Genomic DNA, 144179 nt, shown 5'->3' with positions numbered 1-144179 from the left:
TCGTAACACGGTTTTGACAAGCATATGGTCCATATGTACATACTTAACATAGTAACAACCATCACATTTTAAGAGGCTAAGGGCCAATAACCATATGGTCCATATCTACATACTTAACATAGTAACAACTAGCACATTTTAAGAGGCTGAGGGCCAACAACCACAACTATCCACTGGAAGCAGCTTGATCACAGCGACTCGGCATCTCGTCAATGAAAAGGAAGATCCCTCCTGTGCCTTGGTAGGGCATGAGTGGAACAATGTCTCCAATTTGCCAATATGGATGCATTGCCACGACAAGCGAGAACTTGTTAATTCGAATGGTCCCATTTCTGCGGGAAATGTAGTACCTTGCAATCACTTTGGCATTATTAGCAGGCACAAGTGTAATTTGATCATGCTGGGAAATCGATCCAGGAACTGCTACAGCGGGTAATTTCTGTTGAAATGTAGAATAAAAACCAATTGTAACATATCGTTGAAGATATATATAGTTTATGAGCATCAACATTAAAATAAGACTTTTTACCAGCGTTTTGTGCACACAATTGGTCTTGTTCAATGTGTGCACCATAGGTATAATTAACCCCATCCAAAATCCATCGTTCATAAGCTGTGCTATCTCTGTCGGATTATCAACGAAGTTTATGACATGCTTCAAGTCCTTCCAGTGAATTTTTTTACACTTAGTAACATATAGATCGTTCACTATGCATCTAACATATCCTTCTTAAAAGGTGGAAAGGTATTATTTCTTCAGAACATGGCATAAGGATATATAGTGCGCATAAATTGGTAAATAGAATTTGTTACTGCCTAGGAACGGAGTCAAAAAAATGAAATCACAATTGGTTGCTTAAATAGTGATCAATTAGTCAGAACAAATACCCCAATTTTGCTAAGTAATATGACAACATGGAGAAAGTTGAAAGGACACTAACCTCGACCAGACTTTGATCGGCTGATGACGTTGGGAAAGTAAACATCCATGTTAATTAGACCAGGCTGTGGTGCACGCACTAGAATTTTATTGGCAGCTTTCAGTTCATAACACTTTGACATTTTTCTCCAAAGGTCCGCATTAAAATAGGAGTGACCATCTTTATCAAGTTTTACGCTAACCCTCATTGTAAATCCATGCCGCGTTGTCAATATGACATCCTGCGAGTCATCAAAAAAGTAAAGGCCAAGATTTCCTTCTACTCTTGTTCTTGCAAAGCAAGGGATGTACTGTTTGAAATGAAAATCAAGATCGTAAATTAGATATATTGAAATAACAGAGCAAGATGCAAATATGGGAGTAACTGATATAACAGATCGATATATATATATGAAAGCAAAGTACAAAAATATATAATTAAAAATAGATAATGTAAAAAAGATTTGATGCAAATATATATTCTAATGTAGCAACAAATGGTATATGTTCACAAATTTAGGCCATGCCGACCGTGGTAGGTTGAGATTGAACATATCGAGTGCTCCTTGAAGTCATCCGGAATGGTGAGACAGAACTTCGTTTCCGACTGGCCGCGACCACACTTGCCTGATTTGTGCTCGCACTATGGACACATGAATGATCACCCACGAATCAGCTAGAGCAAAAATGATTCCACGGTGATATCCGCCGGTTGATTAACAACGACGGACGAACTGTGATAAGAGATGAGTGAATATTTCGCTAAGTTGTTTACCTTCTCCATGAGAAAAATCCCCGGCCCAATCCTACAGAAAACCCCAGTCGACCAGAGTCTAGAATGTCGGTGCAGATAGGCGGCGGAAAGCGGTAGGGGCGAAATCTCGTGCCGTTTGGAGCACGATCTCCGCCCGCCGACAGCAGCCGTCGAGCTTAGGGTGGCCGCCGCGATAGAAGTTGAAGAGGTGCAGAGTTGTGGAGGAGTCCACGGGGAGTGGGTGGGGACGAAGTGGGCGAGGGTTTTCTTTTTTCCTTTTGCATGTGTGAGTGAACATACACGGTTCACAGAGGCGACGGAGATGAATCATGTGCGATAGTAAATCACCAAAATGTGTTTACTGGGTACTATCCAAAAATGAAATACGTGCTTGAAAAACATGACGTCTGGCATGGTGCCATGGTATGGCCTCACCGTGCCCTGGTTAAAAGCTGAGAAGGGTTGATTTATGTCGTCATGCACGCCCTTCATAAATCGAACCATCACCGAGGAAGTTCCATGCTTTCGAGAGGGAAATCGCCAAGATTGAATGGGAATCCAAATTTTCATCCTAGTTTATCATTCAGTTTTTTTCCAATAATCAACATACCGCCTCAAATGTAACATGTTCAAATTTGACATTTTCCCGGGCTCAGTTACCATATTTAGGGGATTATTTGCATTTTCTAGGCATTAATCACTACTAGGAAAAGGCTTATACATAGAAGTTTACCAGTAGCGTGTATTATGGACCCCACGCTACTGATAGTTACCAGTAGCGTCTGTTACAAAGCACGCTACTGGTACAACATAGTAGCAGCGTTGGTTTTTGGAAGCCACGCTACTGGTATGTTTGCCACAGCACACCACCCGACCAAAAAATATTAGCAGCGTTTGTTGTCTAACAAGCGCTAATGTTAAGAAAGTAGTTGTAGCGCCCGTGCACCTAGACGCGCTACTGCTATTTCTTCTATGGGTAAACTTATACCAGTAGCGTTATTTTTGTACAAGCGCTATAGCTAGTTTTACGTACCAACAGATATTTTGGCTGGCACTCATAGCAGTAGCGTGCTTCGGCACCCACCTACCACCTTTCCCCTCCTTCCTCCCCTTTCTTCTTCCTCCCCCCTTCCTTTCTCCCCCTTTCCTTGCACCTTGCTTGTTCCATTCAATGCTCCCGCTCCACCACCCCTCCATTAGAGCCCTCCTTCCCCCTCTTCTTTGCCCTCCACCCCCCCTCTTCTTTTCCCTCCCGCCCCCCCCATTAGACCCCCCCTCTTTGCCCTCCACCCCCTCTTCTTTGTGCCCTCCATCACCACCCCCTCCATTAATGCCCTCCCTACCCCTCTTCTTTGCCCTCCACCCCTTCCATTAATGCCTTCCCTCTCCTCTCCCACTATCTCCCTAGCTAGCTCTCTCTCTCCCTAGATAGCTAGCTAGTCAGAGCTATATATCTAGAGCTACTAGGTAATTAAGAAGAAAGGTGCTTGATATACCTCTCAACACATAGGTGAGCAAAAAAAGGTGTGTGTGGATAGGATCGCAACTATATATATGTGGGCGATATGAGAATATATATACCGATTTGTGTGTGGCATAATTTGAGTTTCCTACATTATGTATTTGATGAAATAATGTGGGTGACATGAGTTGCCTATGTTTTACCGAAATGTCGATTCAATTCCGTTTTGGCGAATTTCGGGCAAACTCAATATGTCCTATGTTTAGGGAAGGTCATGCTGAATTTTTGTATGAATTTGATCCATGCATGCATATATACGTGGTTATAATATTTGCTCCGCGCGCAAGTGATCATGAAGGTCAATGGAAGGATGGTGGAAAGATACTGGCAATCCGCTGTGGACGACATGTATGAAAAAAGACTAAAGGATGTTTTATGTCCGTGTCGAAATTGCAAAGGAATTGTCAGGCTCGACCCCTTTGAGGGTGGCACATTCAAGGCGCACCTGCTCATGCATGGTTTCATGCATGGCCATACTCGGTGGATAAGTGAAGATGATGATGATGATGATGATGAGGATGGTGATGAGGACGTCGACGGGGCAGAAAATAACGACATGGGGCCACCAGACGAAGAGATGACTGATTATGTGCCCGAAGAGGATGACGGCCTCAGAAATGTCGATGGCGAAGAGGCAGTTGAAGGCGGAGAAGACGCGGACACGCCACCGTCTTTGTCGCTACTAAGTTCAGCCATGCGGGACCCGCATGTTCGAGACCTGCTTCGCAAGAAGACGGCTAGCGACAGAGCTACTTCTAGAGAGGAGGCCAAACTGGTGCAACTGAAGGTAGACTCGATGACTCCTTTGTATGATGGTTGCAATAATCCCGAGGTGACCCGCTTGAGTTTCACACTAGAACTTCTAAAGATGAAGGCAAAAAACAAATGGACGGATACAAGCCTGGATGAGCTTCTGAAGTACCTAAAGAAGGTTCTTCCCGCGGGAAGCCTGTGTCCTACTAGTGTCGAGGAGGCAAAGAAAATCATGTGCCCTGTTGATCTACCACATATTAGATATCACACATGCATCAATGATTGCATCATATATCGGAACGAGGACGCTGAAAAAACCATCCGTCCAAAGTGCAATGCTTCACGATATAAAAAGGCCAGAAAGAAAGCTCCACAGAAAGTTGTATGGTACTTCCTGATCACTCCGCGTCTACAGCGGTATTTCGTAGATCCTAAGGAAGCAAAGCTTATGCGCTGGCACGCGGAGAGGGTGAAGCTATATGACGGAGATGAGCCGAAGCTGAGACACCCCGTAGATGCTAGCCAGTGGAGAGCATTAAATGCTGAATTTGATTTTTTCGCAAATGATCCAAGGAACATCGTGCTTGGCGCTAGTAGTGATGGCATGAATCCATTTGGCAACCAGAACACCAATCATAGCACATGGCCCGTGTTTGTATGGATGTACAACCTCCCCCTGGTTGTGCATGAAGGAAAAATACATACACATGGCTATGCTTATTCAAGGGCCGAGACAACCAGGAAATGATATAAATGTGTATCTCGGGTTACTAAAAGAGGAGTTACAGACCTTATGGACAACGCCGGCCAAGACATGGGATGCAAGCAAAGGAGAGTATTTCTACATGAGAGCCGCGCTGATCACGACGGTGCAGGACTATCTCGGTTATGACTATCTCTTCGGCCAGGTGTGCCATGGATATTGCGGATGCACGAGGTGCATGGATGATACAACTTCTCTGCAGCTATCGAAAGATGGCGGGTCTTCAAAAATCGTGTACATGGGGCATCGAAGATGGCTCGAGAAGGATGACCCATGGAGAAAGCGTGGAGATCTGGGAGCTTAACTACTCTGGATTGCATAGCGCAACGATGTTCTGTGTCAGATGGGCTAAAAATGTACACAGAGAAAACCGACATTTCACTACCACGTGTATACCCGACTCCGATGATAGCGGTACCATCAACGCCATCGCCAAAAATGAGCCATGGGTACACGCTAAACATGTGACACAATGTTTCTTCATAACTGATCCGATCAATCCCAGCCGTGTTGTCGTGAGGAGAAGCAAAAGGAGCATCGCCGGAATGGATGGAGTCGCCAACGAGGAAGACTATGACCAGTACGGTGATCCGATGAGGGAAGATGATGCTGATGACGACGAAACATATGTCAAAAGACGATTGAAGACTACATTACCTATGAAAGATCGTAATCCCTGGAGAAGGAAAAGTCACGACCATGGGCTCAATTATTCGACAATTAACAAAAGAGGGAAGAAGATCAGTCTAAAGCGTCGTCGTCGCCCAAGCTGACAAACTAATCCCCAAAGTTTGTGTGTGTGTCTTTTTTGTATACCGGTGTTAGCGGTCAAATCATGTAATATATATTATACTAATTATTATCCGGAGGGTAACAGTGGTATTGCTCTAACGACAGACCAAATTAAGGGAAGGAAAGTGCAAAAGAAAGATAAGAAAAAGAAAAGCACAAATGAAAGAAAAAGAAAAAGAAAAAGAAAGGAAGTTTTACAAAATGAAATGAAACGAAAAAGAAAAATGAACTAATAAGTTGTGGAAAATTAAATGCAAGGAAAATAAAAAAATAAAAAGAAAAATAAAAAAATAAAAAGAAAAAAATTTAGCAGTAGTGCGTTTCTTCTGGACAAGCGCTATAGCTAACTTAGCTATAGCGCGTTTTGCCAACAAGCGCTATAGCTAATTTAGCTATAGCGCGTTTTGCCAACAAGCGCTATAGCTAATTTAGCTATAGCACCGGTCCGCTAGCCCCCCTCTTTCTGTCTCTCTCACTCGCGCCGCCGCTCGTCGATCCCCTCTGACGCCAACCGCCGAGGCCAGCCCCACCCCGCCCACGCCGCCGCCGACGCCAGCCCCGCCCCGCCTCGACCCCCATCTCGCTCCGGTATGCCCCTACCCCCTCTTCCTTCCTCTACGACCCCTCAGCCCTAGCTCTCTCTGATCCCCTCCCGCTCTTTGCAGATTAGCGACCCCGGCGACCCTGACGCCGACGCCAGCCCCGCCCCGCCCCCCCCCCACCCCCCCCCCCCCCCGGATGCCCCCCCCCCCCTCTTCCTTCCTCTCCGACCCCTCAGCCCTGGCGCTCTCTCTGACCCTCTCCCGCTCTCTTCAGATCAGCGACCCCGGCGACCCTGACGCCGACGCCAGCCCCGCCCCGCCCCGCCTCGACCCCATCCCGCTCCGGTATGCCCCCCGCATAGTTAGTGTTAGTGTTAGTTAGTTAGTTAATTGCTGTTAGTGTTAGTTAGCTTAATTTGCTATTAGTGCTAGTTAGTTAATTGCTGCTAGTGTTAGTTAGTGTTAGTCCAGTGATAGTTAGTTAGTGTTAGTTAGCTTAATTTGCGGTTAGTGTTTTGAAAGGATCGATATGGTTGACTAGAGGGGGGGGGTGAATAGGCAACTAATTTTTTTTAGCTTTTCTTTAACAATTTAAACTTTGCATCAAAGTAGGTTGTCTAGATATGCAACTAGGTGAGCAACCTATATGATGCAACAAGGATAGGAACACAAGCAAGCAAGTGATATGAAACAAATAAGCTTGCTCAAATAAAGGCACGAGATAACCAAGAGTGGAGACGGTGGAGATGAGGATGTGTTGCCGAAGTTCCTTCCCTTTGAGAGGAAGTACGTCTCAGTTGGAGCGGTGTGGAGGCACAATGCTCCCCAAGAAGCCACTAGGGCCACCGTATTCTCCTCACGCCCTCACACAATGCGAGATGCCGTGATTCCACTATTGGTGCCCTTGAAGGCGGCGACCAAACCTTTACAAACAAGGTTGGGGCTCTCTCCACAACTTAATTGGAGGCTCCCAACGAAACCATGAAGCTTCACCAGAATGGAATATGGCTCCGAGGTGACCTCAACCATCTAGGGTGCTCAAACACCCAAGAGTAACAAAATCCACACAAGAAAGTATGGGGGAAGCAAATATCCTTTGGTGGAAGTGTAGATCTAGGTCTCCTCCTTCAATCCCTAGCAAATCAACAAGTTTGAGTGGCTAGAGAGAGAGATCGGGCAAGAGAGCTTGAAGTGCATTAATGGTGGAGTGAGAGAGGTCAAAGGTGAGAGTGGTAGGTGGGAGAAGCTCACTTATATAGTAGCCCTCAATTCCAACCGTTATTGCGTTTTTTGCACTACAGCGGTACAACCGCTCCTCGTCCCGGTACAACCGAGACTCACGGTGTATCTGCAGAACCCTACCAAGCGGTACAACCGGACAGGTGGGCGGTAGTACCGGTTAAGAAAAATAACCGTACTAACCGCCTGGCCATCGCACAACCACCGCATCAAAACAGGAGCTTGACCGGTACTTGGGCGGTGCCTGGCCGGAACAACCGCATGGCCTTGATCTCTTGGGAGGCTAAGTTCCGAGCGGAAGAACCGTTCGGACCACCAGTGGTACCAGTCATTGTGGAACGACCGGACCAACCGAGCCACTACCGCCCAAGAACCGCATCAAAATAGAAGCGCGAGCGGTACTTGAGTGGTGCATGGACGGAACCACCGCCCCGGCATTTGCAGAGCATGGTGGCGGTACCACCGCCCGGAGGCAGCGGTACAACCGCTCGAGCAAAGCTGGTGAGCGACAAGACCCAGCGGTACAACCGCTCCAGAGAGCGGTACAACCGCTGGGCAGAAATAGTGAGCAGGAAGGATAGTGGAAGAGACAAGGAAAAACTCTCACTCTCTAACACCTGAGGAAGACAAAGAGGGGTGATGAACGTGTACGTGAAAAGATTCCCCCAGTGCTTTCTAATGAGGATTCCCTCTTGATAGTACGGGTTCCCTACGACCAAAGAGAATAAAAGCGTAGAGGACACATCTTCGATCTTTTCCTACGAGAGGCGATAGCAATCCGATGTAAGCCTAAGCATCGAGAACCTGAAACGTATATCACACGATTAGACCAACAAAGGGTTGTCATCATCATCCAAAACATAAAGTAGGGAAATGCCCTTTCAATCTCCCCCTTTTTGGTGGATGATGACAACAACACGAATTGCAAGAGATAAGTCAACAAAATCTAGACGGAACTCCCCCTGAATATGTGCCCCAATAGGAACTAGCTGTTAGAAAGCATGGGCACACTTTCAAGACTAGACTCCCCCTAGATTTTGTAGACTCACCACTCTGACAATATAAAGCTTAGAGTGCAATAATCACGATAATGACCGATGAACAGAAAGGTAACAGGAGTAACAAGTTTCACAAACAGCAAGGAGCAAAACAAGTCCACGAACAAAGACCAACACGAGAAAATGAGAAAAAGAAAAACCCATCCCTAAGACCTATAGAACCCTCTCCCCCTTTGGCATCAAGACACCAAAAATGAAAAGAGCGAAGCTAGCGTCCCAAAGCTCAGGCGTCCTCCTCTGACTCCTCGGTCGCATCTGGATCCTCATCGTCAGAGTCTTCATCATCGTCGTGATCAGATTCTTCCATGGCATTGTCAGCTGCTGCAAACGAGGAGGATGGCTGGGGAGGGGCTTCATCATCAGTCCAGGTGCTATGGGTAGATATCCAACGCTCCTCTGGGGTGATGCTCTTCTCAGAGCCACTCTGAACCGGCATGTTGAGGTGCTTCATCATTGCAATTTGGCGACGTCGTGCAAGCTTCTCATTGACATGTGCCTCATACATCCTCTTCTGGATGTCAGCCTGGAGACAAAAGGTCTTCTTCACCTTGGCAGTGAGTTTGGCCACCCACGAAGGCTTGGCCCCTGGCTCCAGCTCAAAGTCCTCATCGTCAGAAGTAGCATAGACATCCTCAGGAGCATTTGCAGGGAAGCGAGGCTCGGCATGCTTCTTCTTCTTAAGGAGCTTGACCTCATGAACAGTGAGGTTGTCTGGAGAAGTGAGGAGCTCTCCAGGACGACGAACAGCCCACACAGAGTTCAGAAAGCACATGAAAAACAGGCATATATTGGGACTTTACGGTAGATGACCATGTTGTACATCTCATTCCACATCCAATTTGACACATCAAACGTTGCCCCTGTCCCCACCATGGTCTTCATAGCAACCATCAAATCAACCAGATAACCATGAATCTCATCTTTATTTCCCACCTTGGGCAAGAGCACATTGCAGAACACTCGGTGCATGATGTCATAGACCTTCTCCAAATCCTTGGATTCTCCAATAATCCCACAGACCCGAATGTACAGAGGGGCAAGCTTCTCCTTAAGCATGGACTCAGGAAAGTCATGAGGATGAATGCCACCCCTTCCTTCCAGACCGGTATCCTCGTACCCAATAGCATTGTAGAATGCCCTCCAGGGAACGTGAAACAATTCATCGCGACACATGAAGGTGAGAGTGCGCGCATCATATTCCCCAAAATGAACTGTGGCATAGAACTGATGGATGAGTTGAATATCAAAGTCACAGTTGACTGACATGAGCCTGACAAGATCAAACTCCTCGCAGAGAGCCAGCGCCTCACCAAAATACTCCATGTTGTTCCTCCAATGGTCAAGATCAATTGTCCACTGCTTGTCATATCTGTTCTTGTTGTGCTCAAAGAGTTCATGAACAATCCGCACTTGCATATCATTCCGCAACTGAACGGTGGTCCAATGGGGAGCAATGGGAATCTCATACGGATTCTTTGATCGGAAGGCTTCCCAATCCTTGGCTTTCCAATGATGCAATGGCATAACCACATGTTGCTTAGTAGCTGCAGACTTTTCACGGCGAGTGGGCTTGGTGGGAATCACAACTTCTTCTTCATCATCAGACACAACCGGGCGCAAGGTCCTTCGTGCCCTCTTCTTGGTCTTGCGAGGAGCAGAGCGAGAACTAGAGCCCCCTGAACACACACACGAAAAAGCACACAAAACCCAGCAAGGATGAGAGGATTGCACACACCATGTCAGGACCCCGATTCCAAGTCACATCGATCTAGCCGGTAACACCTCATATCACTTTGCGACCTCACGCACGGTATCCCACAGGTGTCCCCTTACCATGGCCCGGGACCGTTTGCGCCTTTTGGCTCACGTATATGATAGTGTCGCTAGCATCCATATGACAGAGAACCCGGGCCGACATGGCTAGTCATGAACCCAAAGCGGCACAGACCTATGGAGACAGGCATACATGAATCACATCGAGCATGTCGGTCATCAGCGATTGATTCCGGGCTGTAGCACTGGGCTAACAGGACTCCGGGGAACCCGGGCTGTAGCAGGCTAGGCAGGACTTCGGAAGTCACAGCGTGACATTTCCCCGAAGGGACAGACATAGGAACGAAGTGAAACACATGTCGGCCAGTCAAGTGTCCTGAGCAGTACTGCTAGGCTAGCAGGACTCCGGTGAACCGGGCTATAGCGGACTACTATGGCTCGAGGAACACTAGACTACATTTCCCCATAAGAAAGGCTGCCAAGGATAAACAACTAGATTGTCGGATCCCACTCATACCAAGCATTTCAATCATACACACAATATGCCCGATATGAGTACATACAACATGGCATCACAACAAAACTCTACAACTCAAGTACTTTATTTAAAGGCTCCAGGGAGCCATACATAACATGTTCATACAGATAGGGGTCACATGACCCGACACTCAAGTCATACAAACATACAAGCACATGCGGAAGCAACTAGTCTGAGTGCAGACTCTAGAAAGAAAGAAGGCTTCTCGAAGCCTGTCTATCTACATAGGGCCCTCCATGGCCAGGATCACCACCTGGGTGGCTAGTCACTCGTCGACGTCAAGGTCTACGTAGAACCCATCGGAGGGGGCGGTGTTGTCGTCTGAAAACAGTAATTAAGCAAACATGAGTACAAAGGTACTCAGCAAGTCTTACATCAGAACCTACTATACATGCTTATCCTCAAGAAGGTGGTGGGGTTAATGCAGCAAGCCAGCTTTGACTCTTGGCTAAGCTATCCTACGGAACTTCACCAGTAAAATAGTTTTCGCACACGAGTCCACTACTCACCAACACAATACTCCACCGGGGATCCTCCCTCGTCATCCTACGAGAGGGCCATCCTTGGTACTCACACTTAGCTTGAGTCTTTTATTAGTACCCATTAACTTGTCTATGAACTGTATAGGCAACCAAGTAGTCCTTTACCGCGGACGCGGCTATTCGAATAGTTTTATACCCTGCAGGGGTGTACTTCTTCATACACGCTTTCACCACTTACCACCGTTTACACGACATGTACTCGGCAACCTTCAAGCGGAAGCCCAGCGAGGGTGTCGGCCATGGCCTACCTAAACACTTAAGTCTCTAGTCCAGGTTTATCGCCTATCCAGGTTCCATCCGCAGGGAGTCCGGCCGAGGTTTCCACATACGGCCTCGAACGATGTGAATAGGGATCCCGAGACACCAAACGGGTGACTCGGTACACCGTGCCACGTTGTATCTACATGGCCTCTCATTGATACCTTTACCAAAACATGTTCAACACATCCCTCACATTACCGGCATAAGCATTTCACTCTGGCCCATCACCTAGATGAACCAGACCTGACACAACTCTAAGCATAGCAGGCATAGCAAGGTAGGAATCACATACATGGCTCAGTCAACTCCTACACATGCTAGTGGGTTTCATCTAGTTACCGTGGCAATGACAGGTCATGCAGAGGATAAGGGTTCAACTACCGTAGCACACAGCAGTTTGAATCGCGTTGTCTTAATGCAGTAAACAAGAGCAGAAGCGAGAACATGGGTTTGTATCGGAATGATCAATGGTTGCTTGCCTGATGGAGTGGTAGTGGGATACTGCCCTTCAGTTGGATACTCGTGAATATCCTCGGAGGCAGAACCTACCACGAAGAACACATCGGAACACAATCAACACATGACGATATGCAACAATATGATGCATGCTATGACATGGCAATATGAATGTGTCTTGGCCTAATGCAAGCTATAACATAAAGGAATGAACTCATTTGAATCAAAGATTCAAATATTAGCTCATTAAACATGGACTTAATAGTGCATTTCCTTATTCTGCTTAAACAGCAAGGTAAACTTGTTTTGTCATGCATGAAACCATTACAGATGGATAGATTGAATTTGTCTGATCATTTTTCATATATAAATCTTTGCATTTGGAGCTATGGTTGATTTTCTATGATTTTTAGAAGTTTTAACTATTTTCTGGAAATTCCTGAATAAAAATAAATCCAGAAAATGCATTACTGCGTCAGCATTGCGTCATGCTGACCTCAGCAGGTCAAAGGCGCCAGCCCAGGTCAAACCTGACTGGTGGGCCCCTTCTGTCAGCCTCTCAGCTAATTAACAGGATTAGATTAACTCTAATTAGCTGTCAGTGGGGCCTGGGCCCACATGTCAGTGACTGATTTAATTAAAATTAATTAAAACTAATCCTAAATTAGTTAGCAGACCGGCCCCACCTGTCATAGACTCAGGGGGGTCTACCTGGGCCCACCCAGGAGTCAAACTGGGTCAAACTCGCCGGCGACTCGACGCCGGCGAGGCCTGAGACGGTGGCGCAGCTCGGAAAACGCCCACAGGGCACGGGCGAGGCCGTTCTTGGGCTCGTTGGAGAGCTCTTGCAGTCACGCATCTAGTGGTGGTGGAGGCCGGCTCTACGGTGGCCGGAGACGACGACGGCGAGCTCCAAGGCGGCGGCCGGAGTTCGGCCATGTGCGGGGAGTGGGCTGCGGCGTGCAAACACGGAAACTGAAGCGCTAGTGAGGCACTACGCGATGCGGCAAGCACGTTGCATAGCACGGGAGGACCAAATGGTCGCCGGAGCGACGCCGGCGACGAGCTCGAGCGGAGACGAGCTTCGGCCATGGTGGAACTATGGCCTAGAGGGTGCAAACGCGTGGGAAGGAAGAGGGGAAAGGCGGCGGAGCTCATAGGGAGGTCGATGAGCAGCTCGGTGGGCTCGGGGGCGACCGGAGCGAGGCGAATCGATGAACGGCGTCCGGCGGGTACCGAGGTTGAAGACGATCCGATGGCGGCGATGCAGGGCCTCCGGCGATGCGTGGCTCGGTGGGGAGGGCGTCGCGGCGGAGCTTCTGGACAGGTCAGAGAGGCGAGGGGGTGACGGAGAGCGCGACTACGGCGGTGAGACGGCGACAAGCTCGTCGGCCATGGTGCGGGAGAGGGTGAGGGAGACGAGGGGAGAGTGAGCGAGGATGAGAGGGGGACGTGGGGGTCGCGTGGCATCCCTAGGCGTCTCCAGGCGTCAGCGGAAGCAGGAGGTGGCCGGCGTGTGGCCGCGGGCGCCGGCCACGCGCTCCGCGTCCTTCTGGCGCGAGGAGGAGGACGACTGGCAGAGCCAGTAGGCTGGGCCGAGCCAGGTGGCTGGGCCAGCACAGGTAAGGCCCGGGTGGGCTTCCCTCTCTCTCTCTCGCTTTTTATTTGTTTCTGTTTTTCTAATTAACTGCAACTGTTGGGCTTTAAATAAAATACTAAAACGTTTCCAAAAATCCTGAAAATAATTGTGGGCTTTGTTTAGATTATTTCCAACAACAAACATTTATTTCCAGGATTATTTGAGCATTTAAATTATTTTATAGCATTTAAATGCCCAAATTCAAATACTTATGATTTAATTCAATGACCTTCTGTTGACCTAGAAAATTGTGCACCAATTTTGCCAGAGGTTTTAACCCAAGACAAGGAGGGTGAACTTTTTAGAAGGGCATTTCAGGTTCATTGAAAATAATTTTAGTAAACCCTAGTTGTTTCCAGGGGGGTGTTGGGGGTTTCTGCTTTCCCCATTTCAAATTTAAGAGAAATTTAAACATGATGCACACTCTAATGCTTGAAGTAGCTAGGGTGTGACACACCAGCAGAAAAGGAACATGTTGCGGCAATAGAGAAGATAGAACAGTGCTGGGTGGTTGATATACTCCGATTGTACCGGTTCCTCCGCTGGTAGTACCGCTCCAGCGGTTGTACCGCCCGTAGGGGCGGTACAACCGCTGACAGTGGCACTACCAGGGGAGAGAGGTCTAACCGAGGCATACTAATCACACAAGTAATATTCCGAATTCTAAGTGCTGCAAACAAGACAGGAGGCAAACAAAGATCTCTTCTACTCCATAGATCAAACACTAATCGCGGAAAGTTAAGTAATGCCCTAGACGACCCTAGAAAGATCTAGGAGCAAAGAGCATGAGGCATTACCACCATCCATGGGAAGAGATCGGGAGGCTTCCACGGAGAGAATCCACGGAGAGGCTTAGGATCCGAAGTGCGAGACACACTCCGGGGCAGGGGCAAAGAGGGCCGGCGGCTAGGGCACAGAGAAGAGGAACGAGGGCGAAGGGAAAAGAAAACCCTTCAGCCCCGTTGAGTATATATAGGCCCGTAGACACGCCCCGGTAGAACCGCTCCGGGGAGCGGTTGTACCGCTCGTCTGGTACAGACCGGTGGTTGGAGAAAGCACTTCCGGTGCTTGGAAGGCAGCGGTAGTACCGCCCGGAGTCCACCGGTAGTACTAGATGTAGGTTACCATGGGTTTGAGCGGTGGAACCGCCCAAACACCGAATGGAGTCCCATTGGGACGGCACAACCAGGTACCAGCGGTGGAACCGCCCATGATCCCGGTTGTACTGCCCGACCACCTATGCCCAAGCCAAGATCAAATGAGTGCAATCCGAAGGGGGGGGGGGAAGAAAGAGCACGAAACAAGAGAGAAGTAACACCCTAAGAGAATCCAACGCAAAGAGCAAAGAAGGAACGAGAGAAAACAACACGAGAACAAAAAGGCTAACTCCAACCTCCCGAAGAGAGGACGGTGGCCGAGACCACCTATGTTTGAGTCAATTGGTATGGCACCACGAAGAATTATCCTTGGGTCCATGACCAAAACTCGTCTTTGAAGCACAAGTACCATCAAACATGGCTAATGTGAAAGACTTGATCAATTTATGCATAATGGGGGGAGGGAGAGTCCATTGAGAGAACATCACTCCCCCTATGTTCATGCCTACATCTAAACAAGACAACATGTTGAGTATGGTGGGGTGTGCAAGAGTTCAAGCAACATTGCTCGAATCAATGATATTTAGCTCATGCCTTAACTCGCGAAATCTTGCTTCATCCAAGGGCTTCGTGAAGATATCTGCAAGGTTATCATGAGTGTTGACATAGTTGAGCTCGATCTCTCCTCGCCTAATGTGATCCCGGATGAAGTGATACCGGATCTCAATATGCTTCGTCTTGAAGTGTTGCACCGGGTTGAGAGAGATCTTGATGGCACTTTCATTATCACACCAAAGAGGCACTTTGTCACAAATGACACCGTAATCCTTTAAAGTTTGGCTCATCCATAAGAGTTGTGCACAACAACTCCCGGCTGCAACATACTCCGCCTCGGTGGACGAGAGAGACACACAACTTTGCTTTTTGGAAGACCAACTTACCAAAGAGCAACCAAGGAATTGGCACCCTCCGGAAGTGGACTTCCTATCCACTTTGTCTCCCGCCCAATCGGAATCTGAGTACCCTACAAGCTTGAAGTTTGATCCTCTTGGATACCATAAGCCAAAGTTTCGGGTATGAGCCAAATATCGAAAGATTTGTTTGACCGCCACATATTGAGTTTCCTTAGGTGCGGCTTGAAACCGTGCACAAATTCCCACACTCAACATGATATCCGGTCTAGATGCACAAAGGTAAAGCAAGGAACCAATCATGGAGCGATATACCTTTTGATCCACCACTTTACCATTGGGATCTAAGTCAAGTTGGCACTTGGTGGGCATTGGAGTGAAAGCTGGCTTGACGTCACTTAGTTTGAATCTCTTGAGCATGTCTTGAGTGTATTTGGATTGATTAATGAAGGTTCCTTCTCTTCTTTGCTTCACTTTGAACCCTAGAAAGAACTTCAACTCTCCCATGGAGGACATCTCGAACTTTGAGGTCATGAGACCGGCAAATTCCTCATTGAAAGCTTTGTTAGGAGAACCAAAGATAATGTCATCAACATATAATTGGCACACAAACAACTCCCCTTTGACCTTCTTAGTAAAAAGAGTGGGGTCGATTAGCCCAACTTCAAAACCACGATCTTGTAACAACTCGGTAAGGTGGTCATACCACGCACGTGGGGCTTGTTTAAGGCCATAGAGTGCCTTATCGAGTTGATACACATGATCGGGAAGGTAGGGATCCTCGAACCCGGGGGGTTGCTTGACATAAACCAATTCATTAATAGGACCATTAAGAAAAGCACTCTTCACATCCATTTGTTGTAACTTAAAGTTATGATGAGAAGCATATGCAATCAACATGCGAATGGATTCAAGACGAGCAACGGGAGCAAAGGTTTCACCGTAGTCGATAGCCTCGACTTGGGAGTAGCCTTGTGCTACCAAACGAGCCTTGTTGCGAATGATAATCCCATGGGCATCTTGCTTGTTCTTAAATATCCACTTGGTTCCTATGACATTGTGATTCTCGGTCGGTCTTGGCACCAATCTCCACACTTTGTTACGCTCGAAGTTGTTGAGTTCTTCATGCATGACATTGAGGCAATCCGGATCTTCTAGCACCTCATAGACCTTGTGGGGTTCCACACAAGAGACAAACGCGTGATTCTCACAATAATTTGCTAATTGTCTACAAGTGCTTACCCCCTTTCTTAAGCTTCCAAGCACATTCATCATGAGATGATCCTTGGTGGAGAGCTTGGAAGCAACCTTGGTGGCACGACGCTCTAATTCCTCCTCGAGGGTGAGACGAGAAGTGGTCACTTGATCATCTTGAGCGTCGTCTTGGGCTTGTTCTTGTTCTTGAACTTGCTCGGAGGAGAGAACTTGACCTTGGGCATCACTTGATGGGTCAACACTGTCTTGAGCGTGATCTTGCCATTGGTCATGTTCTCGAGGATGAGGGCCTTCATGTTGTTCTTCGGAAGCATGTGGGCCTTGGGTTGGTGATGGCTCCACTTGAGTGGAGCTTTGTCCTTCTCCTTCGACCACAAGGGGTTCCTCAATGGGTAGGATAAATCCAACACCCATTCTTCTTATGGCTTGGGGAGGAATTTCATCACCTACATCACAAGTGCCACTTTGCTCCACTTGGGAGCCGTTATTCTCATCAAACTCCACGTTACACGTCTCCTCAATAAGTCCCGTGGATTTATTGAGGACACAGTAAGCATGAGAGTTTGTAGCATAACCAACAAATATGCCCTCATAAGCTCTAGCCTCAAATTTAGACAACCGAACACCTTTCTTGAGAATGAAACACTTACACCCGAATACCCGGAAGTACTTGAGGTTGGGCTTGTTACCGGTGAGTATCTCATATGGAGTCTTGTTCAAGCCCTTGCGGAGGTAGAGCCGATTGGATGCATGACACGCAGTGTTGATGGCTTCGGCCCAAAAGTTGTACGGAGACTTGAACTCCGCCATCATGGTCCTTGCCGCATCCATCAATGTCCGGTTCTTCCTCTCCGCAACACCGTTTTGTTGAGGGGTGTAGGGTGCGGAATATTGATGCTTGATTCCCTCATCACTAAGAAACTCATCCAAGGTGTAGTTCTTGAACTCGGTGCCGTTGTCACTTCTTATTGTCAAGATCTTTGCATTGTGTTGACGTTGTGCTTCATTTGCAAAGTCAATGACAGTTTGTTGGGTCTCGCTCTTCCTCTTGAAGAAATACACCCACGTGTACCTTGAGTAGTCATCCACAATCACCAAGCAATATTTCCTACCTCCAAGACTATCTAAGGATGGAGGCCCAAAGAGATCCATGTGAAGGAGCTCCAAAGGCCTCTTTGAATAAATGATAGTCGTGGGAGGGTGAGCCTTCTCATGTAGCTTTCCTTCGATACAAGCACTGCAAGCACGATCTTTAGCAAAACTAACATTCGTTAGTCCACGGACATGGTCCCCCTTGAGGAGACTTTGCAAAGATCTCATATTGACATGGGCTAAACGGCGATGCCAAAGCCATCCCACATCAACTTTAGCCATTAGGCACGTCGCGGTCTTAGTGGGTCACTCCGAAAAGTTAATCACATATAGACCGTTCTCGACATGCCCAACAAAGGCTACTTTAAGAGTCTTGCTCCACAAGAGGGCCACGGTATCGATATCAAAGAAAGTGGCAAAGCCCATGATTGCAAGTTGACGAACGGAAAGTAAATTGTATGCAAGGGACTCAACAAGCATGACCTTCTCGATCGTGAGATCATGAGAGATGACCACCTTGCCAAGTCCCAATACCTTAGAATATGAGGTGTCACCCCACTCAACATTGGTGGGCATAGATGGAACCTTGTGCACGTCCACCACCAAGTCCTTGCTTCCGGTCATATGATTTGTAGCTCCGCTATCGAGCAACCATGATCCCCCATCGGAAGCAAACACCTACAAGAGATCAATGCTTGGTTTTAGGTACCCATTTTGTAATGGGTCCTTTGATGTTAGTAACAAGGGTCTTTGGAACCCAAATAGACCATTCAATGTATTCATGAAGAGAACCAACAAATTTGGCATAAACATGCCCATCACTAGCACGGCATAACACATAAGAAGGATTAAAATCGCCGACTTTGTTGGGAGGGGTGGCATTGCCCTTCTTGACATTGCCGCCCTTTGCAATGTTCTTCTTCTTCTCCTCGGAGACACTCTCTCCCTCCTTCACAAAGGTTTGCATGAGAGGAGGAGGTCGTTTGGTCTTGTCATTCTTCTTCTTGTTCTTGGAGTCGGGCACGTACCCAACCCCTTCCTTGGCCACAACTCCCTTTTGGTTGATCAAGAGATCGTTGAGGTTCTTCTTGCCTTGTATGCAAGTCGCAAGACCTCTCTCAAGTTGCCCCTTTAGCTTAGCGTTCTCCTCAACGAGATGCGCATGCTCACAACACGGGTTAGTAGCATTTGCATTATCAATTAACATCATACGAGGGAAAGTGTCTTTTTCCTTGGTTAGCTTTACTTGAAGTTGATCATGATACTCTTTGAGGCTAGCATGAGCACCCTTCAAGACCTTGTGAGCCTTGTCAAGTAGATCAAACTCCTCTTTGAGCCTAGCAAAATCAACCTCAAGTTCGGCCTTCTCGGAGTTTAACACATGAGAAACAATGAGGACATGATCATAATCTTTCTTTAACTTAGCATGATCAACGTTGTGTGACTCCTCAAGAGCCAAACGAAGACCACGCTCTTCCTCAAGAGAATTGGAAAGATCCGAAATCTCATCGGCATAGTCACGACTATGCCCTTCCATCTTAGTGATGGTGTTTTCGTGAGCCTCGATCATGTCATTGGCTTCACCAAGTTGTTCCAAGAGAGCAACAAAGTGCTTCTTGGATTTTCCCTCGAGTTTTCCCATAAAGGCCTCAAACTCATTAGCCTCCACATTATCTTCCTCAAGTTCATTAATGCTATCTGCCGGAGAAGGATGATTAATGATGGTAGTTTTGATGTTGGAGGTTACCTTGTTGGTGGCTTTAGCCATGAGGCACTTGGCGGTGATGCTCTCATTGGGTGAGTCATAGAGAGACACCCATGGAGTCGTCACAATGGCAACGGAGGCCATGACAACTGACTCATCACTTTCAGCATCGTCATCATCCTCATTGTACTCTTCTTGTACCACCAATGCCTTGGGAGGAGTCTTCTTGGTGAAGTTGCTCTTGTTGGGGAATGACTTGGCCTTGTCTTTTCGGATGAGCTTGCCACCATTGTCTTCCCTCTTCTCATACGGGCATTCCGTAACAAAATGACTCACGTTGCCGCAATTGTAGCAAGTCCTTACACATTGCTTGCTCTTCGTGCCACTTGAGTTGTTTTTGCTAAAGTTTGGCCTCGAGTTTTTCTTGCTCCAAAATTGCCTTGAAGCAAGTGCCATGTGTTCATGATATGCATACTTCGTATCTTCGGGGTTGCTCTCCTCTTCTTCCTCCTCTTCTTCTTCAACGGTGAGCTTGGCCTTCAATGCAAGGTTAGGCCTCTTTGCCCTTTGAGAACGAAGCACCGCATTGTCGGCGGTCTTGTCCAAAATGTTCATGGCCACAAACTCATCCAACACTTCGCTTGAGGTCAAAGTGTGGAAGTCCGGTCTTTGACGAATGACGGAGGACATGGCCTTGTGATAGGGCATCATTGCCTTGAGGAATTTGCACTTGATGCAATTGTCATCCGTGTCCTTGCTCCCGTGATCTCGTAGTGAGACCGTGAGTTTGGTTACTCTTCGATAAAGCTCACGAGGTTCTTCATCTTCTTTCATTGCAAACTCATCGGCCTCATCTTGTACCACTTCATAGTTGGAGCGTTGAATGCTTGCGCTTCCCCGGTAGAGAGAGACAACACAATGCCATGCATCTTTGGCCAAGGCGAAGGGACGAAGATGAGGTAGGTCTTCGGGTGGAATTGCATCTTGAATGATGAAGAGAGCATTCTCATTGAATTGATTGTCCGCGGCTTCTCGAGGAGTGAAGTTGCTTGGATCATGCGGATAGAAACCTTCTTCAATGATTCTCCAAAGGTTAGTGTTCACATGATTTAAATGACGTTTAAAGCGGTAAACCCAAGAATCAAAGTCCTCATTTTTCACAATCTTAGGGGGAGGACCGGCATGATTCAAATGAGTGGAAGGAACCGGTCCACCATAAACAAGTGGTGGTTCCACATGGGCAAAGATGCCGGTGCCATTCTTACCACTAGAAGAAGGAGCCTTTTCACTACTAGCTTCCCCCTTGTCGGGGATAGCATCCGTCACCTTGTCGGCGGGGTCACCCACTTTCAACGGTGCGGTGGATAGTTTAGGCCCCTCAAGAAATTTAGTAAACATGCTTTCAACTTCGGTCTTCATGGAGGTTTTCAATGTCTCCAAGGCCACATTGAACTTCTCACGAGAGATCGAGGTTCCCCCATCGCCCGTAGACGAGGTTGGATTCACACCGGAGTGTTCCTCCACACCGTCTATGGTATCAACCATACTCTTTGGATGGTAAAGTCCTTAATAAAGAGACAAGGCTCTGATACCAATTGAAAGGATCGATATGGTTGACTAGAGGGGGGGGGGTTGAATAGGAAACTAACAATTTTTAGATTTTCTTTAACAATTTAAACTTTGCATCAAAGTAGGTTGTCTAGATATGCAACGAGCAACATATATGATGCAACAAGGATAGGAAGACAAGCAAGCAAGTGATATGAAACAAATAAGCTTGCTCAAATAAAGGCACGAGATAACCAAGAGTGGAGACGGTGGAGACGAGGATGTGTTGCCGAAGTTCCTTCCCTTTGAGAGGAAGTACGTCTCCGTTGGAGCGGTGTGGAGGCACAATGCTCCCCAAGAAGGCACTAGGGCCACCGTATTCTCCTCACGCCCTCACACAATGCGAGATGCCGTGATTCCACTATTGGTGCCCTTGAAGGCGGCGACCGAACCTTTACAAACAAGGTTGGGGCTCTCTCCACAACTTAATTGGAGGCTCCCAACGAAACCACGAAGCTTCACCACAATGGAATATGGCTCCGAGGTGACCTCAACCGTCTAGGGTGCTCAAACACCCAAGAGTAACAAAATCCACACAAGAAAGTATGGGGGAAGCAAATATCCTTTGGTGGAAGTGTAGATCTAGGTCTCCTCCTTCAATCCCTAGCAAATCAACAAGTTTGAGTGGCTAGAGAGAGAGATCGGGAAAGATAGCTTGAAGTGCATTAATGGTGGAGTGAGAGAGGTCAAAGGTGAGAGTGGTAGGTGGGAGAAGCTCACTTATATAGTAGCCCTCAATTCCAACGGTTACTGCGTTTTTTGCACTGCATCGGTACAACTGGTCCTCGTCCTGGTACAACCGAGACTCACGGTGTATCTGCAGAACCCTACCAAGCGGTACAACCGGACAGGTGGGCGGTAGTACCGGTTAAGAAAAATAACCGGACTAATCGCCTGGCCACCGCACAACCACCGCATCAAAACAGGAGCTTGACCGGTACTTGGGCGGTGCCTGGCCGGAACAACCGCATGGCCTTGATCTCTTGGGCGGCTAAGTTCCAAGCGAAAGAACCGCTCGGACCACCGGTGGTACCGGTCATCATGGAATGACCGGACCAACCGGGCCACTACCGCCCAAGAACCGCATCAAAACAGAAGCGCGAGCGGTACTTGAGCGGTGCATGGACGGAACCACCGCCCCAGCATTTGCAGAGCATGGTGGCGGTACCACCGCCCGGAGGCAGCGGTACAACCGCTTGAGCAAAGCTGGTGAGCGACAAGACCCAGCGGTACAACCGCTCCAGAGAGCGGTACAACCGCTGGGCAGAAAAAGTGAGCAGGAAGGATAGGGGAAGAGACAAGGAAAAACTCTCACTCTCTAACACCTGAGGAAGACAAAGAGGGGTGATGAATGTGTACGTGAAAAGATTCCCCCAGTGCTTTCTAATGAGGATTCCCTCTTGATAGTACGGGTTCCCTACGACCAAAGAGAATAAAAGCGTAGAGGACATGTCTTCGATCTTTTCCTACGAGAGGCAATAGCAATCCGATGTAAGCCTAAGCATCGAGAACCTGAAACGTATAGCACACGATTAGACCAACAAAGGGTTGTCATCATCATCCAAAACATAAAGTAGGGAAATGCCCTTTCATGTTTGTTTTTAAATGAAAATGGAAATGAAAATTACAGTTTTTGAAAATTGGCTTACGTAGTTGCTATCCATTTTGAAAATGAGGATTTTTAACTTACAGTTTGGTCACTCTCTTTCTCTCTTTGTGCAGATCGAAGCTAGGCGCAGATCGACGAGGAGGAGAAGGACCCCGACCCCTCTGCCTCAGCGACCCCGACCCCGAGGTGCGCCACCCCCTGTTCCCTCCCTCTTCATATGTCAGCACATAATGATGCAAGGGGGAGTGTTCATAATGTGGCTGTTAAAGTGTTCATAATGATGCATGATTGTGTATATGTTGGGCAACAATGTTCATGATTGTGTATATGTCAGCAGCAACAAAGTGACCTATGTTTTGCCGGAAATGTTGATTCATTTCCATTCCAGAAAATTTCAGGCGCTCTATATGTGCACTTTCTAGCAAAGGTCATGCCGAAATTTTCCATGAATTTCGGCATGACTTGTGCTAGAAAGTTGGACATATCGAGTCTCGAGATTTGTTGCTCCGGGAATGAAACGACATTTCCGGTAAAACAAAGGTCACTTTTTGTCATTATTCACTTTATTATATAAAGCTCGATAATTAAACCACTACGACATTGAACCCTAGGAAACATGACCGACACCGATGAGGCCGGAGGTTCTCAGTCCCAATTAGGTCAAGCACACGCCTACCTCGACTTTCTGGCGGATCAGGAGAGACAGGAAGCTGGATGTCCAGACCGCCTTGTCACGACGGATGACGACGGTGGTGGCGCCGGCGCCGACACTGATGCCGCCAACGACACCGGCACTGAGACTGGCGCTGATGATGTTCTAACTGCAGCACGGAAGGTGGGACCTCCCAAGCCAGTGAGGGACAGAAGGAAAAGAGGACACGACGCCCAAATGAGCTTGGCACCGGATGAATGGTGGTCACGGCGGTGCACCCTGGCGAGTTCGAGCCAATAGAGCCGCGAGAAGTGGCAGCGTGTTACGGCAACCAACTAGGATGCATCCTACAGGATCGCTAACATCAACACCACAAAAATACAGAAGGATGAACATTTGAAGAAGTTGCTTCTAACTAGGTTGCACGCAAGATTCCAGTTCCCCGGTCGGAATGATGATGTCGACCCATGGGATGATGAGGGCATGAAAAAAATCAACAACAAAGCCCTAGGGAAGTTCAACAATGCATTGAGTGCTTGGAAACCTAGGGTGAAAAGGGCGATTCAAGTAGACCATGAAACCTACGCCGAGATTGTTGCAGACAATCCGAAAATTATGATAGAGGACTTTGAAAGGTTCAAGGAGACTTGCAATGAAGAAGCTGCCAAGGCCAGGTCGGAGAGAGGCAAGCAGGTGCAGGCAAAGAACATGGGGAACCACCGCCTTGGAAGTCGTGGTTACATGGGAAAGAGGCCTGTGTGGGCTAAGGAGGACGCAGAACGTGAACGTCAGGGGATCCCAAACCCATTGGCTGAGTTCACCGACCAGCAGGAGCACGACTTCATCAGGGCCCGATTCTCGTGGGACCCCAAGAAAAGATTTTTTTCACCAACGGGCCGACTAGGCAATTCATGAGATTAGTGGTAATTATCCTTTTTACCACCTTACATATTAGGTTATGATCAACAAAGTCTACTACATTCTAGTCGCATTCGTAAATGATTCATGGTCCATTTGCAGAGAGAGCAACACAAGCTTGCGGCCGAGAGCGACTCGTCGACTCAGTCGTTGGCGAAGTACAAGTGGGACACTCCTTTCAACCGGGCCATGAACATAATGATGGGACACCCGCCCGGCCAGCGGCCGCAATATGGACGTGTGCATGGCGCTGGGGATGGGGCCACTTGGAAGTACTATTATAACAAGGACCCCGAGGCCAAAAGACAGAGAAAGAAGTTCAGTCAAGTGACTATCGACGAAAGGGTGGCGCGGGCGATGGAGAAAGCAAAAGCTGAGACCAAAGCTGAGATAATCGCTACCTGTAGAGATGATATGGTGGCTGCCTTTACAAGCTTGATTCCAACAGTGGTCACATGGGTGCAACAGAATCCAAACGCGCCACCAAGTGATTTTCCCATGCCCAGCTTCACCGGGAGCAACTCAATGAACACCGGACCCATACCCATACCTAGTATGGCAACCGCACCCGCACCTCCTCCAGCACCTACTCCTGCACCCAGCTCTCATAGCAGCCCTAGCTCCGTCTCTGGCTTGAATGTCGGGCCGTCGACATTGGCTGAGCTCGACGCCCTCACGGTAAATATGCATCGTCGCACCTTCATCAACTCAACTAATTAATTAATCTTCAGTTGCCGTTCTTTTTGGATCTCTGACGCCGCACGTATATGTCTTTGTAGGCCGACTCCACTCCGTGCACCCTCCTTTACAACCTGAAGGGCAGGTTGGTGGATGTGGGGAAGGGTACTATAGTGAAGCCTAAGGATCGATTGTTTCACTGCCGGTAGATGCCTGATAATGCCTTAAGGGTCTCCGTGGCGAGTGTGAAAGCGGGCTACGAGGGTCTCCCTCGTCCGATACAAACCGATGGAGAGGATGACGAGACCCCCACGCAGCTTGGGCAATGCAAAAATTGGCCGATCCTGTGGCCGAAAAATCTTCTTCGTGTCGAGGTGGCTGGGAGCACACCAACGGGACCTCAGGAAGGTATGACCGCAACACCACCTACACAAGTACAACCATCATCTGTGCTGCTTGCTAAGATTGAGAGACATGAGGAAGGAGGGCCAACCGTTCCGCCGGCAGATGATGCCATCTGCCCCATGGAAGAGGATAGGGATCATGACATGGAGGAGGCCGATGATGACCCTAACAAGTATTTCAATACTGCCTTTGACAACGAAGTAACAATGAGTCAACCATATGAATATGAGATGCATGTACCGGAGCCGGAACGTCCTCAGGAGTGTAAGAAGTCTTTGTTCATGCAATCCTCGCAGGACACGCCTCCAGATGCCGACTCCACCCAAGCTCAACTGATTAGCCAGAGTCGTCCAAAGCTGAGCCCGACAACACTGGGGGTGGTGCTCAAGGAGGGTCTAACAGACCCACCAGCACCTGAGCCCAAGAAGAAGCAGAGGAAGAGATCGGCGGCGAGAAAATTCAATAAAGCTGGCAATGTTGGTTCTAGCAGCCAGCCGCCTTCGACCAAGGTTGACCATGTACCGATGAAACATGCGCCATTAATCCATGTCGTGGGATAGCCAATGGTACCGGCGAATGCACTAGCTGCCATAGAAGGGGATCTCAGGAGACTCATGACCATGTGCTTTCGACAGAGAGAAGCCTCCTCGCCTCGGATGATCCAGGATACCCACTTTATACGGTTCATGTGCCGAGCAATTTCAAGATGTATGTCCACACATGCCCCGCGGACCTCTTCTTCCTGAGGTTTGATTACATCTTCAAGATGTTTCAAATGAGGACACTCAATTTTACCTTCGTCCGCCTGTATGCGCTGCACATGAACTACATCGTCAGGAGAGAGCAAGTAACCGGTCTTGCGGTCGCGGACCCATACTACATGCATGAGGGCTTCTTGTCAATCAACGACGCCAACCGTCAATATGCGAGTCAGTACATCGAATAATTCTTTTTCAGCAATAAGGACAAAGAAACGATTCTCCTACCTTATCATCCGAGGTAAGTCATCCGCGGATAGCACTATAACATATACATCCTTTCGTGCATTTCAATAGTTACTTTGCACACATGGAGGCTAAACTTGATCGTGTATTTTGCGCAGCGGGGGTGTCGTGCCATTCTCATTGTTCTTTACCCGCGTTACTCTCACGCTCTATATTTGGACCCGTCGAAGAACATACAGAAGAAAGATTACACACACATAAAGTATGTTCTGGACAGAGCTATGCTGGGCTTCAGCATGCGGGCTGGCTACATCCAATGCAAAAAAACAAATAAGGCCGGGCTTTGTTTCAGCCACAAGACTGACTTCTGTTGCATCCAGCAACCGGCAAGAAGTGAGAATGATGGATTCTATGTCATCCATCTAATGATGGAGTACAGAAGGGATGTGCAATCACTTTGCATGAAATCTTCATCCGATACCCATATCCAGAGATGGGCCGAAGCCTTTGGATCCGTGCCGGATAATCGACTTTGAAATGATTTCTACCGGATCCAACAGGAAATTGCATCCATCATCATCAAAGATGTCCTCGAAGAGAATGGGATGTTCTACGGTGCCCCAATATCACGAGCTGATGTCCGAACCCGCATTGCCCTACAGCGTCAGGACATGACGCCTTTCACTAAGCTTGGGTGCACCCTTCTGGATATGGACAGATGGGAAGAGTGCACTGCTTAAAAACAATGTGTCTGTTTAGTTACTTGTTACTTTCTGTACGACGAAACTTCGAATCTCTCAGTACGACAAAACTATTAGATGTATGGTGCCGCCCTCTAGTTAATTAATTTCAGTACAATGAAATTTGTTAACTATGTTTACTATATACGTTGCTTCTATTTCATAACCGTTTTGTTGAATTCGCTTCATAGTATATATATGTGCATCTCTCACAGGTATATAGATCAACGATGGCGAGGAAGTGGTATGCCGTGTATGTAGGGCATGTTCCGGGTGTGTATGATGAGTGGCTAGAGTGTCAGGCCCAAGTCTCTGGCTTCTCCGGCGGAAGCCAGAAAGGGTTTGATAGCAGAGCGGAAGCCGAAGCTAGTTACTTGAGATTCATAGCATAACAGGGGATTCAGAACCATCGCCGCTGCAAAAACTACTACATCATACCGCTTTTGATCATCGTGATCGCTCTTATCGTGTATGTCTTAGTTTAGGTAGATGATGAAACATGTGTCTACGGTGAAAATGTAAGAGACATGTGACCATTAACTTGTATCGCTATTTCGAGATGATGATGAGATCGACATCATCTGTGTTGAGACTATATTGATATGATGAGACTATGTTGTACCACTTCGATGATGATGATGAGACATTCCTTTTTCATATAGTTCCAGTGTATGTGTATGTTGTAACTGTATAAAACCTGAAAAAATACAAATATAGCAACATAAAAAAGAAAATACTAGCAGTAGCGTGGGGCATTGGAGTAGTAGAAGCGCTGCTTATCAGTAGCGTTTTTAAGGGACAAGCTACTAGTATTAGCAGTAGCGATGGACAGAGGCGCACTACTACTAGATACAGATAGCAGTAGCGCTGGTTTAAACAAGTGCTACTGCTAGAAAATAGCTGTAGCACTGTAGCAGTAGCGCCCCTGCCCGCGCTACTAATTGCCAAAAAACCAGCGCTACTGGTAAGGGTTTTCCTAGTAGTGAATGCACATAATTCAAATTCGAAGAATTGGCGCATGAAAAGGTGCACAAGAACAGTCTGGAAAACCATGCTCGTGCTATATAGTACATTCTCATGCCTTTTAGAAGGAATGGGCAGATATTTCAAGGAAATGTGTGGCAATAGTCAACCATAAACACGCCGTTTACCGGGTTAACAATTATACAAAAATGAAATACATGCTTGGAAAACATGATGCCTGGTGTGGTGCCATGGTCTAGCGTCATCGTGCCCTGGTAAAAATTTGAGAATTTTTTCCTTATGTCGTCATGCACGCATTTCATAAATCTAACCATCATCGAGGAAGTTTCATGGTTTCGAGGGGGAAATCACCAAGATTGAAGGGGGGTCCAAGTTTCCTTTGTCCTTTGCCCATGAGGTTTTCTACGATGAACATACACCCTGCAAATCATCGTGTTCAAATTTGGCACTTTTCCGGGTTCATTTACCATATTTAGGGGATTATGTGCATTTTCTAGGCATTAATGCACATAATTCAAGTTCAAAAAATCGGTGCATGAAAGGGTGCATAAGAACGGCCTGGAAAACCATGCTCGTGCCATTTAGTAAATTCTCATGCCTTTTACAAGGAATGGACAAATATTTCGATGAAATGTGTGGCAATAGTCAACCACAAACGTTTGTTTATTGGGTTTTCAACTATAGAAAAAATGAAATAAATGCTTGAAAAACATGACGAATGGCATGGTACCATGGTATGACCTCACCATGCCCTGGTAAAAAATTGAGAAGGTTTGGCTTATGTTGTCATGCACGCCCTTCATAAATCGAACCATCACCGAGGAAGTTCCATGCTTTCGAGGGGGAAATCACCAAGATTGAAGGGAGATCCAAATTTCCTTTGTCCTTTGTCCATGAGTTTTTTTTCTACGATGAACATACACCCTGCAAATCACTGTGTTCAAATTTGGCACTTTTCCGGGCTCATTTACCATATTTAGGGGATTATGTGCATTTTCTAGGCATTAATGCACATAATTCAAGTTCAAACAATCGGTGCATGAAAGGGTGCACAAGAACGGCCTGGAAAACCATGCCCGTGCCGTTTAGTAAATTCTCATGCCTTTTACAAGAAATGGACAGATATTTTGATGAAATGTGTGGCAATAGTCAACCACAAACATTTGTTTATTGGGTTTTCAACTATAGAAAAAAATGAAATAAATCTTGAAAAACATGACGCCTGGAATGGTGCCATGGTATGACCTCACCATGCCCTGGTAAAAATTTGAGAAGGTTTGGCTTATGTCGTCATGCACACCCTTCATAAATTGAACCATCACTGAGGAAGTTCCATGCTTTCGAGAGGGAAATCACCAAGATTGATGGGGGATCCAAATTTCCTTTGTCCTTTGTCCATGAGTTTTTTTCTACAATGAACATACACCCTGCAAATCACCATGTTCAAATTTGGCACTTTTACAGGCTCATTTACCATATTTAGGGGATTATGTAACGCCCACGATGCGACTATATCTCCCACGTGTCGAGGCACGACTTAGAGGCATAACTGCATGGTGGTTTTGTCGCAAGAGGGGTAATCTTCACAAAATCCCATGTACTGAATAAGAAAGGGATAAAAAGTTGGCTTACAATCGCCGCTTCACACCAATAACAAGTTAAGCATACAACATCCAGAGTACAATAAAGGTCCGACTATGGAACCAAAATACAAGAAGACAACCCCAAATGCTAGATCCCCGATCGTCCCAACTGGGCTCCACTACTGATCATCAGGAAACGAAACATAGTAACGAGCAAGATCCTCATCGAACTCCCACTTGAGTTCGGTAACATCACCTGCACTGGCATCATCGGCATGTGCAACTGTCTGGAAGTATCCGTGAGTCACGAGGACTCAACAATCTCACACCCGCAAGATCAAGACTATTTAAGCTTATGGGTAGGAGGTGGTAATGAGGTGGAGTTGCAGCAAGCGCTAAGCAAATATGGTGGCTAACATACGCAAATAAGAGTAAGGTGAGAAGCTACACAGCGGTCGTGAAGCTAGAAGTGATCAAGAAGTGATCCTGAAACTACTTATGAACAAACATAACACAAAACCATGTTCACTTCCCGGACTTCGCCGAAAAGAGACCATCACGGCTACACACGCGGTTGATTCATTTTAATTAAGTCAAGTGTCAAGTTCTCTACAACTGGATATGAACAAATTCCCATCTGCCACATAACCGCGGGCACGACTCTCGAAAGTTTAAACCCTGCAGGGGTGCCCCAACTTAGCCCATCACAAGCTCACGATCCACGGAGACAATCCTCCATCGCAGGACACCCGATCAGACTCGGAATCCCAGCGCACAAGACATTTCGACAATGGTAAAACTAAGACAACAAGACCGCCCGACCGTGCCGACAAATCCCGATAGGAGCTGCACATATCTCGTTCTCAGGGCACACCGGATGGGACAAGCTACGAGTAAAACCAGTCCTCAAGTTTCCCCGAGGTGGCCCCGCAGGTTGCTCATTTCAGACCAACACTCAGAGGAGCACTGGCCCCCCCGGGGGGGTTTAAAATAAAGATGACCCTCGGGGTCGCGACCCCAAGGGAAAGTTATAGGTTGTTAGGAAAATGTAAAACTAAGGTTGGGCCTTGCTGGAGGAGTTTTATTCAAAGTGAACTGTCAATAGGGTGCCATACCCCTCATCGTGTAAGGGACGCAAAATCAAGGAACATAACACCGGTATGACAGAAACTTGGGCGGCAAGAGTGGAACAAAACACCAGGCATAAGGCCGAGCCTTCCACCCTTTACCAAGTGTATAGATGCGTTAACTAAATAAGAGATAATATGATATCCCAACATATCCATGTTCCAACATGGAACAATCTTCAACTTCACCTGCAACTAACAACGCTATAAGAGGGGCTGAGCAAAAGCGGTAACATAGCCAAACAAGGATTTGCTAGGAGTGTGGGTTAGAGGCTTGACATGGCAATATGGGAGGCATGATAAACAAGTGGTAGGTAGTGTGACATAGCGATAGACTGAACAACTAGAAAGCAAAGATAGAAGTGATATCAAGGGTATGGTCATCTTGCCTGAGATCCCGCAAGGAAGAAGAACGAGTCCATGAAGAAGACGAACCAACATAGTCGAACAGATCCTCACAAACGCGACATTACCGAAACTATCAAAAGAAGCAACACCAGAAAGAAGCAAACAACATGGTAAACCAACAAGCATAAACATGGCATGATGCACAATCAAGTATGATGCATGTCCGGTTTAATGAGGCATGGCATGGCAAAGTGCAACAAAACATACTGCAAATTAAGTGGAGCTCAATATGCAACAAGTTGCATATCGACGAAACACCACATTCATTTATTTAGTTCTCTCCGGTTATGTACCCAACAAAACTAAATTTTATTAAACATGGCAAGGGGTGAAGCATATGAAAACTACCTATCTAGGCAAGTTCAAATGAGGCCGGAACAACAAACAACAAATCCGGAAAATCCCCATGTGCATCTTTTGGTTATGGTACTGTTCTGCCCTAAACCATATTTTAGAATTGTTAAACATGCAAGATGAGTGCACCATGTTAAACTATGCATTTTTCTACCCCATTTACATATAAAGTTTATTAAATTTGGAGCTACGGTTATTTAGTTATGAAATAAAACGTTTTAACATGGCATAATGCAAATTAAACGCAAACAAAATTTTAACCATTTTAAGCATGGATGAAAGTTGCAAATTATGAAACTAGACAAAATTCTAAGCATTTAACATATATAAACCATTTTAATCTGATGCACGGTTAGTGAGATATTAAATGTATGAACTCTAGGGACTTTTATGTAAAACGGCGTTCTCTGGATAATAGATAAATCGTTCTGCGAAAAAAACATGAGTCGGGCCGAATCTGGGACATCCCAACAGTGCATAGGGTGAGGCGTTGGATCTGATGCTCACCAGGCCTCATGGGCCGGCTAGGTGGGGAGGCTGGACGCGGGCTGGGCTGGTTGGACCGGTCGACGCCAGGAAAACGGATAGAGGCCGACGCGTATCGTGATGCAGGGGATCGAGCGGACTGGAGGTCAACGCGGGCGAGCGACGTCAGGGGCGCGGCTTCTAGCGAGGTTTGAGCGCGGAGACGACGCAGGAAGGCGACGCGGGGACGACTAGCTGCGTGGGATCCGGTGATGGCGGGCCGGGATCTGACAAGGCGGCGCGGAACTCCGACGGGGAACCCTACACAGAGACATGGGAGAGATGATGGAGAGAGAAAGAAGTGGAAAGGAGGAGACGGGGTCAGGCTGAGGTCTACCTGGTGGTCGCCGACGGGAGCGAGGTCGCCGGAGGGCGACGCGGCGAGGCTCGCCGGCGGTGGGGATGCGGCGGCGGGGTCGGGCACGGAGACGCCTTGGTGTGCGAGCGAGATGAGGGAGCCGGGAGGGCTCGGGCGACGGCAGCGGATCGCTCGGGCCCGGATGGGCTTGGCGGGCCTCGCCCGGGCCCGGGCGGGCGCGTGGCAGCGCCTGGTTGGCTGTGCGCGGTGCCTGGCGGAGCCGCTGGCATGTGGAGCGGTGACAAGTGGCAGCGGGGCAGCGGCTGGCGTGAAAAAATGATGGAGGTGGCGGCGCTGGAGGTTAGGGGAGGGTCTAGGGGTAGGTTTAGACTAGGGTTTTGACAGAAATGAGAGGGGGGCCATCTATTTATAGACAGGGGTCTAGGAGAGGGGATTTTCATCTGTTTTTGGACCGTTCGATCATCATCGGATGGCTCCGGATAGAGGGGGAACTAGGTGGGCTGTGTAGGAGGGTGTGGGCTGAGAGGAGAGGAGAGAGGGCAGCCCGGCAACAGTTTCTGGAGACCAAAAACGTCCGACGATTTGACCGACTATAATGTCGCTATAGTTATCCGTTGGGGCATCAAACGAGCTCTGAATGCAACAAAACTTGACAGGCGGTCTATCTACACTATAATAAGACCACACGCCAACTTTCGCCCCATTCCAAGAACATTTTCTGGCCATTTATAAAATAATATTTCAGACGTGTCGCGTGCGCGTGCAAGTGTGTCTGGGCTCAGAACACGGAAGGAACTGGGGGAACCCGGACGGATGCAAGTTTTGAAAACATGATGATGCAATGCACATGATGACATGGCAAGATGCAACACACAAGCGAATGACAAGGCAACAACATCGAATAACTGGAAGACACCTAGCACAACGGTCTCGGGGCGTTACAGAATATGTGCATTTTCTATGCAATAATGCACATAATTCAAGTTCAAACAATCGGTGCATGAAAGGGTGCACAAGAACAGCCTGGAAAACCATGCTCGTTCCATTTAGTAAATTCTCATGGCTTTTACAAGGAATGGACAGATATTTCAATGAAATGTGTGGCAATAGTCAACCACAAACGTTTGTTTATTGGGTTTTCAACTATAAAAAAATGAAACAAATGCTTGAAAAACATGACGCCTGGCATGGTGCCATGGTATGACCTCACCATGCCCTGGTAAAAATTTGAGAAGGTTTGGCTTATGTTGTCATGCACTCCCTTCATAAATCGAACCATCATCGAGGAAGTTCCATGCTTTTGAGAGGGAAATCACCAAGATTGAAGGGGAATCCAAATTTTCTTCGTTCTTTTCCCTGGAGTTTTTTCTACGATGAACATACCTTGCAAATCACCATGTTCAAATTTGGCATTTTTCCGGGCTCATTTACCATATTTAGGGGATTATGTGCATTTTCTAGGCATTTAGCGCATATAAATCCAATCCAGCTACAGCTGCACGGGTGTGATGTGAGGGACGTGGATTTCCATTCGATCGCGGTGCATCCTACGGTGCACACGCGTAATCCGCCTGGCTAGGGTTCCGGCCAATCACAACGCAACACATAATAGGCTCAACGCACACAGTTTCGGAAAGCAACGGAGATGAACCGCGTGCGATAGTGTACGAGCAAAATTGTAACGGAAGCCAAATTTCCTTTGTCATTTGTCGTTGAGCTCTTAAATACCACTGCACTGTACGGCTGCCTGGCCCCTTCGTCCCAGAGTTCTCTCCAAGCGACGTTCATGGCACTGTGGCGCACAGTAACTGGTAAGAAGCGATGGAATCCCGCTGTGCCGCGTTCGTCACCGCCTGCGACCGCACACATGGTAAGGAAGCGATGGCTTCTCACCGCACCGAGTTCATCGCCGACGGCGGCCATACAGTTACGTGGCCGGACTTTGAGGCTGCCATGGCCGAATGGGCGGTGGATCTAGAGGCGGCCAAAGCCGCATAGAAGGAGCGGAAAAGGCAGAAAGCAGTCAAGAAAAGATAGTCCTGCCGCCGCAAGAAAGAAGAGGCCGCACGCCGTGGTGAGGAGAGCTTGGCGGAGATTGAAGCACAGTGGGCTGCCGCCTAGAAGGCCGGGAAGGAGAACGCCGGCGTCTGGCAATCATGCCTCGATGGTAGCATGTGAGAAGTAGTTTAAGTTTGTAGTATTAGAGCAAATTACCAGTAGTACTTTAAGTTTGTAGTATTAACGCACAATGTCGGTAAGAGCATTCTTTGAGGGCTTTGAGCGTTGATTAGCATGTGTGTCCGTGTGCATTTTTTTTGCGTTAATCATTAGAAGATCACAAAACACACAGTTTCTATGCTGTACCTGTGTGCGTTTTTTGGAGACGGGATCTGCTAATTTTCTATTTTCTCGCACATGAGTATTTTACGCACTTCGTTTGTGTTGTGTGTTTCCCCCGCCCAAGTTTCAAGTTTCGCAGCGAAATTTTCAGTAGGCGCGCGATTTCAGTATTTATTCCTCCAACCACATCCCCACCCATTAAATTTCCTCAGTATCTCCCCCCGCCTCCCCCTACCGGCAGCTCAAACCGCCGCCGCCGCAACCACAACTTCAACTACATCTAAGTTCTGCTCAGATCCAGTTTGGTAACCCACCGATCTCTATCACGGCCCCGGCCTGATTGCTTAAATGGCGCCTATGAAATATCCTCATGCCTCCAAATCCCCACCGCCAGGACTTGATGGCGTTCCATGGCATGATGGCCGCTGTGTGTGTTGACCCGGAGGAACACCTCGCCTCCGCCGCCGCCGGCATGGTGCAGGCTCTGGCCCAGATGAAGTGCCCCGGCGACTACCTGATACATACATTTTGTATCATGTTTTCTTACTATTATTTATGATGTTTTTATCCATAATAATGCTTTTTGGAGTAATTGTAATGCCTTTTCTCTCATAATATGCAAGGTATAGACAAAGAGGGAGAATTCCGGTAGCTGGAAATCTGGACCTAGAAAAACTACGTCAGGCTACCTATTCTGCACAAATCCAAAAAGTTGAAACTTCACGGAGAATTTTTGTGAAATATATGAAGAATTATGGAGCAAATAAGTACCAGAGGGGGCCCACAAGGTGGGGACAACCCACCTCAGCGCGCCAGGGAGCCCAAGCGCGCCCTCGTGGGTTGCACGCACTAGGCCCACCTCCAGTGCCCATCTTCTGGTATATAAGTCATTTTGACCTAGAAATAATAAGGAGAGGACTTTCGGGATGGAGCGCCACCGTCTCGGGGCGGAACTTGGGCAGGAGCACTTTTGCCCTCCGTCGGAGCGATTCCACCGGGGGAACTTCCCTCCCGGAGGGGGAAACCATCGTCATCATCATCACCAACAACCATCCCATCTTGGGGAGGGCAATCTCCATCAACATCTTCAACAACACCATCTCATCTCAAACCCTAGTTCATCTCTTGTGTTCAATCTTGTTACCGAAACTATAGATTGGTGCTTGTGGGTGACTAGTAGTGTTGATTACATCTTGTAGTTGATTACTATATGGTTTATTTGGTGGAAGATTGTATGTTGAGATCCAATATGTTATTTAATATACCCCTCTGATCTTGAGCACGATTATCATTTGTGAGTAGTTACTTTTGTTCTTGAGGTCACGGGAGAAATCATGTTGCAAGTAATCATGTGAACTTGATATGTGTTTGATATTTTGATAGTATGTATGTTGTGATTCCCTTAGTGGTGTAATGTGAACATCGACTACATGCCACTTCATCATATTTGGGCCTAAGGGAATGCATTGTAGAGTATCAATTAGATGATGGGTTGCGAGAGTGACAGAAGCTTAAACCCCAGTTTATGCGCTATTCTGTAAGGGACCAATTGGATCCAAAAGTTTAATGCTATGGTTAGAATTTATTCTTAATACTTTTCTCATAGTTGCGGATGCTTGCGGAAGGGTTAATCATAAGTAGGAGGTTTGTTCAAGTAAGAACAACACCTAAGTACCGGTCCACCCACATATCAAATTATCAAAGTAGTGAACACGAATCAAACCAACATGGTGAAAGTGACTAGATGAAAATTCCGTGTACCCTCAAGAACGCTTTGCTTATCATAAGAAACCGTTTTGGCCTGTCCTTTGCCTCAAAAGGATTGGGCTACTTTGCTGCACTTTTGCTACTATTATCTTTACTTGCTCATTAGAAATTATCTTGCTATCAAACTACTCTGTTACTTACAATTTCAGCACTTGTAGACATTACCTTCCTGAAAACCACTTGTCATTTCCTTCTGCTCCTCATTGGGTTTGACACTCTTACTTATCGAAAAGAGATACAATTGACCCCCTATACTTGTGGGTCATCAAGGCTATTTTTTGGCATCGTTGCCGGGGAGTGAAGCGCCTTTGGTAAGTGGAATTTGGTAAGGAAACATTTATATAGTGTGCTGAAATTTATTGTCACTTGTTACTATGGAAAACAATCCTTTGAGGGGTTTGTTCGGGGTATCTTCACCTCGACCGGAACCACAATTAGCTACCCCTCAACCTACTGCACCTACTGAAAATATTGAATATGAAATTCCTTCGGGTATGATAGAACAACTGCTAGCTAATCCTTATGCAAGAGACATAACCGAACATCCTAATATGCAGGTTTACCCGGAGATGAAGTTATGAAGAAGGTTTTCCCTTTATCTTTGAAGGGAAAAGCATTGGCATGGTCTATGCTATGCGATGATATTGGATCCTAGAATTGGAATCGATTGAAATTGGAGTTCCATCAAAAATTTTATCCTATGCATCTAGTTCATCATGATCGGAATTATAGATGTAATTTTTGGCCTCGTGAAGGAGAAAGTATCACTCTAGCTTGGGGGAGGCTGAAGTCAATGTTACACCCATGCCCCAATCATGAGCTCTCAAGAGAAATTATTCTCCAGAATTTTTATGCTCGGCTTTCTCGTAATGATCAAACCATGCTTGATACTTCTTGTGTTGGTTCTTTTATGAAGAAGACTATTGAATTCCGGTGGGATCTTTTGGAAAGAATTAAATGCAACTCTGAAGATTGGGAACTCAACGAAGTTAAAGAGTTAGGTATTGAACTTAAGTATGATTGTGTTAAATCTTTTATGAATACCGATGCTTTTCAAAAATTTAGCACTAAATATGGACTTGACTCTGAGATAGTAGCCTACATTTGTGAATCATTTGCCACTCCTGTTGATCTCCCTAAAGAGAAGTGGTTTAAATATCACCCACCTATTAAAGAAGAAATTAAAGAACCGGTACCAGTTAAAAAAGAAGCTATAATTTATAATGTTGATCCAGTTGGTCCTACTGCTTATATTGAGAAACCACCATTCCCTGTTAGGATAAAGGAACATGCTAAAGTTTCAACTGTGGTCAACAAAATCTATATTAGAACACCTAAACCTGATGAACAAATTAAAGTAGAACCTAGTATTGCTATGGTTAAATATCTCTTGGAAGAAGATGTAGATGGGCATGTTATTTACTTCTGTGAGGAAGCTGCTAGAATTGCCAAACCTGATAAAAGGATAAACACAGACGTGTTGTTGGCATACCCGTTGTCTCAGTTAAAATAGGAGATCACTGTTATCATGGTTTATGTGACATAGGTTCTAGCATGAGTGCTATTCCTACCGTATATCAAGAAATTATGAATGACATAGCACCCGCAGAGATAGAAGACATAGATGTTACTATCAAACTTGCTAATAGAGACACTATATCACCAATTGGGATTGTTAGAGATGTTGAAGTCTTGTGTGGAAAAATAAAATACCCTACTAATTTTCTTGTTCTTGGTTCCCCACAATATGACTTATGTCCCATTATCTTTGGTAGACCTTTCTTGAACACCGTTAATGACTGTGAGAAACAAACTGTCGGTGTTAGTTTTGGTGATGAGTCTCATGAGTTTATTTTTTCCAAGTTTAGTAGAGAACTTCATGAAAAAGAATTGCCTAGTAAGGATGAATTAATTGGTCTTGCTTATATTGATGTGCCTCCTACTGATCCACTAGAATAATATTTGCTAGACCATGAAAATGATTTACATATGCATGAAAGAAATGAAATAGATAAGATTTTCTTTGAACAACATCCTCTGCTTAAACAAAATTTGCATATTGAAACTCTAGAAGGTCCTCCTCCACCTAAAGGTGATACTGTGGTTGAATTAAAACAATTGCCATACACTTTGAAATATTCTTATCTTGATGAAAAGAAGATATTTCCTGTTATTATTAGTGCTAACCTTTCAGAACATGAAGAAGAAAGATAATTGAAAGTTCTAAGGAAGCACCGAGCTGCTATTGGATATACTCTTGATGATTTAAAGGGCATTAGTCCCACTCTATGTCAGAACAAAATTAATATGGAACCTGATGCTAAACCCGTTGTTGATCACCAACATCGGTTAAATCCAAAAATGAAGGAAGTGGTAAGAACGGAAATCTTAAAACTTTTGGAAGCAGGTATAATCTATCCTATAGCTTATAGTAGATGGGTGAGTCCTGTTCATTGTGTCCCTAAAAATGGAGATATTACAGTTGTTCCTAATGATAAGAATGAACTTATTCCACAAAGAATTGTTACATGTTATAGAATGGTAATTGATTTTAGAAAATTAAACAAAGCAACTAGAAAAGATCATTACCCTCTGCCTTTTATTGATCCAATGCTAGAAAGATTATTTAAGCACACACATTTTTTCTTCCTTGATGGATATTCTGGTTTTTCACAAATACCTATTTCTCAACCTGATCAAGAAAATACCACTTTTACTTGTCCCTTTGGAACTTATGCTTATAGACGTATGCCTTTTGGTTTACGCAATGCACCTGCTACCTTTCAAAGATGTATGACCGCTATATTTTCCGACTTCTGTGAAAAGATTCTTGAGGTTTTTGATGCGGAGCATCCCAAGGCCATGCCCATGGATCTACCTACATCTCCCACGACACCACTTGGACCAATGACAAGAGCCCGTGCGAGAGCCATCGAGAACGAGGTTAACTCTCTCCTTGTTGAACTTCCCTTTGACCCACTTGATACATGGCTACTACCACAAACGGAGATGCTTTGTGTGCTTAGGTACCATGTAAGCAACCAAGGAGAGGTACGATGCAAGATGGACATCAAGAGCATGAAGAACATCTTCCCAGCACAGAAATACCGGTACAACCGCGCAACTACCGGCCAACTACCAGTCGACCGGTACAACCGCGCAACTACCGGCCAACTACCGGTCAACATTCTGTAATCAAGTGGTGCAAGGCCGGTACAGCCCCGGTTTATACCGGTAACAGCCAAAAGACCGGTACTACCGCCCCAAGCACCGGTACAACCTCTGAGCACCTTTAGAAACACCTCCAGAAACCGGTACCTGAGCTCCCAGCGGAACAACCGCCGCCATGACCGGTACTACCGGCCTTCCTGTGCGCATTGAAAGGGACAATGACCCATGTAACCCCCAACTTACCCATTGGACTATAAATACTCGTCCCCTAGATCCGAATTAGGGTCAGCAAAGTAGTAGCTCATTAGAGATAGAGCTTTGCTCATCCATTACGTATCTACTCCACGAGAGAGACCGCAGCCCCTCTTCGGAGAAGATCCCCTTGGATTCAAGACCCCCTTTTGGGTGGCCCCATCAAGACCTCCTTTTGGAGAAGAACCGGTTACCGTGTATCTTTACTTGTTGATCATGGATCATGTATCTCCCTTTATGTTCATGGATCTAGCACATGTGCAATCATACTTGTTGGTTTGAGTGTTGCTCATATGTTCCCCTTTGTGATTTCCCCTCGTGTTCTTCGTGTTCTTCGTGGGATCCACTCCTTTCGTGAAAGATCAGCCATCTAGGGTTCCACCCTACATCATCTTGGTATCAGAGCCACGTTGACCACGATTTCGGAGCCTCCCCTCTTTGTTTTCTAGCTCGACTTTGTTGTTTTGTCCTAAATTCTAAAATCCCCACCAAAAATAGCCCCAATTTTTTTGTGATTTGTTGGATTTGCTTCGCGGATTTGCTTGGTTTCGAGTGGATCTAGCATCTCCCCAAGTTTCACCAATTCCCATCCACGAAATCCATCCACTTTTAGCCCCAAAATCATACATTTCTGCCACAAGTTCGTCCCGACACTAGCGGTACTTCCGCCCACTCCAAGTGGTACTACCGCTGAGCTCCAGGAGCGGTACAACCGCCCTCCCAAGCGGCACTTCCGCCCTCCCAGTTTCAGCCACGGCCGATGGACAGTTTCGACCATATCTTCCACATCCAGAGTCCGATTCTCGTGTTCTTTAGCTCGTTGAGTAGCTATTGACATCCCCCATCCACATAGATAGGTTCCAATACATTTTGACACCTTTAAACTTTTGTCATTTTGGCATCTTTGCCTAGGCCCTCCAACATATCATCCGCATATCACCACCGCTTTCCGCAAACAATCTCACTTCCACATTGCCAACTTCGATACCACCATTTTGAATTTGGTTTTGATACTTTGAGTTGTGGTTCATCGTTTCCTAGGGTGTTTCGGCTAACTAGGAACGGTTCAACATCGACATCACCGATGCTCATCTTCGCAAAGGACTCGTCATCAATGGTAACCTCATCTTGGTATCGTGATATCATCATACATTCTTGCAATTGCATTGATAACCCCATAGCCTTACTTTTTGCGTCGCTTACCCATAGAGACTAGCCATTGAGTATTGCCGGCAACATGACTTGTGCACATTACTGATCATACTTCCCATAGCATACATACATATCATTGGTGCGTATCTTGGTATCATCTCTTGTGTCACAAAGTTGTCATCGCATACACAATTGCTATCTTGGTTCATGAAGCATTGCATGAGAAAAGAGCTAAAAAAAGAGCCAAACAAGCTTTTAAGTAAAAGGGAAAGATAAGCAAAGAGCTTTTAAGCAAGAACCATAGCATCATACTATATTAAGATTGTCATACTAGATCATCCTGGATCATATCATTGGAATACCATACATAGAGCATACTTGGGATAGAAGTCGTTGCATTTTTGCTTAGTAGGTTGTGCACAAGTCTTCGTATCCGCCTATCATGCAATCGTGCTAGCGTCTCTCTAGTGTTGTGCAACAAGAGCATTTTTGTGGATTCCACATTTTGGCTCATCCTTGGTTGCATGACCCCATTCCGTGTACCATATTTTGCTATTGGTCTACTTGTTGCATTGAAAACTTGTGAATCTTTTCCAACATTATTGAAGCTCACTAACAATTGCATCTAATTTTGTGCCACCATCCTAACCGAGCTCCACCATAAGCTTTTACTTGTGTAGGTGTGAGAAACCGACAAGAATTGGTACCAATTGTGCTATTTCCTTGTTCCACATTGGATTGATCTTTGATCCATCTTCAACGTCGGTCAAGGTACATTTGGTATACATTCTTCTCTTTCTCCCACTCACATATTTCCCTTGGAATGATGGATAGGCCAAGTACTTCTACCAACCCACTCTTCATCGGGCAAGACGACGGCATGAACTCCTACGTCACAAAGAGCCACCTCTTTGGTGCGCAACATGCTTTGCGTCAAGAGCAACAAGCAATGAGTGGATGCATAGACAACCTCGCCACCGACTTGCGACTCTCCGAGCAACATACAAGAGACTACTTCGACCACAAGATCGACGACCACAAGCAAGAGAATGACGCAAGAATGGACGAGATTCGTGCTTTGTTGCTCAACCGTTCTTCTTCCACTTCGTCCTGATCAAGACGGAGCCGCTCAAGTAGACACTCTGACTACACCATCTCCGGCTCAAGTACACCGACATCGAACACTCTTCGTCATGCCGCGTGCCAAGATCGTCAAGCCAACCGCAGCCCTCTGCATGACAACAACTCTCAAGAACAACGGCATCGTCAAAATCAACCTATCTTTGCGCTAGCACGAGAACAGCAATGACAACGCCAACACAAAGAGGAAGAGCGAGCATGTCTTCACCAAGAAGCACAAGTTGCCGAGGCACAACGTCAAGAGCAACAATTGCAAGAAGCTCAAGCACTTGAGGCGCAACGTGCCCTCCGAGAATCAAGTCGAGCCGTAGCCAACCGAGGCTGACAAGCTCGTGAACATGAAGAAGCACTTCGCGAAGAAGTTCTAGAACGATTACATCAAGCTTGCGTGCAATGTCAAGCTCGACAAGTTCCTCCAAAAGCTCGCCAAGAACATCAAGTTCAACAAGAACAAGAAGACAATGGAAATCCTTCACGACAAGAGCAAGTTGTGAGAGACGATCCTCCTCATCAAGGACGTCATCATCCACGACCCGAACACAATGAAGAGCAATGCTATGGCAAGCTAAAGTTCACCAAGCCCAAGTTCAATGGATGCAATGATCCCGAAGAGTACCTTTCATGGGCATTGAAGGTCGACAAAATCTTCCGCTTGCACAACTATGAAGAAGAGAAGAAGATCATGATGGCATCCCTTGAGTTCTAAGACTATGTCCTCATTTGGTGGGAACAAGTTATTGAGTGTCAAGAGGCAAAATGTGAACCACCCATCAGTACTTGGGCGCAAATGAAGGATGTCATGAGAGCATGCTTTGTGCCTACCTACTGCAACCGCGACCTCTTCAAGAAACTCCAACTACTCAAGCAAGGAACCAAGAGCGTTGAAGAGTACTACAAGGAAATGGAGATTGCAATGATATGAGCCAATGTCACGGAATATGATGAGCAAACTATGGCACGTTTCTTGCATGGACTCAATCACCCTATCAAGAAGATCGCCGATTTCCAACCTTACTCTAACCTCATCGAGCTAGTGCATCAAGCTACCAAAGTGGAACGTTAAGTGCAAGATGACTTCAAGTATGCCAAGTTATCATCCAAGTCCTATGGTTTCTCCAACACCCAAGCTTCAACAACTCCAACACCGTCTACCTCAACCAAGCCTTCTACAATCAACGTCGACAAGTCGAGTTACAAGAAAGCTTCGACAACCTCAAGTCATCCTCCTACAACGAGAAACTTCAAGCCGAGAGCTTCATCATCATCTACCCCAACCGATAAGACCGTCAAGACAAGTTCCTTAAAATGCTTCACATGCGGAGGCCGAGGCCACAAGTCCTTTGAGTGTACAAACAAGCGGACCATGATCCTCAACGACGATGGTACATACGACTCCATGATCGAAGGAGAAACGGAAGCACTTGAGCAAGTCGCCATGCATCGGCAAGTGAACGATGAAGAGGAACAAGTCTTTTGTGATGAAGATTCAAGTCCCGCTCTCGTTTTCTCCAAGGTCATGACCCTTCAACATCACCAAGAAGAACACCAAAGATGCCACATATTCCATACCAAGGCCGACATCAATGGAAGGTCCGTCAAGGTAATCATCGATGGAGGGAGTTGTCATAACTTAGCAAGTGAAGAACTTTGCTCCAAGCTCCAATTTCCCAAGACGAAGAACCCACATCCCTACGAAGTTCAATGGCTAAGTGACTCCGTCACTATTCAAGTCAAGCATAAAGTGCAAGTCTCCTTAAAAATCAGAGCTTACACGACACTTTGGAGTGTGATGTCGTTCCAATGATCGTTCGCCACCTTCTTCTTGGTCGACCATGGCAATTTGATAGAGGTGTCATCTACAACGGCCGAACGAACCACTACATCCTCAAGATGAAAGTAAAGGAGCACGTACTTCGCCCTATGTCTCCAAGCCAAGTGATCGCCGACAAGCAAGCCACCCACCATGGAGAGAATAGTGAGAGAGCGAACCACCAAAAAGAGAGTGAGCGCCACAATCCCAAATTGAGTGCCTCCACGATGAGCGAAAAGAAGAACCTAGTTCTATTTGCCACCAAACATGAGATAAGAGAAGTGTGTGAGAACCCATCTAGTGTGATACACTATGTCCTATTGTGCAAGGACGACGCACCACAAGCTAACACCTCTCACACTCTACCTTAATATTGTCTTCTCTTTTGTAGGAATTCCAAGATGTTTTCCCCGACGAGCTACCTCCCGGACTACCTCCACTATGAGGCATCGATCACCGCATCGGCCTCATCCCCGGAGCACCACTTCCAAACAAAGCTCCCTACCGCGTCAACCCCAAAGACACCAAAGAAATACAAAGGCAAGTAAAGCATCTCATAGACCATGGACATGTGCGTGAAAGTTTGAGTCCTTGTGCCGTTCCGGTCATTCTTGTGCCAAAAAGAGGCGGTAGCTTTCACATGTTCCGATTGTAGACCTATCAATGTTATCACCATTCTCTATAGGTACCCCATTCCATGCCTTGATTATATGCTTGATGAACTTAGCGGCGCCACTCTCTTTTCCAAAATTGATCTTAAAAGTGGTTACTATCAAATCCACATACAAGAGGGTGATGAATGGAAAACCTCTTTCAAAACAAAGTTTGGTTTGTATGAGTGGTTAGTCATGCCTATGGGTTTATCAGAAGCACCGAGTACTTTCATGCGTCTTATGAATTATGTGTTTCGCCCTGACATTGGTGAGTTTGTTGTGGTCTACTTCGATGATATACTTGTTTTAGAAAATCTCTCAAAGATCATGTCACCCATATTCGAATCCTTTTGCAAACTCTTCGAAAAGAGCGTCTCTATGCTAACATGGAAAAGTGCCTTTTTGGCGTTGACAAGCTCGTTTTCTTGGGTTTTGTTGTTTCCTCTAAGGGTGTTCATGTTGATGACTCTTAAGATAAATGCTATTAAAACTTGGCCACAACCAACCAACTTGCATCACGTGCGTAGCTTCCTTGGTTTAGCCGGTTTCTACCGTAGATTTGTGAAGGACTTTAGCACCATTGCTTCACCTTTGCATGCTTTGAGCAAGAAAAATGCACCTTTTGTTTGGGGACCACCCCAAGATACCGCTTTCAATGAGCTTAAGAATTTGCTTACTCATGCTCCCGTGCTTGGTTTACCCAACTTTGACAAACCCTTTGAGATTCATTGTGATGCTAGTGGTAATGGGCTAATGGCATAGGAGGTGTGTTAATGCAAGAGAAGCTCCCCATAGCTTATTTTAGTGAGAAACTTTCCGGAGCGCAACTCAATTACTCCATCTATGACAAAGAGTTATATGCTTTAGTGCGAGTTTTGCATGAATGGGAACTTTACCTTCGCCCTCATGAATTTATGATTCATACCGATCATGAAACGCTTAAATACCTTAAGGGTCAAACTAAGTTGAACAAGCGTCATGCTAAATGGAGTGAATTCATTAAGTCTTTTCCTTATGTCATCAAGTACATTAAAGGTAAGGAAAATGTTGTGGTGGATGCTCTTTCCCGCATATGCATGCTTGTTACTCAACTTGAATTGGATGTCATTGGTTTTGATAACATAAAATACTTGTATGCACATGATCCTACTTTTGCTACTCCTTATGCCAAATGTTCGACGCATACCTCTTGGGATTGTTATTACATCAAAGATGGATATCTTATGAGAGCTAACAAACTTTGCATCCCCGAGTCTTCTCTTTGTTTGTTTCTTTTGCAGGAATCTCATGGAGGAGGACTAATGGGACATTTTGGATGCGACAAGACTTTTGCTACACTCTCCAAGAACTATTATTGGCCCAAGATGTTTCGTGACGTCAACCGCTTCACCAACCGATGCTCTACATGTCGCAAAGCTAAGTCTAAAGCTCAATCCCATGGCCTTTATATGCCTCTCCCAATTCCATATCAACCATGGGAAGATATTAGCATGGATTTTGTACTTGGATTGCCTAGAACTAGAAATGGAAAGGATTCGGTATTTGTTGTTGTGGACCGACTCTCTAAGATGGCACATTTCATTTCTTGCAACAAGATAGACGATGCTTCACATGTTGCCAATCTCTTTTGTAGGGAAATATTGCGTCTACATGGAGTGCCAAAGACGATTGTCTTGGACCGCGACGTCAAGTTCCTAAGCTACTTTTGGAAGACCCTATGCGCCAAGCTCGGAAGCAAGCTACTCTTCTCCACGGCTTACCATCCACAAACCGACGACCAAACGGAGGTGACCAACCGCACACTCTCCGCTCTACTTCGCGTGCTAATCAAGAAGAACATCAAGGAATGGGAGGAGTGTCTACCTATCGCCGAGTTCGCCTACAACCGCGCAAGACACTCAACTACCGGCAAGTCCCCTTTCGAGGTCATCTACGGATTCAACCCATTGCCACGATTGGACATTCTTCCTCTACCACTACAAGAGCGCACAAATATGGACGCGAGTGCCCGAGTCAACTACGTCAAGAAGGTGCATGAAGATACAAGGCAAACCATCGAGCGGCAAGTACAACGACTCGCGACCAAGCTCAACGTCAACAAGCAACCCATGATATTCAACATTGGAGATCTTGTGTGGCTACACCTTCGCAAGGACCGCTTCCCCAACGAATGAAGTCCAAACTTCTACCACGAGACAATCGACCCTTCAAGGTGCTTGCATGCTACAACAACAACGCCTACAAGATCGACATCCCACGCGACAAGTACTCCGGAGCGACATCTTCAACGTCAAAGATCTCTCCCCGTACCATGGTGATGAGGATTTCGATCCGAGGTCGGATCTTTCCCAAGGGAGGGGAGATGATGCGGAGCATCCCAAGGCCATCCCCATGGATCTACCTACATATCCCATGACGCCACTTGGACCAATGACAAGAGCCCGTGCGAGAGCCCGTGCGAGAGCCATCGAGAACGAGGTTAACTCTCTCCTTGTTGAACTTGCCTATGACCCACTTGAGACATGGCTACTAACTCAAATGGAGATGCTTTGTGTGCTTAGGTACCATGTAAGCAACCAAGGAGAGGTTACAATGCAAGATGGACATCAAGAGCATGAAGAACATCTTCCTAGCGCAGAAATACCGGTACAACCGCCCAACTACTAGCGAACTACCAGTCGACTGGTACAACCGCCCAACTACCGGCCAACTATCGGTCAACCTTTTGTAATCAAGCGGTGCAAGGCCGGTACAACCCCGGTTTATACCGGTAACAACCAAAAGACCGGTACAACCGCTGAGCACCTTCGGAAACACCTCAAGAAGCCGATACCTGAGCTCCAAGCGGAACAACCGCCCCCATGACCGGTACTACCGGCCTGCCTGTGCGCATTGAAAGGGTCAACGACCCGTGTAACCCCCAACTTACCCATTGGACTATAAATACTCGTCCCCTAGCTCCTAATTAGGGTCAGCAAAGTAGTAGCTCATTAGAGATAGAGCTTTGCTCATCCATTATGGATCTACTCCATGAGAGAGACCGTGGCCCCTCTTCGGAGAAGATCCCCTTGGATTCAAGACCCACTTTTGGGTGGCCCCATCAAGACCTCCTTTTGGAGAAGAACCGGTTACCGTGTATCGTCCCTTGTTGATCGTGGATCATGTATCTCCCTTTGTGTTCATGGATCTAGCACATGTGTAATCATACTTGTCAGTTTGAGTGTTCCTCTTGTGTTCCCCTTTGTGATTTCCCCTCGTGTTCTTCGTGTTCTTTGCGGGATCCGCTCCTTTCGTGAAAGATCGGCCATCTAGGGTTCCACCCTACATCAGTTTTCGTGGATGATTTCTCTGTTTATGGGAAGTCTTTTGATGATTGTTTAAGCAATCTTGATCGAGTTATGCAGAGATGTGAACAAACAAATCTTGTCTTGAACTGGGAGAAGTGCCACTTTATGGTTAATGAAGGCATTGTCTTGGGTCATAATTTTTTTGAAAGAGGTATTGAAGTGGACAAAGCTAAGGTTGATGCAATTGAGAAAATGCCATGCCCTAAAGATATCAAAGGTATTCGTAGTTTCCTAGGTCATGCTGGTTTCTATAGGAGATTTATCAAAGACTTTTCTAAAATTCTAGGCCTCTTACGAATCTTTTGCAAAAGGATATTCCTTTTGTTTTTAATGATGATTGTTTAGAAGCCTTTGAAACACTAAAGAAAGCCTTAATTTCTACACCTATTGTCCTTGTACAACCACCTGATTGGCATTTGCCTTTTGAAATTATGTGTGATGCTAGTGATTATGCTGTTGGTGCTGTTCTAGGACAAAGAGTTGATAAGAAACTGAATGTTATTCATTATGCTAGTAAAACCATAGACAGTGCTCAACGAAATTATGCTACTACTAAAAAAGAATTCTTAGTAGTGGTGTTTGCTTGTGATAAATATAGACCTTACATTGTTGATTCAAAAGTAATTGTTCACACCGATCATGCTGCTATTAAATACCTTATGGAAAATAAAGATGCTAAACCTAGACTTATCTGATGGGTTCTCTTGGTACAAGAATTTGATTTACATATCACTGATAGGAAAGGAGCTGAGAACCCCGTAGCTGATAACTTGTCTAGGCTTGAAAATGTGCCGGATGACCCACTACCTATTGATGATAGTTTTCCTGATGAGTAGTTAGCTGCAATAAATGTTTCTCACAACACTCCTTGGTATGCTAACTATGCTAATTACATTGTTTCTAAATATTTACCACCTAGTTTTTTATATCAACAAAAGAAAAAGTTCTTCTATGATTTAAGACATTACTTTTGGGAGGACCCACATTTTTATAAAGAAGGAGTAGATGGTATTATTAGATGTTGTGTACCCGAGAAAGAACAGGGACAAATCCTACGGAAATGTCACTCCGAAACTTATGGAGGGCATCATGTTGGAGATAGAACTGCTCACAAGGTATTTCAATCTAGATTTTATTGGCCTACTCTCTTCAAGGATGCCCATAAGTTCGTCTTATCTTGTGATGAATGCCAAAGAATAGGTAATACGGTAAGCATCAAAAAATGCTTATGAATTATTCACTTGCTGTTGAACCATTTGATGTTTGGGGATTTGACTACATGGGACCTTTTCCTTCCTCTAATGGGTATACACATATTTTGGTTGCTGTTGATTATGTTACTAAATGGGTAGAAGCTATTCCAACCTGTAGTGCTGATCACAACACCTCTATTAAAATGCTTAAGGAAGTTATTTTCCCAAGGTTTGGAGTCCCTAGATATTCAATGATTGATGGTGGTTCACACTTTATTCATGGTGCTTTCCGTAAAATGCTTGCCAAGTATGATGTTAACCATATAATTGCATCACCTTATCATCCTCAGTCTAGTGGTGAAGTTGAACTTAGAAATAGAGAAATAAAATTAATTTTGCAAAAGACTGTCAATAGGCCCCAAAAAATTGGTCTAAGAAATCAGATGATGCACTTTGGGCTTATAGAACAACATATAAAAATCCCATGGGTATGCACTACTAGGAAAATGCTTATACATAGAAATTTAGCAGTAGCGCCTGTTTGGGCTCCCACGCTACTGGTATGTCAGGACCCCGATTCCAAGTCACATCGATCTAGCCGGTAACACCTCATATCACTTTGCGGCCTCACGCACGGTATCCCACAGGTGTCGCCTTACCATGGCCCGGGACCGTTTGCGCCTTTTGGCTCACGTATATGATAGTGTCGCTAGCATCCATATGACAGAGAACCCGGGCCGACATGGCTAGTCATGAACCCAAAGCGGCACAGACCTATGGGGACAGGCATACATGATTCACATCGAGCATGTCGGTCAGCAGCGTGTGAAATCGGGCTGTAGCACTGTGCTAACAGGACTCTGGGAACCCGGGCTGTAGCAGGCTAGGCAGGACTCCGGATGTCACCGCCTGACATTTCCCCAAAGGGACAGACACAGGAACGAAGTGAAACACATGCCGGCCAGTCAAGTGTGGTGAGCAGTAGTGCTGGGCTAGCAGGACTCCGGTGAACCGGGCTGTAGCGGACTACTATGGCTCAAGGAAGCACTAGACTACATTTCCCCATAAGAGAGGCTGCCAAGGATAAACAACTAGATTGTCGGATCCCACACATAGCAATACACGTCACACGTACGCATAACATGCAAGTATGTGCTGTACAACATGGCATCACAACATAACGCAAACTCATATAGATAAAGGCCCAGAAGTGCCACATAACATTAAATACAAACAGGGGTCACATGACCCATCATTCAGAGCATACAAGCAACGGAAGCATTAAATGTCTGAGTACACACAACTACAAAAGAAAAAGGCTGGGAAGCCTGACTATCTACAAGTCCCTCCCAAGGGTACAAGATCGTAGCTGAGGTAACAAGCTACTCGTCGAAGTCCAAGCGGTACTACTAGTGAGACAGATGTCTCATCTGCAAAACATAAATAAAGCAAACGTTAGTACCAAGGTACTCAGCAAGACTTACATCAAATCCTATCATACATGCATTTGTATCAAGAAGGTAATGTGGGGTTTAGTTGCAGCAAGCCAGCTTTGACTCAGTGGCTATCCTGTTCTACGACAATGAGAAACTTCTTTGAGATGAGGCAGCGCACACGAGTCCACTAATCACCACATCAATACACTACTATGGATTCATCCCCGTCTCTCCATGAGAAGGCCATCCGTAGCACTCACACTTGTCTTGAGAATTTTAGAGTATCCACTTTAAGTTTTCTATGTACCACGTAAGCATCCAAGAAGTCCATAACCAAGGACACGGCTATTCGAATAGATCATGATAACCCTGCAGGGGTGTACTTCTTCACACATGCTCTCACCACTTATCACCATATACACATCATGTATCTCGGCAACCTTCAAGCGGAAGCCTGGCGAGGGTGTAGACCACGACCTGACTAACGAAACAAGACTCTAATCCAGGTTTATCGCCTATTCGGGTTCCATCCGCAAGGAGATCCGGCCGGGGTTTCGCTCACGGCCCCAAACGATGTGTACAGGGTTCCCGAGCCCACCATCCGGGTGCCACTCGGTACACTGGGCCACGTGTGCCTAGTCTGTCCCAAGTCCACCCTGCCGGGTGCCACTCGGTAGAAAAATAGCACTACCTATAAACACCAGAAACTATTTGCAACTCCTGGACAGAGATCAAGTTGGCTAATAAGTCGAGAGGGGTCGAGTTACCGGAACCCAATATGTGTTAGTAGCTAGTCCTTGGACAACATACACAGAACTCAGTTCTTAGGGACGGTTCCAGTGAGACAACCCACCATGTACTCCTACATGGCCTCTCACCGCTACCTTTACCAAATCGTGTTCACACGCTTAACTCTCAACATCAGAACATAGCACTGTACTCCAATTCATTCCCAATGAATCAGACCTGACATACTCTAAGCAATAGCAGGCATGGCATGGCAAGAACACAACATGGCTCAAGCAACTCCTACACATGCTAGTGGGTTTCAACTATTTACTGTGGCAATGACAGGTCATGCAGAGGGATGGGTTCAACTACCGCAACATAAAGTAGGAGTTGAATCGTTGTTGTCCTAATGCAGTAAAAGGGAGCAGGAGCAAGAGAGTGGGATTGTATCGGAATGAACAAGGGGTTTTGCTTGCCTGGTAGATCAACAGGGGGGCACTGCTCCTCTGACAGGTACTCTGGATCGATCTCCGGAGCAGAACCTATCGAGAAGGAACGGTGTCGAAAATCAAACACAAGTATATGCAACAATATGATGCATGATCATGGCATGAATATGTGATATTGTTTGAGTTAAAGCATCTAGCAATTATTTGGTTGAAGTCCATTTGAGCCAAGGGTTCAAATACAACTCCAAATTAAGCTCTTAAATATGCCATAAGTGTGTTTTCATATATACAGCATGTATAGGTTGGTTTGTCATGCATGAAAATGGTACAGATGGATAGATTGAATTTTTCTGATCATTTTTCATATATAAATTATTTCAATCTGAGCTACGGTTGAATTTCTATGAATTTTTGAAGTTTATATCAATTTCTGGAATTCTCTGAATTATTTAAAACCCAGAAAAAATCATTATTGCATCAGCATGACATAATAGAGGCGTCAGCAGGGCTGACCAGGTCAAACCTGCCGTGTGGGGCCACACGTCAGTGACACCGGGGCTAAACCCGAGTCAAACCCAGCTGACCAGGGTTTGACCAAGCACTGGGGCGCATAGTCAGTGGCTTAGGGGGGTGGATTAAGCGGCAGGGTTAGCAGCTAATCACGCGCCACGTCAGCCGCCGGAGTTTCGCTGGCGACGACCTCGAGCCACGGCGGAAGTTCGCCGAAATGAGCTGGAGGCCATGGTTTGGCACACGGAGGCCACCGGCGGGTAGCTAGTGCACGGGCGCATCCAGCCGCGCTCAGGGGAGGCCGCGGGAACAGCAGAGCTCGTCGGAGCAGAGCTCGCGGCGGCGGCCGGAGCTCGGGTGGGTGCGGGGTTAGCGCTGCGGCTTGCAAACAAGCTGGCTGTTGCGCTAGCGTTGCTCCATGGGTCGTTGCGAGTGCAACGGACGCACGCGCCGGGCCATTTGGTCACCGGGGCTTCGCCGGCGACGAGCCCGTGCGGCGGAGCAGCACGGCTCCGGTAGAGGAGGCGGCTAGAGGAAGCGTACGAGCGCGGGGAGCAGGGGAGAAGATGACGGAGCTCACAGGGAGTCGGATGGGCGGCTCGTTTGGCTCGGGGAAGCGTCGGAGGGAGCGGGCGGTGAAGGGGATCTCCGGCGGACCGAGGTTGAAGAAGAGGTCGGGGGAGCCGCTGCAGGGCGCGTCCGCTCGCGTGGCTTGGCGGAGAGGTTGCGGACGAGGTGGCGGAGCTTCTGGACACAGCAGCGAGGCGAGGGGAGAACGGTGGCTGCGGCTATGGCGTGCGGTGGCGACGGCAGCGCTCGGGCGTTCGCGGGGGAGGGCGAGAGAGGAGGGGAGGCCACTGGAGAGAGGGAGAGAGGTGCGGGGCGGCGCGTGGTGTTGCGCGGGGCATCTAGGCGACGAGGAGGAAGACAGGCAGGCAGGTGCCGTGGCGCGCGAAGCGCGCGCGCGCGCTAGGCACACGCCTCGCCTACTGGCGCGAGGTGGAGGACGGTGCGGTGGCCAGTGGGCTGGGCCAGCACAGTTGGGCCGGCACAGTGCCAGGCCGCAGGTGGCCCAGGTAAGCATTTTTCCATTTTGTTTTCTTTTCTATTTTCTGACATTTGTTTCTGATTTAGTAAAAATACTAAATCATTTTATTTAATTCTGTCAAATTTTGCAGGGACCTATGGAATTAATCCAAAGCCCCTCACCAAAATTCAGAATTATTGGACAATATTTTGTATATATAAAAATATTTATCCAACGCAAATAAATATTGGATTAATTCCAAATGCCCAAAATAATTACTTATGAGCTCTTTAAAATATTGGTTTGATTTTTATCTTTGTCCAATATTTTCAGAGAGCAACATGAGCATTTTCTTGGACCCTTTTGGAGCAATTTTTACTTGGGTCATTTTCAGAAATGATTTCTGAGGGTTTCACAAATCCCCATTTCAAAGTTAAATGGAATTTAAACATGATGCAAACATGAAGGCTTGCCTAGGTCATACTAGAACTAGGGATGTGACAGTTTCTTTTGAACCTAGCTAGTTGAAAAAATTAGGTTTTTAATCTTTGTTGTTTAATCTTAGGAAAATGTAGTATGAAACCTTGCTAGTTAATCTTAGGATAATGTAGGTTTTTAATCTTAGTTGTTTAATGTTAGGTGTTTAATCTTAGTTGTTTAATCTTAGGATAATGTAGTATGAACCCTAGCTAGTTTATCTTAGGATAATGTAGTATGAATCTTAGGATAATGTAGTAATCACATTTTTTGTTATTTTCTAGTAAAAACAATTATTCCCATGACATGCAAATTTGAAATGGATATTTTGAAGTGGATATATGTCATATTTTCAACATGTCACAATCTTAGTTGTTTAACCGAGTGGCCTGTGTTTTGCCAGAATGTTGATTCGTCCATGTTCTGGGAAATTTCAGGCGCTCGATATGTCTTGCTTTTAGGAAAGGTCATGCCAAATTTTGCTAAGTGTTTATTAATTTTGTTTTCATAATTAAGCATTTTGTTCTCGACGTTGACGATGCCTACTCCGCATCCTCGTCGTCGACTTGACGGAGGAGGCCTGCTTGAGCAGAGGGGACATGTCCGGGACTGGGCCTCACCGGGCTGGTACTGGGTTGTGCTACCTTCTGGTGAGCGCAGCTTAGTGAGGGGCCAACCTTTTGTCGACCCGGAGCGTCTTTGGTGGCGGTCACGCGGGCCTGCATCGGTGCAGAGTCTTGAGTCCCCCGCGCAGGTGGTACAACACCGTGGCACGGAGGAGGACGGGAACGTCCATCACTACATGGTTGCATTGGCGGACGGCAGGTTCTCCAATACCTGGAAGATTTTTCAAGGATCTCACCAGAGCTATGATCCTATGATGGTTCCTTCTCTTTGGGTGTCCACCGCGACCCACTGATCCTAGAGGAGCTATTATTCGAGATGTATTAGTGATATTATATGATGATCTTTGCTACAAACTACTATATATGTATTCGATGATGGATTATTAATTACCTATTAGTTATTTGCTTATTGAATGCATGCTAATTTGAATGGAGTAATTTGTTTTATCTCTATTATGATTTAGTTTTGCTTATTGAATGCATGCTAATTTGAATGGAGTACTTTGTTTTATTTCTATTATGATTTTAGTTTTGCTTATTGAATGCACGTCTGTTTCAACAATGAACATATAGGAAATGTCTGACGATGAAAGGGAATTCTCTATGTGCGAGTACTGCGAAGATGAGCGCGGTCTGTGCGACAGGCCTCACCTGGTAGAAGGTCGGCGTTTCAGCATCAAGATCCAAGAGACCTTCGATGCTGAAACGGTATGCAACAACGACAAGTGTTTTTTGTTATTTTTTGCATGACTTCTCTGCTTCTTCAACGTGTAATTTCCGTCTTTTACAATTCGACTAGCTTATCCCATGCCATGCAAGCCGCTATGTCTTGGAGAAGATGGGTTTTGAAGATCATGAAAGCATTGAGACAAAGATAATTCAACTAAGGACCCATCATAGTTATGATTTTGCTGTAAATCTATACAATTATATGAACTCATCCAATTTTGGTTGCCTAAATTGGGTAGCACTTTGCATGGCATATGATTTTCATGAGGGTATGCTTCTCACCTTCGATCTTGGTGATCCTGACATCGACGAAAAGAATATGACCATTTGGGTCCTTGTTGACACGCTTCCGGTTCTACCGCTGTGTGAGTTTCTCAAACATATTTATTAAGTAATTTATGTTGTTTATTTCAAAATAGTTGACAACTTATTTCCATTGATAGCTTATTTTCATTCTTCAAAAAATGTACGGAAGATGGTAAACAGAACCTACTACTACAATGATGAAGCACAATTAACTTATAAGGAGAAAGATGGTCTTATCGCATTTTTTACTGATCTTGAGAATTACAATAGCTATTATCAAACTCCTCTACATTATGGTCAACATGTACCACTAGTGCATGTGTTGAACTACGGTAACATAAATGGAGATATCATGGTAAGATTTTCTACTATTACGACATCCGTGCATCTTTTGCATAAATTCTTCTAAAACTAAACTACATTGCTAACTACAAAGTTATTACTATGTTTTTGAACAGAAAAATCCCGATGGATTGTTTGCCTCATCTGATGTTGCCGAGAGGTCGCGTTGATGTTATGAGCTTACGGCCACCACGGCTAGGTCAGCCGCAGTATCCACATCACTCCTGTCCATACCAGATTTCTAAAAGCGAGGAAGCCATGATAATAAATGACTCGAAAAAATGTTTCCACCATCATAGAGAGCTACTTGGAAGCAACATTGTGCTTAGGCCAAGACTTGGAGACAGGATGATCTCCGTCTTTCTTATGGAGAGTCCATTTTCCTTAATGGAGAGTCAATGCCTATCTTGTTTTATGATATTTTACGTAAGAGAGGGTAGAGTAGGTCCTATGAGAGGAGTAGATCCTAGGTAGAATGTGTTATTATGTGCTACAATGTGTTAGAGTTGATGATGATGATGAGGAGTTGTGATTATGACTAGTGACCAACTTGTTATATGATGTCTCATTGACGAACATTGTTTGGTGGTGATGACTAGTGGTATTGAATATGCTATTTAAACAGACTAGTTCATGATGAGTTGTTATTGTATAAAAGATATATCTATTTAAACATGTACAACGCCAAAATGCGAAAAACATAAATTTTAGAAGTAGCGCGGGCCAAAATATTACTAGCAGCGCTCATTTACCAGTAGCGCTTTCTAGTGGCGCGCTACTAGTATATCAACATACTATTAGCGTTGGACTAAACAAGCGCTACTGCTACAAAATAGCTGTAGTGCCGTAGCAGTAGCGAGGGCGCCCACGCTAGTGGTAGCTCAAAAACCAGCGCTACTAGTAAGGTTTTCCCTAGTAGTGATGTCTCCTTATAAAATTGTTTATGGAAAAGCTTGTCATTTGCCTCTTGAGTTAGAGCATAAAACATATTGGGCAATCAAAGAACTCAACTATGATTTCAAACTTGCCCATGAAAAGAGGTTATTTGATATTAGCTCATTAGATGAATGGAGAACCCAAGCTTATGAAAATGCCAAGTTCTTTAAAGAAAAAGTTAAAAGGTGGCATGGTAAGATAATCCAAAAGCGTGAGTTTAAAGTAGGAGAATATGTTCTTTTGTACAACTCTCGTTTCAGATTCTTTGCAGGAAAACTCCTCTCAAAATGGGAAGGCCCCTATGTCATTGAGGAGTTTTATTGTTCTGGAGCCATCAAAATAAATAATGCCGAAGGTACTAACCAGAAGGTTGTTAACGAGCAACGAATAAAACATTATATCTCAGGTATGCCCATTAATGTTGAAAGTAATATTATGCAAACTTTGACACCGGAAGAACATATAAAAGAGTCCATCTGGAACACTCCAGAATCATGAAAATAAGGAGGTACGCGATACTGTGAATAAACGAACTCCGAAAAATCCGCAGAAATATTTTTTGTCACTTTTGGAATATTTAGAAAAATAGGAAAATAGGAAACTTTCAGGAAGCATACCCTGGTGGGCACAAGACACCAGGCGCGCCCAGGTGGGTTGTGCCCAGCTGTGATACCTTCCGGACTCCGTTTTTCTACAACTTGCTTGTTTCCCAAGATAAAAAATCTTTATATACCCCCCGAACCTATTGACCACCCTATCACGAAGAAATCCTCTGTTCTCTTTTCTTGCTGTTTTTGGTCAGATCTGTTGAGTCAGGCATCATGTCTTCCTCACCCTCCAACAACGGAGAAGTAGATGCAGGGGTGTTTCAGGAGTATCTAAGGAGAGAGGAAGCTGAAGAAGTTGCTATGGAGGAAGAAGAGGAAAATCCTGTTGGGGTTCACTCTCCGGCTTCCGAGAGAGGGACATTGGCTAGCATCTTCACTCATCCGAATCCTCATCAAGCCATGATACCGTCAAATAATCAAAAGAGCCTAAAAGTGCAAGAAGAAACCCCACTAAGAAGGCCTTTACACAGGTTACATCATAACAATTTTCGCAATTTGATTCATAAGTATGGTTTTGAGAATACTCCTCGTAGGCACATACCGTCCAATTGGGACATATCTTGCCCTTGAGAAAACAGTGCAGGAACAATTCCCTGGGGCCCGGAAAATAAGCACATAATGGCTGAAGTGAAGAAAAACAGTGAGTTACTTAATCAAGCCCTTCGGGATATCCAAGGTTTGAAAGATCTACTCATGGTTATATTGGAGAATACTACACCACCACCATCTTCTTCTTCATCATCAAAAGAGAATTGAGTATCGGGTATGGGCACTCCCCTTGGCTGTCGCCAAGCTTGGGGGAGGTGTCCCGGTATCGTATCATCCCCACTATCTTTTGCCTTTACTTATTTTAGTTCAATCTTTTGATTTAAATGAATAAAAGTTTAGTTTGTTCCTTTCTTTTCGAGAGTTTACTTCGTGATTGATAACCCACAAGTATAGGGGATCACAACAATTTTCGAGGGTAGAGTATTCTATTGGGGAACGTAGTATTTCAAAAAATTTCCTATGATCACGCAAGATCTATCTAGGAGATGCATAGCAATGAGAGGGGAGAGTGTGTAAGTACCCTCATAGACCAAAAGCGGAAGTGTTTATCAACGCGGTTGATGTAGTCGTACACCTTCATGATCGGTCCCGATCAAGTACCGAATCTACGTCACCTCCGCTTTCAGCACACGTTCAGCTCGATGACGTCCTCGCCTTCTTGATCCAACAAGAGGGACAGAGTAGTAGATGAGTTCCGGCAGCACGACGGTGTGGTGACGGTTGTGGCACATCTTACTAAGTTGAATGACATAGCCACCCTTTTTACTCATGATGAGAAAACTCGCTACCATTTTATTCTCAAATTATTTCCTTTCTCATTCAAGTGTAATGCTAAAGCTTGGTACAATACTCTTACTCCTGGTTGTGTGCGTAGTCCCCAGGATATGATTTACTACTTCTTTGAAAAATATTTTCCTGCTCATAAGAAACAAGCTGCTTTACAGTAAATATTTAACTTTGATCAAACTAAAGAAGAAAGACTCCCACAAGCTTGGGGGAGGCTTTGCCAGTTACTTAATGCTTTGCCTGATTATCCTCTTAAGAAAATGAAATACTTGATATCTTCTACAATGGACTAACCGATGCTTCTAGGGATTTCCTAGATAGTTGTGCTGGTTGTGTTTTCAGGGAACGAACTGTTGGACAAGCTAAAGAATTATTAAATAATATATTGAAAAACTATGATGATTGGACTATTCCTGAACCACCGCCCAAACCCACTCCGAAGAACAGGAGTACATTATATCTCAGTCCTAAAGATATGCAAGAGGCAAAGAAATCTATGAAGGAAAAATGTATTAATGTTGAGGATGTTAAAAATTAACCTCCTATTGAAGAAATACATGGGCTTAATACACCACAACTGCCTAAGGTGGTAGAGGTAAATTCTCTTATGAAGTTTAATGATAGTGATAATCCTCACAATATGCATCCTAGTCAATGCCTTTATGAGTTCAAAAACTACACTAGAAAACAAGATCACTTCAATGCAAATGTTATGAAACAATTGAAATATAATTCTGATATGATTGCTCGCTTGAGTGTATTGTTATTTCGAATATCAAATGATGTTAGAGGTATGGGAAAACATTATTCTATGGTTCAAACTCAATTAGAACAAGTTGCCAAATCTCAAAGAGAATTGCTTGATGAAATGAATAATAATATGCATGACTTTGCTGTTAGAGTTGCAACTAGAGGAGGTAAAATGACTTAGGAACCACTTTATCCTGAGGGACACCCTAAAATAATTGAATAAGATTCACAAAGAGCTAACACTAGTGCACCTAGTTCTTCTAGAAATAAAAATAAAAAGAAGAATGATAGGACTTCACATGCTCCTAGTGAACCTGAAATAGAAAAACCTCTTGACAATGATAATGAAGTTTCTATCCCAGATGCTGAAACTCAATCTGGTAATGAACACTCACCTAGTGATAATGAAAAAGACAATGATGAGGTTCATGAAGACTCTCAACCAACCAATGAAAAAGAACCAGACAATGATGTTGAGATAGAAACACCTGTTGATCTTGATAACCCACAACCTAAAAATAAAAGATATGACAAAAGAGACTTTGTTGCTAGAAAACACGGTAAATAAGAACCGTGGGTCCAAAAACCTATGCCTTTTCCACCCAAGTCAACTGAAAGGAAAGATGATGAAGATGTTGAGGCCAGTCTTTTTGCGTACTCGCTTGACTGATATCTTAAAAATGCCTCCATATGCAAAGTATATGAAAGACATCATCAAAAATAAGAGAAAAATATCAGAAGCTAAAATCTCCACTATGCTTGCTAATTATACTTTCAAAGATGGAGTACCTAAAAAACTTGGAGATCCGGGAATACCAACTATACCTTGCTCTATCAAAAAGAATTATGTGAAAACTGCTTTGTGTGACTTAGGAGCTGGTGTTAGTGTTATGCCTTTTTCTTTATATAAAATACTTGACTTGAATAAACTCACACCTACTGAAATATCTTTGCAAATGGCTGACAAATCAACAGCCATACCTATCGGTATCTGTGAGGATGTGCCCGTTGTTGTTGCTAATGTTACTATTTTGACTGACTTTGTTATACTTGAGATGCCCGAGGACGAGAACATGTCGATTATCCTTGGTAGACCATTCTTGAATACTGCAGGGCCTGTTATTGATTGCAATAAAAGCAAGGTCACTTTTCATATCAATGGTAATGAGCATACGGTGCACTTTCCGAAGAAAAAATTCCAAGTGAATGGTATTAATGTTATTGAAAAATCTCCTACAATCACTGTTGGAAGTTTTCAAATACCTCTACCTACTGTGAAAAAGAAATATGAAATGCTTATTGTTGAGGACATTCATATCCCCATTGACGTAACTTAGTGATTTATGGAAGTTGTTCGGTTTCATGCTAATCGAAAGTGGTTGTTAATAAGACCTGATCAACCTTACAAATGGATCATTTTTGAGCGGTATGAAGATGATGAATTTAGTGTAATAGCCTGGTCTTTGGCCCTTTTCTTTTTCTTTTTGATTTATTGGTTTTTCCCCTGTTTTTCTTTTTGGAGTGGTTCTGTGGCCTTGCCACATGGGAAATCTGATGGGGAACGTAGCAAAAATTCAAAATTTTCCTACGTGTCACCAAGATCTATCTATGGAGAAACCAGCAACGAGGGGAAGGAGAGTGCATCTACATACCCTTGTAGATCGCTATGCGGAAGCGTTCAAAAGAACGGGGTTGAAGGAGTCGTACTCGTCGTGATCCAAATCACCGGAGATCCTAGTGCCGAACGGACGGCACCTCCGCGTTCAACACACGTACAGCCCGGTGACGTCTCCCATGCCTTGATCCAGCAAGGAGAGAGGGAGAGGTTGAGGAAGACTCCATCCAGTAGCAGCACAACGGCGTGGTGGTGGTGGAGGAGCGTGGTACTCCAGCAGGGCTTGGCCAAGCACCGCAAGATATGAGGAGAAAGAGAGGTAGGGCTGCACCAACAGGGAGAGGAACTCGTGTGTATTGGGCAGCCCAAACCTCAACTATATATAGGGGGAGGGGAGGGGCTGTGCCCCCACCTAGGGTTCCCTCCCTAGGGGTGGCGGAAGCCCCCTAGATCCCATCTAGGGGCGGCCAAGGGGAGGGGAGAGGGGGAGGCGCACCAGGGTGGGCCTTAGGGCCCATCTGCCCTAGGGTTTGCCCCCTTCCCCTCTTCCTTGCGCCTTGGGCCTTGGTGGGGGGGGGCGCACCAGCCCACCTGGGGCTGGTCCCCTCCCACACTTGGCCCATGCAGCCCTCCGGGGCTGGTGGCCCCACTTGGTGGACCACCGGGACCCTCCCGGTGGTCCCGGTACATTACCGATAAACCCGAAACTTTTCCGGCGACCAAAACAGGACTTCCCATATATAAATCTTTACCTCCGGACCATTCCGGAACTCCTCGTGACGTCCGGGATCTCATCCGGGACTCCGAACAACATTCGGTAACCACATAACTTCCTCTATAACCCTAGCGTCATCGAACCTTAAGTGTGTAGACCCTACGGGTTCGGGAACCATGCAGACATGACCGAGACGTTCTCGGTCAATAACCAACAGCGGGATCTGGATACCCATGTTGGTTCCCACATGTTCCACGATGATCTCATCGGATGAACCACGATGTCGAGGATTCATCAATCCCGTATACAATTCCCTTTGTCTAGCGGTATTGTACTTGCCCGAGATTCGATCGTCGGTATCCCGATACCTTGTTCAATCTCGTTACCGGCAAGTCTCTTTACTCGTTCCGTAACACATCATCCCGTGATCAACTCCTTGGATCACATTGTGCACATTATGATGATGTCCTACCGAGTGGGCCCAGAGATACCTCTCCGTTTACACGGAGTGACAAATCCCAGTCTCGATTCGTGCCAACCCAACAGACACTTTCGGAGATACCTGTAGTGCACCTTTATAAGTCACCCAGTTACGTTGTGACGTTTGGCACACCCAAAGTATTCCTACGGTATCCGGGAGTTGCACAATCTCATGGTCTAAGGAAATGATACTTGACATTAGAAAAGCTTTAGCATACGAACTACATGATCTTGTGCTAGGCTTAGGATTGGGTCTTGTCCATCACATCATTCTTCTAATGATGTGATCCCGTTATCAATGACATCCAATGTCCATGGTCAGGAAACCGTAACCATCTATTGATCAACGAGCTTGTCAACTAGAGGCTTACTAGGGACATGGTGTTGTCTATGTATCCACACATGTATCTGAGTTTCCTATCAATACAATTCTAGCATGGATAATAAACGATTATCATGAACAAGGAAATATAATAATAACCAATTTATTATTGCCTCTAGGGCATATTTCCAACAGTCTCCCACTTGCACTAGAGTCAATAATCCAGTTCACATCGCTATGTGACTAACACTCAAGGTCACATCCCCATGTGACTAACACCCAAAGAGTTTACTAGAGTCAATAATCTAGTTCACATTACCATGTGATTAACACTCGATGAGTTCTGGGTTTGATCATGTTATGCTTGTGAGAGATGTTATAGTCAACGGGTCTGAATCTTTCAGATCCGTATGTACTTCGCAAATTTCTTATGTCATCTTGTAGATGCAACTACTACGCTACATTTGGAGCTATTCCAAATAACTGTTCTACTATACGAATCAAGTTTACTACTCAGAATAATCTGGATTAGTGTCAAAGTTTGCATCGGCGTAACCCTTTACGACGAACTCTTTTACCACCTCCATAATCGAGAAAATTCCTTAGTCCACAAGTTACTAAGGATAACTTTGACCGTTGTCCTGTGATCCATTCTTAGATCACTCTTGTACCCCTTGACTGACTCATGGCAAGGCACATTTGAGGTGCGGTACACAGCATAGCATACTGTAGAGCCTATGTCTTAAGCATAGGGGACGACCTTCGTCCTTTCTCTCTATTCTGTCGTGGTCGAGCTTTAAGTCTTAACTTCATACCTTACAACTCAGGCAAGAACTCCTTCTTTGACTGATCCATCTTGAACACCTTCAAGATCAAGTCAAGGTATGTGCTCATTTGAAAGTACCATTAAGCGTTTTGATCTATCCTTATAGATCTTGATGCTCAATGTTCAAGTAGCTTAATCCAGCCTTTCCATTGAAAACACTTTCCAAATAACCCTATATGCTTTCCAGAAATTCTACGTCATTTCTGATCAACAACATATATTCATCAGAAATTCTATAGTGCTCCCACTCACTTCTTTGGAAATACAAGTTTCTCATAAACTTTGTATAAACCCAAAATCCTTGATCATCTCATCAAAGCGTACATTCCAACTCCGAGATGCTTACTCCAGTCCTTAGAAGGATTGCTGGAGCTTTGCATACTTATTAGCTTCTTTCAGGATTGACAAAACCTTCCGGTTGTATCACATACAACCTTTCCTCAAGAAAATCGTTGAGGAAACAATGTTTTGACATCCTATCTGCAAGATTTCATAAATAATGTAGTAATCGCTAATATAATTCCAACAGACTCTTAGCATCGCTACGAGTGAGAAAGTCTCATCGTAGTCAACTCCTTGAACTTGTCGGAAAACATCTTAACAACAAGTCGAGCTTTCTTAATGGTGATACTTACCATCATTGTCTGTCTTCCTTTTAAAATCCATATGTACCTAACAGCCTTACGACCATCAAGTAGTTCTTCCAAAGTCTACACTTTGTTTTCATACATGGATCCTTTCTCAGATTTTATGGCCTCGAGCCATTTATCGGAATTCAGGCCCACCATTGCTTCTCCATAGCTCGTAGGTTCATTGTTGTCTAGCAACATGACTTCCAAGACAGGATTACGTACCACTCTGAAGTAGTACGCATCCTTGTTATCCCACGAGGTTTGGTAGTGACTTGATCTGAAGTTTCATGATCACTATCATAAGCTTCCACTTCAATTGGTGTAGGTGCCACAGGAACAACTCCCTGTGCCCTGCCACCCACTAGTTGAAGAGACAGTTCAATGACCTCATCAAGTCTCCACCATCCTCCCACTCAATTCTTTCGAGAGAAACTTTTCCTCGAGAAAGGACCCAATTCTAGAAACAATCCCTTATTGCTTTCGGATCTGAGACAGGAGGTATACCCAACTATTTTGGGTGTCCTATGAAGATGCATTTATCCGCTTTGGGATCAAGCTTATCAGCCTGAAACTTTTCACATAAGCGTCGCAGCCCCAAACTTTTAAGAAATGACAACTTAGGTTTCTCTAAACCATAGTTCATACGGTGTCATCTCATCGGAATTACGTGGTGCCCTATTTAAAGTGAATGTGGTTGTCTCTAATGCCTAACCCATAAACTATCGTGGTAATTCGATAAGAGACATCATGGTATGCATCATATCCAATAGGGTGCAGTTATGATGTTCGGACACACCATCACACTATGGTGTTCCAGGCTGTATTAGTTGTGAAACAATTTCCACAATGTATTAATTCTGTGCCAAACTCGTAATTCAGATATTCATCTCTATGATCATATCATAGATATTCTTGTCACGACGATCTTTCAACTTCACCCTGAAATTACTTGAACCTTCCAATAATTCAGACTCGTGATTCATCAAGTAAATATACTCAACATCTACTCAAATCATCTGTGAAGTAAGAACATAACGATATCCACTACACGCCTCAGCACTCATTGGACTGCACACATCAAAATGTATTACTTCCAACAAGTTACTTTCTAGTTCCATTTTACTGAAAATGAGGCTTTCAGTCATCTTGCCCATGTCGTATGATTTGCATGTCTCAAGTGATTCAAAATCAAGTGAGTCCAAACGGTCCATTTGCATGGAGTTTCTTCATGCATATACACCAATATACATGGTTCGCATGTCTCAAACTTTTCAAAAACGAGTGAGCCCAAAGATCCATCAACATGGGGCTTCTTCATGCGTTTTGTACCGATATGACTTACGTGGCAGTGCCACAAGTAGGTGGTACTATCATTACTATCTTATATCTTTTGGCATGAACATGTGTATCACTACGATCGAGATTCAACAAACCATTCATTTTGGGTGCAAGACCATTGAAGGTATTATTCAAATAAACAGAGTAACCATTATTCTCCTTAAATGAATAACCGTATTGCGATACACATAATCCAATCATGTCCATGCTCAACGCAAACACCAAGTAACAATTATTTAGGTTTTAATACCAATCTCGATGGTAGAGGGAGCGTACGATATTTGATCAACCATGGAAATACTCCCAACACATATCATCATCTCACCTTTTAGCTAGTCTCCGTTTATTCCGTAGCCTTTTATTTCGAGTTACTAACACTTAGCAACCGAACCGGTATCTAATACCCTGGTGCTACTAGGAGTACTAGTAAAGTACACATTAACACAATGTATATCCAATATACTTCTATCGACCTTGCCAGCCTTCTCATCTACCAAGTATCTAGGGTAATTCTGCTCCAGTGGCTATTCCCCTTATTACAGAAGCACTTAGTCTCGGGTTTGGGTTCAACCTTAGGTTTCTTCACTAGAGCAGCAGCTGAATTGCCGTTTCATGAAGTATCCCTTTTTGCCCTTGCCCTTCTTGAAACTAGTGGTTTCACCAACCATCAACAATTGATGCTCCTTCTTGATTTCTACTTTTGTGGTGTCAAACATCGCGAATATCTCAAGGATCATCATATATGTCCCTGATATATTATAGTTCATCACGAAGCTCTAGTAGCTTGGTGGTAATGACTTTGGAGAAACATCACTATCTCATCTGGAAGATCAACTCCCACTCGATTCAAATGATTGTTGTACTCAGACAATATGAGCACAAGCTCAACAATTGAGCTTTTCTCCCTTAGTTTGTGGGCTAAGAAAATCGTCGGAGGTCTTATACCTCTTGACGTGGGCACGAGCCTGAAATCCCAATTTCAGCCCTCGAAACATCTCATATGTTTCGCAATGTTTAAAAACGTCTTCGGTGCCTCAACTCTAAACCGTTTAACTGAACTATCACGTAGTTATCAAAATGTGTATGTCAGATGTTCGCAACATCCACAAAAAATGTTCGAGGTTCAGCACACTGAGAGGTGCATTAAGGACATAAGCCTTCTATGAAGCAATGAGGACAATCCTCAGTTTACGGACCTAGTCCGCATAATTGCTACTATCAACTTTCAACTAAAATTTCTCTAGGAACATATCTAAACAGTAGAACTAAAGCGCGAGCTACAACATAATTTGCGAAGACCTTTTGACTATGTTCAGGATAATTAAGTTCATCTTATGAACTCCCACTCAGATAGACATCCCTCTAGTCATCTAAGTGATTACATGATCTGAGTCAACTAGGCCGTGTCCGATCATCACGTGAGACGGACCAGTCAACATCGGTGAACATCTTCATGTTGATCGTATCTTCTATATGACTCATGTTCGACCTTTTGGTCTTCTGTGTTCCGAGGCCATGTCTGTACATGCTAGGCTCATCAAGTCAACCTAAGTGTTTGCATGTGTAAATCTGTCTTACACCCGTTGTATGTGAACGTTGGAATCTATCACACCCGATCATCACGTGGTGCTTCGAAACAACGAACTGTCGTAACGGTGCACAGTTAGGGGGAACACTTTCTTGAAATTATTATGAGGGATCATCTTATTTACTACCGTCGTTCTAAGTAAACAAGATGCAAAAACATGATAAACATCACATGCAATCAAATAGTAGTGACATGATATGGCCAATATCATATAGCTCCTTTGATCTCCATCTTGGGGCTCCATGATCATCTTGTCACCGGCATGACACCATGATCTCCATCATCATGATCTCCATCATCGTGTCTTCTTGAAGTTGTCACGTCATCTATTTCTTCTACTACTATGGCTAACGCTTTAGCAATAAAGTAAAGTAATTACATGACGTTTATGTTGACACGCAGGTCATAAATAAATAAAGACAACTCCTATGGCTCCTGCCGATTGTCATACTCATCGACATGCAAGTCGTGATTCCTATTACAAGAACATGATCAATCTCATACATCACATATATCATTCATCACATCCTTTTTGGCCATATCACATCACATAGCATACCCTGCAAAAACAAGTTAGACGTCCTCTAATTGTTGTTTGCATGTTTTACGTGGCTGCTATGGGTTTCTAGCAAGAACGTTTCTTACCTACGCAAAAACCACAACGTGATATGCCAATTGCTATTTACCCTTCATAAGGACCCTTTTCATCGAATCCGATCCGACTAAAGTGGGAGAGACAGACACCCGCTAGCCACCTTATGCAACTAGTGCATGTCAGTCGGTGGAACCAGTCTCACGTAAGAGTACGTGTAAGGTCGGTCCGGGCCGCTTCATCCCACAATGCCGCCGAATCAAGATTGGACTAGTAACGGTAAGCATATTGAACAAAATCAACGCCCACAACTACTTTGTGTTCTACTCGTGCATAGAATCTACGCAATAGACCTAGCTCATGATGCCACTGTCGGGGAACGTAGCAAAAATTCAAAATTTTCCTACGTGTCACCAAGATCTATCTATGGAGAAACCAGCAACGAGGGGAAGGAGAGTTCATCTACATACCCTTGTAGATCGCTAAGCGGAAGCGTTCAAAAGAACAGGGTTGAAGGAGTCGTACTCGTCGTGATCCAAATCACCGGAGATCCTAGTGCCGAACGGACGGCACCTCCGCGTTCAACACACGTACAGCCCGGTGACGTCTCCCATGCCTTGATCCAGTAAGGAGAGAGGGAGAGGTTGAGGAAGACTCCATCCAGCAGCAGCACAACGGCGTGGTGGTGGTGGAGGAGCGTGGTACTCCAGCAGGGCTTCTCCAAGCACCGCAAGATATGAGGAGAAAGAGAGGTAGGGCTGCACCAACAGGGAGAGGAACTCGTGTGTATTGGGCAGCCCAAACCTCAACTATATATAGGGGGAGGGGAGGGGCTGTGCCCCCACCTAGGGTTCCCTCCCTAGGGGTGGCGGAAGCCCCCTAGATCCCATCTAGGGGCGGCCAAGGGGAGGGGAGAGGGGGAGGCGCACCAGGGTGGGCCTTAGGGCCCATCTGCCCTAGGGTTTGCCCCCTTCCCCTCTTCCTTGCGCCTTGGGCCTTGGTGGGGGCGGGGGGGGGGGGTGCACCAGCCCACCTGGGGCTGGTCCCCTCCCACACTTGGCCCATGCAGCCCTCCGGGGCTTGTGGCACCACTTGGTGGACCCCCGGGACCCTCCCGGTGGTCCCGGTACGTTACCGATAAAACCCGAAACTTTTCCGGTGACCAAAACAGGACTTCCCATATATAAATCTTTACCTTCGGACCATTCCGGAACTCCTCGTGACATCCGGGATCTTATCCGGGACTCCGAAAAACATTCGGTAACCACACACAAACTTCCTTTATAACCCTAGCGTCATCGAACCTTAAGTGTGTAGACCCTACGGGTTCGGGAACCATGCAGACATGACCGAGATGTTCTCCAGTCAATAACCAACAGCGGGATCTGGATACCCATGTTGGTTCCCACATGTTCCACGATGATCTCATCGGATGAACCACGATGTCGAGGATCCGATCAATCCCGTATGCAATTCCCTTTGTCTAGCGGTATTGTACTTGCCCGAGATTCGATCGTCGGTATCCGATACCTTGTTCAATCTCGTTACCGGCAAGTCTCTTTACTCGTTTCGTAACACATAATCCCGTGATAAACTCCTTGATCACATTGTGCACATTATGATGATGTCCTACTGTGTGGGCCCAGAGATACCTCTCCGTCACACGGAGTGACAAATCCCAGTCTCGATTCGTGCCAACCCAACAGACACTTTTGGAGATACCCGTAGTGCACCTTTATAGTCACCCAGTTACGTTGTGACGTTTGGCACACCCAAAGTATTCCTACGGTATCCGGGAGTTGCACAATCTCATGGTCTAAGGAAATGATACTTGACATTAGAAAAGCTTTAGCATACGAACTACATGATCTTGTGCTAGGCTTAGGATTGGGTCTTGTCCATCACATCATTCTTCTAATGATGTGATCCCGTTATCAATGACATCCAATGTCCATGGTCAGGAAACCGTAACCATCTATTGATCAACGAGCTTGTCCACTAGAGGCTTACTAGGGACATGGTGTTGTCTATGTATCCACACATGTATCTGAGTTTCCTATCAATACAATTCTAGCATGGATAATAAACGATTATCATGAACAAGGAAATATAATAATAACCAATTTATTATTGCCTCTAGGGCATATTTCCAACAAAATCATCCTCATTCCCCCTCGCAAGTGGTTCATAATTCTCAAAACCTTTCCTATATCATGTCACTTCACACCTTGACCAAACCCTAAATTTTTTTTCTGGGGAACATTCCTTTTTCTAATAAATGAATAACCCTATCCACCCTAGGTTGTGAAGCAACCTATATTTCTGTCACTTCCAAAAATCCAAATTAAACATTATAATTTCTTTAGGTTATATGTTGCTCAAATATGCCCAAACTTTCCTGCCCTAGCCCAAGAATAATTCCCACATAATTAATCTTCATTGCTGTCCAGTAGGGCTTTCTGTGAAGGAAGTGCCACCTATATTTCCTTGTTGGCTGCCAAACTCTTTGGGATGCTATTTCGTCCAAATCATTGCCTCATGCCAAAATTCAACTTTATTTTCCTAGCCAATCTTCCTCAGCAATTTTTCAAACTTTCTGTCAGACAGAAGGCATTGTGAAGGAAGTACTAGCTAGGATTTCCAAATGAGTTGAAATTTTGCACACTCCATCATGTGCTCATATTATCACACCCCTCCAAATTTCATATCCATCCCTTGATCTATGTGAGCACATGATCTAATCTTGGCTTCTGTCAATATTTTCAGGTTGTGAAGCAAGTATGATTTTTATTGCTTCCTTAATCCTGAGAAATTACCAGATTGTGCTCCTACCCTATAACATCTCTCGACCAAATTTTGGATCAATTCTTCAAGCCAATGTTCCTATAGAATTTTTGCAAGTTTCTGGACAGAGAGAATAGCTGTGAAGGAAGTACCATTTTGGTGAATCCAATTGGTATGAAATTTTTACAGCACCTTTCTCTGTCCAAATCATCATCCTATGCCAAATCTCAGCTCAAGTTGATGCTGCATGTGAGTGCATCATATTGATTCCGTTTCTGACCAGATTTGGAAGTTGCTTAGCAACTAAATTAAATCTTGATCCAAATCTTCTCAAAGCTAACAAGATTACAATCCTTCCTAAGCTGATCACCCAGACAAACTCATTGGCGCCAGTAAAGTTCCTGTTGATCACCAGTGCACAGCCAAGTTTACTGCAGTAAAGTTTAGACGATGATTACCATTTAACCATAGCACCCCAGATCAAGCCATGGCATCATAAACGCTCCATATTGGAAGGACATAATGCTAGACACCATTTACTTTCCTCCCGTGAGCTCCCTATGCATTTTCCCGTGGTGACCGCGCAGTTGGCAAGGCTGTGCGCGCGCTCTATGCGCAGTGGCCGCATCTAGCGCGCTGTTTATGCTTCGTCCTCTTTCCTCTTGTCGTCTTAGTGCGCGTGAGCATGTCCCTTGGCTTCACCTCGTCGCCGCCGTTCCCCTGGACCCCTATCCCCCTCCGTCCGCTTCCTCACTACCGCAAGCCGCCGCACGCCCATGGACGAACAGTGCTGGTTTGGCTCGGAGCTTGCCATCTTCTTCCACCCTACACTTACTTGGCCGCCTCTTCCCCATGATCTCTCCTTCTTGTTCCCTCTCGTCACCTAACCCTGAGCTCATGCATGTGCACACGCGTCCACGACCATGGACATGCGTCTGCGACAACACACGCTCGGCCTCCTCCCCCTCTGCCTATATAAGGCCACCCGAGCCTCTCCCGAGCACCCCATGGCCCTTGCCTCACTCCATGCACCCTGCCCAGCCTCTCCAATCGCTCCCGGATCCCCTCCTCGCCTCCTATGGCCGCCGCTGCCATCGTCGGGCTCCGTTTGAATCCGAGCAGCCCCGGGCTCCTCCCCTCCTTCTTACACCTCCAAAGGCCCCCATCCACACCCCGGAGCCACCCTAGCCCTCCCCCTCATCCTCTGGTGGTCCATGGCCACGAGCCCTCCGGTGCCTGGCGCCTCCATCCGCCGCGGCCAATGCCCCAACCAGCCCCATGATCCTTGGCGACCATGCTACCCCGGGACGGAGTCGGCTTGCTCCCCTGAGCAAGCTGGTGGTCCGGGCGCCGCAAATGGTGGCCCGTGCCACAGCAATCGCTGCCGGCGCCGCGCCCTCCCTATGGACCCCAAGCGAGCGCTGGCTAGACGAAGGCGACGACGACCCCGCCCCTGGGCCCTGCCTGTCGGCCTCTGCGCGTTGACCGGGCCGACCCGCTGACGTGGTTAAGTGGAGACATTGTCCACGGAGTACGCTTTCCCTTAAACGAAAGCACATTTCCCTCTTCTTCGGCCCTTAATACGTTTTCCTCTACGGAAAACGTATTCTCAGAAAAGACCAGTTCGGTTTAAACTACCAGGGACCTGTTTGTAGAAGTATTTTTACAGACTAGTCCCCCAGCTTTAAACGTTCATATATTTTTACCCACAGCTCGAAATCAGGTGATTCCAAAGCCCATTTCTTTGTTTGGTCGAGCCCGTTCTATTGGTATCATTTTCACCGTGTGTTGACATTCTAAAAATTACCATTTTTCCCTTGCGCTTAATCAGCCCCTCTGAGAGAGAACATTTTTCGGCAATTCTTTCCGCGAGCTTCTCGCACTTCTTCCCGGTGATTTCTTCCCCCCTACACAAGCCACACCCTCCATTTGCATGATTGCAATGAAGTGACATGGTTTAAATTATTTAATCTTATTTCAAATATTGCTTTAGCTACATGACTTTGTGCATGGCATTTCTCGGAGTTATTTTTTTATCTTGTTGTTGCCATGCTGTTGTTTGGAGTTCTAGGGCTAATATTTTGAAGATTATGTGGATGACATGTTGCCTTAGGATTCTTAGTGGCTATTATGATTATTTTTCATGGTGGTTGTGGATATGATATTTCGGAGTATTACTTTGGATGTCATGTTGCCTTTGGATTATTAGTGCCTAGTATTATGTTCAGGATGCTAGTTGATATTATATTTTGGAGTATGATGTTGGAGATGATCCTTGCTTGTGCATCATAGTTGGATAGCTAGTTCTTGATATTTGAGTAGTCGTATTATCGTTCTTGGATTCATCATGATAAAAGTGTTATGCTATCCTCGGAGTATTTTGATATGTCGATAGCATGCTTTGGATTATTTGTTGGGTATTGCTATGACTTGGATTATATGTTAAGATGGTATCGGAGTAACAGTTAGCACAATTATATTTTTGGTGTTAAATTCGGTCATTAAGTTGGTCAGGTGCCACCGAACCGGGCTTTTCCAGTTCAACCACATTTTCCTTTATGGGAAGGCCCTAATGCGATGCTAATGTCATGCCTCTCGCCGGTGCCTCCAACGAGGGAAGGTTATGCGCGGGCGCTACCCTAATCAGGTAGGACGGCATAAGCCTTGTGTGCCCGTTGTTGTGATTGGTATACCTTTGTCCTTGATTGGGACCGTTTTTGTTTTGCCACGACGGTGGCCATTGCTGCCTTTGATAGGAACGGGGCACCCAGGACTGAACCCAAAGGGGGTGTTGGTCGGCGTGGCTGGGATAGTGTCATGGCAGTAGATCGGTTTTGTCGGAATGCCGCTGGTCTACCCGAATGCGAGTGCGAGCCCATGGATTCCGTGGTGTGGGTAAACTGTGCTACCTCTGCAGAGTGTGTTTGTTGAATCTATCAATCGCCACATCCTCGGTCATGGGCATGGTTTCGTACTAGGTCACACCGTCTAATCAACACTCACATGATGAAATGACTTATAGATGCTTTATATGATATATGTGAGCAACATTAGTTTGGCAAGATGTTGATGATGATGTTGGAATGATCTTGAGGATGATCATTCAGTTTGTGATGTGGTCACGAGGTGATCATGTGGATGTTCCATTTGTGATGCGTGAATGATCACCGTTTGGTTACAAGGTAACCCGTTGAACCTTGTGTGGTTCTGTTTGTGATATGTGAGTGATCACCATTTGTTTTGATCACGAGGTGATCGAGATGGTATATTCCTTGGCCGGTTAGCCAAGAGTGATATGGTTATGGAGATCTGAGATGTTGGTTTATCCGTATGATAGTAGTTTCATACCAATCTTAGTAGTTGCTTCATCATAGTAGATGTTAATTTAAATAACCTGTATAATGCTATGTGATTGTCTTGCCTTGATGTTTATGGTTGTTGTGAGCTTGCAAGTACATTCAATGTACTGACCTGGCGTGTCATGCCAGATTGCAGGTGATGCCGTGATTGATTGGTTGTTTTTCGAGGTTGCCGTGCGTGCGAGCTAGACCATGTCCCAGCCAGAGTCCCTGCGGAGTGGAGTTCACCACCTTCATCACTGCTAGATGTATTCCACTGCTACGAGTTGTTCTACTGCTAGCATAGAGCAAGTTTAGTGTCGCAGGCGTAGTGTCGCCATGCTGATGTGCTTCTTTGTAACATCAGACCCTTGTATTATTATTCTTGTAGTAAGAGCTGATTTGTTCTATGCCAAGCAATGCTGTATTCCAGAGACTTCTCCTTGATCTCTGGGCTGGAATATGGGGCGTTCCGGTTTTTCTGAGCTGGGGTGCCGCAGGCTTGGTATCATAGCAGGTCTGGCTATAGGACACCCTAGTCAGCACGAGCGGTAGAAACCAGTAGAAATCGGTAGTTCAAAGTCCGGCTTGTTTACTACATTTGGTTGCTGCATTTGTTTGTTGCATAGCATGTATATAGCCTTAGTATTTGTTGCTAATGGTTTATCTGGTGAGTGTAGCTGGCATCGATTCGGATCCACTATAGCTCAGCCTTTGCATTTCTCCAGTTTTCTTTTCTTGCTCGTTCTTCAGTGTTTGGCGTCATTTCTGTCCCAGCAGACTGATGCCGAGTGATTCCGACACTGTTTGCAGGGTGCTCGGGTATCACACCGATATCCTTCTTTCAGCCCCACCTATCATTTCAGTGATAGACATGCTTCTATCGCGGATCATCCTTTTATCTGGTCGTGTTGGCAACCCTTAATGAACTTAGTCATCAAGAGAGGGAATGCCAGCAGACTCAGTTTTCCTTGCTATACTATTTCTTGGACGAGTAGGAATCCTTTTCCGTTCGCTTGATAATAATGTGGTCGCGACATTCGTGTCTTGCTACATGGTTACCAAGTATGTCCTCCGAGCTAGTCAAGGTTTCTACCTGGCTAAGCTAGCACTTGGTGTAGCGCTGTTTACACCAATTCTTCCACACATTTATTCGTCCTCGTGCACACCGTCACAGCATGCTAGGTCGTAGAACCGGTGATCCCGCGAGATATGTGTGCTTAAGTAGGCATGCATATTGTGTGACTAGCAGTGCTACGTGACTTTGTTTAAGTGTGTAGTGATTGTTGTTGTGTGCTTTTGTTTAGTTGAGTTTTCTTTTGCTTCTTTCTTTTTGGGCCCCAGTGTTACATTATTTCCCCCCTATAAAGAGTTTCTCATCAACCAACACCGGATTTGAAGAAGCAATAAGGGTTTGGAATATTTGGAAGAAGCTCAGCTAAACAATATGGTCTGCCCAGTCAACTGCATTATAGCATTAATATCTGCTCAAAATACCAATGGTGTATTGGATTGACTATCAGCCTCAAGTCTACATCAGTACAAAATCCTCACAGCAGGAATGATCAAGTCAAGCAGCAAGACAAGTCAGGTACAAGCTCAACGGTATATTTTCAGTCAAAGGTATGGATCATATACAAAATTTTGGCTCAGCAATGCATGATGCTTGAAATATATTATCATCCGAAATAAAGTCAGAATGTGATACGCTCAAGGAAGACAGTCAAACAAATTTTCTCATGCAAATAATCAGCCACAGAATATTATGGGTGTGTGTAGATTTCAGTCTGCATATTAGTATGAAGTTTTGGATGTAAGAAACTCAGCCTTCTTCCACACGCTATCGGGAGAAGCTTATGATGCAAGGATTCCTGATTTTCTTCAATAAATGTCTGGACAGATTCCGGTCCGAGATACCCAGTCTTTCACATCAAGATACCTTAGTAAAAGCTTCTGACCGAAAGAAAATGAATCTTTCTCAACAAGCAACCCAAGGAGAAGCTTCTCAAGTACAGAAACCCGGCTTCTCCTGCACAATACTTAGGTCAAACTTCATGTGTAATCTATTGAGGCTTCTTCTGCACGCTACCCAGACAAAAGCTTTGAGCAGAAGCTAACGAGCCTTCCTCGGCAAGCTACACGAATGGATTTTCTCTACAGTTCAAGGATCAGATTTGCAATAATTTTGTCAGAGGTACAATGCAGTCAAAACATATGCCTACTGCAAGGATCAAGTGTTCGGTGGCATATTCTTCTTATACATAAGGTGAGAATGCACCCCCAACCATATTAGTCACTCATACGAGGTATGGCAAGGATCCAACAGATATACCTAAAGGAAAGTACAGATCCCACAGCCTCATGAATCATGCAAATGAACATAAACAGAGGTACATTTCATATAATACAAGGATTGACAAGATCTAGGGATGACATCACAGAATCAACAATCTTGACAATGGTAATCAAGGTCCTTATTCCCACAACTGACAAGGAGATGTCCTAAAACCTTGTCACCTTCTTGTATGATCGGCCTCAGCAATGAGCCCCGTACAACTACAAACCCCGGGTATATGTCATATACGTGTAGAACCCAAGCACAAGGAATAATGTCAAAAATATTGCACTAATCACATCCACAGTCATATGAAGAATCAAGGACAGGTATGGCCAAGTTATTTCAGTAAGGTATCCTGACAAAGCAAATCATGACCGTCAAAGGATGAAATTGACAGCAAAGGTATGATGATTTTTGCATGACCATTAGGGTCCGGATACCCAAATCAGTTGGAGGCCGTAATTCCAAATGGATCCACAAAGGCATAATCTCAGCAGCCTACTCTATTTTACAAGGATTTCATATCCCGTTGACCTGCTTAAAATGGTTTGTGTGGAATATCCAAGTCTGTTTTGTCAGATCCAAGATTCCTTTGCAACCTCAACAGTCTGGCTTCAATGGAAGTATTAAAGCATCGCACCGTCTATTACCACGAGATGGGTATACCAACACAATGGGTAAATTAAAAGAAGAACCATCACCTCATGTCAGGTATAATCACCGACGGAATCAAGTACACGGTCAGTCTGTCAGGAAAAGCATTTGTCCGGCAGCCCCCTGTCGGGCATGTCTCAAGATGTAAATATTTGAGGTATGACACAGCTATAACTCAATACACCGTTATATTTCTCAAGACAAAAGGCCGTCGAATCTTTGGCACATATCTCATGCTCGAGCCAAGGGAATAGATCAAAAAAATCAGTACCACCTATGAGCAGTCAGATCCCGTCAGAAGATGGCCATGATTAATTCTCATCATTTTTTGAAACCAGAAGGCCTGCATGTAATTGAAGCAACCCCATGAAATAAGTAAAAAGGTTTTCATGACCAAAATAAAACTTATGCTCAAATCCATTGGATGTCACCACAGGTATGGAAAATCAATGTCAGTAAAAGGAATTGGTGTATGAGCAAAAATCTGACAGAATTTGGGGAAGGTGAAGCCAATCACCCCAGCGCAAGGTAAGTTGATCATTTGAAATTCTCGGGGGGGGTGGGGGAGGGGGACAATAACTAAAGGAAAAAGGATACCCGAGCTGGAAACGGTGTCCCCAAGTCATACTTGTTCCCTAAGCAACCAAATCTTGAGGACGAGATTTCCTTAAGGGGATAAGAGTTGTAACAGCCTAGTTTTTGGCCCTTTTCTTTTTCTTTTTAATTTATTGGTTTTTGCTCTGTTTTTCTTTTTGGAGTGGTTCTGTGGCCTTGCCACCTGGGAAATCATCATCATTCCCCCTCCCAAGTGGTTCATAATTATGAAAACCTTGCCAAGATCATGTCACTTCACTCCTTGACCAAACCCTAAAATCTTTTTCTGGGGAATATTCCTTTTTCTAATAAAGGAATAACCCTATCTGCCCTAGGTTGTGAAGCAACCTATATTTCTGTCACTTCCAAAAATCCAAATTAATTCTCATAATTTCTTTGGGTCATATGTTTCCAAAATATGCCCAAACTTTCCTGTCCTAGCCCAAGAATAATTCCCAAATAATTAATCTTCATTTCTGTCCAGTGTGGCTTTTTGTGAAGGATGTGCCACCTATCTTTAATTGTTGGCTCCCAAACTCTTTGGGCATGCTATTTCAGCCAAATCATTGCCTCATGCCAAAATTCAACTTTTTTTGCCTAGCAAATCTTCCTCAGCAATTTTCAAACTTTCTGTCAAACAAAAGGCGTTGTGAAGGAAGTACTATCTAGGAGTTTCCAAATGAGTTGAAATTGTGGACACTCCTTCATGTGGTCATATTATCACACCCCTCCAAATTTCAGCCCCATCCCTTGAACTATGTGAGAATAGGCTCAAATCTTGGCTTCTGTCAATATTTTCAGGTTGTGAAGCAAGTATAAATTTTATTGCTTCCTTAATCCTGAGAAATTACCAGATTGTGCTCCTACCCTTATAACATCTCTCCACCGAATTTTCGATCAATTACTCAAGCCAATATTCCTCTAGATTTTTTGCAAGTTTCTGGACAAAGAGAATAGATGTGAAGGAAGTACCATTTTGGTGAATCCAATTGGTATGAAATTTTTACAGCACCTTTATCTATCCATATCATCATCCTATGCCAAATCTCAGCTCAAGTTGATTCTTCATGTGAGTGGATCATCTTGATTCAGTTTCTGACAAGATTTGGTAGCTGCTTAGCAACTATATTAAATCTTGATCCAAATCTTTTCAAAGTTAATAGGATTATAATCCTTCCTAAGCTGATCACCCCAGACAAACTCATTGGCGCCAGTAAAGTTCGTGTTGATCACTAGTGCACGGGCCAAGTTTACTGAAGTAAACTTCAGACGATGATTACCATTTAAGCATAGCACCCAGATCAAACCATGGCATCATAACTGCTCCATGTTGGAAGGACATAACGCTAGACACCATTTACTTGCCTCTCGTGAGCTCCCTGTGCATTGTCCCATGGTGACCGCGTAGCTGGCACGCCTGTCCGCGCGCTATGCGCATAGTGTCCGCATCCAGCGCGCCGTTTCTGCTTTGTCCTCTTTCCTCTCGTCGTCTTAGCGCACATGAGCATGTCCCTTGGCTTCACCTCATCGTCGCCGTTCCCCTAGACCCCTATCCCCCTCCGTCCGCTTCCTCAAAGGCGCAAAGCCGCCGCGCGCCCACGGACGAACAATGGCGGGTTGGCATGGAGCTCGCCGTCTTCTTCCTCCCCGCGCTCCCTTGGCCGCCTCTTCCCCGTGAGCTCTCCCTCCTGTTCCCTCTCGTCACCTAACCCCAAGCTCATGCACGTGCACACGCGTCCACGACGACAGACATGCGTCCGTGGTGTTGCACGCTCGGCCTCCTCCCCCTCTGCCTATATAAGGCCACCCAAGCCTCTCCCGAGCACCCCATCGCCCTTGCCTCACTCCAAGCACCCCGCCGAGCCTCTCCAATCGCTCCCAGAGCCCCTCCGCGCCTCCTATGGCCACCACAGCCGCCGTCGGGCTCCGTTTGAATCCGAGCAGCCCTGGGCTCCTCCCCTCCTTCTTCCACATCCAGAGGCCCCAATCCACACCCCAGAGCCACCCTAGCCCTCCCACTCCTCTTCTGGTGGTCCATGGCCATGAGCCCTCCGGTGCCCGCCGCCTCCATCCGCCGCGGCCAATGCCTCGACCAACCCCGTGATCCCCGACAACCATGCTACCCCGAGACGGAGTCACCTTGCTCCCCTGAAGAAGCTGGTGGTCTGGGCGCCGCAAATGGTGGCTCGTGACACCGGCAATCACTGACGGCGCTGCGCCCCTCCCTCTAGACCACGTGCGAGCGCGGGCGAGACGAAGGCGATGACGACCCTGCCCCTGGGCCCCGCCTGTCGGCCTCTACGCGTTGACCGGGCCGACCCGCTGACGTGGTTAAGTGGAGACGTACTCTGCGGAGTACGCTTTCCCTTAACCGAAAGCTCATTTCCCTCTTCATCGGCCCTTAATACATTTTCCTCTACGGAAAACATATTCTCAGAAAAGACATGTTCGGTTTAAACTACCAGGGACCTGTTTGTAGAAGTATTTTTACACACTAGTTCTTGAGCTTTAAACGCCCGTATCTTTTTACCCGTAGCTCCAAATCATGTGATTCCAAAGCCCACTTCTTCATTTTGTCGAGACCGTTCTGATGGTACCATTTTCATCATGTGTTAACATTACGAAAATGACCATTTTGCCCTTGCACTTAATTAGCCCCTCTGAGAGAGAACGTTTTCCAGTGATTCTTTCCGCGAGCTTCTTGCACTTCTTCCCAGTGATTTCTTCCACCCTAGGCAAGCCACACCCTCCATTTGCATGATTGCAATGCAATGACATGGTTTAAATTATATAAACTTATTTAAAATATTGCTTTAGCTACATGACTTTGTGCATGGCATTTCTCGGAGTTGTTTTTGTTCTTGTTATTGCCATGCTGTTGTTTGGAGTTCTAGGACTAATATTTTGAAGATTATGTGGATGACATGATTCCTTTGGATTCTTAGTGGCTATTGTGATTATTTTTCATGGTGGTTGTGGATACGATATTTTGGAGTATTACTTTGGATGTCATGTTGCCTTTGGATTATTAGTGGCTAGTATTATGTTCAGGATGCTAGTTGATATTATATTTTGGAGTATGATGTTGGAGATGATGCTTGCATGTGGATCATAGTTCGATAGCTAGTTCTTGATATTTGAGTAGTAGTATTATCGTTCTTGGATTCATCATGATAGAAGTGTTATGCTATCCTCGGAGTATTTTGATATGTCGATAGCATGCTTTGGATTATTTGTTGGATATTGCTAAGACTTGGATTATAGGTTGATAGATGGTATCGGAGTATCCGTTAGCATAGTTATATTTTTGGGGTTAAATTCCATCATTTAGTTGGTCAGGTGCCACCGAACCTGGCTTTTCCAGTGCAACGACATTTGCCTTTATGGGAAGGCCCTAATGCGATGCTATTGTCATGCCTCTCGCCGGTGCCTCCAACGAGGGAAGGTTATGCGCGGGCGCTACCCTCATTAGGTAGGACGGCATAAGCCTTGTGTGCCCGTTGTTGTGATTGGTATACCTTTGTCCCCGTTTGGGACTGTTTTTGTTTTGCCACGACGGTGGCTGTTGGTGCCTTTGGTAGGCACGAGGCCACCCAGGACTGAACCCAAAGGGGGTGTTGGTCGGCATGGCTGGAAGAGTGTCATGGTAGTAGATTGGTTTTGTCGGAATGCCGTTGTTCCACCCAAATGGGAGTGAGAGGCCATGGATTCCGTGGTGTGGGTAAAGTGTGCTACCTCTGAAGTGTGTGTGTGTGTGTGTTTGTGTTGAATCTATCAATAGCCGCATCCTCGATCATGGGCATGGGTTCGTACTAGGTCACACCGTCCGATAAACACTCACATGACGGAATGACTTATAGATGCTTTATATGATATATGTGAGCAGTATCAGTTTGGCACGATGTTGATGATGAGGTTGGGATGATCTTGAAGATGATCATTCAGTTTGTGATGTGGTCACGGGTGATCATGTGGATGTTCCGTTTATGATCCGTGAATGATCACTGTTTGGTTACGAGGTAACCCGTTGAACCAAGTGTGGTTCCGTTTGTGATCCATGAGTGATCATCGTTGGTGTTGATCACGAGGTGATCGAGATGGTATATTACTTGGCCGGTTAGCCAAGAGTGATATGGTTATGGAGATATGAGATGTTGGTTTATCAGTATGATAGTAGTTTCATACCATGCTTATTAGTTGCTTCATCATACTAGATGTTAATTTAATTAACCTATATAATGCTATGTGATTGTCTTGCCTTGATGTTTATGGTTGTTGTGAGCTTGCAAGTACATTCAATGTAATGATCTGGCGTTTCATGCCAGATTGCAGGTGATGCCGTGATTGATTGATTGCTTGTCGAGGTTGCTGTGTGTGTGAGCTAGACCGTGTCCCGGCCAGAGTCCCTGCGGAGTGGAGTTCACTACCTTCGTTGTTGTTCTGCTGCTAGATGTATTCCGCTGCTACAAGTTGTTCCGCTGCTAGCATAGAGCAAGTGTAGTGTCGAAGGCGTAGTGTCGCCATGCTGATGTGCTTCTTTGTAACATCAGACCCTTGTATTATTATTCTTGTAATAAGAGCTGATTTGTTCTATGCCGAGAAGTGTAGTATTCCATAGACTTCTCCTCGATCTCTGGGCTGGAATACAGGCGTTCCGGTTTTTCTGAGCCGGGGTGCCACATTTAGTAAGCACTACCTTATGTCTCTACCTTTTTGTTTTCATTTTTTATTAGTTAAATAAAATAAAATTCCATGTTTTGTCTGTTTTCTGAATTTTCAGTGCAATAAAAAATGATCCAAAAATAAAAGTTCTCAGAATGCCCTGAAAATTTTACATGATTTTTTTCTGAACATTTCTGAATTTCTAGTGCAAATAATACCAGAGGGAGGTGCACCAGGTGGGCACAACCCACTTGGGCACGCCAGGACCACTGGGCGCGCCCTGGTGGGTTGTGGTCCCCAAATGGCCTCCCTCACTTACCTCTTCATATCATCACTTACCTCCAGAAAAAAATCTCCATTTCTCTCTCTCCCGTGTTCTTGAGCTCAAACCCGCGGATTTCGATCTCTTTGCTCGAAGCTCTGTTTTAGAAATTGTTTCGGGGGATTGTTGCTTGGTATGTGACTCCACCGTTTGTCAATTAGTTTTTTGCTTTAGTGGTTTATATTTTGAATAATTAGCTACTCTTGGTGCTATTGTAGATGTGCTTGCATGTTAAATTCTTTGCATTCTAGGTAGTTTGAATGCTTGCTATGGCTTCTATGTATCCCTATGAGTAGTTGCTATCAATTTTATAAAGTTTTGTTGACAAATTTTTGTCACCACAAAATTTTTATTTTCAAAAAATTGTACTCGGACATGAATATCTTCAGCAAGTTTAACTCAAAGAAGAACTCCAAGGGTGTTATTGGGGAGTCTTCTGACAGTGATCTCCACCCTCAGAGGTTGGCGGAGGTACGACCGTGTGAATGGCCGCACACCCCGTTCCTGGAAGAGGCTAGGATTCTTCAGGAGTTCATGCAATATGTTGCAACCCCCGGCCTCACTGACTTCATCACAGATGAGTGTGACCAGCACCAAATCCTCACAAATATCTTTGTTCAGAGTTTTACTTTCCTTCCTAGGAATTATCCTCCTAAAGTGAGCTTTGATTTATATGCTGAAAACCATCAGATACCACTTACTGAATTTTGTGATATATTCTTGATCCCTCCTGATGGGAGCTTAGCCGAGCCTAGGCCGGCTAGGTTTGAGGACTTTTATCGCACTTTGACAGTGGATATAAGAGAGGGGTGTTAGCCACCACGGCTGCTAGCATACACTTTCCTTCCGTACATTATTTTGCTTTATTTTTTGCTAAGTGCTTCCTTGCTAGAAAGAAAGTAGGTGCGCTCAGTGCACCACACTTTGTTGTTTTACACCTAGCACTAGAGGGCGACGACACCCATAGCTTGGGAACTATTGTGGCTCATCGCCTCCATCTTAATAGATCCCAAGGTGAAATACATGGTGGGATTTTTGCTACTCATTTGGCGGCTCACTTCGAGGTCGAGATACGCCCTCATGATTACCCTTTGACCAAGGTCTACCTAGACAGGGAAGCCATGGAACACCATCATTTTCTTGCATGAGATTATCCTCACATTCCCATTCCTTATAACCTGGTTTTTAGCGTTAAAACTCGTGATATTATTACACTACCTACACCTTCTTTGTTTGATTCTGCTGCCAGCGGAGGATATAGGATCATGCCTGCGAACATCATCGCCTACCTGAACACTCAGGCTACTGCGGAAGCGGCACAGCAGGAGCCCCAGCAGTGGGACGAGTGGATGCCTGCTCCTCAGCACCCCTACTACCCTCCAGGCTACTGATCGACTACCAAGTTAGGCCAAAAGCCTAAGCTTGGGGGAGTACGTGTTACCACCGACTTTAAATTAATGTCTATTTATTTCACTTGTTGGTGCCCACAATTTTTCCTTGTATCATCCATGCTTAGATTTATTTCCTTGCTTTCTTCTCGTGTGTTTGATAAATTTAGAAAACCAAAAAAAATTAGTTATAGTTAATTTACTTTCTATGCATGCTTAGTAGTAATATTAAATAGAAAACCCAAAAAGATTTCCTTGTTCTTCTTCTGCTTGTTGGGAGCTTTCCCATGTAAATAGTTTTATCGTTTTTGCTTTTCTCTTTTATTTGCTTGTTCAAGAAAACCAAAAACTCCAAAAATATTTTAGTGTGTTTCTCTGAATTTGTTTTCTTTTTATTCCAGTTGTACCGAGGAGAAGACCACGATGAAAATGCCGAGTGGCTCTCATTTGAGTAACTGTTGAACTAATAACGAGTACATTTTACCTTGTCTTCTCCTGTTGAATAAAATGTTTGCAGATTCCATCTTAGTCCACAGGACTCTTGCACTATTATTATTTTCATATCATTCGATCATGCAAGTGAAAGGAAATAATGACGACATTTGATGAACTGGCCGTGGCAGAGAGAAACTGGTATGAACTCGACTTGTTCTGTCTGTGTAAATATGTTTAACCTAGTATCCATGATTCAGCCCATTATGATTAAACATGTTTGCAATGACAATTAGAGATTATAGTTTCTCATGCCATGCATAAGTAGCTGGGAGTTGATAATAATTTATCTTGGATATCAACACTGCGTTAAAATGATTGTGATGTAGTATGATGATATGGTATCCTCCTCTGAACGTTCGAGTGGCTTGACTTGGCACATGTTCATGCATGTAGTTCAATCAAAACCAACATAGCCTCTATGATATTTATGTTCATGGTGTTCATATCCTACTTATGCATAATGCATGGTTATGTTCATTGTTGCTCTCTTGTTGGCCACTTCTCAATCTAATTGCTAGCCTTCGCCTGTACTAAGTGGGAATTCTGCTTGTACATCAAGAAACCTTGAACCCAAAGTTATTCCATATGTGTCCACCATACCTACCTATATACGGTATTACCCTGCCGTCCTAAGTAAATTTGCATATGCCACCTCTAAAATCTTCTAGAAATATCCATTTTGTGTGCTTGGATCGTTCATGGAACGACAGGAGTTAGTCGGTATCTTCCATGCTAAGCGGGTTATTCTCAAGTCGGGTGTTTATTCACTCGCCATCGCACAAGAAAAGGGCGGTATTAGGGATGCCCAGTCCCAAACTGCAAAATACAAAAAGAGTTTATCGCTTGAATAATCAAACAAAAACTCCCAATGGAGTCAAAACCTTTACTTTTATCGCTTGGGAACCGCCACTAGCTTGTGCAGCATGGGAGATATTGATAACTGATGGTCGTGAAGTAAATGAGAAGGGTGCATGTGCCAAAATAATCATTTCCCTCTGTTTTATAAATCGAGCTCTGGCACCTCTGCAAATCACTGCTTCCCTCTGTGAAGGGACTATCTATTTACTTTTATGTTGTGTCACCACCTTCTAAAACAAGCACCAGAAATTGTGGATGCATCATGACTGGATCTTTTCTACCATGAATTACAATGTTTAGTCGCTGCTTGAACTTTGGAGGTGCTCTGCATTTATGTTTTGCAGTCTCCGAAAGGTCTAGCGAGATACCACTATTGTCATATTATATCATGGTTGTTTTGACAATGTGTTGCCGTTTGAGATATCTTATTATTGCTCCCCAGATGATTATGTCATTGATATGACTTAATATAATCTTTGAGAGTTATTGTCGGCATGGTTAGTTATAATGTTAGCTGAAAACCTGGGTGCTGTTCAAGCTTATTTATGCAAACAAGGGCAAAAGAGTTCGTAAAAGTTTTTCTTTTTCACTTTTAGTTTATCAACTGAATTGCTCGAGGACAAGCAAAGGTTTAAGCTTGGGGGAGTTGATACGTCTCCAACGTATCTACTTTTCCTAATGCTTTTCCTCTTGTTTTGGACTCTAATTTGCATGATTTGAATGCAACTAACCCCTGACTGACACTTTTTTTAGCAGAACTACCATGGTTTTTTGTGTGCAGGAATAGAAGTTCTCAAAATGGAACGAAACTTTGCGAGGAAATTTTATATAATATATAAGAATTTCTGGAGCCAAGACCTACCAGAGAGGGGCCCCTGGGTGGGCACAACCCACCAGGGCGCCCCCCTCTCCTGGTGCGCCCAGGTGGGTTGTCCCCACCTGATGGCCCCGCAGACCCTGAAACCAATGCTATAAAATCCTATTTTTAGAGAAAAAATCGGGAGAGAAAGAATTATCACGATCCACGAGACGGAGACGTCGCCAAACCCTGTTGTTCCTTGGGAGGGCAGATCTGGAGTCCGTTTGGGGCTCGGAGAGGGGGATCTTCGTTCTTCGTCATCACCAACCCTTCTCCATCGCCAATTCCATGATGCTCCCCACCGGGAGTGAGTAATTTTTTTGTGGACTCGCTGGTTGGTGAGGAGTTGGATGAGATTCATCATGTAATCGAGTTAGTTTTGTTAGGGCTTGATCCCTAGTATCCACCATGTTCTAAGATTGATGTTGCTACGACTTTGCCATGCTTACTGCTTGTCACTTTGGGCCCAGCTGCCATGATTTCAGATCTGAAGCGTTTATGTTATCATCATTATATCCATGTTCTAGATCCGATCTTGCAACTTATAGTCACCTACTACGTGTTATGTTCCGGTAAACCCAGAGTGACAATAACCAGGACTTCTTCCCGTGATTACTGTAGCTTGAGGAGTTCATGTATTCACTATGTGTTAATGCTTTGTTCCGGTTGTCTATTAAAAGGAGGCCTTAATATCCCTTATTTTCCAATAGGACCCCGCTGCCACGGGAGGGTAGGACAAAAGATGTCATGCAATTTCTTTTAATAAAGCACGTATGACTATTTACGGAATACATGCCTACATTATATCGATGAACTAGAGCTAGTGCCGAATAGCCCTAGGTTATAACTGTCAGATGGTGAATATCATCCAACAAGTCACTGATTCAATGCCTATGAATTTATCTTATATTGTTTCTGCTAAGTTACTACTTCTATCATCATTGTCACACTTGCTACAAAATTTCTGCTATCACTTCTACTGTTACTATTGCTGCTGTCACTACTATCAAAACTATCAAACTACTTTTCCACTGATCACTTTGCTATAGATAATTAATCTCCAGTTGTGGCTGAATTGACAACTCAGCTGCTAATACCTTCAAATATTCTTTGGCTCCCCTTATGTCGAATCTATAAATTTGGGTTGAATACTCAACCCTCGAAAACTATTACGATCCCCTATACTTGTGGGTTATCAAGGGGCTGCCGAAGGATTGAAGAGCTGCTCCTCTAAAACGCCGGGCTGCTGAGGCTGGTGCTTGGATGCTCTCTTGGCGATATCGTCGGCTTCATTGTTCGTGCTACGAGGCACGTGCTACAGTTCTAGGCCCAAGAATTGCTTCTCAATTTTGCGTACCTCCGCCAGGTATGCCTCCATGTTGTAACACCCCGGATATAACTTTCCCAATTTGTACTCCAACTCTTGCCGTTTCCGGCGTTAAGTTATATTTATTTTCTCGGGTTCGGGTTTTTGTCTCCGTGTGTTGTTGTCTTTGTCATGCATCTCACATCATGTCATCATGTACATTACATTGCATACGTGTTCGTCTCATGCATTCGAGCATTTTCCCCGTTGTCCGTTTTGCATTCCGGTGCTTCGTTCTCCTCCGATGGTCATTTCTAGCTTTATTTCGTGTGTGGGGATTAAACATTTCCGGATTGGACCGAGACTTGCCAAGCGGCCTTGGTTTACTACCGGTAGACCGCCTGTCAAGTTTCGTACCATTTGGACTTCGTTTGATACTCCAACGGTTAACCGAGGGACCGAAAAGGCCTCGTGTGTGTTGCAGCCCAACACCCCTCCAATTTGGCCCAAAACACACCAAACTCTGCTCCATGTCCTAGAGAGTTCGATCACGATCGCGTGGCTGAAAATCGCACCTCATTTGGACTCTCCTAGCTCCACTTATGCCTATAAATAGACCCCCCCGAATTTCGGATCTCTCCCTCTCCCCGAAACCCTAATTTCATCTCCGCGCGCTGGACACGTCCGCCACCGGCCCCCTCGCCCTATCCGCAGCCGCCACGTGGCAACCGCCACCTCCCACTGCCACGGGCCCGAAGGCCCAAGGCCAGCCCCCGACGCCGCCACCGCGGGCCGCGCCCCACGCCGCCGTCCTCCGCCGCGCCCCACGTTGCCGTCCTCCGCCGCGCCCCACGCCGCCGTCCTCCGCCGCCTCCCGCCGTCCTCCGCCGCCGCCGCCTCGCCCGGCTGCCGCCGCCTCGCCACGCCGCCGCCGCCGCTGCCGCCGCCACCGCGGGCCGCCGCGGCTGCCCCGCGCGGGTCACCGCCCCGCCGCCCGCTCCTCTCCGGCGACCGGAGCCCGGATCCGGCCGCCCCCCCTCCAACTCCGGCCGTCTACAGCTCCGGCGAGCTCGGATCCAGCCGTGCCTCGTTTTCCGTGCAGATCTGAGATATTTTGGATCGGTTGACTTTCTCCTCCTGAAACCCTAATTTTATGCAAACTTTGACCGGTCATACCTCCGCATCCGTAGCTCCGGTTTGGACATATAGTATATCAAAATGTTCGTCTCGACGAGTACATCATTTCATTCCATTGCATCATTTTCATTTGAGTTCATCTTGATGCCCGAAATGCTGTTAGAAGGAGGCTTCGTGAGTTAATTGTCAGATCTGCTGGTTCATCTTAGAGTTTTGTCATTTTTGCCATGATTGTTGTGTGCATGATATGCCTGTGAGTCCTTCACATGTTTTGTTAAGGATTTTGTCTTCTTTCCAGGGGTGCAACCCATGCATTTTAGTGATGTGTGTGGTGACTTGTGCAAGCTTGCAAACTGAGGCACCCGGTAATTCTGTTTTCAGGGACTTAGAGATTTCACTTAGTCCTGGGATTGATTAGTTCATGATGCCATATGTTCGTATTGTTTCCAAGTGATCCGTGCCTCTTTTGAGGATGATCAGTAAGGGAGTTTTGTTAATGTTGTAGTGCTCTATCCATCCATGTATTTGTTTGCATTTATGGAGCACCCTAGCTTGAGTCAATCGAGCTCTACTTTTGCTTCGTTGCGAATCTGGGCAGATCGTCAACTTGTTTGCGATTTTCCCGATGTTATTGTAGTTGATCCGTGCATGCTATGCCATTGTTCTTGCCATGTCTAGCTTGTATTTTGTGCTTTCGTGATGGATGTGTGCTTGTATTACCATTACTTGCACCATAGTGAGTGCATCGAGCTCGTAAACATGCCTTCGTGAGTTATGTTTCAGCATGTCCCAGTTTTTCTCTAAGTCTGAAACTGATTATGTTTTTGCTATGTTCGTGTGCTTGTTAGTATATTTTGTGATCCTTTTTGGCTCAAGGTCACTAAGGGACTTTTGTTAAGCTTGTTGAGTAGCTCCAGGCCATGTCTTGCTCTGTCATGTTCAAGTCTTGTAGCATGTTGTTTTGTTGCTCCGAAGAGGGCTATATGATCTGAAATTCCAGACAAGTGTTAATTTCACTAAGTCTGAGATCTGTTTTACCATTTGCGTTTTTGCCATGCTTGTTTGAACCTCCTAATGGACGATTTGTCCGTAGCTCAGTGCTAGACTTTTGTTAAGCATCTTGTGTGCATCCCTGCCATGTATTTTTTTGTCATGTTTGGATGCTGTAGCATGTTCATCTCATTGCATTTAGATGCCTACTTGCTGTAAATCGCAGACCGGTGTCATTTTTGAATCGCTTGCCATTTCCAAACCGTAACTCCGATTCTGGCGTTCTTTATATCGTTTTGAAGCGATTTCATCTCATCTTTCTAGTGGCACACTTGGATTTCCATGTTGAGGCCAGGTTCATGCATTTTCTGTCATATCTTGCATGTTGCATCCCCCATCGCATCCCGCATAGCATATCATCTTTGCATCGTGTTGTTTGAGTTTTGCACGTGGTTGATTGTATCCTTGTTGCTTGTTTGTCTTTTTTGGGTAGAGCCGGGAGACGAGTTCGCTAACGAGGAGCCTATTGAGTTTGCTCTTGAGGATCCAGTCAACTCTGACAGCTGTGCAGGCAAGATGATCATACCCTCGAAATCACTACTATCTTTGCTATGCTAGTTTGCTCGCTCTTTTGCTATGCCATTGCTACGATGCCTACCACATGCTTGCAAGCCTCCCAAATTGCCATGTCAAACCTCTAACCCACCATTGTCCTAGCAAACCGTTGATTGGCTATGTTACCGCTTTGCTCAGCCCCTCTTATAGCGTTGCTAGTTGCAGGTGAAGATCGGAGGCCGTTCCTTGTTGGAACATCTTTTATTTACTTGTTGGGATATCATTATATTATCTTGCTATCTTAATGCATCTATATACTTGGTAAAGGGTGGAAGGCTCGGCCTCTCGCCTAGTGTTTTGTTCCACTCTTGCCGCCCTAGTTTCCGTCATATCGGTGTTATGTTCCCGGATTTTGCGTTCCTTACGCGGTTGGGTTATAATGGGAACCCCTTGATAGTTCGCCTTGATTAAAGCTTTTCCTGTAATGCCCAACCTTGGTCTTACCATTTGCCACCTAGCCTCTTTTTCCCTCGGGTTTCCGGAGCTCGCGGGTCATCTTATTTTAACCCCCCCCGGGCCAGTGCTCCTCTGAGTGTTGGTCCAAACTAGAGTCCTGTGCAGCGCCCCCTCGGGGAAACTCGAGGTTTGGTTTTAGTTGTATGGAGCGCTCATCTGAGTGTGCCCTGAGAAAGAGATATGTGCAGCTCCTATCGGGATTTATCGGCACATTCGGGCGGTGTTGCTAGTCTTGTTTTAACCTGTCGAAGTGTCCTGAATTACCGAGATACCGAGTCTGATCGGAACGTCTTGGGAGGAGGTCTATTCCTTCGTTGACCGTGAGAGCTTGTCATGGGCTAAGTTGGGACTCCCCTGCAGGGATTGATCTTTCGAAAGCCGTGCCCGCGGTTATGGGCAGATGGGAATTTGTTAATGTCCGGTTGTAGATAACTTGAACCTTAACTTAATTAAAATGAATCAACTGAGTGTGTTACCGTGATGGCCTGTTCTCGGCGGAGTCCGGGAAGTGGACACGGTGTTGGAGTAATGTTTGCGCAGGTTGTTCTCTAGTTCTCGCTCGTGCTTTGCCTCCTCTTCTCACTCTCCCTTGCGAATAAGTTAGCCACCATACTTGCTAGTCGTTTGCTGCAGCTCCACTCATATTTTACCTTGCCATACCTATAAGCTTGAATAGTCTTGATCGCGAGGGTGGAAGATTGCTGAGTCCCCGTGGCTCACAGATTACTATTACACCAGATGCAGGGCCTGATGATTCCGCTCCAGGAGACGCGTATGAGCTCAAGTGGGAGTTCGATGAAGACTCTCAACGATACTATGTTTCCTTTCCCGATGATCAGTAGTGGTGCCCAGTTGGGGGTGAACGGGACCATGTCGCATGTTGGGTTCTCTTTTATTTTGGCGCCGTAGTCGGGCCATGAGTGTTTGGATGATGTAATGTTATTTATGTACTTGATTGACGTGGCGAGTGTAAGCCAACTATGTTATCTCCCTTTTATTATCATATTACATGGGATGTTGTGAAGATTGCCTAACTTGCGACATATGCCTTCAATGCGATTATGTCTCTAAGTCGTGCCTCGACACGTGGGAGCTATAGTCGCATCGAGGGTGTTACAAGTTGGTATCAGAGCCTTCCCCGACCTTAGGAGCCCCATTGCTTGATCGTTTTTAGCGGCCGAGTTGTGTCTAGAAAAATGTTTTGAGTCATTTAGGAATTATATATCGGAGAGTTTAGGAATTCTTTTTACTTCCCAGTCTCCTCATCGCTCTGGTAAGGCATCCTGACGTAGAGTTTTGACTCTTCTCTTCTCAAATTTCACTAATTTTTTTTAGGATCACGCGGGTATCTTGGAATCGTTCCGATGGTTTTATGATGAGAACATTGACTTGGTGCCTCCTGTCAGGGGTTTAGTGGAAGTGTCTCGGGGAGTTGAGCTCTGAGGTGTTGTCATCATAATTTTATCGTTGCAGTTCTGGAATACCTGAGTTTAATACGCCGACATCGAAAATCTCTTTTATGCAGTTCGTTGGTGAGATAACCTCGACGCCACCCAGTACTGGGGCGGGAGTTCGGGAGTATCGCCATAACTTGTATAACGGATGCTTTTCGAAGGTTGAGGTAGATGGTTTCCGAAGTTTTTCTTGGTTATGTGTTGAAGGATGGATATAGCTGGATGTAGGATTTGCTAGTTTGGGTGAGATATTATGCTTCCCCTGTATCCCCAACACCAGATTGCATAACCGGAAAGGTTCGGGAGTTTCATAGGTGGGAATTCTAGTAGCTCTAGTTCTTCTTCCACGGATATTTGTTTGAGATTGGGATTTCTTACTGATTATTCGTTCTTGATCCGTACCTTGTTGATTTATTTCTCTACCTTAATTCTACGTGGCTTCTCAATTTATGGATATGTGACCATTTCAAGAGGAATGCATTCGTTCATTTTGTTCGGATGTGAAGACTATAAGTTGCTATTTTCATTCCGTTGGATTCAGCTTCAATATTTGTCTGTCAATGTGCTAATGGTGGTCACCCTCTTCAGGATGGATACTCCAACGCGCACGACTCCGAATCCTGATCCACCACCACCTCCACCTCCTCCAGAGGCATGGCAAGCTGTGATGGCCGCAACCAATGCAAACACACAGCTGATCATGCAAATTCTTAAAGAGCGCAATCAAGGTAGTCAAGGGAATCAAGGAAGCAACTAGAGTCACTTTGCTACACTCAACCAGTTCCTTGCTAACGGGCCAAAGACTTTCAGCAATCGTGTTGAGGCAACTGATGCTGACGATTGGCTTGTGGATCTGTGTAAGCATTTCGAGTGCAGTAACGTCAGGCCTGAGGACTTTGTCAAGTTCGCTTCCTTCCAACTCAAAGATCAAGCTGCAGAATGGTTCCAGCAGTACAAGGATTCCAAAGGTGGACGTGTTATCACTTGGGATGATTTCCGCCGAGATTTCCGAGCTCATCATATTCCCCAGAGCGTGGTTGAAAGCAAGCGTGAGGAATTCCGCAATCTGAAGCAAGGCTCTTTGTCTGTCTATGACTACAACAAGTTGTTCCAGAAGCTTGCCCGCTTTGCCAAGAAGGACGTCCTTGATGAGAAGAGCATGATATATCAGTTCAGGGGTGGTCTCAGAGAAGATATTCAGCTCGCTCTTGTTCTCTTCGAGCCCTTGAGATACGATGAGTTCTACAACATGGCACTGAAGCAAGAGGCTGCTCAGTTGAGGTGTGATGCTTCCAAGAAGCGAGTCAGAGATGCTACTCCTTCTTTCTCTACTCAAGTGGCCAAGCAGCAGAAGTTTTGGCTTCCTCCTCCTCCGTTCCGTCAGCCGTATCAGCAGAAGAGCAAAGGTGGCAGTGGTTCATCCCACCCACCCAACCCTGGCTTTCAGAACAAGACTTCGTCTCAACCTCCAAGATCGAGTGCTCCGTATCACCATCTGCTTTCAGAGGTCACGTGCAACAAGTGCCAACAGAAGGGTCACTATGCCAACAAGTGTCTCAACCAGAGGCGTCTTCCTCCTCGTCCTCCTGTCAGATCGGCAAGTACAGCTGTGGTCAAGCATAACCCCAAGTTCGCCAAGGTCAATATGGTGAATGCATCTCAGGCAGAGGACTCGTCAAATGTGATCATGGGTAACCTTCCTGTTAATGATATTCCTGCAAAAGTTCTTTTTGACACGGGTGCATCGCATTGCTTCATTTCCAAACCTTTTGCATCAAAGTATGAGTGTGATTATCAGTATCTGCAAAGTTCCTTGCAAATTGTGTCACCGGGCAAGGAGATGACAGCTAACACCTGCGTCCCGGCGGTTACTATCACATTGGGTGACTACAAGTTCCTTTCTTCCCCAATTGTTCTTAGTAACTCGGATATTGATCTTATTCTCGGAATGGATTGGCTTTCTAAGCACAAGGCACATCTTGATTGTGCTGCCAGGCAGATTCAATTGACTCATTCGTCTGAGGGTGTAATTGTCTTTGCCGCTCGGGATAATACCATTCGTCTGTTTTCTCTCAATGAGAAGGGTGAATTGGATGCCATCTCTCAAATTCCAGTCGTTTGCGAGTATCAAGACGTCTTTCCAGAAGAGCTTCCAGGAATGCCTCCGCACTGGCCAGTTGAATTCGTTATTGATCTTGAGCCTGGCACGGAACCTGTGTGCAAACGTCCGTACAAGCTCGGTCCTGAAGAGTTGAAGGAGCTGAAGAAGCAACTCGATATGCAAGAGAAAATGGGTCTAATCCGGCCTAGTTCTTCTCCGTGGGGTTGTGGTGTTCTTTTTGTGAAGAAGGATGGAACGGACCGACTTTGTGTTGATTACCGTCCAGTGAACAAGAAGACCATCAAGAACAAATATCCACTTCCCAACATCAATGAGCCGTTCGAACTCAAAGGTGCCCAAGTATTCTCCAAGCTTGATCTCCGTATGGGTTATCACCAGATTCGCATTCATGAAGAAGATATTCCGAAGACAGCATTTAGAACAAGCTTTGGTTCATATGAATACACTGTCATGTCTTTTGGCCTCGCCAACGCTCCTCCGATGTTCTCTCGAATGATGAACTTCATCTTCAACGCCTACACCAATGACTTCGTTTTGGTCTATCTCGACGACATTCTGGTTTTCTCGAAGAACAAGGAAGATCAAGCCAAGCACTTGCGTTTGGTTCTTGATAAGCTCAGGGAACATCAGTTCTACGCCAAGTTCTCCAAGTGTGAATTTTGGCTTGATGAGGTTCTTTATCTTGGTCATATCATCTCTGCCAAGGGCATTACCGTGAATCCTGAGAAGGTGTCTGCAATTGTGAATTGGGAACCTCCTCAGAACGTGAAGCAACTCCGCAGTTTTCTCAGTCTCGCAAGCTATTGCCGAAGATTCGTTGAAAACTTCTCCAAGATCGCGAAGCCTCTCTCAAATCTTCTTCAGAAGCACGTCAAGTACGTTTGGTCTCCGGAGTGTGACATTGCTTTCAACACTTTGAAAGAGAAGTTGATCACTGCTCCAGTTCTGACTCCGCCTGATGAATCCAAGCCGTACGAGGTCTTTTGTGATGCCTCTCTCCAAGGTCTTGGCGCAGTATTGATGCAAGAGAAGAAAGTTGTTGCTTATACATCTCGCCAGTTGAAGCTTAATGAGAAGAACTACCCCACTCATGATCTCGAGTTGGCGGCAGTTGTGCATGCTCTTTTGACTTGGAGACATCTTCTATTGGGAAGAAAAGTGGACATTTCCACTGATCACAAGAGTCTCAAGTACATCTTCACTCAGCCTAATCTCAACCTCAGGCAAACTCGATGGGTCGAAATGATTCAAGAGTATAATCCGAGTATCGAGTATAATCCAGGCAAGGCTAATGTGATTGCTGACGCTTTGAGCAGGAAAGCTTACTGCAACAGTCTGATTCTCAAGCCTTATCAACCCGAGCTTTGTGAAGCTTTCCGCAAACTTAATCTGCAAGTTGTTCCTCAAGGTTTCCTCACCAAGCTTCAAGTCTCTCCTACCTTAGAAGACCAGATTCGCCAAGCTCAGCTTCTTGATGCTATGGTGAAAAAGGTGAAGATTGGGATTGCCAAGAGTCAGTCCAAGTACAAGTGCTACCGCCTTGATGACAAGGACACTCTCTTCTTCGAGGATTGTATTGTTGTTCCCAAAGGTGACCTCCGTAAAGTGATCATGAACGAGGCTCACAATTCTCTCCTCTCCATCCACCCTGGGAGCACGAAGATGTATCAGGACCTTAAGCAAGCTTATTGGTGGACTCGAATGAAGCGCGAGATCGCTCAATTCGTGAATGAATGTGATGTCTGCAGAAGAGTGAAGGCAGAACACCAAAGGCCAGCAGGTCTCCTCCAACCTCTTGCCATTCCAGAATGGAAGTTTGACCACATTGAAATGGACTTCGTGACTGGGTTTCCAAAGTCCAAGCATGGCAATGATGCTATATTCGTTGTCATCGACAAACTCACCAAAGTGGCTCATTTTCTGCCTATCAAAGAGTCGATCACTGCAGCTCAATTGGCGGAACTCTATACCTCGCGTATTGTCTCTCTGCACGGTATTCCTCAAGTGATCTCTTCAGACCATGGCAGCATCTTTACCTCGAAGTTTTGGGATTCTTTTCAGAAGGCCATGGGCACGAACATCCGCTTCAGCACTGCTTTCCATCCTCAAACAAGCGGTCAAGTCGAGCGTGTCAACCAGATTCTTGAAGATATGCTTAGGGCTTGTGTGATCTCCTTCGGCATGAAATGGGAGGATTGTCTTCCTTATGCTGAATTCTCCTACAACAACAGTTTTCAAGCAAGTTCGGGCAAGGCCCCTTTTGAAATTCTGTATGGCAGGAAGTGCCGTACCCCTCTCAACTGGTCTAAAACCGGTGAACGTCAGCTTTTGGGTAATGACTTAATCACAGAAGCAGAAGAAATGTGCAAAGTCATTCGTGATAACCTCAAAGCAGCCCAATCCCGTCAGAAGAGCTACTATGATAGTAAGCACCGTGATTTGGCTTTCGAGATCGGAGATCATGTTTACCTCCGTGTCTCTCCTATGAAAGGTACTCGTCGCTTCGGTATCAAAGGGAAGCTTGCTCCTAGATACGTGGGACCTTTCAAGATTGTCAGCAAGAGAGGCGACCTCGCCTATCAATCGAGCTTCCTTCAAACTTTGCAAATGTTCATGACGTGTTCCATGTCTCTCAGCTTCGAAAGTGCTTCAAGACTCCTGACCGCACCGTCAACTTCGAGGACATTGAGCTCCAAGAAGATCTCTCTTATCGTGAGCACCCAGTTGCTATTCTTGAAGAGACTGAACGCAAGACTCGCAACAAGTCAATCAAATTTCTCAAAGTCAAGTGGTCACACCATTCCGACCGTGAAGCTACCTGGGAACGCGAGGATCACCTCCGTTCTGAGTACCCGGCGTTCTTTCAGTCCTAGATCTCGGGACGAGATCCTTTCGTAGTGGTGGAGTGTTGTAACACCCCGGATATAACTTTCCCAATTTGTACTCCAACTCTTGCCGTTTCCGGTGTTAAGTTATATTTATTTTCTCGGGTTCGGGTTTTTGTCTCCGTGTGTTGTTGTCTTTGTCATGCATCTCACATCATGTCATCATGTGCATTACATTGCATATGTGTTCGTCTCATGCATTTGAGCATTTTCCCCGTTGTCCGTTTTGCATTTCGGTGCTTCGTTCTCCTCCGGTGGTCATTTCTAGCTTTCTTTCGTGTGCGGGGATTAAACATGTCCGGATTGGACCGAGACTTGCCAAGCGGCCTTGGTTTACTACCGGTAGACCGCCTGTCAAGTTTCGTACCATTTGGACTTCGTTTGATACTCCAACGGTTAACCGAGGGATCGAAAAGGCCTCATGTGTGTTGCAGCCCAACACCCCTCCAATTTGGCCCAAAACCCACCAAACTCTGCTCCATGTCCTAGAGCGTTCAATCATGATCGCGTGGCCAAAAACCGCACCTCATTTGGACTCTCCTAGCTCCACTTATGCCTATAAATAGACCCTCGCGAATTTCGGATCTCTCCCTCTCCCCGAAACCCTAATTTCATCTCCGCGCGCCGGACACGTCCGCCCGGCGCCGGACACGTCCGCCGCCGCCCCCTCGCCCTATCCGCCGCCGCCACGTGGCAACCGGCCACCTCCCACCGCCACGGGCCCGAAGGCCCAAGGCCGGCCCCCGACGCCGCCACCGCGGGCCGCGCCCACGCCGCCGTCCTCCGCCGCGCCCCACGCCGCCGTCCTCCGCCGCCTCCCACCGTCCTCCGCCGCCGCCGCCTCGCCCGCTGCTGCCGCCTCGCCGTGCCGCCGCCGCCGCCACCGCGGGCCGCCGCTGCCGCCGCCACCACGGCCCGCAGCTGCCGCCGCCACCGCGGGCCGCCGCCGCTGCCCCGCGCGAGTCGCCGCCCCGCCGCCCGCTCCTCTCCGGCGGCCGGAACCCGGATCCGGCCGCCCCCTCCAACTCCGGCCGTCTACAGCTCCGGCGAGCTCGGATCCAGCCGTGCCTCGTTTTCCATGCAGATCTGAGATATTTTGGATCGGTTGACTTTCTCCTCCCGAAACCCTAATTTTATGCAAACTTTGACCGGTCATACCTCCGCATCCGTTGCTCCGATTTGGACATATATTATATCAAAATGTTCGTCTCGACGAGTACATCATTTCATTCCATTGCATCATTTTCATTTGAGTTCATCTTGATGCCCGAAATGCTGTTAGAAGGAGGGTTCGTGAGTTAATTGTCAGATCTGCTAGTTCATCTTAGACTTTTGTCATTTTTGCCATGATTGTTGTGTGCATGATATGCCTGTGAGTCCTTCATATGTTTTGTTAAGGATTTTGTCTTCTTTACAGAGGTGCAACCCATGCATTTTTGTGATGTGTGTGGTGACTTGTGCAAGCTTGCAAAGTGAGGCACCCGGTAATTCTGTTTTCAGGGACTTAGAGATTTCACTAAGTCCTGGGATTGATTAGTTCATGATGCCATATGTTCGTGTTGTTTCCTAGTGATCCGTGCCTCTTTTGAGGATGATCAGTAAGGGAGTTTTGTTAATGTTGTAGTGCTCTATCCATCCATGTCTTTGTTTGCATTTATGGAGCACCCGAACTTGAGTCAATCGAGCTCTACTTTTGCCATGCTTGTTTGAACCTCCTAATGGATGATTTGGCCGTAGCTCAGTGCTAGACTTTTGTTAAGAATCTTGTGTGCATCCGTGCCATGTATTTTGTTGTCATGTTTGGATGTTGTAGCATGTTCATCTCATTGCATTTAGATGCCTACTTGCTGTAAATCGCAGACGGTGTCATTTTTGAATCGCTTGCCATTTCCAAACCGTAACTCCGATTCTGGCGTTCTTTATATCGTTTTCAAGCAATTTCATCTCATCTTTCCAGTGGCACACTTGGATTTCCAAGTTGAGGCCAGGTTCATGCATTTCCTGTCATATCTTGCATGTTGCATCCCGCATCGCATCCCGCATAGCATATCATCTTTGCATCGTGTTGTTTGAGTTTTGCACGTGGGTTATTGTGTCCTTGTTGCTTGTTTGTCTTGTTTGGGTAGAGCCAGGAGACGAGTTCGCTAACGAGGAGCCCGTTGAGTTTGCTCTTGAGGATCCAGACAACTCTGACAACTGTGCAGGCAAGATGATCATACCCTCGAAATCACTAGTATCTTTGCTATGCTAGTTTGCTCGCTCTTTTGCTATGCCATTGCTACGATGCCTACCACTTGCTTGCAAGCCTCCCAAATTGCCATGTCAAACCTCTAACCCACCATTGTCCTAGCAAACCGTTGATTGGCTATGTTACCGCTTTGCTCAGCCCCTCTTATAGCGTTGCTAGTTGCAGGTGAAGATCGGAGGCCGTTCCTTGTTGGAACATCTTTTATTTACTTGTTGGGATATAATTATATTATCTTGCTATCTTAATGCATCTATATACTTGGTAAAGGGTGGAAGGCTCGGCCTCTCGCCTAGTGTTTTGTTCCACTCTTGCCGCCCTAGTTTCCATCATATCGGTGTTATGTTCCCGGATTTTGCGTTCCTTACGCGGTTGGGTTATAATGGGAACCCCTTGATAGTTCTCCTTGATTAAAGCTTTTCCAGTAATGCCCAACCTTGGTCTTACCATTTGCCACCTAGCCTCTTTTTCCCTCGGGTTTCCGGAGCTCGCGGGTCATCTTATTTTAACCCCCCCCGGGCCAGTGCTCCTCTGAGTGTTGGTCCAAACTAGAGTCCTGTGCAGTGCCCCCTCGGGGAAACTCGAGGTTTGGTTTTAGTTGTATGGAGTGCTCATCTGAGTGTGCCCTGAGAAAGAGATATGTGCAGCTCCTATCGGGATTTGTCGGCACATTCGGGCGGTGTTGCTAGTCTTGTTTTAACCTGTCGAAGTGTCTTGAATTACCGAGATACCGAGTCTGATCAGAACGTCTTGGGAGGAGGTCTATTCCTTCGTTGACTGTGAGAGCTTGTCATGGGCTAAGTTGGGACTCCCCTGCAGGGATTGATCTTTTGAAAGCCGTGCCCGCGGTTATGGGAAGATGAGAATTTGTTAATGTCCGGTTGTAGATAACTTGAACCTTAACTTAATTAAAATGAATCAACTGAGTGTGTTACCGTGATGGCCTCTTCTCGGCGGAGTCCGGGAAGTGGACACGGTGTTGGAGTAATGTTTGCGCAGGTTGTTCTCTAGTTCTCGCTCGTGCTTTGCCTCCTCTTCTCTCTCTCCTTTGCGAATAATTTAGCCACCATACTTGCTAGTCGCTTGCTGCAGCTCCACTCATATTTTACCTTGCCATACCTATAAGCTTGAATAGTCTTGATCGCGAGGGTGCGAGATTGCTGAGTCCCCGTGGCTCACAGATTACTATTACACCAGATGCAGGGCCTGATGATTCCGCTCCAGGAGACGCGTATGAGCTCAAGTGGGAGTTCGACGAAGACTCTCAACGATACTATGTTTCCTTTCCCGATGATCAGTAGTGGTGTCCAGTTGGGGGTGAACGGGACCATGTCGCATGTTGGGTTCTCTTTTATTTTGGCGCCGTAGTCGGGCCATGAGTGTTTGGATGATGTAATGTTATTTATGTACTTGATTGACGTGGCGAGTGTAAGCCAACTATGTTATCTCCCTTTTATTATCATATTACATGGGATGTTGTGAAGATTGCCTAACTTGCGACATATGCCTTCAATGCGATTATGTCTCTAAGTCATGCCTCGACACGTGGGAGCTATAGTCGCATCAAGGGTGTTACACATGTGCTCGTCCTTCGGCTCATATACCTTGTTGGAGAAGTTTATGAGGAGCTGGGATTCTCCCTTGATGGTAAGGCGCTTTACTCCCAAGGCTGCTGCAGCCTTGAGACCGGCGATCAGGCATTCGTACACTGCAATGTTATTGGAGACCTTTTCGCCGTGTTGGAACCAGAGCTGCATGGCGTAGTAGAGCTTGTCCTGAGTGGGAGAAATGAGCACGGCTCCAGCCCCCGCACCCTGCCGTGCGAAGGCGTCGTCGAAGTACAAGACCCAGCCATCTGGTGCCTCGCTCCCCGATGAGAGGGATCGGTCCTCTCCTGCTTCTGACCTTGGAGCGTCGGTCCATTCTGCCACGAAGTCGGTGAGTGCAGTGCCCTTGATGACCCTTGTGGTGCTGAACTCCAGCTGAAATGCCTGCAATTTGATGTTCCATTCGGCGAATCTACCTGCAGCATTGGGGCTCTGGAGCACCCTCTCTAGTCGTAAGCCGAATCGACCTTGATGGGGTGGCCTCGAAAGTAGTGGAACAGCTTGCGCGAGGCGACGAGAAGAGTGAGCAAGAGCTTATGCAGCATGGGGTAGCATGCTCGAGCGTCCCGTAGTACCGTGCTGACCAAGTACACTGGGTGCTCGACGAGGGCTGAAGTGTTGGTGGTGTCCGTAACCTCCTGAGGCTGGGGGACCTCAGGAACTTGGTCGCCTATTGGGGCAACTACAGCATCGTAAGCGTCGTCTTGTGGAACTTGGTAATCCGTTGGTGTCGCCGAGGCTTCAGGGGTGTCGTATTGGGGCTGCATCGTCTCGACCGAGCGCGCGGCGTCGCGTGGCAGGCCCTTGGCCTGGCGCTCCTCCCGGACGGCCACCAGCTTTGCGCTGGCTTAGTGAGGCATGGCAGCCAGGTAAAGCACTAGGGCTCAAGAGGACACGGGACCACCATCACTGGTGGGCTTTAGAGGTATCTCTTGAGGTCTTGGAATGAAGCATCAGCCTCCGGAGTCCACTCGAACTGGCCCTTCTTCTTCATCAGCTTGAAGAATGGGAGAGCACGCTCCCCCAGCTTGGAGATGAAGCGCCCTAACGAGGTCACACAGCCCGCCAGCTTCTGTATTTCTTTAAGAGTCTGTGGCGAACTCATCCTTTCTATTGCCTTGACTTTCTCCGGGTTTGCCTCGATTCCCCTGTGTGACACCAGAAAACCCAACAGCTTGCCGGAGGGGATGCCAAACACACATTTCTCCGGGTTTAGCAGCAGGTCCACCTTGCGCAGGTGATACGTCTCCAATGTATCTATAATTTTTGATTGTTCCATGCTATATTATATTCTGTTTTGGACATTATTGAGCTTTATTATACACTTTATATTATTTTTGGGACTAACCTATTAACCGGAGGCCCAGCCTAGAATTGCTGTTTTTTCCTATTTCAGAGTTTCGCAGAAAAAGAATATCAAACAAAGTCCAAACGGAACGAAACCTTCAGGAACGTGATTTTCGGAACGAACGTGATCCAGAGGACTTGGACCCTACGTCAAGACATCAACCAGGAGGCCACGAGGTAGGGGGGCGCGCCTACCCCCCTGGGCGCTCCCTCCACCCTCGTGGACCCCCTGTTGCTCCACCGACGTACTCCTTCCTCCTATATATACCTACGTACCCCCAAACTACCAGATACGGAGCCAAAACCCTAATTCCACCGCCGTAACTTTCTGTATCCATGAGATCCCATCTTGGGGCATTTTCCGGAGCTCCGCCGGAGGGGGCATCGATCACGGAGGGCTTCTACATCAACACCGTAGCCCCTCCAATGAAGTGTGAGTAGTTTACCTCAGACCTTCGGGTCCATGGTTATTAGCTAGATGGCTTCTTCTCTCTTTTTGGATCTCAATACAAAGTTCTCCCTCTCTCTTGTGGAGATCTATTCGATGTAATCTTCTTTTGCAGTGTGTTTGTTGAGACCGATGAATTGTGGGTTTATGATCAATATTTATCTATGAACAATATTTGAATCTTCTCTGAATTCTTTTATGTATGATTGGTTATCTTTGCAAGTCTCTTCGAATTATCAGTTTACTTTGGCCTACTAGGTTGATCTTTCTTGCAATGGGAGAAGTGCTTAGCTTTGGGTTCAATCTTGCAGTGTCCTTTCCCAGTGACAGTAGGGGCAGCAAGGCACATATTGTATTGTTTCCATCGAGGATAACAAGATAGGGTTTATATCATATTGCATGAGTTTATCCCTCTACATCATGTCATCTTGCTTAAAGCGTTACTCTGTTCTTATGAACTTAATACTCTAGATTCATGCTAGATAGCGATCGATGTGTGGAGTAATAGTAGTAGATGCAGTCAGGAGTCGGTCTACTTGTCTCAGACGTGATGCCTATATACATGATCATACCTAGATATTCTCATAACTATGCTCAATATCCTTATCATACCTCAATGGGATATTACGGTGCACATACATATTGGAAGTCTTCTCTCCATTTGTGCGGTTCACTAAAATCAAGCAACATTACCGTACAAGTAGCACAACATATGAAAGCACACTGCACAATCATGTGAAAGAAGCCTAAGTACTGACCTCTCATGATGCGGAATTCAAACAACTCACAAGAATAAGATCTGAACCAAATTTGCCAACATGGATAGGAATTATGATCTCCTCTTGTGCTGTTCCACTAAGATCAAGCAATCAAGCAACGATTTCAATGTGACATTTTGGTTGAACTGCACAAAACACTCTTAAAAAAGTGTTTTGTGCAGTGCAACAAAATGTCACAATAGCAACAAGGTGAAGTAGACAACCCTGTTTACACAGAGGTGCAAAGGAAACAACAAGTGGTCAATAATGGTGGATGACACAGAAGCCAACAAAAAGAAGCATCTAACTTATCTAATTGGGAAAGAAAGCAAGACAGTAGCGTTTCTCAAATGGTGGCATTGATTCATATTAATAGAGAGATTATATTAACAAAAAAATTCGTTAAACATGCAATTTTCTTTTAACTGTGGCATTGCATCAATTTTCCAGCGGCATTATTAGAGGGTGTTTGTTTACAGGGACTTTTTGGTGTAGGGACTAAAAAAAGTCCCTTTCAGTCCCATCTAAACCAAACAGGAGGGACCTTTAGGGACTAAAAGTGGGTATTCGGGACTAAAGAAAGAAGACCCCGATGGAGAGTCTTTTTGGGACTTTTTCCAACAGTTGCCCCTGCCCCGCATCGCACCTTATCTCTATTAGTTCATTACTAGGGGTAACATGGTCTTTTAGCATGCCATTTAATAACCTCTAGTGCATTTATAGTCCTTGGAACCAAGCAGGTAGGGACTAGGGACTTTTAAGTTGGGACTAAAATAATTACTAGGACTTTTTAACCAAACAGGGCCTTAGATTAACAACAACTAAAGAGTTGCACGAGACAATGGACTCACCATCACCATGTGCACCTACCGATGTATGATGGGGTGATGCATAGTCTGTTGCAACAAAGAACAAACAACCAAGGAGCATATTTGTGTTGGTCCTAGTTTTGTTATCTGTTGAAACCTTTCCCTATGTGAGCGTAGTGTCACATCCCTAGCTAGTCACTGCTTGTCATTGCATCATCATCTTGCATCATGTTTAAATTTCTCAGAAAGTTGAAATGGGGATTGTTGAAACCCTAGCACCAAATGAATTCAACTAGGATAAATAAAAATATTTTCAATGAACCCAAATGCCCTTTAGAAATTTTCATGATTTTTGTTAAAGGTGAAAACCTTTGCCAAAAATGATGCAAATATCTCTAGGCCATTCTGGATTTTTGAATTAAATCTTATTGTATTTGACTTTGGGCATTTAAATACTATAAATAATTTAAATGTTCAAATAATGTTGGGACTATTTTTGGGCCACCGAAATAATTCAGCAAGTGTCCAGGAATATTTTCAGGATTCATAGAAGTGATTTGGTGTTGTTACTAAATAGAAAAAAACAAATTTGCAAAATAGAAAACAGAACAAAGTAGAAATTAAAAGAGAGAGAGAGGACTTACCTGGCTTACCTGTAGCCCAGCTGTGCGGCCCAACACTGTAGCCAGCCCAGCCCAACTCCTCCCCTGTCTTCAACCTCGTGCCAGTAGGCACGAGGGCGTGTGCCCGCGGCACATACGCGCGCGCCCGGCCACCTCCTGCTTTCCCGGGGCGCCCTGAGCCTTCCGTCGCGCCACGCCACCCCCCCAGACCCGTATGGATCGATCTCTCCCTCCCTCGCTCTCCCCCTCGCCCGTTCCCCGCCATGGCTGAAGCCTCCATGGACGCACCGCCGCCGTTCGCCACTGCCATCAACCTTCCCACGCCCATCCAGCTATGCCACGAGCTCTGCCTCGATCCCCGCGTCCTCTGCACCAATCCAGGCGCCGCCAGGAGCTTCGTGACGACGACTCCGAGCTCTTCTTCCTCCTCGGACCCGTGGATCACCGCCGTCAATTCGCCGGACCCCGTGCCTCCCCTGCCTCACCAGCAGCACCAGAAGAACTGCGGTGAGCCACTACATCATTTCCCCATGCCCCGTTGCCTAATTTGCGCCCTAGCTAGCTCCACCACCCTGCCCGAAAGCTTTCTCGTTGCCGGCCATGTCGCCGCCGTGGCTAGAGCCCGCAAACATCGTGTCTGAGCATGTTTTCGTCCTCAACACGTTCCCAGGAACCCAGAACACCTACCCACTCGTCCTCCCGTGCACCGTAGCACGCTGTCCATCTTTACCGAACTCCGGCCGCCGCAGAAGCGGACACCGCCGTCGATCTAGGTCGTCTCCGGCGACCCCACTAGCACCAGCCGACGCGGACGAGGCTCAGGGTTCCAACGATGCCATCTGTGCCTCGAACCGTGGCCTGTGCTGTGATTCCGCACATCGCCGCCATCTCGGACCTCGCCGACGGTTAGTCGTCGGCAGGTTTAACCGAGTTGACCCGGGGGTTTGACCCCGTCTGACCAGGGTTTGACCACCCTGGGTCACTGACGCGTGGGGCTAGCCCTGCTAATTAACCCATGTTAGTGTTAATTTATTTAGTTAGTTTTAATTAGCCTCTGACATGTGGGCCCAGGCCTTAACTAAACTAGATTAGGTTTAGTTTAATTTTAGTTAACCTTGTTAGTTAATTATGTCACTAACGTGTGGACCCCACACGTTAGGTTTGACCTGGACCGAGCCATTGACCTGCTGACGTCACTTTGAGGTCATGCTGACGCAGTAAAGCACTTTCTGGATTTAAGTTTATTCAGAAAATTCCAGAAATTAGTATAAACTTCAAAAAATCATAGAAAGCTATCTATAACTCCAAATAAGATAAATTATATTTGGAAAATTATTAGAAAAATTCAAGGAATCCATCTGTACCATTTTCATGCATGTTTGAGCAAGTTAACCTCACTGTTTAGGATGCAACATGATTAGGGCAAATTTCATAATAGGTTTGGAGTTGGATTTTGATGTAGTTTTGAATTCCACTTCAATTAAAATGACGTTCTGTTGCATTAGCCCAAATCAACAGCATATTTCCATGTCATGATCATGCGTCATATTGCTGCATCGCATTGATGTGTTCTTCCTTGTTTGCCGGTAATTGTCCCCTCTCAGTAGACGATGTTCCGACGCTGTGATCATTGACACTGATGAAGACCCAATGATATCTTCAGAAGTGCCAGGCAAGCAAAACCCCCTTGTTCATTCCAATACAATCCCACTCTCTCGCTCCTGCTCTCTTTTACTGCATTAGGACAACAACGTTTCAACTGTTACATGCTGCGGTAGCTGAACCCCTTTCCTCTACATGACCTGTCATTGCCATAGTAAATAGATGAAACCCACTAGCATGAGTAGGAGTTGTTTGAGCCCTAATGTGCCTACTCATTCATGTTTGTTTGTCATGCCTGCTACTGCTTAGAGTTGAGTCAGGTCTGATTCATCGGGGATGAATTGGATTGTGGTGAACATGTCCTACTGTTGAGAGCTAAGTGTGTGAACACGATTTGGTAAAGGTACCGGTGAGAGGCCATGTAGGAGTACATGGTGGGTTGTCTCATTGCAGGCGTCCTTAGGAACTGAGTTCTGTGTTTGTGATCCATGAACAGTTACTACCACACCTTGGGTTCCGGTAACTCGGCCCCTCTCGGCTTATTAATCAACTCGATATCTGTCCAGGAGTTGCAACTAGTTTCTGGTGTTTGTAGGTAGTGTTAGTAGTCTACCAAGTAGCACCCGGTATAGGTGGGCTTGGGACAGACTAGGCACAGTGGCATGGTGTACCAAGTGGCACCCGGATGGTGGGCTTGGGAACCCTGCACACATCATTTGGGGCCGTGAGCGACACCCCGGCCGGATCTCCTTGCGGATGGAACCCGAATAGGCGATAAACCTGGACTAGAGACTTGTTGGTTAGTCAGGTCGTGGCCGACTCCCTCGCCCAGCTTCCGCTTGAAGGTTGCCGAGGTACATGACGTGTACATGGCGATAAGTGGCGAGAGCGTGTGTGAAGAAGTACACCCCTGCATCATTATCTATTCGAATAGCCGGATTCCTCGGATATGGAAACTTGGACCCCTTGCATAGTTCATAGATAAGTGAAAGTAGATACTCTAAAATGCGCAAGATAAGCGTGAGTGCTATGGGTGGCGTTCTCGCAGGGAGACGGGAGCGGATCCATAGTGGTGTATTGGTATGGTGAATTTGTGGACTCGTGTGCGCCACCTCAAAAGAGTTACTTGCATTCGTAGTTCAGGATAGCCACCGAGTCAAAGCTGGCTTGCTGCAGTTAAACTCCACCACCCCTTTGTTGATACCGATGCATATGTAGATAGTTCTGATGTAAGTCTTGCTGGGTACATTTGTACTCACGTTTGCCTATTTTATGTTTTGCAGAGAAATTTTAGTCTCGCTATTAGTTCCACGTGGACTTCGACATTTAGCTTGATACCTCAGCTACGATCTTGTACCCTTGGGAGGGTCTGGTAGATAGTCAGGCTCCTCAGCCTTCTTCATTTTTAGTTGTCTGTACTCAGACAAGTTAAGCTTCCGCATGTGCTTTGACTTGTATGCTCTGAATGTTGGGTCATGAGACCCATGTTTGTAATATCTCGCTCCTCGGAGCCTAATGAATAATACTTGAGTCGTAGAGTTATGTTGTGATGCCATGTTGTATTTACACATATCGAGCATATTGTGTGTATGATGGAAATGCTTGGTATGTGTGGGATCCGACAACCTAGTTGTTTATCCTTGGTAGCCTCTCTTATGGGGAAATGTAGTCTTGTGCTTCCATGAGCCATAGTAGTCCGCTACAGCCCAGTTCACCGGAGTCCTGCTAGCCCAACACTACTGCTCCGGAACACTTGACTGGCCGGCATGTGATTCACTTCGTTCATGTGTCTGTCCCTTCGGGGAAATGTCACGCGGTGACATCCGGAGTCCTGCCTAGCCTGCTACATCCTAGGTTCCCGGAGTCCTGTTAGCCCAGTGCTACAGCCCGGATTCACATGCTGCTGACCGACATGCTCGATGTTGATTCATGTATGCCTGTCCCCGTAAGTTAGTGCCACTTTGGGTTCACGACTAGTCATGTCGGCCCGGGTTCTCTGTCATATGGATGCTAGCGACACTATCATATACGTGAGCCAAAAGGCGCAAACGGTCCAGGGCCATGGTAAGGCAACACCCGTGGGAATACCGTGCGTGAGGCCGCAAAGTGATATGAGGTGTTACAGGCTAGATCGGTGTGACTTAGAATCGGGGTCCTGACACGTAGCAAATCTAGTCCTACTGAAACTCTACAGCCTTGTCCCCCAAAACAAAAAGATCAGTTTGTTACAGATGTGCGTACTGCATTTGTCATTGTTTTGCCTTTTCGACCAACGTAGGTGCTGGATAGCCAGTCTGTACTAGTACTTTCCCCCTTCCTTTCCTCTTTGAACCACGTCCTAGATTCATGCTATACAACTTTCCCCACTACTTTCCCCAATTCCTTTCCTCTTTAAACCACGTCCTAGATTCATGCTATACAACTTTCCCCAATACTTTCCCCCCTTCATTTCCTTTTTGAACCACGTCCTAGATTCATGCGATACAACTTTCCCCACTACTTTCCCCCCATTCCTTTCCTCTTTGAACCACGTCCTAGATTCACGCTATACAACTTTCTCCACTACTTTCCTGTTTGATCCAACACCAAGATTCGAGTGCAGAAGTGGAAGAAGCCCACATGCAACTAGAGCAATGCATGTGGAATTATGTAAATTGTACCTTAAGGTTCTTGGGTTGTGGTTCGGTGGGCGACCGGAGGCCGTTTTGCCCACACTATGTACGGTGGCCATGAAGAAGGGGTCAGAGGCCCTCCTGCGCCACCGCTGGGTGAAAGAGAACAGTTGCACCGGTAGTGGATTCCCTCCCTCGCCAACGGCGACAGTGTTAAGCCTCCTCCCCTTCCCGGCAGACGGATCCTGCCGGCTCTTTGACTAGCAGTGAGGGGGGAGAGAGAGGCCAATGAAGTCTTGTTTAGATCTGGAGAGAGTGAGAGAGTGTAAAGAGAGCAACTACAAGCGCTGAGGCTCTAGTGTGTATATATAGTGGAGAGAGTGTGTGAAGAGTGCAAACCCTAGAACACGAGAAAGAAGTTGAAAAAAAATTATGCTCAAATGTGGTTATCGAACCAGAGACCTCTAGTTTGATGAGCGACAAGCTAACCAGCTACACCACCCTCATGTTATGTTTAATAAGAGGAAAGTAACCTTTTATACAGTCCTGCATTCGTGTGACAAGCATGCCGTGTTTTTTTTGCGTGGGAGTCATTGGGATTTAAATCATAATCGTGTCATGTGGCTTTGGTGGTAAGGTCTTTTGGGATTTAAAGCAGTGTTGGTAGTACAGAAATAATGCAACCTTAATCACCTTACCTCTCTCCACGTAGTACGTTGGGTCCCACCAGACAGAGGGTGAAACAAAAAAATTAATAAGAAAAATGTTAGTACGCGAAATACAAATTAATATAATTTTTTGTGACATGCATGAACATTTTGTTAGTTCAATCTATGGTCAAAATTTGACACGAAATACAATGGGAACCAATAAACCAGGACAAAGGTAGGGGCTATTTGGATTGTGACTATATCTGCCATACATTGCCACATGATTTTTGCCACACTTGCCTTAGTTGAGTTTCTCAAACTGTTAGCCACACTTTGTCTTGCCTAAGGGAATCTTGCCACACTTTTTGTGTTTATGACATTTGGGGTTCACTGGTAATAAAAATATTCTTGCCTTAGGTGTGGCTAGAACCAAGCACCTAACTTGGTCAAATTTGCCTAAGGTGAGGTGTGGCAAAATGTAGCAAGGTGTGGCTAGGAACCAAATAGCCCCGTAGTATGCGAAGTTTGCCGTCGGAAGCGAGCCAATCTGGCTCTCCTGAGCTAGAAAGGTTTTTCTAGTCCACCCAAGCTAGCTGGTCCACAAAAGCTGACATATTTTAACAATTCCAAATGCCTAACCTTGCTCGGCTAGGCTATAAACTATTCTTGCTAAGGATCCAAATGCTCCCTTAGTAACTCGCACGATATTCCTATTCTATGAACCTGTGTGTGCATGTGCGTGTGTGTGTGTTTAACAGCATGTGTTTGTTAGAGAGAGCGACACATCGACCTACTCCTACAGAGAGATGGTGTGTAGTGTACGATTTAGCCGCGAGAGTTGGTGCATCCTCTCATTTCCGGGCGTCCGGTCGGGACAGGCGGACCGCTGCCACGCCCGCTCCTGACCAGCCTGGCCCACCCAAAGCCCCTCCATCGCCCGCGCGCTATTCCCACCTGAAACGTCAGCGCCGCTCCAAAGAATCGGTGCCGCATTCATGCCCAGGAAGAGCAGACGCGACCTCTCACTGGCGCCTGCGTTGAAGAGAGAAGCGGATCCAGTGATGGTTGCTTCGTCCGTCCAACTTACTGCTGGGTCTATGTGATTTGATGACTCATTGGTCATTATTACTAAGGTGGTAGGACTACTGGATGTCCCATGCTTTCGGCAAAAGGAGGTACTAATAGATTACAATTTTCTTCATTCTTACAGTGGAGGAGTGCGAGAGCAGTGAAAACACGCAGGCTCAGTGATTACATGGCCCACCTCACATTATCACCATATTTTCTGGACACCGTGCGACACCTAACTCTTTACATAGTACTCCCTCCGTTCCTAAATACTATAAGTCTTTTTAGACATTTCAAATGGAATACAACATACAGATGTATGTAGACATATTTTAGAGTGTAGATTCACTCATTTTACACCGTATGTAGTTACTTGGTGGAATCTCTAGAAAGACTTATATTTGGGAACAGAGGAAGTACTAGTATAGTACATACTGTAATTTATTAGCGAGATAAATTTGTACAATGCTATCAAGCTTCCAGCTTCCACCTTTCTCTATATTTGACCGATGAAGCAGCCATCATTTCACTCCTCATTGAATATCCATCTGCTGCTACCTCCGTGAATAAATAAAAATCCGCTTCTACCTCTATAGCATGGTTAATAATATAGCCATGTCAATCAAGACGTAGAAATATCATTCACTGACACAATAGGGCTGGATCTAAGGCTGGTAATTTTTTGTACTTTATCTCTTTCTCTTTTTGTCTCATTTACTCATTTTACATAGGAGCACGTGTAGAGGATGGATATTCATTTCGATGGGACTTCTTCATGGGGTTTAAGACTAAGGCTAGTCATAGTGGGGAGTAACTTAGACTAGTAACGTGCTTTTGTTACTAGTCCATGTTACTACCTTCATAATGGGTAGTAACATATAGATGGTAACATACAAACCTTTATTAATTGGGACATAGACCCATTTTACCTCGAGGTGTGTTATGTTACAGTAACATATTATGTTACCACAAGCATCTCTTCCCTCATTAACTCCATGACACAAAAGCAAATTTGTCTCGGGATGTGTCATGTTACTACATAAGTTAATCCCACTATGACTAGCGTAAGCAGCTCTGAATTATGCCCGCTGCCCACCACTCTGAATCATGCCATCTATGATAGGGAGTAGTCCCATTGCAATAATGAGGTCCACTAGGTCTATCATGTCCTGTAAGAAGAGACTGTCACGCAAAACATACATCTTGTTGCCTTCTTCCTCGTACAGTACGTACCACTGTTACGTACTACTAGTACTACTACTCGTTCTCCTATAAACCTTGCACTTGGCATCTCCAAAATATTAATCTTGCGATTGGCTCTTTGCCTCTTCGGGAAGTCGAGCAATAATGATACTGCATTATATATAGTTCTGGCTATATGAGACTGAATGAATTGCTGCACATCCACCACGTGGGCGAGGGAGAGTGCGTACTATTACGTCTGTTTCAATATTGACTACATACGGAGCAAAATGAGTGAATCTACAATCTAAAATACATCTATATACATCAGTGTTTGGAGTATGTACTAGTAGTTCATATTGAAATCTACGAAAGGACATATATTCCAAACAATATTATAATCTCTCTAAACAAGGTAGGTACGAGGGGTAAACGGAGGGAGTAGTAAAAATTTCTCCTCGTCCTATGAGCCACCGCGCGCGTGGGCGTGGGAGCAGGCGTAAGGCATAGTAAGCAAGCTTCACCTCATCCTGCGAGCCACCGCACCCGTGGGTGGGGGAGACGGCGTACTAAGCGAGCTTCTCCTTGTTCTGCGAGTTGACGGGACACATCAAAAGTAATACATACAGAGCATCCCAAGTGTATAGAGCATTGCCTCTAAGGTAGGCCCCACATGGTTTGCCTCTTTTTTACCATAACGCGTCAAGTCACAATTTGTTTGTTCACTCGTGGTAGACAATCCTCCATCAAGTGGACGACCAGTACACGTGTCAAATTACCACGTGGGCTGCCTTTTCGTACAGAAATGAGCTCCATCATGTACCCGCACGGGTGTGGTTGGGAAAGAGACGGGAGTACGTGCGCCGTGCGTGCACCTCTTCTCTTCATGCACATCCCCCACCTACGTGGGTGTGTGTGAGAGAGATACAAACCTAGACAGATGGCATGTGCGTTCGTGAGTGTTTTTTGTTTGAGGGGGGGGTGCTTTTGTGAATGTATTTGTGGGAATATGTGTCGATGACATCTCAATCAAAAATTTGACACATGCAATGTGTGTGAAATAGAGGCCTATCAATATCATATATAGAGGGGGAGATCCATGAGAAGAGAGGGAGGGGTCATAGATATCGATAGAGTCGAAGAGAGGATCAAGTGGGTGGGTGCGAGATCGATGAAGCGAGCCATCGAAATTGTGTGTCTGCAAGTCAAAGATATAGGGTGACTAACCTACCGGAACATTGCAGGGCACATGGCAAGTTTGTGTGTGGCTGGGAGACATTACTAGAGCGCTCGATGTATCGTGTGTGTGGGGGGAGGAGGGGGAGGCAGAGGCCTAAACTAGAGAGGTAGAACGACTCGTATATGTGTTGCGAAGGAGAGACCCAACTATGTCTTGAGGGAGATCAGTCGACATCCATACATAACTGAAGGACGGGAAATAGGTTGGACAAAGAGAGAGAGAGAGAGGAGAGAGAGAGAGGGGGAGAGGGGTAGAGTGCTGGATGGGTGATGGACTTGCTTCTCGAAGATGGTGGGAGAGGCTTACTAGACAAACTAAGGATGTGTTTCTGTGTGTGCCTGTACGTGATAGATGTGTCGGGACGCATGGATGGATGATGAAGGGGAACCATGTGTTTGGTAAGAAAACCTAAGTAGATAGGTATATCAATTGTGGTTTGTCGGAGGAACGGAGAGACATAACTAATGAGGTAGATCGATCGACGTGTGGGGAAAAACGAGTTATAAGGACCTAGCTAGATATATGTATAGTAGGAGATCGGTCGGTGTACATCCATTTGTTAGAGGTAAATAAGGCCCAGCAAGACGGATAGACAGAGAGAATGGATCTAGGAGGTGGTGCGAGATGCTGAGCTACTAGCTAGAAGTGGTGGAGTGTGTGATTGTGAGATCGATGAAAAGAGGGGCGAGAGTTTACATGTGTGTGGGACCGTATGAGAGACACGAGGCGTAGACACAGAATGGAGGAGATGGAAGGTGCGTGTGTATGTTGTAGGCACACATCACTAGAGAGGTTTATCCATCGATGTGTGTCGGAAAGGAGTTGTGGAGATTGTGGGAGAACGGCCTAAAAAGAATGTTCACGATGGATGAAATGCTGAGGGAGGAAGAGGGCGAGGAGGGCGTGTGCATGCACGAGTGAAAGTTAGTGCTAGCTACAAAGGTTAGAGGATTGTGTGGATGTAGGAGACTAACAAAGATGATAATTTGATATGAAAGTGGATTCATATATTTGAATAGGAGATCATAGTGTTATAAACATATGCATGCATGAATATAGCGGTGATACGCGTGCTGTGGTTTTGCACATGTTATACCATAACGTGATAATGCATGGCATTTTCAACTCACAGCTAAATGCCGAACAATCTAAACCATACTATACATCAAACAATCTCACATTTTATTTGAAATTGTGATAATGTGTGGCGTTTGCAGCTTACAACTAAATATCGAACAATATAAACAATACTATATATCGAACAATCTCACATTTTATTTGAATTTGTGGTAATGTGTGGCGTTTGCAACTCACATCTAAATAGTTGTAGGAGTAGGGGGCGGGGCACCATACATTATGTGATAAACACATTATACATATGAGACATGGTTTAGATTATGAAGATCTATCTAGAGCTTAAAATGTATTGTGATTTGAAATCAACATAAAGTGGATTCAAAAAATCGAGTTCGAGTTCATATAGTACACATAGTTCATATCTAACTTGATAGTAATCATGTGGTGTGCCATGAAGATAATACACAAACGATGGTTTAACTTGACAATAATGATGATTGTAAATCTTATTAAAATAAAGAAATGAATTCAAATGGTTTGAATTCACAACAATCATTATTGCAGGTCTTATTCAAATAGAGAAGTGAATTCAAATTTAGTTCATATTGAAGCGGTAGTATATACGTTTGGAATGAACTAAAATGTTCATTTGAGTAGCAGGTTGCATGCATTATACACGTCGTGAAATATTTTAATTGAACATAACATGATTCAATGTTTTGAATGAAATTTGTAGTGCGAATTGATTTGGAATATGATACGTCTCCGTCGTATCTATAATTTTTGATTGTTCCTTGCCAATATTATTCAACTTTCATATACTTTTTGGCAACTTTTCATATTATTTTTGGGACCAACATATTGATCCAGTGCCCAGTGCCAGTTCATGTCTATTGCATGTTTTTGGTTTCGAAGAATATCCATATCAAACGGAGTCCAAACGGGTTAAAAACAGATGGAGCCTATTTTTGGAAAATATGGAAAATTCGGAAGGAAAATCAACGCGAACCAGTGCCCGAGGTGGTCATGAGGTAGGGGGGCGCGCCCCCCCTAGGGCGCGCCCCCTACCCTCGTGAGCCCACCATAAGGCGGTTGACGCTCTTCTTTTGCCGCAAGAAAGCTAATATTCGGAAAAAAAACCACGGCGAACGTTTCAGGCCAATCGGAGTTACAGATCTCCATATATATATGAAACGGTGAAACAGAGCCAGAAGGGAACGCAGAACCAGAGAGAGACAGAGAGATAGATCCAATCTCGGAGGGGCTCTCGCCCCTCCCACGCCATGGGAGCCAAGGACCAGAGGGGAAACCCTTCTCCCATCTAGGGAGGAGGTCAAGGAAGAAGAAGAAGGGGGGCCCTCTCCCTCTTCTAGTGGCGCCGGAGCGCTGCCGGGGCCATCACCATCACCACCATCTTCACCCAAAACTTCACCGCCATCATCACCAACTCTTCCCCCCTCTATGCAGTGGTGTAACCTCTCTCTTACTCGCTGTAATCTCTACTTAAACATGGTGCTCAACGCTATATATTATTTCCTAATGATGTATGGCTATCCTATGATGTTTGAGTAGATCTGTTTTGTCCTAATGGCTATTTGATGATCGTGATTGGTTTGAGTTGTATGTTTTATTATTGGTGCTGTCCTCTGGCGCTCTCCGTGTCGCGCAAGCGTGAGGGATTCCCGCAGTAGGGTTTGCAATATGCTTATGATTTGCTTATGGTGGGTGGCGTGAGTGAGAGAAGCACATACCCGAGTAAGTAGGTTGTTTGCATATGGGATAAAGGGGACTTGATACTTTAATGCTATGGCTGGGTCTTACCTTAATGAATATTTATTAGTTGCGGATGCTTGCTAGAGTTCCAATCATAAGTGCATATGATCCAAGTAGAGAAAGTATGTTAGCTTATGCCTCTCCCTCAAATAAAATTGCAATAATGATTACCGGTCTAGTTATCGATTGCCTAGGGACAAATAACTTTCTTGTTGACAAAAGCTCTCTACTAAAACTAATTTAGTTGTGTCTTTATGTAAACAGCCCCTAGCTTTTATTTTCGTGTTCTTTACTTTCTTGCAAGCTTACCCAAAAACACCTACAAAGTACATCTCGTTTCATACTTGTTCTAGGTAAAGCGAACGTCAAGCGTGCGTAGAGTTGTATCGGTGGTCGATAGAACTTGAGGAAATATTTGTTCTACCTTTAGCTCCTCGTTGGGTTCTACACTCTTACTTATCGAAAGAGGCTACAATTGATCCCCTATACTTGTGGGTTATCAAGACCTTTTTCTGGCGTCGTTGCCGGGAAGCAATAGCGTGTGATGAATATTCTCGTGTGTGCTTGTTTGCTTTATCACTAAGTAATTTTTATTTTCTGTTCTTAGTTGTTCTTTATCTTTAGTTATTTATACGGAACACGAAATACCAAAAAAATTAGGTGTACCTGCTACTCATGGAGATGGGGAACCTCCTAAAACCCTCAATGCTGGTTATGTGAAAGATATTTTGTACTAATTTAATAATCCTGAGAAAACCCCATTTAATTATGTAATGGGAGTAACGTTGGATCAATGTGAATACTTTAGGGATTACGGTTGACACAAAAAGGGAAAATATTATGGGATCAAATTCATATATTGAATTGGTATGCTAGGCAACTATGCTTGAGATATGATTATACTTGTTGCTCTAAGATGAAGGCTCCACACCTTCCCTTTTCATGCAAACTTAATGATAATAAGACCTTAGCTTCTTATGCTAATGGTATATATGATTACTATGATGTGGAACAAATAGAAGAATTTGTTGCTTTTATGGCTCCTTATGAAATTGAATCTATGTTTAAAGAGTTTGAAGATTTTGATGATGCTGTTTATAGACCTGAAAATTTAGCTATCCTGAAATATTGTTATGAGAATTATGAATACAATTACAAAATTAATACGCTTATTGTGAAAGTCTCCGCTGTCCAAGAAGAGACTAATATTTTGCATGAGTCTATGGAAGAAGAAATTGATGAAACTGTGAGCTCATTGGATGAGAAAGATGAGGATAAGAGCGAAAAACAAAAGGAGGAAGAGCGGATTGATCACCCGTGCCCACCTTCTAATGAGAGTAACTCTTCAACTCATACATTGTTTAATTTCCCTTCGTGCTTACCGAAGGATGAATGCTATGATCACGTCGATTCTTTTGAAATATCCCTTTTTGATGATGCTTGCTATGCTTGTGGCCAAGATGCCAATATAAATTATGCTTATGGAGATGAACTTGCTATAGTTCCTTATGTTAAACATGAAATTGTTGCTATTGCACCCACGCATGATAGTCCTATTTTTGCATGATAGTCCTATTATCTTTTTGAATTCTCCCGACTAAACTATATCAGAGAAGTTTGCACTTATTAAGGATTATATTGATGGGTCGCCTTTTACCGTTGCACATGATGATTTTGGTGAATATAATATGCATGTGCCTGCTGCTCCTACTTGCAATTATTATGAGAGAGGAACTATATCTCCACCTCTCTATGTTTGCAATATGATAAAATTGCAAGAAACTGTTTATACTATGCATTGGCCTTTACTTTGTGTGCATGAATTGTTCTTTTATGACATGCCAATGCATAGGAAGAGAGTTATACTTCATTATTGCATGATATATGTTACTTGGTGCTCACTACTAAATTACAAATCATTGCTAATTAAAATTGGCTTTGATATACCTTGGGATCCGGGTGGATTCGCTACTTGAGCACTATATGCCTAGCTTAATGGCTTTAAAGAAAGCGCTGCCAGGGAGACAACCCGGAAGTTTTAGAGAGTCATTTATTTCTGTTGAGTGCTTTTATATAGTTTAAAAACAACAAAAATAAAGAGGGGAACCCAAAACTTTTTCAAAAAGGAAAGTGAAAGTGATAGAGACAAGCATTGTTGAAGTGGGAGCTAGCCTTTAACTTTGTTCATGCTCACAGAAACTTTGTGAATCTTGATTACAGAAACTTTTCAACAAAAATAATTATCCCCTTGTACAATTCCATTGTATTATAAAAATAATGTGCCAAGGTTTGCCTTTAGGATGTTTACGATGCTTGTTGGTTTGTGCGGTGCAGGACAGAAACTTTGGCTCTAGTGCGTGAATTTTATTTTTTACTAGAACGTCAAATGGTTCTGATTCTTTTTGCACTGTCTTGCTGCACAAATTGTTTATTTTTACTAATTTTGGAAGAATTTTTCAAGTATCAGAAGTATGGTGAATGTCCAGATTGCTACAGACTATTCTGTTTTAGACAGATTCTGTTTTTTTTGATGCATAGTTTGCTTGTTTTGATGAAACTACCAATTTATATCAGTGGATTAAGCCATGAAAAAGTTATACTACAGTAGACACAATGCAAAAACAAAATATGAATTGGTTTTCAATAGTACCTAGAGTAGTGATTTGCTTTATTATACTAACGGATCTTACCGAGTTTTCTGTTGAAGTTTTGTGTGGATGAAGTGTTCGATGATTGAGAAGGTCTCGATGTGAGAAGAAGGAAGAGAGGAAAGAGCTCAAGCTTGGGGATGCCCGAGGCACCCCAAGTAAATATTCAAGGAGACTCAAGCGTCTAAGCTTGGGGATGTTGGGGAGGCATCCCCTCTTTCTTCAACAAATATAGGTATGTTTTCAGATTCGTTTCGTTCATGCGATATGTGCAAGTCTTGGAGCGTCTTTTGCATTTAGGTTTTTATTTTTTCTTTTATGCACCATGCTGGTATGAGATAGTCATTGGTTGATTTATAGAATGCTCTTTTCACTTCACTTATATCTTTTGAGTATGGCTTTATAGAATGCTTCATATCCTTCACTTATATCATTTGAAGTTTGGATTGCCTGCTTCTCTTCACTTAGACAACCGCCATTTGTAGAATGCTCTTTTGCTTCACTTAGATTTGTCAGAGCATGGGCACATATTTTGTAGAAAGAATTAAACTCTCTTTCTTCACTTATATCTATTTAGAGAGATGACAGGAACTGGTCATTCACATGGTTAGTCATAAAATCCTACATAAACTTGTAGATCGCTGAATATGATATGTTTGATTCCTTGCAATAGTTTTGCGATATAAAGGCGGTGATATTAGAGTCATGCTAGTCGAGTAATTGTGAAATTGAGAAATACTTGTGTTGAGGTTTGCAAGTCCCGTAGCATGCACGTATGGTGAACCGTTATGTAACGAAGTCGGAGCATGAGGTGTTTATTGATTGTCTTCCTTACGAGTGGCAGTCGGGGATGAGCGATGGTCTTTTTCTACCAATCTATCCCCCTAGGAGCATCCGCGTAGTACTTTGTTTCAATGACTAATAGATTTTTGCAATAAGTATGTGAGTTCTTTATGACTAATGTTGAGTCCATGGATTATACGCACTCTCACCCTTCCACCATTGCTAGCCTCTCTAGTACTGCCAACTTTTGCCGGTACCATAAACCCACCATATACCTTCCTCAAAAAAGCCACCATACCTACCTATCATGGCATTTCCATAGCCATTCCAAGATATATTGCCATGCAACTTTCATCATCATCATATACATGACTTGAGCATTCATTGTCATATTGCTTTGCATGATCGTAAGATAGCTAGCATGATGTTTTCATGGCTTGTCTGTTTTTTGATGTCATTGCTACGCTAGATCATTGCACATCCCGATACACCGTCGGAGGCATTCATATAGAGTCATATCTTTGTTCTAGATATCGAGTTGTAATATTGAGTTGTAAGTAAATAAAAGTGTGATGATCATCATTCAATAGAGCATTGTCCCAAAAAAAGAGAAAGGCCAAAAAAGAAGGCCAAAAAAGAAAATAAATAAAAAGGGGCAATGCTACTATTCCTTTTTACCACACTTGTGCTTCAAAGTAGCACCATGTTCTTCATATAGAGTGTCTCTTGAGTTATCACTTTCATATACTAGTGGGAATTTTCATTATAGAACTTGGCTTGTATATTCCGATGATGGGATTCCTCAAATGCCCGAGGTCTTGATGAGCAAGCAAGTTGGATGCACACCCACTTAGTTTCCAGTTTGAGCTTTCATAAACTTATAGCTCTTAGTGCATCCATTGCATGACAATCCCTACTCCTCACATTGATATCTATTAATGGGCATCTCCATAGCCCGTTGATACGCCTAGTTGATGTGAGACTTTCTCCTTTTTTGTCTTCTCCACATAACCCCCATCATCATATTCTATTCCACCTATAGTGCTATGTCCATGGCTCACGCTCATGTATTGCGTGAAAGTTGAAAAGGTTTGAGAACGTCAAAAGTATGAAAAAATTGCTTGGCTTGTCATCGGGGTTGTGCATGATGTGAATATTTTTTGTGGTGAAGATGGATCATAGCCAGACTATATGATTTTGTAGGGATGAGCTTTCTTTGGCTATGTTATTTCAATAAGACATAATTGCTTGGTTGGTATGCTTGAAATATTATTGTCTTTATGTCAAAGGATAGATTATTGCTTTGAATCACTCGTATCTTAATATTCATGCCATGATTAGACATATGATCAAGATTATGCTAGGTAGCATTCCACATCAAAAATTATCTTTTTTTATCATTTACCTACTCGAGGACGAGCAGGAATTAAGCTTGGGGATGCTGATACGTCTCCATCGTATCTATAATTTTTGATTGTTCCATGCCAATATTATTCAACTTTCATATACTTTTTGGCAACTTATTATATTATTTTTAGGACTAACATATTGATCCAGTGCCCAGTGCCAGTTCTTGTCTGTTGCATGTTTCTGGTTTTGCAGAATATCCATATCAAACGGAGTCCAAATGGGATAAAAACGGACGGAGCTTATTTTTGGAAAATATGGAAAATTCGGAAGGAAAATCAACGCGAACCAGTGCCTGAGGTGGTCACGAGGCAGGGGGCGCGCCCCCCTAGGGCGCGCCCCTACCCTCGTGAGCCCACCGTAAGGCGGTTGACGCTCTTCTTTTGCCGCAAGAAAGCTAATATTCAGAAAAAAAATCACGGCGAAGGTTTCAGGCCAATCGGAGTTACGGATCTCTCTATATATACGAAACGGTGAAACAGAGCCAGAAGGGAACGCGGAACCAGAGAGAGACAGAGAGATAGATCCAATCTCGGAGGGGCTCTCGCCCCTCCCATGCCATGGGAGCCAAGGACCAGAGGGGAAACTCTTCTCCCATCTAGGGAGGAGATCAAGGAAGAAGAAGAAGGGGCCCCCTCTCCCCCTTGCGTCCGGGTGGCGCCGGAGCGCTGCTGGGGCCATCACCATCACCGCCATCTTCACCAACAAGTTCACCGCCATCATCACCAACTCCTCCCCCCTCTATGCAGCGGTGTAACCTCTCTCTTACCCGATGTAATCTCTACTTAAACATGGTGCTCAACTCTATATATTATTTCCTAATGATGTATGGCTATCCTATGATGTTTGAGTAGATCTATTTTGTCCTAATGGCTATTTGATGATCGTGATTGGTTTGAGTTGTATGTTTTATTATTGGTGTTGTCCTATGGTGCTCTCCGTGTCGTGCAAGCGTGAGGGATTCCCGCTGTAGGGTTTGCAATATGCTTATGATTTGCTTATGGTGGGTGGCGTGAGTGACAGAAGCACATACTCGAGTAAGTAGGTTGTTTGCGTATGGGATAAAGGGGACTTGATACTTCAATTCTATGGTTGGGTTTTACCTTAATGAATATTTAGTAGTTGCGGATGCTTTCTAGAGTTCCAATCATAAGTGCATATGATCCAAGTAGAGAAAGTATGTTAGCTTATGCCTCTCCCTCAAATAAAATTGCAATAATGATTACCGGTCTAGTTATCGATTGCCTAGGGACAAATAACTTTCTTGTTGACAAAAGCTCTCTACTAAAACTAATTTAGTTGTGTCTTTATCTAAACAGCCCCTAGCTTTTATTTTCGTGTTCTTTACTTTCTTGTAAGCTTACCCAAAAACACCTACAAAGTACTTCTAGTTTCATACTTGTTCTAGGTAAAGCGAACGTCAAGCGTGCGTAGAGTTGTATCGGTGGTCGATAGAACTTGAGGGAATATTTGTTCTACCTTTAGCTCCTCGTTGGGTTTGACACTCTTACTTATCGAAAGAGGCTACAATTGATGCCCTATACTTGTGGGTTATCAGTATAGTACACGGGACTAGACTCTCTTGTGTGGTGCGAATTGATTTCTTTTTGTTTTTTCGTCGACGGAAGTGCGAATTGATTTGGTACAGTGCATGTTCGGCTTGTCCAGAAATTTCAACCCGCGCCTTGTTACCCCAAAATATTTAAGATACTTCTTTGTCTCGTTGTGCTCCGAAAAATCCCTCCATCTCAACCCACGCCTTGGTATCCCAAAATTACAACGCGCGTGAAAACTCCCACCTCCTGCGAAATCCTGACACGCGAAATGCCTGTGATACCCCTGAACCGAAAGAACCGCCTAGCACAAATCGGTGGGGTTACTTCTGTAACTTACCCCACATTTTGGACAAGTGGGTCCCTAAGCCATGGTTCCCCAGTCCCATCCCATCAGCCCACCCATTCGTACACCGAGGCTGCAAAAACCCGTGAAGCCCCACACCCTCCTCCGTCCGCCACTCAGCCGTAGCCTCTTCCCCGACAACGTCATCCACAGCAACACCTCGACGTCCCTCATCCACCGTAATAGATGAGGATCCGTCATCGATCTCGTCGTCCCGCCGGTTAAGCCAACCCGTCCTCCACCTGCAAGGAGTTGCCCCGACGTTCCCCTCGTCTTTCACGCAACCTCCACTCCCACACCACCATCTTCACCTGCACCACCAGAAGAGCATCATCATCACCGTTTCCTCGGATGAAGTTGAGGCCTAATCGGCGCCAGCAAAGAGGTTGTACACTAATCACCGCATTTTCTTCTTGATTCGATCTCATGGTGCTGTCAGCGCTTGGTCCCGAGCCGACATGGCGCGGATCCATCCACAGAGGCGTCGCCGGCCACTTCCTCCATGGCGTCGCTCCCTCGGCGATGACGTCCACATCAGTAGGAGCTTCTATTGCTTTAGCTCTCGCTCACTCTGCTGCTCTGCTCTTGCTCTCGGTCCCCTGCCTGGTCTGCTCTTGCTCTTGCCCGCACTGCTGCTCTTGCTCTTGCTTGCGATGTTGCTCTGATTTAGCTACACTTCAGTCCACTGAATTGACTTTTGGGTCAGTCGATTTTCAGGGGGTGGGTGGGGGGGGGGGGGGGGGGGGGGGGGGGGGGGGGGGGGGGGGGGGCTCGCCGGAGTTAAGAAAGAACCAGCCGCAGCGGGGAGGGGCTCGTCGGAGAGGTACCCCACTATCTATCTTAGGGTTCAGGGTAGGGGCGGTGGTCGCCGACAGTGGTGGGGTGGTGGCGTGGGGATTGCCAGAGAAAAAGCTCGGCACGGTGGGGCCTAGAGGGATGGCTAGGGCGGTGGCGGACCGGCGGTGGGGAGTGATTTCAGGGCGGGCGGGGCAGCGCACCGCCGGCTGCGAGCGGCGGGGGGCAGCGGTTTGGCTGGTGGTGTCAGTCGACAGATGCTGCTACACGACCAGCTGCCCCGGCTCTTGCACGCGCTGCTGCTACTGCTTTTCGGCTACTAGTGCGTTCAGTTTCGACAGTTAAGTTCAGTTTTGACAGTTAAATTCAGTTTCGACTGTTAAGTTAAGAGATGAGCGGCTGATTTGTTTTACATATAGCACTTTATGGTTATGTATTTTACGTCATCTATTGGAGATGCTATTAGAATTCCACTCTGGTTAACGTTGTCTCTCTTGTCATGCTTCAGCCTCGGTGTCGTAGAACTCACCGGAGCTGCTCCAATGACGAAACCCTCCATCACAGCGAAGCAGTACCCCGGGTTCCATCTCCAGACGCCTAAGATCTTCTTTCCCTCCTCCGACAACCAAGTCAGCCAGAGCATCCTCACTGACCAACCCAATCACGCCGAGATCGACATGGCTTCGCCAAAGAGGTTGTACACTTGTTGCATCTCTTTTTTACTCTACATGTTATATATATTGTCCATTGAGCACACGTAGTAACATGAAATATGATTATTTTCTCCTACTATATGACAAGCAGTGAGGTACTAGGCAACTTAGCTATCCGTGATGGACTCTCTTGAACACCATCATTATTTATCTCTGCGCATTTGGGCTGTGCATTTGTCGATGGGCCTGGGAGTTGAGCTAGTAGGGTAGTGGCCTAGGTCCAAAGTAGTAGAAGTAGCACAAACACATTTTTTGAGTGTAGGCTTTTCCTTGCTCAAGCCTGCCTACTAGAATCACTAGTGCTTGAAAGGAAAAGTGAAGGAAAAACATAGGAGCTGGAAAGTTTCCTATGGTACTACTATTCACGCATTTGGTTCAAAGGAATGGAGCAAAGGAAAACTGTAGGATATGTTCCTTTAGTGTCTCATTGAAAGAAAACCCGTAGGAATTTTAATATCCACTTGTCCTCCTTTTCAAATTCCTATTCATGAAGCACAAGACTACGAGATAGTAGCATAATAGCATTATAACCGTACATTTTCTTGTGGTTTGACTTAATCTCACCATGCTTCTTTGCATCTTGTGATCTTCAAATTCTTGTGAACCAAACACCCAGATTGGAAGAAATCCTGTGTTTTTAAGTTCTCTGTTTGCACATGCATTCCTATCCTATTACTATGTATTTCCTATCCTTGTGTTGTTAGAATCCTCCAATCCAGACGTGCCCTTACAGAATTACTTCTCTTATGGATAGTTGTCAAAGATAACCTTGTGTGGTTTGTCCCACTCCTGCTACGCCATCATCCACCCCAGCTCAGCTGCTCCAGCGACTGAAGGGTCTAGCACAGCAGGGATCAGGCCTCCTGACTGTCTTTCGCCGCCTCAGATCTTCTTCTCCATGGTAGGCAGCCATGACTACTGCATTACCATCATCAACCGAGCAGATGACCTCGAGGACTACACAGGTCCGCAAGAGAGGTCGCACTCTTTCGTGTCTGCTTACGTTATGCATCATTTAATATTACATGCTACTTTATCGTCCTATTCACCGATTAGACTCTGAGCAAGCTCCAAACTAATGGTCAAACTTGAGTTTTTAAATGGTTTTGGGGTACATATCGGGGCCGCAATCAATAGTATCTATCTACTATATGGTTAATCTCTAGTGTCTACTATGAGTTTCATGTTGGGTGGGAAACAAACAGTAAAGAAGCCATTATCTGTATTTTTTAACTGATAACATTATCTGCCTGCTATCATTGGTTTTGGGTCTATCCACAGGTTGCTACCATCACTCTGGATTTCTGCATGCACTCCTTACATAATCTCACTATGTTTTATTCATATGCATGTCAGTTATTGTACACAATGGAACTGAGCATGTAGAGCAAAAGAGGCGAGCCTTGCGTGGCAATAAAATTTCATGCAGACGTCGCTCCATGGTAGGTGCAAAGGCATCCCCCCTCCACCCATTCAGATTGTAATCGAGAGGAAGATATCTATTTTGAGGGGGACTTAGAAGGAGAAGACCGCTCCTATTTACCCCCTGAGGTCTTCGCTCTAACTTGGCATGCTGATGTTGGTTATATCATGCATATGGTTCCCTGCATTGCTTACTTTATACATCAAATATGTCATCTGCTTAGTTTAGACATGCTTTGTGTGAATGCCATCTGTTTAGTTTATTCATCATTTATGTGAATTATGCAACACCATCTTGTTTATCCAGGCATCATATATGTGAATTTTGCAATGCCATCCTGCTTAGCCAGTCATCCTATATGTGAATTATATCAGGCCATCCTTTTTCTTTCGTTACGTACTACATTTGTCAACAATGTTAGTATATTCAACTACTCTTCGTGTGCATCAGCCATTTGACACGGTGAAGGAAAATTCTGGAGTGAAAACAAGGTCTTCAGAGCAGACTATGCTATCTGATGAAGTGCATATCTCGCTGGTTACGGATAGCTCCTCAGAGGAGGATTCAGAGATAGATAACCAGTCATATTCCCCCCGAGGTGTATGCTCTAACTTGGCAGGGTTATGTTGCTCATATCGTGCATATGGTGTCTGGCATTACTATGTCATTTGATTAGTTTAGACATGGTTTGTGTGAATGCCACCTGTTTAGTGTCTAATTACCATATATGTGAATTATACATTGCCATCTTGTTGTAAGACATTATATATGTGAATTATGCAATGAGATCTTGTTGCAAAGGCATTATATATGTGAATTATGCAATGCCATGCTGCTTAGCCAATCATCATGTATGTGAATTATATCATGCTATCATTTTTTTGTATTACGTGTTCCATTTGTCGACAACGTTTGTATATTCAACTACTCTTCCTATGCATCAGCCATTTGAAGCGGTGATGGAAGTATCTGGAGTGAAAACAAGGTATTCAAAGTAGACAATGCTACCTGCTGAAGCAGACATCTTGTTGGTTCCAGAGAGCTACTCAGAGGAGGATTCAAAGACTGATGACCAGTCCTATTTCCCCCATGAGGTGTATGCTCAAACTTGGCAGGGTTATATTACCCATGTCATGCATGTTGTCTTGCATTACTTAGTTTTTACATCATATATGGATTTCCATCTGCTTACTTGATTACTATATAAATCATATATTTGAATTATATCGTGCCATCATGTTTACATACACAACATCTATCTAAATTATGGTATGGCAACCCATTTAATAAAGACATCATATAGTTATATCATCTCATCCTGTTTAGTGTTTACAGTCATCATATTTTGAATTATGTCATTCTATCCATGAATTATATCATGCTATCATGTTTCCATAGGCGGCATGTATGTGAATTATGGCATGCCAACCTATTTAATAAACACATTACATAGTTATATCATGTCATCTTGTTTACATAGTCATCATATTTTGAACTATGTCATTCCATCTTTTTTAGTTAGCCATCATAATGTGAAATTGTGTCATACTATCCTGTTTAGTTAGCCATCATATATGTGAAATCATGTCATGCTATCATGTTTGGTTAGACAACATAAATGTGAATTATTTCATGCCCTCTTTTATTCCCCACTATCCATTGCACATGTCTATCATACAATGTCTGTACATTCAATTACTTTTCTTGTTTATCAGCCTTTTGAATTGGAGAGGGTGATGGCAGTATCTAAGGGAGTAACAGCATGGTCTTCAAAAAATATAGTGCTACTAGTTGATGCAAATAGAACCACGGTTGTACTTGCCCAAGAACCAGCCCCACCACACATAACCCATACTCTCGCAGATTGTACCCCTACCCAGTTGGACAGAGAACCAGAAACACCCCTTCTAACCCCAACGCCAGCAGATAGTAACCCAGTTCCAGTTGACACAGCGCCGTCTCCACCACAGAGCACCCAAACACGAGCAGTTAGTAAGGGAACTGCAGTGCCCAAAGCACGAGGACCACCACGCCGAATCCCAACTCAACGCTGAAAGGAGAAGAGGAATTGTTCTCAGGTCAGGTTTTGTAGCTATGGTTCATACTCCTTTGCTCTTGCATCACTGTATTTACTCATACCAACTACTTTCAAATTTGAAGGATGGAATTGAAACTCCAATGGTGCAACAGGTATGTTTTAAACCTGTTTCTTTAACTGGTTTGCTGTTGTAACTTTCTCTATGTTGATTTTAGTTTCAATTGAATAAATAGTTATGTTCTCATGTCACGCACATTACAAGTGTTGTTATTTATATATAGTTTCCCACACTTGTATTCTGTCTATTCCACTTTGTCTTGAACAAATATGATTTGAACTATGTCTCTATCTTGATTTGGCAACACAAACTAGAATGATATAGACCTTAAAGTGACCATGGTACATAGATATATGTTTGTTTCATGTTGTTATCCTGTCCACTCTACTACTGAACTGATTTACCAAAATGAGTTTCATATACAACATGGTAAACCTGTGATGTGTCCGCTTGTTCCTCTTTTAGAATGCGGGCAAAATATTGGGGAACAGTACCCCGTTATGCAATGGTAAAGGAAGTAATGCAGATAAGGTTCAAGATAGTGAGACATCCCTGTCGGTTTCCAAGAAAGCTGATAATAACTATCTTGACGACAGTGAGAGAACCCAAAAGTCCTATCTTGATGTAGTGTTCGAGTTAGTGGCCACTACTGCTGGCACAAGCTCTTCGAACTCGCTGCCTGAATCAGTTCGTCTTCTTGAGTCTCAAATTCAAGTTGAAAGACATCGATCAGATGTGCTGCGACAGGAAGCTGAAGGACTGAGGAAGTCCCTGCAGAATTCAGATGCATACTTTCTGGTGCAACAGCAAGGACTGGAGGATTTAAGCGTCAAACAAGAGAAAGTTAATAAGCTTGCTAAGCATCTTTCCAGCATTATGGGCACCCAGGATGTTGTTTCTTGAGATCCTCTAAAGTGGTTTCAGTTCTAGACTTGTTTTGCTTCGGCGTTTACTTGCACTGGTCGCCAACTTTGACAACCAGTGTATATGATATGCTGCTTTGTTCCCTATATTTGCACTGGTGACGAACTTTGATGCCCATTGGATGTAATATGTGTAATAGCCGTGATAGCCTAGCTTAAGTTGCTTGCTTATTTATTTCCTTCTTGTCTTGTTTATTTGTTTGCTTGTAGTCAGTGCAGTTCTTTTTCCGCGGTTTGCTAGTTGCCGCTATAACTTATTTTTTAAAAACTAGGCCACAATAACCATGGGCTACATATTTACTGTAGTAACCATGGGCCTCCTACGGGCCGTAAAAACAATGGGCATTCTAAGGGCCATAGAAACAAAGGGCCTTCATGGGCCATAGCATCAATGGGCCTTCTACGAGCCGTATGAACGATAGGGCAAACATGGGCCATATACGGGCTACATTTGGAATCGTCCATTCATGGGCCGACAATAACGGGCCGTCGTTAATCGGCCGTTTTTGATGATGCAATGAAAACGGCCCAACGGATTAACGGGCCGCAAACGGGCCGATTGAAAAACTAACTTGTTCAAAAGATTACAAGAACAGGAAAAGATAAGATAAATTGGGATAAGATAAATTGGTCGTCTAGGCCAAGGGAGCAGCGGGCAGGTCCGGCAGGTTGGCGGAGTCAGCAGCACCGGATGGTGGAGCGGCCGACTACAAGGTCTCGGCCTGATGAGTTCCGGCAGCAGTCGGTGCGGTAACGTGCGACTCGTTGGTTGAGACTTGGTCGGGTTGAGGCCAGCTGTCCGCTCCATCGTCCGGTGCGACGTCTTCACCGTCCTCGTCCTTCTCGTCTTCACCCTCGTAGATGGAGGCGATCTCCTCCGCCGTGTCCTCCCTATACTTCAGGTTCAGCCCGAACCAGTTGGGCGGCACTTCAGCGCCCTCCTCGTTCAGCTCAGGGATGAACATGGTGGTGTCGGTATAGTCGGCGATCGCCGCCGCGCGTTGACCAAGGTCGCGGCTCGCCGTCGCCAGCTCTGGGGCGGCCTACTGTCGGAAGGTGGACAGCTGGGCCACGTCCAGGCCCGGGTACCACGCCTTGGCAAATTCCAAGGCCCTCCGAGCGCCAGCCCGAGCCGCGGCGCCCTTCCAATCTTCGAAGTGGTCGACTGCTACCTCCAGCCAGTCAGCGGTCCAGCTGGGGGTGCCTGGGATCTGGGCATCCGGCGAGCCTGTCAGCGGGCCTGTATGTCTTGTGCAGCCATGTTAAAGACACCGGTGCCACCCCGAGGCGTCCAACCCAGTGGGGTGGCACTGGTGGCCTTGGTGTCAGGGGCCGACGAGTTGGCGACCCTGGCTTCCAATGGCCGTGGCGCTAAGACCGCCTTCTCCGGATGCCGGCGCACTGGAGAGCGAGCCGCAGGAGTCGGCCCAAGTACAAGTTCGCCGCTAGATGGCGGTACCTGTGGCGCCTCAGGCCGACTGCCCACCGCGTCAGCAGTCGGTGTGTTCGGGGGCACCTCTGCCCACAAGACAGCGGGGTCGCCCACTCCCCTCTCCAAGACAGGCTGGTCGGCACTGGCTTCTCCTGTCGGCGCCTGGCCCTCCGGCACCGGTGGGTCCGCATGTTGCGGGTTGGTGGGTTCCGTAGTCCGGCTACGGGACACCTCCTCTGCCTACGCCTTGGCAGTCGTGTCGGCCTGGGTCTTGGTCATGGGATCAGCCTCTGCTTGTGCTGCCTTGGCCGCCTCAGCCCTCGCCCGCTCCGCCTCCTCCCGCTCCTCGTGCGCCTCTCGCGCGTTCCTCTCCGTTGCCTCCTAGAGATCAGCGAGAGGATCCCGTGGCGAGGTTCCATAGAGCCGCTTGCTTCCCCAACCACCAAGCCAGATGGGGCCCGCGAAAGAGAAAGTGGGGCCCTGCTAAGATAAGAGAAATAAGAAGTTTTGCGAGGAGAAGAATAACAAACACAAAGCAGTAGCAGAAAGACTAAAATGCTTATCCGGACACCAGTGGGAGCCGCCTGGGGCCCTTCTAGAATTGGGCCGCCATCGTGGCGGCCGTGCTCTTGAGTTTCTTGGGCCGGCTGCCATACAACCCGGCGTCGGCTCGGTGCTTTAGTGCGCCGCCTGCGGTAGTCGGCGCGGCTGAAGAACTCGCGTCCACCAAGTCAGCACCGCGGCTGCGCCACAACTTGTTGTCCTCCTCCTCGTTGTCCGGCCATTCCCCAAGGCCGCCTCCTAAGGAGCTGCCTGCTCCATCACGACCACTGCCTATGGCGTCGTCCTCTTCCGTGGCGGCCGCCCCCAAGTCGGGGTCGGCCACATCACTCTCTGACCGGTCCGGCGGGTACTGACGACCTGGCTCCAGGGTGGAGGCAGCCGACTGGGTCGAGAAAATCTGCACCATGGCCGACTGGTCAGGCGGCAAGAAAGAACCCGGACAAATGAAGGGAATAAGAATTTAAAAACTCACCGCATGTGGTGGGTGTGCGCGGCTGTATGGCGGCTTGCCGAATCACCATTCCTTCTCCGATAGCTTGCAGTTTGAGAAGTTGATGCGGAGCACCCTACGATCATCCCCATGTACACTCGAGCATATGCCATTGGACACAAGGTTAACTCGCTCCATTCTGAATCTTCCATTTCCGCATGTAAGACATGGATGCTACTTCAAGCGTGGACCTTGTGCATACTCAGGTACACCCGAGGAGACCAAGGAGAGCACAAGGGCCAAGGGCAAGTGTGTGCGGGAGCAAAGAAATGAGAAGGAAGAAGAGCCAGCTGCTACAGGCCCCGGACATCCGGCCCCAGCCCGTATATCAGGCCCTACCCCCGGAAATCCGGCCCCTTCCTATCCAGAGAGCTCCGGAAGCGACCCCGACAGTCCGGACATCCGGCCCCATGCCCTGGACATCCGTCCCCTTCGCCCGGAAATCCGGAGCATGCTAACCAGAGAGCAGAAGAATCAGGCAACTCTAGCCCGGACATCCGGCTCTTCATGAGCCGCCGGACATCCAGCCCACAGCCCGGACATCCGGGACCTGCCTGTGCGCAGAGATCGGGCCAAGGGCCCATGTATCCCCGCTCTCACTTACCCCTTCGTGGGCTAGCACTATATATACTCCCCCACCTCCTCCTTTCTAGGGTTAGCATTGGTTTAGCTCATATTTAGAGATAGAGCATTGCTCATCCACATTGGATCTACTCCACAAGAGAGACCGCAGCCTCTACGGAGAAGATCCCTTTGGATTCAAGACATCCTTGCGGAGAAGAACATCAAGACCTCCTCACGGAGAAGACCGGCTACCTTTGTATCGTCCGTTGTTAACTTTGGATATTGTATCTTCCTTTGTGTTCATGTTTGTAGTGCATGTGTGATCATTCTTGTTGGTTTGAGTGTTCTCTTGTGTTCCCCTCGTGATTTTCCCCTCGTTTCCCCCCCTCGTGTTCTTCGTGTTCATCGCGGGATCCGCTCCTTTCGTGAAAGATCGGCCGATTAGGGTTCTACCCTAGATCATCTTGGTATCATGAGCCACGTTGATCACTATTTCGGAGCCTCCCCTCCTTGTTTTCTAGCCTAATTTGGTTGTGTTCTCCCCAATTTCGAAAATCCCCACCAAAAATAGCCCCAATTTTTTTTGCGATTTGTTGGTTTGACGAAGTTTTGTTGATTTTGATCCATGGATTTTCTTGGTTTCGAGTGGATCTAGCATATCCCCAATTTTTTCCACTTCCCTTCCACAAAATCCATCAAATTTTGCCCATGGAATCATCAATTTCCGCCCCCAATTAGAAAATTTCCGCCCCAAACGAGATCTGGATTCATCGGACCGGACATCCGGGCCATCGGGCCAGACATCCGGGTCCCTGACCGGACATCCGGCTCCTGGAGCCCGGATGTCCGGCCCGTGACATCTCAGCCATCCCTGTTTTACCGTTTTGTCCATAACTAATTCATCCGGAGTCTGATTTTCGCGTTCTTTAGCTCATTGAAAAGCTCTTGACACCCCCCTTCCAACAAAAATACTACCATAACCATTTGACTCCATCAAATTTTTGGAACTATGGCATCTTTTCCTAGGGCTTCCACCACAATGTCCGCATAACCACCACCGACTTCCGCAACCTAACCAATTTTGTTCCTTATTGCATTTTTGGTTGCTTGAGTAGTGATTCGTGTCTCCTAAGGTGTTTAGGCTACTTAGGGACGATTGCTTCTTCATCAACCACCACCATAACTCCCACCTAGGCTTGTCCACCATACACTTCCACCACCCCGACTTAACCCTATTTTGTTTGTGTTGTGAGTTGTGTCTCCTAAGGTGTTTAGGCTACTTAGGGACCGTGCTTCCAACTCCGACACCATGTATAGCCAACCTTACCCTCCACTTCCGCATTGCCTACTCGTATAACCCATCATTGCACTTCCACAAAACCACCACTGCATTCCCGCTACCACCATTTGACGTTTGAGATTTTGAGTTCGCGGTTTTTCTGTTTCCTAAGGTGTTTCGGTTACTTAGGGACGAGTCTCCATCATCTTGGTATCTCCATCAAGATCACCGACACTCATCATCACCGCGGATGGTAACCTCCATATCATCATGGTATCGTGGTATCCCTCCATTGTATATTGCCTTGCCATTGCATTGATAACCCCTAGCCCATTTTGCGCCACTTGCCTATCGAGACTAGCCATTTGAGTATTGCCGGCAACGTTACTTGTACACATTAGTGATCTACACCATATATTGCATACGTAACATATCATATTGGTATCATATCATCCCTTGTGTCACAAGATTGTTCCCGTATATACCCAATTTCTACCTTGGTTTGTGCATTTCACATTGTGGCCATATTCGAAAAAAAGAATAAAGCTTTTAAGCAAAAGAAAAAGATAGCAAAGAGCTTGTAAGAAATAGCCATAGCATCATACCACATTGTCATATCCGATCATCTTGGATCATACCACTGGAACATCATATACATAGCATACTTGGGATATAAGTCGTTGCATTTTTGTCTCCTATAGGTTATGCACAAGTGTCGTATCCACCTATTGAGAAATCGTGCTAGTGTCTCTCTAGAATTGTGCAACGAGAGCATTTTCCGTGGATTCCGCATTTTGAGCTCATTCCTTGGTTGCACGACCCCATTTATCTATCCGTGTGTGTGTGTTTCCGTGTGCCACATATTGCTATTGGTCTATTTGTTACACTTGCGAATTTGTGAATCTCTTTCAACATTGTTGACTCTTGCTAACATTTCGCATCAAATTTTTCTGCCACTATCCTCACCGAGCTCCACCATAAGCCTCATTTGTGTAGGTGTGAGAAACTGACAAGAATTGGTACCAATTGTGCTATTTCCTTGTCCACATTGGAGTGATCATTGATCCACTTTCAACTTCGGTCAAGGTACATTTGGTATTCGTTCTTCTCTTTCTACCACTTAGATTTTTCTCTTGGAGTGATGGATAGGAAAGGCATTTCATCTCCGGTCTTCGACAACAACGACGACGTGAACAACTACATCACCAAAGCGTCAATCTTCGATCTACAATGACAAATGCAAGGCGCACAATCAAGATTGCGAGATCGCATCGAGAACCTCTCCATTGATATTCGCCACTCCAAAGCGAGGAAAAAGGACTACATCGACAACAAGCTTTCCGCACAAAAGGAGGATTAAGATGCAAGGATGGAGGAGATTTGGACCTTGTTGATCAACTATTCTTCCCCTTCACCATCCTCAAGGCGGCGACATTCCAAGCACAAGTCTTCGGAGCGCAAAAAAGATGCAAGCGCAAGTCATCCACATCCACATCTCCATGGCGACCACCATCACGTTCGTGATCCACCTCGTCATGAAGGGCAAGTCACCTCCAAGCAACATGTGCATGACGACGACGAACGACATCTACTACGAGCTCAAGTGCGACAGCGCCAACATCATGATGACGATGCTCACCAAGCGTAAATACACAAGTCCCAACAAGCCTTACTTCACGCCAAGTCCAAACTTCATGAGCAGAAGAGAAGACCGCAAAACGAGCAGCACCAAGATGGTGCTACGGCTACTACCACCACCACTTTGGCATATTCGCCAAGTGCTATCAAGGCATCTTCGCCTTTGGACGTACGGCATCTTCGCCTACTTCCTGTGAGTTTGCCTACATCGACATCATCAAGTACAAGGCGACCACCTACAAGTGAGGGCAACACTTCCATCTTCGGAAGCCCCCCAAGGAAGATGGCCGAGCATGGGACATTCCCTTCGGTCATGGAGACAAACTACGACGTGCCACATCATATGGGCCTCCAACAACAAGACGGTGACAAGAAGGTCGAGCAAGGGCCATCCCCTTCGACCACGGCGACGAGCATGAACCTCTTCAACCACTTGAAGACGGCACCCATATTGGACTCAAACTCCGAGTCAAGCTACAAGACCGCACATGAGACCTTTTCTTTGGTCTTAGAGGAGAGTGATGATGTGCCATCTTCGGACTTCATCCACGGCTACAACCACGACATGATTGAGCATGGAGACATTTGCACCAACATCTCTCCGACAACCACATATAAAGAGATGCCCCAATTCCCATGTGAGGAGAGCCATCCCACCATCAGTGATATGAGTGACTCCACCATTTTTAACATTGAGTGCATTTCCTATGAGAGGATGAGTGTGACCACCACTAGCCCCACACTTGAGAGCATCCAAGAGGGAGTGAGTGAGCCACCACACTTAGTGGGTGTGATAGTTGACACGGCATGTGAGGCCACTATGATTTCTAAGAACTTCACCTCTACTTCGAGTGTGTTTTCTTTGGTGCTAGGTCTCCTACATGATGACACGCCTATCCTCGACGAGTCCATACCTCCAATGGAGATAATGATGGCCATGGTGGACGATGATGTACCCCACACATGGTTCCATCAAGATGAAGATGACCACTACTTGGTCTTCGACACCTCACCTACAACACATGAGCGATGATCCAAAGGTAACATAGGTGATGGTGCTTCTCTTGTCCCACTAGTGGACTATTTTACGAATGATTGCTTGCATGATGTTGACACACCTATACCCATGCTTCATGCTAGTGCGACTTCTTCATGTCATGACTTACCTATTTATGATGAATATGATGACGAGCATGTCAAGTTGCCTAGTTGTGATGCTATGCTCCATAGGATATCATGTGAAAATTCTTTTGGTCACATCATGTTTGACAATCCATTAACCTTGTCATATGCTATGAGTGAGATATCCCATATTGCATCTTTTCAATCTCAACATAGTGACTATGCATGCCCCATTCACATAAATCCCATTTCCACTTATGGCATAGATGACGAGATGATGGCCATTGACTTTTGTTTCTCTTGCGATGACATTGCCATGCTTCCTTTACTTGATTTGCGCAATTCATCTACTATGCCATGCCATGATCACAATGTTACAACTATGCATTGTTTTGGATGTTGTCAATATTCCCCATGTGATGTTTCCACTAATGATCATGAGGAGACCCCCATAGTTTCCTCATATATATTAGGAGATTTTGATGCATTCCATACTTTGCATGATTCTCATAATTTCTTGCACCATATGCATTCCACGCATAACAATGCTCTAGATATTTCCCATGATGCATTACATAATATGAGTCTGCATTATGCTATACATAACAACAAACCTATCATGATGGATGCCATGTTTCTATATCACGCATATCATTTATTTGAGCATTGGATATTTTATGCTAACCGACACAAGCATGTGCGCATCATGATGGATGATGTGTACATATACCATGCACACACAATTTTTCCTTTGTCTTTGTTTTGTGTAGGCACTCACGTATACTCGTCAACCTCTCAATCCCAAGAGTTGATGAAACGAGCTCTTGAGAGCAAAGATGACTTGGGATCCCATGAACTATCGTTCCCACCGCTCTCTTCGCGCAATGACTACGCGCATCTCTCTCACTTGTCTCTCACACGGCTATGGGCTATATACCGCTTGTCGCTTCATGCTCATTTTACCGTGTTCACTTTGCATGCTATGCTTGCTTCTATGCCTTTGCCATGCAATTGTGACCCTTGCTTGCATTTACCCATGATTCACCATTATGCTTCTCCTATGTGTATTTGCATGCTTGGTGGAGATCCTTGTTGCTATTGCCATGTTTATCATGTGCCTCATGCTATTGATCCTATTTTGCTCATATCCTCCTTTCATGCTTGTGCCATGTCATGTGAATTATTCATACACACTATTTGCACACATGACATACTTGACATGATTCCTTATAGTATGTTGCATCTTCGCAATACTAGCTTGCTTTCCTTGATCCACATGATTGCTTGCTTTGTCGCATCACCCATGTTCCATTCTTACTCGCTTTCTTGGGTCGATGACATATATGCTCGTGCCTCTCACATGATACATCTTGTTCATTGTTGCTTGCCTCCAATTATGCTTATTGATCTTGGAGACTTGGACACCTTACTTGTGATGCATGCTTGCTTGATTGAGCCTATTGTATTTGGTTGTTCTCGCATCATCATATGCCTCCATACTATGAAATGCTCCGTTGTCATTTCTTATGATGAGCATGATGCATACACTTGTTGGGTATTTTACCACATGAATGATAGGTTTTGCATCTCCGCTAACCTCATTTGTTTTTCTGAGTGTTTGTCATGTTCTGTCATGTTGAAGGATTCACAAGGCAATACCGTCATGACACAATTTGGTCATGTAAAGGCATACACGATGTCCAACACCAACATTTACGAGAATCTCTTAAAGGTGAACTCCTTCCCTTTGAGCCATCCTCAAATATGCATATTGGATGGGTCACTCTTTTATTGTTGTTTCCTTATTCTTGTCTACACGTTACATCTATTGGATGGAGGACCGGCATTGGAGATGGAACCCATGGACCTTCAAGTTGAGGAGCGCTCGGACTTATTGGATGCACCTTCGAACCTCTACTCATGCCACGACATCGAGCATTGGTACTCGAACACCTCCATATTTGGAGATTGTGCTCACACATGTCATGCTCGATGGACATATCATACACATGACATATTTGCATCTTATGCATGGATTGCCTCACATCATGATTGCCTTGTTGCATCTTGTATTCCCATGTCATCCATAATATATGAGCTTGTGCACTTTCATAGCAAATTTGTTGTGATCTTCTTTGATGGTATATATATACATCATGATCATATTGCTCATCATCAATTGCATGATCACATATTCATATTGAGCATCCATTGCCATATTCATGCTATTGATAAACCGTCTCTCTATGAAATCATTTTGCACCGTGGTTGCATTGATCATATTCACAACACATTTGGGTGCGCAATGAATGCTTTTGCTCCCATGAATGCTTTGCATATCATTCTCTATCATCTTGATAAGCTTCATGCGCTTTGTCACGAACAATCTTGCCACACAGACTAATTCTTACATGATGGACACTTTGTGTGCGCTAACCATTGTATTTCCGAGTGTCGTTTGTCTTTGCTCTTTTTACATATATACCACTCCGGCGACACCTTGGAGTACTTGGATTGTGCCATGTTTTCCTCTTCGTCCAACTACAAGTCCGTCCACGACAACCGTTTCCATGGTGATGAGGTTTTTTATCCGAGGTCGGATCTTTCCCAAGGGAGGGGAGATGATGCGGAGCACCCTACGATCATCCCGATGTACACTCAAGCATACGCCATTGGACACAAGGTGAACTCGCTCCTTTCCGAATCTTCCCTTTCTGCATGTAAGCCATGGATGCTACTTCAAGCGTGGAGCTTGTGCATACTCAGGTACACCCGAGCAGACCAAGGAGAGCCCAAGGACCAAGGCCAAGTGTGTGCGGGAGCGAAGGAAGGAGAAGGAAGTAGAGCCAGCTGCTACAGGCCCCGGACATCCGGCCCCAGCCCGGACATCTGACCCTACCCCCGGAAATCCGGCCCCTACATATCCAGAGAGCTCCGGAAGTGACCCCGACAACCCGGACATCCGGCCCCATGCCCCGAACATCTAGCTCCTCCCGAAGCCCCAGACATCCGGCCCCTTCGCCCGGAAATCCGGAGCACGCTAACCAGAGAGCAGAAGAATCAGGCAACTCCAGCCCGGACATCCGGCTCTTCGTGAGCCGCCGGACATCCGGCCCCCAGCCCGGACATCCGGCACCTGCCTATGCGCAGAGATCGGGCCAAGGGCCCATGTATCCCCCCTCACACTTACCCCTTCGTGGGCTTGCACTATATATACTCCCCCACCTCCTCCTTTCTAGGGTTAGAATTGGTTTAGCTCATATTTAGAGATAGAGCATTGCTCATCCACATCGGATCTACTCCACGAGAGAGACCGCAGCCTCTACGGAGAAGATCCCTTTGGATTCAAGACATCCTTGCGGAGAAGAACATCAAGACCTCCTCACAGAGAAGAACAGCTACCTTTGTATCGTACGTTGTTGACTTTGGATCTTGTATCTTCCTTTGTGTTCATGGATCTAGCGCATGTGTGATCATTCTTGTTGGTTTGAGTGTTCTCTTGTGTTCCCCTCGTGATTTTCCCCTCGTTTCCCTCCTCGTGTTCTTCGTGTTCATCGCGGGATCCGCTCCTTTCGTGAAAGATCAGACAATTAGGGTTCTACCCTACATCAGAAGTAATTCACCAGCCAGACCACCTGCATGTCCGGGAACTCCTTGGTGCACATCTGGCATGGGTCCTGGTGTCCGCTCATGCGGCTGATGATGTGGGCCGGGCTTGGAGGGGAAGCACTCGGTGCACCACGAAGGCAGTGAGCAGATCCGAGGCCTTGAGGCCCTCCGACTCCGTCATCTCCTGAAGCCGGGCGAGGGCGGCGGAGGAGGCAGCTTACAGATTCTTCGTCCAAAATTGCCAATTGGTGCGGGGCTCGACCGGCGGGCCGGCTGTATAAGCCGGTAGGTTGACGTAGTCCATCGTTGGATGGATGTTCTTGACGTAGAAATAAGATCTCTGCCAGAGCTTGGACGACTGCAGTAGGTAGAGGGTCGGGAAGCGGACCCCGAAAGACGAACGCCGCACTGCGACGTAGGCTCCGCACTAGGCCGCCTCGTTCTTGGCAGCGGTTCAGAGCTTGAGGTAGAAGAACTCCCCCCAGAGCTAAAGGGTGGGGAGTGTGCCGAGGTAGCTTCACAGAGGGTGACGAAGGCGGCCGGCAGCACCACCGTATTCAGCGTGAGGTGGTGCTGCTGGACTTTTAGGAAGAGAGGAAGGATCGGAAGAAGCCGCTCGTCGGCAGGCCAAAGCCACGAAGAAAGTGCGACTGAAAGATGACGTGTTCGCCGTCCTTTGGCACCGGGGAGATCTCCGCCTCGAGAGGAACATGCACCTTTACATGCGTGTCGCGAGGCAGCTACCGCGTCTGGCGAAGAAAGGTGAGATGGTCTTCATGGACGTTGGAGCCATCCTAATCGCCGGCCCGTTCACGCGCCATGGATATGGGTGCTCGACGGAGGCGTGGCGCGGCGACGAGCGGGCGAATCCGCGGCAGAGCGAGGAATGCGCGGCGCGAGGAGGCCCGGCGATAGCATGCTGCTGCAGCGCCTTAGCAAGAGGAAGGGGCGCGACAGCAGTAAGGAGAAAGATAGAGACGAAGGGAGAGGAGGGAGCGCATGCGTCTGCCGCCCCTCCCCCTACTTATAGCCCCCTGGCGGTGGAGCCGAGGGGGCGAGACATGGGGGGATGTGGGATTAACAACGCCCACTCCCACCATGAACCCGCATCTTCCGCGCCTTAACGACGTGTGGTTAATGCACCATAGAAGACCAATCGCCTGCCTCGGCTGCAACGGTTCTGCGCGCGTGCTGAGGCCCTGTAGTGGCGGGCCCCGGCCTGTGGCGATGTCCCGTCGCGCGTGGGCTGGTAGGCCCGCTTGGCCTGTTGGCGCCAAGTGGCGAGTGAGTAATGGGCGGAAGGCTTGTCATCTGACTGGCGTGCCACCCGCCCCCACCATGATGTTTCGAATCAACCAGGCAGCCAGCGTGGTCACAGCTGCCTCCTAGCTGTCGGCGTCTCCATAAGACGGACGAAGCAAAGCTACCAGACAAATCAGAGTAGGAAGTTGTTGAGGCTCCTCGCCTCTTTAGCCACGACGCCCCACCAGCTTCTGGGATGACTCTTGGAGTAAATGACCACGGGTAGCCTCATTAGCCCCCATGATATTTCAAGACATCAGGGCCGACTGCACCCCTCACACCTCCCAGACGATCGACTGCCTTCTTGGGCCGGCTAGTCCAAGCAGCCGACTGGTAGAAGGCGGCAGAATACCAAAAGGCGGCTACGAGGCGGCCGACTTCTACCAGGCGGCCCCTCGTGCCCTCAAAGTTTGCACCCACATAACTGCGACGGGACGGGGCATGGCTACAATGCAACCTGCCACCCCCGAATCCAGGGCTGAGTGCGGCTATAGCACGGGCGTACTTGGTGGATGCCCCCACCCAGTGCGGTACTGTAGCCACGCTGCCCATGACATCACCTACTACCTAGGGAGCTTCATTCCCATGACGGCCTGTCAGTATGGCCCACAGGAGGCAGGTCCTACATGTCGGCGAGCCCAGAAGGAGGGAAAACCCCAGCAGGCGGCAACGGGGACAGGCCGCCTCCTAGCAGGCGGCCCCCTCCCCCCTCAAAGTCTGTGCGCCATTAGCCAGAAGAGAAGGGGAATGGCTACAGTGGATGCCCACCAGGCGGCGGTACTGTAGCCATGATTCCCCCGACAAAGCATCCATCATCAGTAGCAAGGCTACAGTGCAGAGTGATTAACCAGACCCACAAGCGGCGGACACAGCCTGTTGGCCGAGTATACGACAACCAGCGGGACCCACCAAGCGGCGGGCCCCAGTAGCCAGTGAAGAAGCCGGCCTCCAAAGAGACTGACGGCCGGGTCCCACACCCGACCGAATTACCATTGTACCCCTTGGGGGTAGGCCTATATAAACCCCCAGGTCACCCATGCAAAGGGTTCAGAACCTTAGTAGATACACACACACACATAGAGAGAGAGTGAAGCAGGGCTAGCCTTGTTCTTCTTCCTCCTCTAGCCAAACAGCTCAAGGAGCAAACTTGTAGCTACCTTGTTGAGATAGTGATCATGCGGAGACCCTGCAGAGCAGGACTAGGGGTGTTACCTCCTAAGAGAGCCCTGAACCAGGGTAAGATTCGTAGGCGTGTGCGGTCTCGCTCACTCCCGCTACTAGAGCCCGGCGACGTACTCTTGTCCCTCTCCATGATTAGCCATCCCTTGGCATATGTCGCTCCACAACCCTGACAAATGGAAAACAGCAGATGTTACCAATATTGTCCTGTGTGAGTACATCTAAAGGCATGTTAAGCACAATAGGCTAAACATCAACGTAATATATCCATGTTAGACAACATAATCTCCAGATGATAAGTTCAATGTCCAGGTTTAAGCACCCTAGTTAAGCAAAACAAGAAGTGGAAAGTGTGTTAACTACAACAGGCATAACATTTAAAAACAAGCAAATATAGTCATTCAAACTAGTGTTATGCAGGTGTAAACTACACCAGTTATTGTTAAAAACAGAAAGGCATGTTAACTGGAACATCCTTAACATCAACCAAGTATTGCAATTCATAGTGGTATTGTTGAAACTGTTATTGATGAAATTAAACTGCACGGCAAATAGTTGCACATATAGAGCATCACATTGTGAATAATTGAAATAAACAAGGCATAAGGCCATCTCTACCCGATCCCTTAAAACTTAACTGTCGGCGTTCTAGGAACCAGGATACCTAGACTTGCCTGCCTGCGGCCCACGGTGTGGCTCCATCCATGGCCTGGTAGAGCCCATCTTCAGCCCTGGAGATTCCTATCCAGGCGCCCACCACATGAGGTTGAGGTCATGCCAGCCATGATGACCAAGGCCAGGCGGGAACCAGCGGTGTAGAGCAGCAGGTTTCCTCTTTGGCGCTAAGGAGGCAAGCGCAGGTACGGGGTCCTGAGGAATCACCCAAAGGTTTCCATTCTCGTGTAAAAAGAGCAAGACCACCAGGACAACAGGACGGATGCCATCACCAAGCCCACCGCGGCATCATGACCAGAAGCTTTGTAGGTGAAGAACACCTTTCGTCAGGATAGTACGTACTTCTTGTCCCCCTTCAAATTTGGCCACTATGGGATCCTTCCCGCCTTCCGTTGGTGGAAGAGGACAAAGGCCACTATAAATATAGCTTAGCCACCACCGTAGAAGGGAAGAGACTTCTCTAGCTCACACCCACACTTGAACAAACCTCGTGAGGTTGTTCTTCCACTGTACTAGTTCATCCTCAGCCCCTCGTGAGGCCAATCCACCCCAAAGTAGGAGTAGGGTATTACCCCGCAAGGTGGCCCGAACCTGGGTAAACAGCTGTGTCTATTTCCTTCCTTGTTCATCAAGCTAGGCCATGGGTGCGACGAACTAGCTGGCTGGTGAGGTTGAGTTCTTCGCACACGCCCATTATTCCAAACCTTCTTTCGGGTCTGCGGAGCCCTGAATCTGACATTTGGCATGCCAGGTTGGGGCGTGTCGAAGCTTCTCTTCCACCATTCGTTCCAGCGCCATTCCGCCGTTCCTATGATTGAAACCCGTCGTGTCCGTGCCGAGTGCCGGGCCGCTCGTGTGACGACCCGAGACCGACGCACCAGACGCCTTCCATGTATTTCCGAGTTTCGTCATGTGATTTGTTTTGTTTGTTGCATTCATCATTGGGTCATTTGCATTGCATCCCCTTTTTAAAAATCAACTAAATAAATTGTGTGGATCTTCGGTCCATTTAAATTGAGGGAATTCACATGGTTATTTCTCTTTATAACATATACCTTATCCTTCCAATATTATTAGGGAGCTAATAAATATTCCACTATATCCGAATCACCCATAAACACATTTGCAAAATAATCCCATGCCTTTTGTGCTTTGAGTTGACCTCCAAACCTTGTTGATAATTCTTTCTCCATTTATCGATGCTCCTCCTAAATTCTCAACATTTTTGGACCTACCTAATACCAACTTCTTTCTCACACTCATTTGAATTAAATTCAAATGAGGTTGAATTCAACTTCACACCCATGCTCACTTCCTATTTTTCTTAGATCAAGCTCATTTTTGCGAGTCTGGGAAAATTATCCGCATGCCAAAAATTCCTTCCTCACACTTACTTTGTCCCTTTTCCTTCTTTGTCATTTTCTGTTTTAAGTGAAGAAGAAAGAGGAAGGATAGAGAGAAGCCTAGCGCAACCCACCAAACTCATCCCTTCCCTCTTTTTTGCCACATGAACCATGGCCGACCCACTAAGGCCTAGGCCCAATGCCCTCCACTTAACCCTTGTGGCACCCTGGCTCAGAGAAACCGGAACGCCCCGTATTCCAGCCAAGAGATCGAGAAGAAGTCTTCTAGAATACGACACTACTTAGCATAGAACAACTCATCTCTTTATTACAATCTATATGGGTACAAGGGGATCACATCGGCACAACGACACTATGC

Source organism: Triticum urartu, chromosome 4 (genome assembly GCF_003073215.2).
Source record: "Triticum urartu cultivar G1812 chromosome 4, Tu2.1, whole genome shotgun sequence".
Classification (NCBI taxonomy): Eukaryota; Viridiplantae; Streptophyta; class Magnoliopsida; order Poales; family Poaceae; genus Triticum; species Triticum urartu.
Note: the sequence above shows the minus strand (reverse complement) of the source record.